Source organism: Centroberyx gerrardi, chromosome 13, assembly GCF_048128805.1.
Source record: "Centroberyx gerrardi isolate f3 chromosome 13, fCenGer3.hap1.cur.20231027, whole genome shotgun sequence".
Lineage (NCBI taxonomy): Eukaryota > Metazoa > Chordata > Actinopteri > Beryciformes > Berycidae > Centroberyx > Centroberyx gerrardi.
This window is the reverse complement of record NC_136009.1, coordinates 16,480,813-16,618,305: the sequence shown is the minus strand read 5'-3', so window position 1 is coordinate 16,618,305 and position 137,493 is coordinate 16,480,813. Positions and strand designations below refer to the sequence as shown.

The following is a 137,493-nucleotide window of genomic DNA, read 5'->3' as shown; positions in this document are numbered from 1 at the left end:
TCAGCAGGAGTTCTCTCCTTGTTCCTCTTCATGTTCAAAGCCAATGTGATGCATTCGGTCTTCACTTGCAACTTGTGCACCATGTGTATTGATCTTAGGAAAGACTGACTTTGCATCCTGACAACATAATGTAAAGTGATGCTGTGTCTGAACACAGAGGACATATGGAGTCTTCACCTAGCCTCTGGTTGATATTTTGTGATGCCAGCACATCATAGCTTCCTCCTTTCTATCCATTGACCCTGCTTTGCTTCCTACTGTATTTGCTCCACCAGCAATTTAAACTTTTCAACTAAGGCCGTTGCTTTGTTCTATACAGGTTTGCATGTGTCAAGACCAAAGCCACCATGACACTGATGCACTTACCCTCCATCCCTTTGTCTAAGTACTGCTTGTGTTTGCTGAACTGCTTCTGTAGCCCATTTCCATCCGGCCGCCAGAGTGGGCGTTGCACTTCTTACTGTTGTATCTTTAGACACCATCAGCTCCAGTCTTACTTTTGCAGATTTTAGTTAATCATCCACTTACACTGTACCACTGGGTGCTCGTTTTGTTTGGAGCCTTGAAATCAAGACAGGGCTGAATTCTGTTTAAGGCAAATAACCCAGGCAAAATCATTTGTTGGTTACTTTGAATAGGCGCCTCCTGAGGCCCAGACAATGGCAGTACAGCACAGAGTAAAAGTGCAGCTGTGTTGTCTTTCTTTGTTCAACCATCAACATCATCAACATGCTTCTAGTCCTGACCAGCTAAGACAGGAGAAGCATATTTGTCATTTTCCTATTGAGCACGTTCAACTATTGTCCATTCACCTGACAAAGGGAATGCTTATTCCTCCAGGATTCATGTTGTCATGTGTCACACACCTGTGTATCACCTCCCTTAAAGCATACACACACGCATGCACACACTCATACATGAGTATTTCTAAGCTACAATGCACACACATGTCTGGCCACATAAAGCCTGGCTATACCAGGCTGAGTTTGGAGCGATATCTACACACTAAAGTAAGCGCGTTAAGGGACCCTATCTCAAAACCAGGGACAAACCGCAATGTCAAAGTGTTTCTTCATCATTTAACATTATCATCATCATTATATCCCCAACCTGAATCACGATAAGGCGCATATCAGTTAGATGGAAAACATAGATATTTCAAGATATTTCAGGTTGTGTTACATAAGCAGGGTGACCAGGTGACTGGGTGTGGTGGAGAGCCAGGTGACGTGGCGTTGTATCGTTAAAGGGAGTCAACTTTCGCCAAAATGACACAATAAATTCTGTATGTTTGTGTTGTGTGTGTGTGGAGGGAGAAAGTTTTTTTTTTTTTCTGAGGATAGAGAGATAGACCTCAGTTTATGAGATTAGGTAAGGCCTTTCTTTCAAAGTATGGAACATAAGACTTAACATTTAGACAGGCTGCCCAAAAGTTAACCCTTGTTGTGATAAACATACAGGCTGTGGTAACGCATTGTTGACCAGTACAGGAACACAAGCTATGGGTGGAGACTCCCCAGGTCCCTACCCAATTAGTCATGTCAGGCTAGGCTTTGCATGAACAGAAACCAATCCTGTGGCTCAGTCATGTCAACCACCACTAAATGAGGCTGAGCAACACAGGTCATATGGGGACAACATACAGTTAAAGGGCTAAGGATCTAGACCTGAGATAACCTGATGATAAAGTGGAATCAGTAAGGTTAAGTAAAAGATCAGTAATGTTTACCCCAACAGTAAAAAAAAAAATCAGATATTTGACATCCTGTTCTGCTTTGCATCTGCAGTCTTCACCACTGGTACACAGAGATCCCAACTAAATTTAGTCACTGTAACGATACGGGGTTAATGTGGCAGGAAGTGGTCGTTTATACCCCGAGCACCAACTGCATTCACGTATTATCTTCTACGAGTGATGGTGACCTACACTGGGATTACATAATCCGATGTATGGTGTGCTTGTGTGTGCATGCGTGTGTGTTTTCTACAACTTTACAGTGTTCCAGCACATGAGCAGATTTTCCACATATGCTTTGATATGTAAAACACATTGACCCTGTATGTAAAGTTGTTAGATTTCGTACTTATTCACATAATCGTGTCCCAAACCTTAAACCTTTACATAATGCAAAAACATCAAGCATTCTGCAATTACTCATGACTGAGATCACATGTGAAAATGGAGCTCATAGGATATTATGATATGATCATTACATAATGATTACATTTTGAAAACAAATTATGTGCACACCCTAACAATTAGTTCTTCAGTTAGTGCTCATTGCTCATTGTGTTTGTTTGCTTATATGATGTCTGTATTTTTGCTGTTGTGAATATGTGTTGTGTGCTTTATACCTAGCTGCACCCCCAGTTTGGGCTAATTTAAGTCTTGAACTTGAACAAATCTACTTCATGTTATCCCAAGTCATTTATAAAATATTTAGATTAAACTCTTATGTTTTTTTAGTAGTCGTGTAACCACATATGAATAAAATCAAATTCAATCTGTTATATTACTGTTACAAATAACAGAGCATGTATGTATGCATGCGTGGGTCTTCACTGATTAAATAAAGGGGAATAATAGAAAACACTAAGAAAAATAAACACTGCTTAATATGATATTGCTTACAATGATATTGTATTGTATTACAATGATGGACTTTGTGTTTTCACACAAATAAACCAGGAACAGCTGCTAACCTATGTTCCTATCAACTGCCGATTGTTTTTGTTCACTTGTGTTGCTCTACCATATAATTATGCTGATTCAGATCACAGAAACAGACTGGTCTGCTGTTGCATAATTGCCAACAACGTGTCTGGATTAGTAAGCCATCTTAGACAGACAACAGCCAAACACACAAACACACAGACAAACACACACACACACACACACACACACACACACACACACACACACTTCCATACATGTTTGCATGCCTATACAATCTTGCAAGTTTTGAAGACTTTTCTCAGCTCGTAAAATCTGTTTGGTCACAGTATTTATTTCAGTGAAATAGGTCAACATTCTCTGAAAATGTAAAGATTACAACCAACAATGGATAAATCACTCAACTGAACACATAAGGCCTCCCACTAACCCAGAGATTTAAAAATGATTACACGAAAGAAATGCCCCTTTTCCACCCCCCACACCCCCTTGAGCTGCAGTAAGATTAAGGCCTGATCATGTATCTGATGGTGCCACAGCAAGTTTACTACTGCCATTAGTCTGTTGCAAGGACCTAATCCCACCAAATCCTTTATTTTCCTCAGTACAGAGTAGTCGGATTTACGTCCAACACGCACACGACTGCCACCCTGAACGGGGCACAACAACTAGGGTGAAGGAGTGAAGAAGCGGGGAAAGAAGAAAAACTGCTCAAAACTTCTCATCATTGTGATTCAATGTTCCTCTAATCCACGCCTAGTAATCAAAATAGAATGATGCACACCAGACGGGAATGACGCATTTTCCCATAAGGCTCTGTTGTTGGTGTCCGTCTGCGGCCTGTTCAGAGTAATAGGATCACTGCAGTACAGGGCAGAGGTTTTATAGGGAGGTCATGGAACAGTGGGGGCGCAGCAGGGGAGGAACCGGCCTCTGACTTTTAAACCCTCTCAGACCAGAGATTGGACAGATGTGTGTCTAGTCCTCTTTGAAACCAAACTCGAGGAAAACATGCGTCCAGGCATGTGTAGAGAGGATGAACTCCGGGGGAGGACTCCCGTAGTGAAGATTGGTGTCGATATCATGTAATAACTTCCTATTAATGCAGTAAACCAATAATGTAACAATGTAACAATCTCCAGTTAATAGAGTAATAATCCAATTAGTATAATAAATACTCCATCAATGTAATAAAAGTTACCTACTGTTATAATGTTTCCCAATAATTATTACATTAACAGGAAGTTTGAAATTTTTGCTGATTAAAAAAAGACCTCTTCCATACATATTCATCATATTCATGAATGGGGACAGTTGTGTATTGAATTTTGATTACTGATTGTTATTAAAATGAAAATTTCAGCCTTCTCGGTAATGTAATAAAACCAAATAATAATTATTCTGCTAACAGGAAAATAGTTACTGCATTAATGTTAAGGCACATTTTATGACATTAATGAGACATGTATTACATTTACAGGTTTATTACTCTATTAAGTGCAAGTTTTTATTATGTTAATGGTTCACTACATTAACTGAAGTTATTACATCAACAGTTGTAAAGAATCTTGCTGCCAGATGAAACAATGTTTCATTGTGTTATAATCTCAGGGATGATAATTACTGACTAAACTGTCTAGGATGCATTGCATATGAATCTATGTATTGTTCATAGCATTGTGTATAACCATATTTATCATATGAACAAAAAAGGAGCTCCTGTAATAACTGAATTTGCATATCCTTTATTGTACAATAGTAATCTGTGTTGTACCTTATTTTATCTTGTACTATTGTAATATGCTTTGGCAACACTCAGCACTACCTGATTCATGCCAATAAAGCTTTCTCTGAATTTGAATCTGAATCATCATCGCCGTTATCATCATCATCATCATCATCATCATCATCATCATCATCATACACAACACATGTGAGGCAGACTTTGACCTTTCATCTCTTGGACTGTCTTCACACCACAAAGAGTGTCTTGGGTTGAACCAGTTGGTCTCTACTTCACTTCACTTCTCAGAGTAAAGCACTAACCTTGAGAGCCGCTCCAGACATGCTGTACAGAATGAGAGCGAGTCTTTGCAAAGCAAATAAAGAAAGTACATACCACATTGATAATCACGCTCATGAAAAGCCTGAGAGAGCAGCTGTCTCTGCCGGACAACCTACGTCAGCAACAAGGTGAAACAACTGAGATTACAGGCTGGTAGACGGACCGTAAACATTCTCACAGATGTTTGACTTTTACCAGCTAAAACAAGTAGATGTGGACATGCACTGCAGCTTTTAGATAAAGAAATCTTATCAGTTTTTGCGATACAATCCTTGTTGTTTTTCTTAAGTTTTTATGTATTATATAATTTGTAGTTATTACTTGTTAAAGGCCAATTCAGGAGTTGGAGTACAGCAGTATATAATTCTAGATCTGATAATATATTTTATGTTAAGACACTATGAGTAGAGTGGTGTTTTCAATAAATCATCCTCATATTTCAAGGCCCCAAAGCACCTGACACAGTGCTATACTCCATGGAGTTCAGTTTTAGGGTCTTGGGAGTATTACACCAAACAAAGTGTTTTTAGATGTCACCTGGAGCCCAGAAAAAAACACCTGGTTTAGGTGGGAATAGAAAGGAGAGGTAGACTGAATCGGCTTAAAGATGACCTAAAGTGACATCTGAGCTCCTCCCTCAAACATGCTCCAGAATTCAAATTAAAACACTTTAACTTTCCATAGTTATGCAGATGTTAATAAAGAGGTAGAGGTGAACCCTTATGCAGAGGCCGGTGAAGTTTCCACAAAACGAGTTGCCACATCTTTTGATGATAAAGACACTTGGAATTTGATAATCCCACAACAATATAGGCGCCTGCATCCTTTCACTATGTCTTCCCAGCTGGTTATATAACAATTCATGTGCTGCATTTGAAACAATCCTTTTAGCCGGACCTTGAAAACTTGTAAAGGCCTCTAGTTTCAAAGAATCTCTGATTTTGGGACTTGTGGCTTCTTTTTAGGGAGGGAGTGCACATTTGTTCTTCATGAGTTCTCACAGGTTATTAGAGATAACCTTAATCTCAAAAACAATGACTGACTTGTTTGGTTTGGATGATATTTACTTGGCAGAACTATAAGACCTTAGTTGCTGTGAGTCTAGTATAAGGTGATTCATTGACAGGAGTTATTTCTTTGTGAACAAGAAGTTTTTCAGATGGGAGGGATGGAAGCAGTCTCCTCTGAGTAGTGAAATCTTATGGCAGCTATTTTCTATACAGATCTGTTTGTAAGCTCTTATTTTCCTTTGTTATTAGGATATCCAGGAAGCTGATCGATTGCTGGTCACAGTTTAGAGTGAATTCAAGATACTCGTTTTGAGAGATGATGAGGAAATTGTAGAATTCATGCAGGGTCGTTTCATCAGAGGTCCACAGAATCAGAATATCATCTATGAAACATTTGTAAACTTTAGGTAAGGAAACCGAAGGCAGTTGTGTGTCAGTAGAGTTTGTGTTTGAGAGAGTGAGTCTCAGGAGTGGAACCTGTGTGTGTGGCACCGATGTATATAGAGCCTCAATGTCCAGAGTTATCAGGTAGGTCACTGATGTTGGGTCCAGAACGGAGGGATTGAACAATAGGTTGCAATGAATAGTCAATAAATGCAGAGAAATGTTCCGTTAGTGACCAAATTGCTGATACATTGGGTCTACCTTTGGTCTAATTGGCTCCTTGTGGATCTTTGGCAGTCCGCTTTCATACATTCCCATTCCTTCTTGGTAATCAGGCCATCATACAGAAGATTTTTCAACTGCTGTATTTCTTTCTGAAATGTAGAAGTGGGATCTCCCTTTAATTTGTTATAGACACTCTTGTTCTGGACGACTAAAGCACCCCCTTCGTCTGCATTGTGAACTAACACTGAAGTATAGGCTGTGAGTGCCTCTCTCTGGTTTTGGTAGATTACTTTATAAAGTCCTTTTCCTTTACATCTCTCTCTACCAATCTGCAATATGTATCACGGCAGGAATTCTTGTTCTTTGCTGACATGAAAGTGGATTTGCCTTGAAATTTTCTCAAACTAGTATTAGTGGTGGTAGAAGATTGGGAGACCTCTGAATCATTTTTTACAAAGATTTCTCCCAGCCTTAGGCAACAAAAAAAACGTATTTATGTGCAGTGACTGAATGATTATCAAGATGTGTTGACACTGAGGGGTGGGGCAATCATTCTTAACTTTAAAACACCTGCCAGCATACATGTTTTGTATCACCTGACAAACATCCCTTGCAAAGTAAAAATGTGTTTTGCTGGCACTACTTTCTTATTCTGAGGAGTTATTTCTTTGCAACAACACGTGCACAAACTGTTGCAATAAGTTACTCATTCCACTCCTTACACTTGATGTTGATCTGGTTCAGCACCGTCCTCTGAGCTCCACAACTTCAGGGTCTCGAAAGTTGAAACCCAGTTAAACCATTCCTAACTGTGAAGCTAGGGATTGCCCTCCAGTGGCCAGAGGAAAGAGGATTTTGCAGAAAGGGGGCACAACCTCCGGGCCGCAATAACAGAAACAAAATGATAAAAGGTTTAGCAGCAAAAAAGCATAGCAAGGAAAGCTTGTGAAAATGTATGGTCACAGTGTATTTCATAACCCTTATTTCATTGTTTGGTATAAGTCGTCTTATGAAATGTTGTAGTTATGTTTGGCATTATCACTGAAATACCAGCTTGGTCTGGGATGTAAATTAAACCCACATATCACTGCGAGCCTGAAGGACCAAGGGAGATAAGACAAGATAATCTACCTGCTATTATCTGAGCCTTTGTCTGTTTTGTATTTAAAACACCATTAATATATAACTTGTAACACATCTGAAACATTTCTTTAGTATGTATGATACAAAATGTCCCTCCAGATTCTTATGTAAGTCATTTTAAGATGAAAAAATGAGACAGGAACCCAATCAAAGGAATCTGACTTTGGGAACTAGGGTTGCATTTAATTAGATTTCATCTAAATGTTAGTTGATTCGTCTCAGTTTCGTAATACTTGACATATCAAATTGAAATCTGTTCATGCTTGGTCAGTAGAAGCCCATGTCATTGTTTCAAGTTTCTGCCTAAAGCATCAATGAATATTGCCAGAATAAACTTGCCCAGACTAAGGAACATGAAATTCTTTGTGTGCAGAACCCAAACCGTTTTCTTCATAGGAACCATATGCCAGTCTCAGTTTCCTGGAAAAACACAAACCTTGACCTCGATACATTGTGCCTCTTTCTCTTTGCCTTCTGTGGCATTTTCACATCTTCTTTGTCATTTGAATTCCCCTAAGACAAATGTAACAACAGCCCACCAAAAGAGTTATTGTTTTCTATCCTAAAAAGCTTGACCAGCCTTTGAACCCTCACGGTAGCATTTCATAAAAGGTGTTATTGTGTTGTTATTGTGTTGCTTCCCTGTTCTCTTGGAGTCATTCAGTCAGTTCCCTTGCTTGCTTCCCTGCTAAACAGACAGTCAGGTAAGCACACACTGGTGCTCTCTTACACCAATAAACACACAGTGTGTCCCACTGCACCGTGGGAACTGTATCTGTCCAGAGCAGTGAATTGTAGTAAAGGAGCTGTCAAGAGGGACAGCAGGATAAAACAGGAATTGTCCTTCATCGCGGACCCAATTCATTTAGCTGGCACACAGCGGCATGTTCCATGTAACATCACCCGGCTCGACCGAACCGAGCCAGGCTAGAAGCCTCCAATCGTTCCCCTCAGGGGTACAGCGCTGAGTAGGGACTGAAGGCGCTATTATTCAGCCTACCCAGCTACAGTACAGTGCATGCACACACTGACAAAGACATTTAGCTGAGCCATCTTAATTAAAACTTGAACACAAAGCCAACAAACGGGCTCTTTATGTTCCCAGAGCTGAGAGTGAAAAACTCTTGAACAGGAGCCATGATCAGGTTAAGGGCTAAAGTGACTCCGACTGTACTGACACTAAGGCATGATATGGGCTGCTGCCAGTGTTTTCACAAACATGGATTAAGTCTTGTCCTACACTAGAACACTTATTTAGATGGGAATCTCCACAGAAAGGAGCATTTTGAGGACAAGGCTTAATTCATGTCTGCAAAACCAGTCTTGTTCTCTGTCTCCTTGTCATTGTCAGCTACCCATACTCAGCACATTATGATGATGATGATTAACTTTATGGAAAATGACTTTGAACCTGCACCTTTCAACCTTGTGATCAGTTACAAAATGTTTGATTGTAGCTGGGCAGCCTCTTTCAAGAGAAGGTAAATCTGTACCAAATGTACAATGATGGGCACAACAGATTCCAAATTACTCCAGTTTCATGCTGTTTGGCAATTATTATTAACAGTCACAGTCAATTAATTTTCATCTGCTTCATCTAGATCACTATATCTCCCAATTAAATTTGTTAAGTTGGAAACTCCATAGATTATGATCTGTTAGGTTGTATTTCTGTGTAAAATAATCAAGCCAGCTGCTAGAGCCTCATTCTGTATCTATCTTTGTCAAAAGCTAACTGTGCACCATGGTTGACTTGTCATAGGAGAGGTTGGGGTTAACATAAACAGTGCGATAAAGAGGTGATAGTGGTATAGGAAACCTAATCAATAACCCCGCTTTAGGACTTTACCCAGGGTTTCCTGCTGGAGAAAAGCACGATGGATGACCTGGACCTGGACTCAGGACAAATAATGACTTAGTGGTCCTTGTAATGATGATTTGCAGCAGAGCAGTGCTATTTTGTGCCTTGAAATCCCTATCAGATTAAGACTCCTTAATCCCGTTAATGCTTTTTAACATTGCAAGTTAAGCGTGGAGTGAATTAATTCCCTAGCAGGGAGATATCCTGTGATTTAATGACTGTAATATGCCGCTGTGAAAGGCAGGGTGATGGGATATGTCACTAAATGGCCAAAGCCATCATAAGAAAAAATCCAAACCAATTCTGACACCATGAAATGCAAGTCGGAAGCCCATTGTTAATAGCTGTATGATAATTAGAACCGGCCTTGCTAGCTGTTTATGTAAGAGGGGCTTGTTTATTCACAGTGTGTTCAGTTTGTGCAAAAGCCCCATCGCAGCTCAATGGCTTCATTATTAGGCGACTGGTTAAAGCCTCTTTCAAACTTCAAACATAAGAAGCCTCGCCTGCTCGGGCACACTGGCCTGGTGGTCTGCAAAAAATTGTGAAATTCAATCACTCTGTATGTGCGAAAATGTGCTGCAGAGTGAGAAAATATGCAGTATATTGGAGTGTATGAGGCCGATTCTGTACTTCTGGGTCCCGACAACCTGCGTTCTCATTCGCTTCTGATGAACAATCTGGGAAACACCTGAGTTCTCTTATGTTCCTGGTGCAGCCCATGCAGTAAATAAGGGCTGCAGCAGCCGTGATTCATCTGTGGCCATTACACCGCAGAACGCTACATGCAAGCGGCTGAGGACTCATTACATTTCCAGTGACCTGTTAGCAGAGCTGAGGTTTCCGGTATGTTCTACGACACAAAAGTTCACTCAGGTGTTAGCGCAGAGAAAAGGACCGCACACAGCTGGGTCATTGTTCCTGACAGGGGGCCTGGAGTGTGCAAAGCCTCATTAAGAGCTGATGGCTGTAAGCCTCTTTGACGGTGCTCTCTGCACCAGTGGACACTGAACCAGGTAGAGCACAGCGGCCACGCACCGGAAGTTGAAATCGGAAAAAAAATGCGTGTTTAAATCCCGGTTTAAGGAAACTGCATGTCTTTATGGAAAAAAATACCCTTTGAATTTGGAACTATTCCGAACTATAACAACTATTCTGTTTGGATATGACTGAAATTTGTGGCACAAAATAGTCCAACACCAGATCAATATATAAGCTTTATTGTCAAGCTGTGCATGAAGAGGCCAATTCCTTTCCACCATTGATAGAGATGAAAGCTGCTGAGGGATTAACTCATTGACCAGCTCCTAGAGGAATTTCAGAAATAGAATAATAATTGCTCTTCTTCTTCTCCTCGACTCCTTCTGCACACTCCTCTCCTCCACAGCCGGTTCCACTCTATATGTCTTTGCACAGATTCACACTATAGCCAACCAAACGGCAAAAAAAGACCGTAATCCTCATACACTGATCTGCTCAATAATCTCTTTGTTCTAACTGTTTGATTTTCTTTGCTGAGAACAAGAAGATAAAGCTCTGGCAGCAGATGTGTGAATCCCTCTTGATCCACCCTCCTCATCAAGTTGTCTTTATTGCCGGTACATTATGTAATGTCATTTCTGCGATGATGTCCTGGTTGTATACATTTCTTTCACTCACATGATCAGACAGATCAGATTAGTTACCAGAGAAAACTACAGATCCAAAGAGGAAAATGGTGTTGAAGCAAAGCAGAAAAAATTAATTAAACTGTCAGTTGATTTGGATATAAAATGAAAACTGTGCTGCAATATTGGCTGTAATCATATTTACTTTGAGGTATAATCAACAAAGTGATATGATCAGCAGTTTCAGGGTGAATTCATGATCGTTGGAGCTTGAAGTGACTTTATTGGCCTGGAGCATGTGCTTATCATTGACATGGGGAATATGTTTTCAGGAGAGGAGCCATCCATTGTCTGTTTATGTGAATGCGGCGTCTCTTTATGGCATCTTGATTACGCTGACCTCACCATCACGCTGGCTGTCACACGGCGAGCCATATGCCAATCACAGGGCCAGAGACACTGACACTGGGCACGGTTTTCCTGGCATCTAACGCGGCCTTTGAACTCCACTGCGGAGAAAAGTGCTCAGTGTTAAATGAAGAGATTATGCACAATTGCAAAATGCTCTATACAGCTAAATCAATGTGTTATGTAAATAATGGCATAATTTGCCTTGAACAGATATTACTTGCCAGCTGCATGAGGTGTCTTCAGCGTGATCAAACTGTCTTTTCTTGTGTGACTTCCCGGTTTGAGTTGTAAATGAAACGGATGTAAAAATGAATCGGAGTTGAAGGTCCAAACTATGCAGCAAGCATAAACTGGTTTCAGCCTGGTCCAGTTTACAGTTTTATTTTTCTAGCCTTATTTCCTCCTCAATCTCCTTCTTTCGCTTTCTGAATCTAGTTTGATAACAGAATGTGTCCCTTCCAATTGATAGTCTGCTGGACCATCACATCCTTTCGGTCACTAATTCAAAATTCACATTTCCATGCAATTTTCAATATTGCCAAACTCAAAGCTGTCCCAACCCCATCTCTTCCCTGTCTGCAGACCTACTTTTTTATAGCAACGGATGTCTATGAATAAGTAAGGGAAAAAAGCACTATCTTGGCTATAATAAAGACGTAACTGTGTCAAATTACTATGTAATCAGTATGTGAGCATGATGTAAGAGGGGCGACTTTCTTCCTCATGAGTCAGCTGTGGGAATGTCATGAATCAGGGTAAGTAGAGGAAACAGCTGCTTCCTTGTGTTGCCTGACTTTTGCCTTTCTTGTCACCCAGCAGCAGGCGTCTAGTCTGTCTGGTGGTGCCAGTTGTGAAACTAGTACACAGACTTTTCCACAAACCTGTTTCCAAACACACTCTGAGTGATGGTGATATTGAAATCCCCGTCATATGTATGTATGTGCTCTGTTCAAATAACACGTCAGCTCATCTACACAGATCATACTATGCATCGTTTAGAAGCATTCAGACCCCCGAAAAAGGGGGTGACCTTGCTGTGACCTTTGAATGAACAGGTGTTACAACAATGGTCTATTTAGGTTGTCTGTCTGGATCTTGACCCTTGTTTTCTTCCACCATCTCCATTACATAGCATAATGTCTGGTGTCCAGTTTCATGAGTTTCTTTCTCTCCTTCGCTCCCTTACTCTTTCTATGGCTTGTACACCAAGAGGTGAGTAAATGTAATCAGATCGGAAAGAGGGGAGGAGGATTATGGTCTGGTGTTGGTTCAACTTGAGGTGGGCGACTGCCAGGTAACGTCTATTCAAAACAAATTCCAACAGGAGCGGTGCTGTGACCGGTCTTGTAAGGGCCTTGAGTTCAACAGCCTATTGTTCAGAGGCGAACCTATCAACTCACTGATTGCACTATTTTAGTTGGTTTACACAGAAAGGGAATAGTCCCATGTAAGCTTTAATTCTTTGTACGCAGTGTAACACCATACGGTCTAAGGCAATGGTCGAGCTCCTGGGAACAGGGTTAACTAAGCCACTTTGTCTATTAGTCCCTATTGTTGGTGCGGCACTCCATATCGTCGCTGGTGAGAACAGTCCTGGGATAACTGTGACTGTCATACTGAGAGTGACTTTGGCCTGCCATGAAGCGGAAATGCTAATTTACACTGAACAAAAAATGCAAATGCCACATGCAACAATTTTCAAGATATTACTTGAGAAAATCATTTGAGAGAAATTCCAGGCAAAGGAGAAATGCTCAGTAACAGGGATGTAAACAAAGATTTGAGAAAAATAATCTTTTAATGGAAAATTAACATGGGATCAAAACGTTACATGTTGCATTCCTATTTTTGTTCACTATATATATATTTTAAAGACATATTCTTTATCAGTGAAAGGAAATCAAATGCCTATACGCTATCATTCCTCAAGCGCAGAAACAAAAATGGCACATTCATTCATTGTCTTGACTCACTTGTTCCTATTCAGGGTCACAGGTGGCTGGAGCCGATCCCTTCCATTAGGTGGGAGGCAGGGAAACACCCTGAAGAGGTCAACAGTCTGTCACAGAGTTATTCATGACCGAACATGACAAAAGAACACCAGATTGAATGCCGGGCACGGGGTGAAGAGTCTATCTGTTACAGCTAATCAAGGTTACAGTGTGCAGGCTAAATGAGAACATCAGTCTGTGATTGGCCGAATCCACGACCGGAGAGAAGCGGCTTAAATTTTTTCCACATGTAAAGATTTGCATGTACTGTAAGTCAAGTTTGTCAATATCCTCAGTAACAGTGTATACGTCAATAAAGTTTCAAAGGAAAGGTCAGCGTGTGAAGGGAGACACCCACACAGCACACACACGCCCATGATTGGTGATAGCATACATAAATACACACACACACACACACACGCGCGCGCACACGCACACACCTTCACACACACACACACACACACACATGTACACACATGCAACTGGCATAACTGGCTCAGTAGGGATTTACAGTGTTGACAACTACAGAGGGGATTATGTTTTATTACATACACCATCACTAGCTGTAATCCATTTTAACCGGACCTTGTTAGCCAGCATCTTGCAGATATGACATCCAGCTGAAACACAGAATTATTCAAAGCTTTAAAGTCTCAAAGTCACCAGTAAAATTAGCATGCTTAGCTTGCGAAACAGTCGGCCATTGCATCATGATGATGCAATGGTGGCAGTATTGTACCTTTTTACGGCTGACTCATTGCAAGGGAAAGGCGAGGAACGGACGTCATCTTAAACCAGGACACTTGACAGAACATGATGACAAAGCCTAGATAAACAAAGTGTAGGTTAATACAGAATTCAGTTTTGTGCTCCAACATGTCTGTTTTCCCACTGACTTCCCACTCTCATCCCATTTGATTAGAGGATTTGGTGGAATTGTTTGCAATAAATCATTCATAATTTTCTTTTTTTGTCCTGTTTTGTTTTTATGAATGTTTCTGAATCTTTTTTTACACAATGGTTTGTACAATTCTGTTTCAAAATTCGAGGCAATCTTTTGAAGAATTTTACAATAATGATAATGTCCACCTAACATATGGCATCTTATGTCTATAGCAATAGGTTAATTGCATTTTTAATTATTATTTTTATTTTTTTTTTTTATAAAACCTTAAACAAATTGTTTAGGTTAACAAAAAGGTAATCTATTCTTAGAAAGTCCCTGGAGATTAAAGTTGGAGAGAGGATCCAGCCTTGTACAGTAGGCTACTTACTATAAAAACTTCATACATCTCAGTCATTATGTAACAGGCTTTGAGATGAAAATTTATCTTCAAAGCTGAAAACTGCATTGTTGTGCACTGAAGCTGTCATGTGGAATGTGTGTTTGAAACCGGCCTTCTGTGTTAAGATTTAACGAGACCAGATCAACATTACTTTCCTATTCCCAAGAGAAATACTAGAAATGCAGCTATCAGTCCGTTTGCACCATAAGGTTGGCGGTGTCATGCATTAATAAACTTGTATCATCATGCAAGATGATGCAAGATTTCAGCTTCAGGATATGAAGTAGATTTATGATAGCTGGTTCCAAGGAACTGTGACTCCCACTATAATGTTTCTTTGGCAGGATAGTGGCCATGTGATTATAGTCAGCCACTGAAATTATAGCTCTGGAAATAGAGCTTTTTTAAACCTACCCAAGGAAGGATATTAAACAAGCCTGTCTCATGTTCCTTGAAGAATGAATCTAGAAGTAATGAGATATAACAGACTGGGTTGCCTCATCCGTTTGCTCCAGTCTCTAAACTTCAGGTTCATTAGCTGCTCTCTTGCAGAGCGGCTTGGGGGAATGGGGGGAAGTAGACGCATAAACCCTAGGTCGGGGTGTGGGGGTGTCACAACGTGACCATGAGCTGGATACAGAGGAACAATCAAGCCAGGGTGAGGGAGGGGGGACTCTGGGGACAATACTGAGGCTGTCCCCTGCAGGCCCCATGCCACATAAAGGCCTGATTATTCCCCCCTGTTGGCTGGCCTAGCAGAGTGGACAGACAGTGGACTCTGTATTTCCCTTCCTCTGTTGAGCAGTGGGGACTCTCCTCCAGCCTCAGCCAGGGCACAGCAATTTAAGGGGAGCTGTTGTTTTGGAGAGCCACTGTGGGAAAGTCATTAAAGTGTAAAGCATCTCCCTTTTATTTCTTTCTAAGGGACTCCTGGAAGAGGGATCCAGTGAGGTTGTGGATGGTAATGAGTGCTGACACAGACTGGCCACCCCCACAGTGCCGTGTGTGCCGATCGCCGCTGCCATGGCAAACCGCTTCCCCGCTAAAAATCGGCCTGTCGGACGCACAGCGAGAAGGACTTCCTCTCTTCCACAGGTGGCCTCTGTCCACCAGCAACCTACTAAATCAGGCCTTTTCTTCCAGCAGGAAAAGGACTTTCAGTCAGTGTTGTGTTTCTGGTGAGGCAGTTGGTAGTCTGTTGTGTGGTGGGTATTCTGTCATGGCACACTGAGTCCACCAAAGATCAGCCTGTCATTATTTATTTAAAGGAGACTTAGGAAGAACCTGATATACGACACAAGGTGCTTAGTGATGCTGAGAGGAGGTCTTTAATTTAATCAAGGGTCATTCCGCAAGAGTCTCCTGTTACTGATCATATTGCTATTATTCTAAGCAATATATATTTAAGCGGTATATTGTACAGTACACAGGTAAGTACAAAACTACCTTTGGTCTTTTCTCCACTGATATGACCCATATAGCAGCCTATCATCATAGCATTACAAAGCCACAAAAGTAGATGCAACAGCAGTACAGGGACAAAGGTACAATAAGTAGCTATTTACTGTATTGCAATGAGGGAAGATTGCCTTTACTGGGAAAACACACTATGGGAGTTGCATGTGTGTGCTGTTTAAACGGCTCAATCATAAAACAATCAGAATGGATTTACTTGCCATTCAATAAATGATTGCCAAGTGAAATTTTAATTTGTCATGATCAGAGTGTTGCAGCCAGTCAGCGTCGACAACGGCAGACATAGTTGACGGCAATCTAATCTTGAATTTCAGAGAGTATGACAACCTTACTTCTCTGTGGAACACAAAGCAGAAACTGGTCTGAAGCGGTCTGCTTTGGGGGACAAAATGTTTTTCATTCATTGTCCCTGAAGTTCTCTGAAGGACGGAGGCCTCTGCTGGAATCAAGCGGTACAGCACGTTGTTTACCAACCCTTGTGCACCCTAGGACATCCCTACACAAGATATTCAATTGGCACATTTTGTTCTATCATCGTAGCACACAGTTGTCACATCAAACACAATGCGTAAAAAACATCTCCTGTTATGCACTGTACAGTATCACGTCATAACATTAGGATAAAGTATTCACAAGGCTCTACAGTTCATGTGTAAGTCACCGACACCCAGGCTCACAATACACAGCTCACTCACCCTGTAAGAATATGTACACCGTGATCGTCTCTTCCTGGAATTCCATGTTGTGTATTTGAACAGCAGTCATTCTTAAAATTAGCACAATATTGTTCTATTTTTGGTGTGTGTATTGATTTGTTTGAATAAACAGTGGGCCGCATGGAAAGGATAACAGACAACAGAGTACAGGTCAAAGACACCAAGTTGATTTGGAGAGCACCATGCATAACCATTCCCCGGGTGCATGGGAGCTGAGTGTTACTGAAGCAACTGAAAGCAAGATTGATCGGCTTTGTTAATGGTGGGATATAGGAAAGACTGATTGATCTGACTGCCACAGCATTAATGCGATTCACACGACCAGCAAACTAAGTCCCAGTGTCCATGGTCACACCATTATTTTGCAGTGTCAGAGAGAGGCGATTTTTTTTTTTTTTTCCGGAACTGCACTCCGTTGCTCTCCCCCTACACAACTGTGTATTTTTTCTTCTCCCAGGGCCCACATATAGACTTGCAAAGGGAGGTTATGCAACAGCCGGGCCACTTGAATAAACTGCCATTTAATAGGAGTGAATGGAGGGGCTAAGAGTGGCGAGGGAACCATTGTCGGTGGTCATTGGTATTCAGAGCACTGTGGCATTACTATTTGGACCCATGTTGGTTTTGATCAAACTCCCCCTGTATCTTTAGCACCCAGATCTGTAAGGAGCTTTCTTCTCCATGTCGCCCCCGAACTGCTCCTGTCATAGAGACCAGCAGAAGCAGTCCAGCAGTCACGAGGCTCACCCATGCCTGGCACATGGAAAACCAAAACATCCCTATCAAAGCTGTGTATTTTGACTTGAATGTAGTCCAGTATATCTGATATCTGATGTTTTCTGATCAAAAGCGTGACAGTTGTAAAAGAGACCTGGAAACCAATCTTAGGTAAACACTTTCAGGGTTGCATGGGCTGGGCCAGATACATGTTGTGTAGTCTGTCATTCCACTCAGCAATACCACAATACCACCAGTGAAGCAATTACCAAAGATGACCACTTACTTGATAACAAAATGATTAGCATTTTCTATGAGAGATTAGGAGAATGATATAGATTTGTCTCCCACACTAAACGAGTTGATAAGTTTACTTTGAGAAAACAGTCTGTACCATTCTTCTTGACGCTGAAAAACAATGTGATAGAAAACCTATGAATAATTTGACACCCATTGTCGAACTGAATCAATACATCATGATGGTACACAATGAAGGCAGATAACCAATGGCCTGGTTCAAGAATTCATCCCAGTCCTGTAAATCCCTCTCCTCCCACCCAGTCTGTCTTATAAAGCGGAGTGAACTGGGTTAGGGTTTACGTAACCAGTGTCTGCTCCCATAGATCCTCAGCAGCTCGTCTTCCCCTAATCTTTTCAGCTTGATTACTCTCTCCATCCCCCTCCTCTCCCCGACTCATTCAACTGAGAGCACTCTCACACACAATCATGCACATGCACGTCCACACGCACGCGTGCACAGAGCATCAGAATCCGCTATGCTCCGGTTTAGAGCGGATGGGATGCTTGTCATTGCAGGTGTGTGTGTGTGTGTGTGTGTGTGTGTGTATGTTTGTGTGCATGTGGGTGCAGCAGTGCCTTGTCAGAGTGCAATATATCACAGTGACATACAAGAAGACATGTGATGGTTGTATCTGAGGTTAGCTGAGCATGTTCCACTTCCTTTTTGTGTCAAACATTCTTGCACCTCCAATTTCCAGACCTTTGAGCTCTTTTCTGCACTTATTCATCGTCCTATAACTAACATCCCATCAGTCTCAGTCGTTATTGATGCTTGTTATCTGTCAAGATCAGAAGCATTGTTGCAGACAATCTGCTTGAAGACAACAACATAGACAAACTATGCTGTGATACTGTTGACTGTAGACATGTAATGAATTTGGGATGCAGCATGCAAATATTATGAAAGAGACCCACACTCACACAGTGGTAGGGGTCAATGCTTATTGCTGCTCTTATGAAACAAAGTTTACAGCGTGTCTGTGCCCAATTACACGCTTTTTCCCTTTAAGATCTTCTGGCAGTCATTAAATGTATTGCTCTGCGTTGTCCTTACCGTGTAGCAACCGTGTACCGTGTTTTTTGCAGTCACGGAGCAATTTTGATGGCTACTGTGATAAATCCAGGGCAAAGGCTTAGTCAGTATCTGCTCAGAGCGTATGTTCGTCATCGACCATCCTTTGGCATGAAATAGTCCGAGTTTTCCCAGCACAGTCGTCGAGCTATCCAAGCACTTCTGATGGTATCAAACTAACTTAATTGTATCAATAAGGAAATCTGCGTTCTTGTACTGTAAGATGGCGAAAACAGCTTTTGGAGCATTACAAGGATGGAAAGGCCAAGAGAAAGTGATCTTTTGACGGTCTTCCAATGTATGGAAGGCATTAGATGTCTGTTTTTTGTGGACACTGCATCCATTTTCAATTTAAATGATTATATAATTTTATATGAAAAATAAAAAAACATTTTGAGGACACACTGAGATGCATCCAAGGTCCAAGGGGCAGAGGGCAGGTTCCCTTTGGGCCCTTGTGATTCACATGTCAGTGTTTCCTTAATGATGAGTAAGGTAAACTATAGTAGTAAACCAATGACCCTTCACCCTGACCTTTGCTCACCAAGCCACAAATGGAGCATGAACATGCAAATATTCTCTTCAGGGCACAGCTTACCTACAAACCTGTTCACCTGGGCCCAGCCTCTAAATGGGCTGTAAATTCTGTGCTACATGACCCTCCAGCTGGCTGAACATTTAATGTGGTTTATGAGCCTCGTCACTCAAGGCCAACAGGCAGAAGATGCAGGAAGGTGGGAAGCGTGTGAGTGGAATGTAAAGTTCAGTAATTCTCATGTTTTTTCCCAAAATATGAACTATTCTGGTACAACCTGAATCACAAATGAGAGAAAGATATCTGCACACAAATAAGAGTTCATGCAAATTTCACTTTAATATAGCAAGCTTTCAGTCATAAGACCTTGGCCAGATCTGCAACGAATCTAGTTTTCGAAAGCTTGTTGTATTACAGTGAAATTTGCATGAACTCTTAGTGTGCGGATATCTTTTTCCCCTTTACGGACACTCTCGATACTTCCAGTGAAACCACCTAAGGGAAATTCTTCGGTCGGGTGAGCGGTGGTGTTCTCTCTTAAGGTATTTCAATCTGCATCACTGAAAATCTCATTATCTCCAGACTACATGTGACAGCCTCCGTGACTTGGCTGAGTTCCCTGCCTGGCTCACCTAGTGACAGCAACCAGCCTCAAACCACCATCTGGTGCTTCAAACTCTTGCTATCACATCATTACTGTAAACAAAATTTCATCTGGCATGATAAGGGCTTTTACAGAGAACTGGGTCTGACACAAACAGTATCCTGTTCTTGTTGGTTTGCCATTAGATTACGAAAACAAAGTAAACAATACATATAATATCAGAGTATCATCACAAGGCAGCGATACTCTACTCATTATAGTCCCTAACCCTTTATAAATTAATGTATAGTTGAAGTCGAACTGTGTTTGAAATGTTCAATCCTGGTAGCCGTTCCCTTTTTGGATCATTCCTCACCCACCAAGTCACAGTTGATTTTAGAACCCATAGTACAACTTTAAATATAATCCTTTATCAAAAATGTAACTGTGAAATTGAAAGTAAGTAGTTTTTGAAGCCTCTCTGATAGAAAGAGATCTTCAGTCCACTTTATCAGTAGTGAGCTGCCTCAGAAAGTAGGACACTCCAGATCTGAGCCTTCATCATCAGAACAGTCCATCGTGTTTTTACACAGCTATAAGCATGCTTTTAGAAACATGCCGTCACTCCATAAATGTTGGCATTTTACATGTTTGACAAGGTATCATTTATTTTGTGACTTACGGCATAGTCACTCCCAGCTTGTAATATAGGACCAGTATTATGCATATACATATATACATATACTGTATATATGTTGTAGGCTACTGGATCTATTCCAGTGGGTTAAAATACAGCAAGATTACCTGGTGCACAAATCAAAACAATGCATTGAATGCCTTTGAAATGCCTTTCAGAGAACTGAAAACAAGTTGTAATCATTTTATATGACATTTAGCTATATGCACTTTCAAATGCTATGGAATTAATTTAAATATGATCTATTTTTCTATCACACTGTTTGTTCTCTGACAGCCTTGACAATAGCCAACAGCAGCTTGTTATGATCTGCTGACATCTACTGGCTCTATCTAACATGACAGCCACTGTTTACATAACATCACTGAAAGTCATAGATGTGGCACTAGCGTCCTCTAGTGGCACTGACATTGACCTTAGACCTAGACCCAACACATTTAGCAGAATCAGATGGTGCTCATGATACCACTGACCACGGCTCTACTGGAGCAGGTGCTGGATAAGTCTTTTTCCCTTGCACCCTTTAAATTTCCTCTTAAGTAGCTTCAAAGTTGAAGGTTTTTTTACGACAATGTCTTATACATATTCTGTATCTGCTTGTTCCAAAGCTTCATTGAAGCTATAACACGCGTATATTGAGTGAAATATTCAAACCCATTTTTTATGGCTGCATCATTACATCAAATGGAAAAAAAATCTAGATGTTTGTGCACCATTTTATACACATGACCCTGTAATTAATCATGACCTATTTGGTATCTTTTGAAACCATAGGATCTTGACTAGAATTTAAAATAAAGTTCTGTGGTTTTGAACAAAGCTTGGCTGTGAAACATGTGTTTGTAATGATGGTCCTACATGAGGGACCATAGGGTAGAAGGGCACCTTGACATGAGGTGTTAAAGAATGGGAGAGCATTTCTACAGACAGATTTCTGACAGAGAGCGACTGTAAAGCAGCAGCAGGTAAGAGGGTTGTGGTGCAGAGGTGATGTGATACAGGTGAGAAAAGACATATAGGAGTCTGGTTCAGCATGGTAAGAATCACTGGAGCATAAGTAGAGTCACCAACTGTGCTTAGGCTAACACCCTCCCTCTCTCATCTGGGAAAACATGTATGTGTTATGCCTTGTTTCGTAGAAACTGCTGTGAAATAATCTTTATCCACTCCGTCTTGTAATATGTAGGCCTAGTCCTTTTGAAGGTGATCATGCCCAGAGCAAAAGATTGCTACTTCACGATCACACTGAACTTATTTGAATGTTTAATGTATGACAAATCCAGCTGGACATTTTTATTCATTTCATGATGACACAAAACGCAATGTAGCAAGAACACGCTGTCATGCCATGCATATATAATGAGCAGCTTCGTGTGCTACTGAAAGAGCCTTTTTATTTATCTTTTGAAATATTCACATTTGGATCGATCACTTTTAAAATACACAAATTATAATCTTCACAAAAATATTCAATCCTTTTCCATTTTTCAGATGCTTTATAAGTGCTCTATAAATTAGAATACATGGGTAACGCCAATAGTTCACATCAGGGTGTTGCATTTCCATGACAAAACAGTTGTCTGAAAATGTAAAATAACCTCAGTACTTAAAATTGGCGTGGTCTTTTTTCCGTTTAAGAGTGAGGTTTGACAGTGAAACTGGCCCTTTTGAGGAAAAGTTGTATGTCTCAAGTAATGAAGGATAATATGGAATGCTCCAGTCAATGGCTGATAATCTGTATCGGCAGATATTCACTCTAAATAGAAGATCAGCAAATTGCCTACTGCCGATTTGCGAGATAGAAAATGTAATCCATTTGCATGGTGCATTTATCACCAAACAGTATGTTCTTATACAAAGTCTGTGATGGGTATCCACAAAGAAATCTAGTTGGAGCTTCCCTAACAATATGGAATAGAAAACCAGAGCCCAACAAAGGCTTTCTGCAGAAAATGCCCTTGTGCACTTCATATAGCCCTCATTAGTTTGATCCTGATATCTCAGTCTAAGGCAACGGTTCCTTTCAAAGGAAATCGGGGTTTGAATGTCTTTTCTTGGCCAATCAAGTTCATAACTGATGAGGAGACATCACAGTGATGGGGAACAGATACTACATATGCAGTCATTGCCAGAATCTGAACACATAAACTACGTCAAACATCTTGGTGGCCCATATGCTACAATCTCCAGTGGAGGCTGAATGTATCTTTTGCTGATTAGGGACTTCAGCACACAAAGTCAAAATCTCTCCTCCTAAAATCCTCCGGCTTGCCATGCCATATCAAACATGAAAAGTAAGTTTTAAAAGAAGTTTTTTGTCTGTCATTCAAATACAGTACATCAACGTGGTAGTATTGAGATACACACCATGCAAACACAGAGATTTGATGTATCTTCTGACAGTGGTGCTGAATACTGTTAAATTCGGATGGTCACATTTGTACAACATGCTCTTCCTCTGTGAAGTCACACTGTAACAAAACTGTATTCCCAACAATTAAATACCTTACAGTGAGGTAAGTCCCTGTTCCACTTGGATTACAACAAAAATCACTACACTGCATTACAATCTAATGGAATTACTGAATATCTATAGCATCAGGGGAAAAAAATACACTGAAAGTGACCTTTAAAACTGTGATTTGTAAGTGCCTTACAAATCACAGTTTGTAAGGCACTTACAAACCCCCCCCCCCCCCCCCCTTACTATCATGGGGGGGGGGGGGGGGGGGGGGGGGGGGGGCAAAACATACTATTCACAGTGTTAATGTTGGTGTGATAAGTTTGCAAAAGCTTAAGCTTATCAAACCACAGTGATGCTTCCAGGATCTTACATTGTACACAGTCACATGTAAATATAACTCAGTATACATACCATTCATTACAAATGTATCAGCTGAAGCCAAGTACATTGTTTCATCACTCATCTATGATTACTTCATAAGAACTGTAAATGCCAAGAGTTTAACCTCAGTAGCACACCAGGTGAGATAATATTGCTTTGGGCCCCCATGACCTATTATGTTCTCTGCCCCCAAAACAAGTTCAGCACTGAGAATGGCACACAAAATGCCAAATGTCACTACATACATTTCAGCTCTGGTTTTCATCATTGCCCTTTTACATCTAATCTTTGAGTTTTCAGAACAAATCAACAACCACATTTTTCAGCTGAATGCTCTCGGACCACTGCTGAGAGGTTAGGTGACACTTTGTTTAGATTTTCCAGATTTCCACTAGCCAGAGCAAATGTGAGAGAGGCAGGTTATAGTTTCGGACACTTCTTTTGACTGCTCATAATGCCCAAAGTTAAACAGAAAGACCTGCAGGAAAACAGCACAAGGGAGGTAGGAATTTGAATTCCAAAAACTATGATCCACAAATACTTTAGATGTTTCATCAACATTGCATGCTAATTACTGGTCGGCTGCACAGCAACAAAATCAAAAGCATACTGTTGAGAACTTGTCACAACCAGAAAAATGGCACTATGTAAACCGGCGGACACAATCACTCTCAGCGAGCCCTCCACCCAGGATGATATTTACATTTCTAGCACTCCTTTCAGCCTTGGAAGAGTCTCCTACAGGGACGTGACGCGCTCGGCCCTGCTAGGTGACCACTTCTTCACGTGGCAGGTTGAGCCTCACCTCCCCTCCCGCTGCTGTGGAGGCTGAGTAGATTGCGGTGGCAGAAATAGAAGAAGGGCCATTGGTCTCCATGGTGAAGAGCTTGCATGTCCCCGGCGGGGCGGTGTCCGGAGCCTCCCTCTCTGGGCTGGATGCCCGGGATGATCCAGGGGAAGGAGTGGGGCTGAGCTGCACAGCTGTAGTATCCTGCAGCGTGTGCTCACTGGTCTCTATTTCGAAGGCCGCTCCCCCGGCCAAACCGCCGTGTCCCATCAACCCCGTGCCCCTGCCGCCCACCTTTGACCTGCGTGAGCTCTGGGCAGGGGGAAGGCGGCTGCACACGCAACAGGCCCCGAAAAAGGAAAAGGCCACCAGCAGCAGGATAGGTCCGATGATGATGGGGGGATTGGCAGAAGGCACCAGTGTGCTGAAGGCGAACGCCCCCACCAGGGTGATGTTGATCCCAGCCAGCATGATGCACAGGCCGCAGGCGCAGCACAGCGCTGGAGAGGGCAGGCCATGAGGGCGAGACTTCCTCCTCTTCTTCTTCGTTGGCTCCTTTTTAGGTACAGGAGTGCTGGAGTTCCTATCAGTGATGACCATGTCTTCACCTCAAGGCTACTCTCTCTCTCTCGCTTCCACTCTTTTATCTTTTCTCCCGGTGTTTCAGCCGAGACTATTCCCCATGGCAATGTTTAACTAAATCGAGTCCAAGATTCACAGTGTGAAAACACCTTCCTCTGAAAAAGACGATACATAACAGCTGTTACAGAGAGATTTTTTTAGATGCACACAGAGAAAAAACAAGGTAAGTGAACTCATTACACTTCCCTTGTTCTGTGCACTACAATATCATTGGACAGCTATCTAATCATTGATGAGGCTAGTCAAGTGCCCTGTCTGACAGTTTGTGTAATCCATCAATAAGCTCGACCCCTGAACATTCATCACACACACACGTCAGGAGTGGGTGTGCATTACAATAAATACCCTATCTGATAACATAACTTACAAGTGGAAAACACTGGGCTCTATGCCAGTGAGCGGTGCAGCTGAAGCTGGCACCTGAGTGGCACTTACAGTACAGCTGCCTTTATTCTGACACCTGGAAGAACGTCCCACATGATGGACTGTCGAAAATCAAATTGGAATGCTGCTCTTTAAAATGAAGAATAACTAAAATGCGTGTACTCTCCGGTAGTCTATGCCCCTTGTAAAAAGAGGGAAGCATCAACAATATCTGATATGCGCCGATGCCAGATAAAAATTAACATGATTAACCGGAATCAATGATAATGTTGATTTTTTCCTTGCTTAGTCTAGTAGTAAAATGCGTGCAAGGGCATTGCAGCTGCTTCATTCATGCAATGCCACTAGGGATTAGCATTTGAGTATTTGTTAGCAATCAAATCACCCCGTTCATTCATCATACACCCCCTCAAGAGCATACAGTCCAAATGAAGTGGGACGTAAGACCAAATTCAAGCAAATGTGTATAGCCTATACCGTCTATAGTCTAGCATCCACAATCTCAAGTTTATACAGGCTGTTTAGTAACAGTATGTGCAGGTAATAATTAGGCTTTGTTCATAACACATCAAATTAATGGTTATTTTCTGTCATTGCACTGATCTGTAGCATGCCGGGAATAAAATCATTTTACCCTTTACGCCGAGGTCCTGAACACTTGAAGGTCTTTCCATTGTTTTACCGATATGGATTTTCAACCAGAATCCCAGTCTAATTACGGAGTCTAATTACAGAGGTTGAAAGGACGCGTAAACAACAAATGAGGAATTTGCATCCTGGTTTTGCAGGTTTATATTCCTAAGTCATGACAGCCATTCAATTAATGTTCAAGGGAATACAAAGCAAGGCGATCCGACCTTATGAGGAAAAAACAATCCGAGAGAGAGAAAAAAAAAAAAAAAAAAAAAAAGATCACTTAGGTGAGATGGCATTTCTTCTGAGTTGTCGTGTAGACGCAACACCGTGCGCTGTTCAGGATGTGAACCGTGAGACACGCAACACCTGTCAGGTTATTCCGCATGGTGGGGAAGGGTGGTTGAAGATTAAATGGAGGAAAAACAACTAGTGGAGGAATTTCTCTCGCAGTCGGTGTGAAGTCTTCATATTTAATCTGCCGCGCAGAGGCTTGCCTCCTCCGAGACTGTGAACCACTGGATGCGAGTCTCTCCTGTCTCCATACACATCATCACACACCGCTCCTCCCTTTGCCAGTGTTGAACCTGACGGGGGAGGGGGGGTGATGAAGGTAAAGGCTAAAACTCACAATGCATACCACCTAGTTTTACTAGGTGGTATGCACCAATATGGTCTTGGGTTGCTGACCTCATGCATTAATTGCATCTGCATGAGGCAAAGGGCTAGACTGTCTGAAGATGCACATGCAGAATTTATTTAATTCACTACTTTTGTTTTTTTTCTGTCAGAATGAAAAAATGCTTCTTCTTTTTTTTAACCAAAAATCTCTGTTCCTCAGTGCCTGGAAATAGGTGAACTAGGTCAAGTTAATCTATCGACCATAGTGGCTGCTTTGCCCTTGTGGTTTGACTTGTAACAGCTCTTTGATTTATAAATGATACTGTGAGCAAAGGTCATATGGGCAACAGTTTTCTCTTTCAGTTCCTTATCCTGTTTTCACTCATATCTATCTATCTATCTATCTATCTATCTATCTATCTATCTATCTATCTATCCTTTAAAAAATAGTGCTATTGTTAAAACCTGCCAATGGGCCTGAATTCCTTTGTTGGTATGACTATCAAGTTAGTCTGATCATAGGCATATTATAAGGTTTATTTTTTGTTCATTATCAGAAAATAGGGACCCCAAACACTATGAATCTAAAAAGGTTAAAAGCTAGAAAAAGATGTGACATCATGTTTGTAAAGTCTCCCTCCAATGGCCTGGCTTTCTTTTAAGTACTTTTGGTAACATCTGCAAAGTTCAAGTTTTAAATACTTTTGATAACACACACACAAGGTTGAAGTGTTTCAGCGTCCTCAATCATAGCTAAAACTGCTCAAGCCAAAATCAGTAGTCCACAATTAGGGTGATGTGCAATTAAATGCACATACTGTGTCATTCCAGTGATTACAGACACAGAGGGATCATGGTGAGGTCTAACAATAGAAGTCCTGGCTCTCATCAAAGCAGCGTGGACTCTTCAGGCTCGTGTCCCTGAGACCCATCAACAGAACCAGCATCCTTCAGCCTCGCGGCACGTCACGCTGTTCGTCAGAGCGCTGCGTTCCCCCCACGCCGCTTCCCATGCAGCAGCCACTCTGCCTCTGCTCTCCTGAATATCAATGTTTCACTGCGGGGGTGCAGTTCAGCGTGTGCATGTATGTTGCCATTTGTGTGTGTGTGTGTGTGTGTGTGTGTGTGTGTGTACAGATGCATGTATGCGTATTTGTGTTATTCGTGACAAACAGAGAAGTTGAGCTGTGTTCCTATGCTAAAACGGATGGATATGAATCATGCAAAATCCCAATCATCACATAACGACCATAATCATTTCTTAATTGGTGGCTGAGTACATTGTGTGATGAGATGAGCTGCTCAGGAGTGGGCCTACAGCACTAAACATTTGCTTTACTTCACTTCAGGAGGCAACGTGAAGTATGGACCTACTTCACTAACAATTACATGTTGACGCCAGAGGTTAATTTAATCTTTGGAGCTCTTTATTAGACCAGATGAATATATAACGTCATGAGGAAGTCTCAGCGAATATCATAAGGAGTTCTGCTGGTACATTAATGCAACATTTCTGTAGGAAAAAAAACAATGAATCATAATCAAATCCTGCCAATATTAACATTGTTTTGTCCCACATTCGACATGAACTTAATGAAGAAGAAGATTAAGAAGAGGATTAAATAATGCCGCCATATTGCTCAGTCAGGTCAGCATTGTGTGATGACATCATGGCACGTCTTGATCAGAAGGAGGCTGCTTAAGTTTCCTTCTAGACAAGATGTCTGGCATGTCTGATGTCCTGCAACAGACCAAAGCATGTGTCAGGCATGTAAGGGATGTTGGCTTGTGTGTATGTGTGTGTGTGTCTGTCTGTCTGTCTCTCTGTCATGTATGTGTACAACCAACATTACTGGCACAGTTGTTAAACGTGAACTAGAAAAAGACTGTAGAAAAAAAACCCACAAGTAATCCATTGTTTCCATTATTTGGAGGCATTTCTTCAGAAACAATGTCTATTTTCAATGTGTGGTAACCTTCACACCTTTATTCCTTAAGTTGTCCAAAATTTGTTGCAGAGTAAATTTCATTTAAATTTTATATGGTAAAGAGAACACTAGCGCTAGTACTGTGTTCATTAAAATACTGCAAGAGCAGGGTGCGGAGTTCATCACATGCACCTGCACCAAGTCTAGTGGATGTGCGAATAACTACCCACTGCGTAATTCAATTTTATATAACTGCTTCAAATATGACCCATCTACCTCGCTAGACTAATTGTGTATTTCTTTATAATGTTCTCTAAAACCTTGCATTTGAATGGATGTTTCTGTTATCGTCTGAGCTGTTATTTTCTCTGGTGCTGTAGATGCTACACAAAGAGAACATGGTTAAGTAATGGAATATCAAAGCATTGAGACTTGCAGGGAGTACATTAGCCTGAAACCACAATGTGATACAGATTAGATTAAGATTTCTTCTGGTTATTTTTCTATTGACCTCTAGGGGGGGAATTGCAAAGGAGCACCTCATACTAAACTATTCCATTATGCATTTTAGGCTCAGTGGAAGTTAGGAAAAGTTAAAGGGGCTCGTACTCGCTCCATGTTTCAATACCTTTGGCCTTTTATAAGTATGTGGTCCACTGAACTCCAGAGAAAAATAAATAGCCATCCTTGATGTGTACATGAAATGTCAGTTCAAAAGCAAGAACGCTGAAGTTAAGACTTTCCAGAGTATTTCAAAAGATTGCACCACAAATTTCATGGTCTACTTGGGTCATACATGAAGCTAATATATCCAACTTTAGCTTTGCAATAAAGGGTGCCATTAATTGTGACAACATTTCTAGGTTAAATATTATCACACAAAAGAAATAAACATTTTGTCACAACTGCCTCTCGATGGTTTTTGGCGAATATTTAGATTGCTAACATTGTCAAATTGGCCAACATATGGCCTGCATGGCTGATGAATGATCGAGTCAGACATAAATGAAATCTATCTGGGATCTGGGTTTCCATAGCAACAACATCCAATGTGACCTGATTGTTTGATTATGAAAAGGAGGTGATGACTTGTACTGTTTACTTTGGGGAAGTCGCCTTTTCTCTTCTAAATGGCTCAGGCAGGCAATAGAAAAGCACACGCTGTTATCTAAGGTGCTTGTTTTGCTACACTACCGCCACTTGTGTTGATGATAAAAAAATATCCATAATTCATCAGAATAACAAGTTTATCCTCTTCCTACCTGATATCCTCAACCACAATCTGCCAGACACGATGCAGCAGATGCGGAAATATTGAGATTAGGTTCACCTCCTCAAAAGGGGATATATTATTGAAGTAAATATATTTCTAAATATTTCATTAGCATGGCTTAATCAACACCATGCCCTTTATATTAGATGATTAATCATTTTGTTCATCCATCAGCATAACAACCTAAACACTTTGGGTTGCTGCTTAAGTTTTTGGTGCCATTATGCAGGTTCATCACATTTTATGTCATTACATCATGTTCTTTTTTATACTATGGCAAAATATTATTAGAGATAGTAAAAAAATAAGCAACGCATAACGTAAATTAGCCACCGAATCGTTTTAGAGAGCAATCGCTCAACGGCATTACTCCATATCAACCTGTCCCTAACAGAGACTATCTCAAAACCCAATTTGGCTTGGTGGGATGAAAGCAGACACACGTCCAAACAGGCAGCAGGTCCAATCATTCCATTGCTTTGGAGTGGCACAGAGTCTCTGGCTGCCCGGGCATCATAACCTTGTAACTATGAAATAACAACCTGACTATTTTCACACTGAGGGTTGTCCTGAGAAACCCCTGTTGCCACAGGGAGACAAAAAGATGGTCCCACTTTATTTGGATAGTCCAATGCTCATATTCTGTTTACTATCAAGTGACTATAATGTGTCACTAAAAAGTCTAGAGTTTCAGGGGATGCGAGTGAAAATTAGTCTACAGATTCAGTGTCTGGGTTAGGTTTAATCTCAGTGTCAGGGTCAGAGTTAGGGTTAGGTTAAGGTCAGGGATAGGGTTACATAGTATGTAGTGATGCAGCAAATAAGCAAGTGACACTTTGTTGAACATTTACTTTTTGGCACCTGATAGTTGAGTATCAGCATTGGACTATTCAAATAAAGTGTTACCAAAAAGATCATGAAAAAACAGCAGGGACACAAATTTTTATACATTTAACCCTTCCACATTTAACCTTGCATATGTATGTGTGCGCACACATGCTTGCGCGTACTTGTACATGTATCTGTGTGTGCATGTATTCTTTTGTGTGTGTGTGTGTGTGTGCGTGTGTGTGTGTGTGTGTGTGTGTGTGTGTCATACCCCTCTTCTGGGTTGCCCTCAGCCACTGGGCCACCGTCCACAAAGGTTCCCATACGACTCTTGGAGCGTTCCAGATTTAGCTGGCTCTGAGTCGCTGCCAAGAGAGGAGAGAGAGCTGATAAACTCATTGCAACATGTAACATTATATGTATCGCCGGTCTATGGGTTATCCGAGAGCCGAATGGAGTCATGAGCGCGGGTAGAAGACAAATACAAAACCTCTGGGAAACGGGGACACACATTTGGAATTATCTGTTCTGTAGTTAGTCTGTTTTCGCTTCTGGCTATTTGTCCTCACCAGTCTATACCAGAGCAGATTAAAAGCTGCTATGGGCAAGTAATGGCTGCAGCATCCCAGAGATATCCATCTCCATCTCATATGAGATTATGAGTTATTAGAGAGATGGCTGATGCTCTCCAATAACCAACCACAATCAACATCTCTCTCATCTCTGTTAACTCTCCAGTGTACGGGCTGGTGAAGGAGTCAGATCTGTATCAAAAAAATAACAGACATGGACTTGCTTGCTATCAAGTGATAAACTGAATACTACCTTTAAATGTTTAATGACAGCTGTATTTGCTTATCTGTCTTTCAGTTGGAACGTGTAATGAGAGGCTGTCTAACACTCACACACTCACCTTCTCGTCTTAGTGTCTCTGCTGGTTGTTCAGGAGGAGGATTGGCAGGCGTGGGGTGCACTCTGAAGTGTCCTGGGAAGGAAAAGCAAACTATTGAACTAATGAGAACTAAGTTGTCTCTTGGATAGAACAGATATTACTGTCTTTTTGTTTTTTATATATATATAATTTTGATATACAAATTTAATTTGTCAGCACGTCACAAGTGATGAAACAACTTTGAATTTTAAGATTTTAAAGTAGGTGGAAAGTTGAAAGTCTGAAAATTGAATTGTCAAATAACGAACAAAAAATGTCAAATAATTTACCCAGGGTTGGAAGAATGTTGTTGATGTTAAGCCAGGCTTTTACGAAAGGGTAGACAGCTATCAGCAGGCCTGGAAAGCACAAAGTATAATTAATTTGATGAATGATAAACTAACACTGGTTTTACTATGTCCCTGATCATCATGGTTGAATGCGTCCTTTCAATTTAGAACTAATAACAGGGAGCAGTTTGATTGATTGCAGGGGTAGTGTAAATAACTAGTGTCACTATCTTGGATAATAAAAGGATTGATGATCAATGAAATGTATTCTTTGTCCCAAATTTATGCCGTAGTGTATAGAAAAGAAACCGTGTCATTAATATGAGTGGAGGAAACAACTGTGCACTCCGAGGGCTCCAAGACAAATCTCATTAAGCTGATATCAGATTTCCCTGCGGTGCCATTGAAAACACAGCTAAATGGCAGATGACACTGTAAATCTCTCCGCTCACACATATTCTAATTTATGGCAAGCTGCTAATTTCATCTGAAGTGCACTTTGACTAGCGTAGATGCTTATGACCCACAAAAACACTTAGAGAAAATGGCCACATACAAGAGCTCACTTCCCTTTCTCATAAAAATTCACATACTTAATACATTGTGACCAACTAGTGCATTTTATGAAATATCAATATTACTCCACATGAGCTGTGATCATCCTGACAACATTCAGATTATATTTTACATATGTGATGTTTCATCCTGTTCCTGTTAAACTATCAAGTAATGACATATTACTTATATTATATATATATATATATATTATATCTTCGGCACTCGGCCTGCGGCCTTGTGCCTACGATCGAATCACAGCCGTGCTGATATACAGTACAACAGCACTCCCTCTCGTGTGATATTGCTTAAATATCTGAAGGTCTTGTGTGCCTCTCAGTGGCACTTCCCTCCAATTCAGCACAGTTATTGATTTCCCTTATAAGCCATTAGAGCTGGCATTAAAGCCTGGCAGGTCCTGAGGGTGGCTGTGATGCATGTCTGTGCTTATAATGTCATGAAACTGCAGAAGGAGTGAAAAGACTTTGTCGAGAACACTCCGTTCATACTCATTAGTCAGCCTATGTGTCGGAGCAAGCATCACGGCACACGAGCCCCAAAACACCTCGTCTAATCAGATCAGATGCTGCTTTGCTGCAAAGCACCGCCAGAGTAAACGCCTTGTCGTACCACTGCGTACAATTTTGATGAATTCTAGTGCACATTTATATGTGCACAGAAATACACATGAATTGTTGAAAGGTGATCAGCTAAACAGTGAGAATATATTTCACATTTGCATACTGACGCTCTCTCAGATCAAAAGCCCTGCCCTTTGCTCTTATGTCTAGCAAAGCACTTGAGACAATCCTTTATCTGGCAGTGGAAAACTCTACACTGCAGGCTATCAGTTAGATTCAGTTACACTGTTGTATCAAATGATCACGGGGGGGTGGGAGGTTTTCAATGAAAGTGGATGGAAATTAGCACAGACCACTGATCTTTCACCTGTGTTTCTGACAAATATTTGGCAATGGGCCTTGCAGATATGAGTGAGTGTCAAACCCAAACCCAAACACTTTCAGGAGGAGATTGTTTGTCCACTATCAAACTACTAGCCTATATCTAACCAAAAAATTGTAAGGTCACTACAGGGGGAAAAAAACAATGTCAGGTATGCGATTAGAGGCTCTGTTAAAATTAGAGGATACAAGAGAGAAAAACATAGCAAAAATCAGCAATTAGGACTGAGAATAACTTAACAATTAAAGTCCCTGAAAGCATGAATGAGCAGTTGTTCCTATAAACAGAGTTTGACAGACACTCACCGAGGCCCCCCGCTCCCAGGAAGATACCTCCCACAGCATCAGCATCACACTCCCTGGACACCCCGATGATGATGCAGCCGGCCACAATGCAGAGCAGGGCCGAGCCCACCCGCAGCGCATGGTACTCCCCGATGCTGACTGGGTTCATTCAGCAGGTGGAGTCCCCCCCACCTGCCACGTGTGCTGCCCCCGAGTCGCAGACACACACACACAGTGACTGGACCCGACACACCAAGTACTCTGCTTTGACTTGGGGCCCTCAGAGCCACCGGCAACTTCAGTGTCATCTGCACAAGCCTATAGCCCCTCCCTTCTGCCACACTCGCTGACACAGAAACACTTTCTCTGCCAGCACTTCCATCTCCATTCTCCCTTCTCCGCTGCTCAAGACTTCTCATGCATCTTTAAAGACGGAGCTCTGGTTTCCATTGCCACCGAAAATTAAAAAGCTTGCGACAGCGATATGCGTGGTAGCTACAAATCTGATCACAGTTGGCCCGCTCTCTTCCTGCCAGCATGATAACAAACACTGCAAACACTGGCATACAGTTTCAAGTAGATAGTGTGTGTAATGTCAGAGAAATTAACACAGAGAAACAAACAGCTGTCTGGCCTCAGACGCATGGGACATGTCAAAGATTTAAAATTAAGGTAGCATGACTATGAGGGCAGAGCAGCAGAGAGAGAGAGACAGACAGACAGAGCGAGAGAGAGAGACAGAGAGAGAGGGAGGGAGGGAGACAGAGACAGAGTTAGAGAGAGAGAAAGAGAGAGAGAGGGAGGGAGACAGAGAGACAGAGTTAGAGAGAGAGAGAGTATGTGCTACTTGTGCGATTTGTCTGTGAGCTTGAAGGGAATGTGTAATGAAAGGTTCAGAGTCCTCTACGGTGGGGGCCCGAGGCCGTCCACAAAGGCCTGCAGTTGCCATAGGAATAGCATATCCATGGCAACAGAGGGAGAAGAGGGTAAGCGGGATTAACACCGGTGAGTAGGGTAACAAATGAAGTTGGTGGGTAGAGAAGAAACACATTTCCTGTTCAAGCAGTAAACTCCCTCTATTTTTCTCTAGTGCCACATACCAACATCTATTATTTATGATTGCTGGTAAATTTGTGTGTATGTGTGTGAGTGCGTGTTAGTGTGTGTGTGTTTGTATAAAAGTATGCGCATGTCTGCTAAAGCATGTGGGGCCATCTACATATACTATGTAGTTGTGGAATACCTAAAAAACATGTACTCCATCGGTAATTGAGATGAAAGTTTTGAAAGATCATCCAAATGGCCCTGTGCAGAAACCAATAGCAAGAGGTGCCAATTAGGCTGGTGTGAGAAGGTCGAAGGAGAACCCCTGGTGCTGAGTGAGACTGAGAAACCAGGCTGTTTCAATCATTCATGGTAAGCTCAGTTATCTCACGTCCGTCCTCTGTGTCTGAATGTGCAGGTGAAGAGGGGACAAACCCCATATGGCTGAATCCATGTAAAGTCTGTGTCTGCATGGTATCTCACTTTTCACATAAACTTTCCCATTTCGCGTCATATTTCTGCAAGGCAAAGAAAAGAGAGTGACCGTCTGGCAGAATACTCAGAATACTTTCATAGGTTTTCAATTCTGTACTGCCGACTGTCTCTCTTGCCAAACTCGTAATTTTCAAAAGCTTGGAATTGTGAAAAAAGTTTATATTTCTATGGCCTTAGTAGCTGATTAAAAGGTTAGACCTGAGCGCATAGGAATATACATCACACACACAAACACAATAAATTCCACAATACCTCAAATAGCATGAAAATAATTTGAAAAGTAATTTAGTCTGGCCTATACAAGGGAGGATGACACAACACGGGGCAAGAATAAGGTTGGGCACATTAAAGATGTGTGGGGTAATGTTATGATCTTGATGTGAAAATTAGCGCTAGCAGAATTTCTGTGTGACTTAAAGCACATTCATGCGTGGCCTTCTCAACTGGAGGGGAACAGGGACTGAAATGGCGTGGGCAGAAAGTGATTACAGACATTGTAATCACCTACTGAATTGACACACCACATCTCGTTAATGATGAACATCATAATGGTTGGTTTCCCTCACCCACCACACCTTGGGCTATCAATGTGGAAGGGTGTTTGTTTTAAAACTGTTTCACCAGTTATCAGTTTTCTAAGAAATAGGTAGCATTTGCAGAGGCTCAGTAGTGAGCGAGGAGTGGGTTTATACCTGAAAGCATGAAAAGGAAGTCACATGCTGGGTCGACAGTTTTCCGCAGTGTTTGGGTGGAAGAAGAGTAAAAGCAGCAGAACCATTAATAAAAAGTGTGCTGCTTCGGAAGCGTAAAAGGGGGGAAAAAAAGGGCTGCGTTGGCCGGGAATCGAACCCGGGTCAACTGCTTGGAAGGCAGCTATGCTAACCACTATACCACCAACGCCTTGCATCATGAAAAGTGAAAGGTCTGTTATTCAAACTACGAATTCCACAATTTAACTACACGATGTTGAGTTTTTCTGACGTTTCCTCAATCAAAACTGGAAACAATGTAACAGTCTGGTATTTGCAATACACGTAAGGGGAAAAAAAACAAAAAAAACCTACTAAATGGAAAAGGTCTACTAAATAAATCCTAATATATGTACCATTCTGCACTTATTAAAATCTATTTTGCAAAAAGATGAGATAATCTTAGAAGCTCGATTCATTCACAAGTAAAGGCTAAAAAAGGTTGTGGGAAGAGCAACAACAGAACAGATTTCTCTGAGGACGTACTCATATGGTTTGGACTACAGATCAGTGGATTGCAGCGGCATCCTGAGGAGGTTTGGGGTATCGTCGGTATCGTCCGATTTGAAAAGCAGACCAAGCCTGCAAAACGTACTTGGCCAGTACGGGGATCGAACCCGCGACCTTGGCGTTATTAGCACCACGCTCTAACCAACTGAGCTAACCGGCCACGACTTTGCCATTTTTCAACCGTATTACATATTGTCCCATGTCTCACACGACTTTACAGTACTTATATGTAATGAATCCATAATGAATCACAATACAAAATGATAATTTAATGTGATATTAGCTTTTACTTGTTGAAACCACCAGAAACCTGTTAGCTCCAGTAAAAAGCAGCTAAACCCGGTATCACCTTTTTACTGGAGCTAAAACAATTACATTAGCTGACCGGATACTAGGTTTAGCTAGTCTACTAAAAGGCAATATTGTCCAAACACAGAATTGATCAGATGTCGCAATTATAAGTCCCCTGTAAAACAACAACACAGAAATGAATCATGTTTATTCCATACGGAAATACAACCAGATTTTGTTTCCAAGAGCCAATTAAGGACCTCCAGTATGGCCGCCAGAGGGCGTGTCATGTCACCTGAGGTCCTCTAGTGTAAATCTCTCAGTAACTGTAGGAAAGCTGGCAGATACTGGGAATATATATCTACACTACATTAAGTGAGCTTCAGACCTCGTGGCGCAACGGTAGCGCGTCTGACTCCAGATCAGAAGGTTGCGTGTTCAAATCACGTCGGGGTCAAATATTTTTGTCAAAGTAGTTGCACAAAAATAATCTCGTTGACAAAACCGTTTGACAAAACTCGGCTGACGTTGCCTTACCCCTGTCAAATCAAACGACCGACTACTTCTCTGCTATATTAATGTTAATCACATTTGTCCAGACAGAAGACAAATCTGAAGAAAACAGTTTGTGTGGCATCAGCACTGGACACTATACTTTAACACAAACAAAGGCTAGTGTCACAGACGAGATGGAAACTGACTAATTTCATTGGGATATAATGTAATGTACAGCCAGTCCATTTCTACAGTGAGTCTCTTGGCTCTATGGCAGTTGTCTGTGATGTCCACCCATGTGTCCATCCATTCCCACATCCACATTCCTTGGTCTGTCTACAGTAGAGAAAATGTGCACAGTAGGAACAGAGTTAATCGAAGAACCTAAAAAAAAAAAAAAAAAAACGTGGGCTCGTCCGGGATTTGAACCCGGGACCTCTCGCACCCTAAGCGAGAATCATACCCCTAGACCAACGAGCCGCGGTGGAAGCACACTGCGGATTTTGCCTTCACAAAATTATAATCACCGTGAGTCCAAATGTCCAAACGCATAACCATAAGGCGAGGGTCAAACTATATTAACTATTTAAAGGCACCGTTTCAGACACAGGCTAATATGAAGATTAGCTCTTCTGAGTTAGAGTTGACTTGAGTCTTACGTTTGACAATAATAGTCACATTGAATGGAGTGTGTACGTTACATTAGAGCAGGGGTTCCCATAAACAGACCCATAAACAGATACATACACTTATGTTACACCACGGGCCCCCATTTGATGATATTTTGTCCATCTGAGAGTAATTTGCTGTTAGATATGACTTGGCACATAAGTATATAACATACTGTAGGTGGGGAGGTAACAGTAGGTGCAGTGAACTATGGACAAAATCATCATTCTCTCATTGACCTCATTTCTATTCAGTGACATTGAAATCTTCCTTTCAGCGCATGTTTAAATGTGTTATTGTTGGTTCAGAAATCAATAACAACACCGTTTATACTACAAGCACCCGTAAATAACGTTACTGTTACGTGGAGGTGTGTTGAGGACCCAAATGCAGGACAGCGAGGCAGGTGGTGTTTAAACCCCAAGACTGGGTGTTTAATGTAACCGGTTGCAGGTGACACAGGAAACCAAAGACGGGAGCTCTTCACACATAAACTGACACATGTAACAGAAAACAATGATCCGACCAAGACTGACTGGGGAACAAGACTAATACTAAAACAGCATCTTTTGACTAGAGACGTTGAAAAGATGTAGAAACTAGTTTAGCTATGTTTGAATAAAATACAAATACGAGTTTGATTGTGTTGATGTGTCTTGTGGCCGTGGAGGGTCTGAGTTTGTGGACCGGGAAACTGGAGTGAAACGGACTAATTTCATGTATTTTGATTATTGTATTGAATACTAGCGTGAAATGGACCGTATTATGATTTGAAATGTGTTGGGGACACTGGAGTGAAACGGACTATTTCATATATTCTGATTATTGAATTGTCAGGAGCTTGTCTTGTCTGTGTGTGTGTGTTTTAGTCTTTGTCCTGTCTATTTTGTAATGTTATGTGTTATGATGTAAGTGTAATGGTTGCGTTGTCACTATGTAAAGTCTGTTTTGTGGACCCCAGGAAGATGCTGCAATGCTGTAGCTAATGGGGATCTTAATAAACTAAACTAATATACACATGGGGGGTGATTACAAATGAGACACAGCTGGGGCAGACAGGAAACATGGTACACGTAGAACTAAAAGAACTAGACAGGGAAACATAATACACAAAGAAATACAAAACCTAGACAATGAACAAAGGCAGAAAGTCACAACCATGACAGTTACAGTTCTGCTGATCCATTCACCTTCAAAATGTCCTTGTCCAAACTCAATGCATACATAGCCAAGGTTTACATTCAACAACACCTTGATTTGTGACATTTTCAACCGATATTAAACACAACCTAATGTGAATCTCAACATATCCATGGATGTAAAAACTCATATTGCATCCATCAAACATATCTGAGATTGCAATGTACAGGTTAACGTTATATTAACTTTGGCATGCTAAAGTGAGCTAGCTAAAGATAACTGGGTTGAGACTGACTTCATCAGAACTATTAATGTTTCAACAGACTGGGCTAGTTTCATATTAGCAAAATCACCTACCTAAATCATTTGTCTTTGTAATTGCTGCTGTCGATTCGACTTCTCATAAAGTCGCTGATTGGTAAAGATACATGGCTAACTAAGCTAACGGTGAAAGCACGTGAAAGTGTCACATCCTCAAAATCGTCAACCCCATCCTGCGCGCGCATTCTCACCACTAGGTGTCAGTATGACTCCATAATTCAGAAGACGTATTTCGATTTCAATCTTAATCTCAAGTCTTTATATATTTATATCTATATATATTAATTTAATTTGATAATCACTGTGTTGTCTATGTATTAAGTGTATAGTTAGCTCAGTGTGTGTGTGTGTGTGTGTGAACAGTAATACTTTATTATCATGATGAGATTTTAATACTATGTTCACACTCAAACGCGTTTAGAGGGTTATTGTTTCTTATAAGAAGCAATGAATTTCAGTGACTGCTTCCTCTGACTTGTGCATGTCTATGAGTGTGTGTGTGTGTGTGTGTGTGTGTGTGTGTGTGTGTGTGTGTGTGTGTGAGGGGAGCTAATAGCAATCTCGTGCTAATCAAACCATAAAAAGTGGCTTAACACCTATGACCCTGCCTGAATGCTTTTGATATAAACACAATGTAAAAACCGCTATATTCAAATGTTAGTTCATGACATGATTGTTGTGCCTGCATGGTATAGAGTTGTATGATATGACATGACGATTAACGCAGTGATAGCAGCAATTTCGTTTAAAAATATTATTCGCCCCACTGTTAATGAATACGTACCAACGCACCAGTCAGCAAATCTTATGGCATACGGGTTTTATCTGTTGTCATGTGACCAACACTCAGCCATCTTGTGGAAAACGAAGAGAGAGAGCCACACAAGTCGAATACAAACCCTGTGCTGTCAGAACAAGCAGAGGTAAGACAGCGAAAGTTTAATACGCTAGTGATCTCCCAGGTGAAGTACATTTATACATTTAACTCAAATACCATGCCATAGAGTCATATTCTAACGAGTCGGGGCTGATTAGGACTGATGTTAAACCACCATGTTTACTTGGCCTTGCAGCACCGGCCTCTAGTATCTGTGGCTCCGTGTTGGAGCAGAGCGAAGTGCGGGACTCAGCGAAGAGGAAATTTGTTGTGGACTCAGGCTGGTCGAAGGCCGCATGTAGCTAACCTGTTAGCAAGTTAAGTCAGCTTGTTAGCTACAAGTGTTGAGGTTAGGGATTAACTCGTGTCAGAGCAGTGTACGTTTGTCTAACTTACATGACAACATGACACAATTTCTTTCCTTTCGAAAATTGAATTACCGGAAAGCACATACTTTCACGTGTGATAAGCTTACATCATGTTAGGATGATACGCGTTGCCTCACTGGCTAGTTGGCAACTGCATTTAGCTAACGTGTTAGCATAGTTAGCGTTGGCTAAATTCCTGCTGGCTAGCGAAATACCCTGGTGTCACAAGCCACATGCAGCAAAGTGGCAGAAAACTGTATCGTCAACCTTCAATAGTTAGCGTATTAGCTAACAACAGTTAACTGTTCTGTAAATAATTAGCCAAGTTGGTTAACTTGACGTGTTAGCTAGGTAACGTTAATGTTGGCTATCGAGGATGATCACCACGTAATGTTACGATAGTCCGGCAGTGTAACGTTAGTAGCAAATGTTATTAACATTATCTAAAAGGTTAGTTACGAAGTCGCTTCAAGATGATTTATTACAGCAATATGGGGAGCTCGGCCTGAGCGTTATTAACTAACGTGAGTAAGCTGACTACTGTCTGGCTGCCTATTTGAACATTACACTCACGTTTCACATAGCTAGGTTAGTAACCTAAGCTAGTCGGAAAGGTAACTAACGTTATCGTTATCCAATTGTGTAAGTATGAAGTTAGAGGCCAGTCAAGTTTCCGCTGACTGTAGCCGTTTCCCCCTTATCAAAAACGAACTTTCATTAACTGATAAAAGTTGCGTTGTTTGGGGACAGATTGGTACAGTTGACAATGTTTGGCACGGTGGTCCGTTTTAACTATAACAATAGAAGTCTTATGCAATACTTTGCCGTCTTTATTGTTTTATTGTTTTATTTTAGCACTGACAAATAGCACTTTAGCTTGAAGAGTAAAGTCCCTAAAAGTAGTTAACGTTAGTTGAGATGCTGCTTTTATTGCTTTGCTACACGTGGCTTCATGGTCAGTGCGTAACGTTATAGTAGAAATCTCTAGGAATGTTCCTGTCGCCTTTTTGTGTCTGACATTTGCGGAAGCCTATGACAGTAAATCTTGCTTTCATGTCTGTTAGAAAATAAACTTTGCAATAGAGACACACACGTAAACAAACTAACGTCGTTGCTACAACATGATACTTTCTTTTTGTAGTTTTGTATTTGTATTTTATACACTTAAGTTAAGGGGACCCTGTTGTCAATTACAGGTGTCTGAGAGAACCCTCCTCCCAGGCTGGGAGACTTCCTAAAATAGCTTTAGCAGATTGAAATTGTACACTGGTTGTGTGAGAGAGGGATGGGCTATCCTATGGAATGAGTTGGCATACCAACAGCCAAAGAGCCTATGAGGTTATTACATCAATATTTCACTTCATTTGTGTTGTCATGATTAAAAACAAATAGCAAAGGTTAGCTAACAGTATCAGTCCAGATATCAGTTGGTTCCAAATATAGATTAAAAAACTTAAAAAACTGAAATTATGTAGCCTTGTTAATACCAATGTATAATAATCACACTGCAAATGCAATAATTAAACAAAACATTAATCAAAAAAGACATGTGAAAGTATTTTTTGAAGGGATATAATTCATACAATGAAGTGTTGCACAGCTAGCAAATTAATAAAATGAAAAAAAAAAAATGGACCATCTACCCAATGGCATTAATAAATCTTTGGAAAAACAAGAAACCGATTTATGTAAGTAGGATGGGGTTTTTTTTGTGTCCAAGTTGAAAATAAACCACAACATAACGATCATGTATGTATTGGTTCTGAGAGTGTATTGTTTTAAAATATTTTCTCCAACAGAAGTACAATTATACCATAACCATACCAGTATATACTGACCCATACTAATGTTTTCTCCCCCTTTTCATTTTTGTAGAACTTCAAGGAAGAATGGCCGAAACCCAGACACTTAACTTTGGACCAGAATGGTAACTGACTTGGCATAAATTCATGATTAGTCAGGCTGAAGTGATTTTCATCCTCAAATTGGTTAACACTGATGGGGGTTGTTGAACTGGTTTTCTGATGCAGCTTTTCTATACATGTTGAGACATGCAGAGTGCCACCTCAGCTATAGTATCCTCTCCCCTTCCTCTGTCCCTTCTGCTTATGCTACCCTTTCGTCTCTGCAGGCTCCGCGCCCTGTCTGGAGGTGGAAGCAGCGGTGGTGGTGGAAGCAGCAGCATTGTTGCCTCCCCGCCCCTCTCACCTGCATTGCCAAAGTATAAACTTGCAGACTACCGCTACGGGAGAGAAGAAATGTTAGCACTTTATGTAAAGGATAACAAGGTGGGTATAAAATCTGCATTTTAGCAGTGGATGCAGACTTGCAACCCACATGATTTACATACAAATAATGTTACTGCCAAGGCTAGATTCGCATCTTTACATCTTTTTCATTTGGTGTGTTAGAGCACATTCTTTCAAAGCATCATGCATCTTTACAGTGAGGCATGTGATTCTTTCTTCCCCCTGCCAGATCCCTATAGACCTACACGATAAGGAGTTTCTGCCCATCTTGCAAGAGGAGCCCTTGCCACCACTGGCGCTTGTGTCTTTTACAGAGGAGGAGCAGGTAGGAATACTTGTCATAATATCATGTCACTGCACAAGCATGAATAGTTCATAGTTGGCTGCAACTTCAGGAAATGCCTGAAATAGAAGTCGTTTACCGAGTTCAACACTGAGAATTGTTTTCCACTTGGTAACAGGCTTATTACTGAGTGACCAATGGCAAGACTAGAACCAGTTACTGACCAATCAACCAGCCCAATGTCAGTGTTCACTGGCCTCGGGCCGTCGGACAGGCCTCATTGTCGAACCCTGGTTTATCTTGGAATATACTGTACCTCACCAAATGCAGAGCAGGTGCACAGAAGAGAGCTGAGAGTTTGTCCCCCCCTGTTCCCCTCCCCCTGTCTTTGCAGAGAAATTTTTCCATGTCTGTAAACAGTGCAGCTGTACTTCGGCTGACAGGGCGAGGAGGCGGTCCGATAGCAGGGGCACCAAGAGGCCGAAGTACCTCAAGGGGTAGAGGTAAGAGCCTTATTCGGATTATACATGGATGCATCATGTTTTTCCTTTCTCATTTTAAGGATAAATTGCTGCAGGTGGAATTTCCGCTATGGGAGCAATATGGTGGATTTTAGTTTTTTCATATGACATACTTTCAGCCATTTAGATATTCTGTCTGTGCAGTTCCAGAAGAGCCGCAACTGCTGCAGATAGTTAAAATGCCTTTTAAAGAATTCAACCAATTTCAGCGCAGCTTGAGACAAGGGGTGTAATATTAGCACTCTCTAGGTGTTGTGCTTACCAGCAGACTCTTCCAGCTGGTTGAACTCATCTTGATGTGCCTCAAACATGCTACACCCAATTTAAGTGGAGGTGCCCGCCCCATATATCCTGTCTGACCTGTTAAGAAATAGCTTGTAAAGTCCACTTGCACAGCTCTAGAGCCATATAACTATGGGTAGAAGATCAGGTAAATTCTGAGACTCTTACACTGACTCAACCTTAGTTGATTTCTGATTTTAGTGTTTTTGTGTATTTTGTCATCCTTCAAATTAACAAGTCTTCTTAACTGTCATGACAACCAAGGTTACTGGGTAGATAAAGCAAAGCTGCTGGAATGTCTGTTCACCAAGATGGAAACACAAGCCTGTCATTTGGAAAAATCTGGAAAATGTCATTTCAAAATAATGACTATTCAATTAAAAAAAATCTATTTACAAAGATTATCAAGCACTCCTACCATAACATTAAAGATTATCTTAATGGAAAAGACTCCTAATGACTATACTTTACATTCAGTCAGTGTAAGCCTAAGATTCTATTAAAAATTTACTTTTTTTTTATGCCACACAGTTACACATACTCATCATTAATTAGATCTCGTCAGCTCATGTTAACTCATGATTGTTTTCAGGTCGGGGAAGAGGAGACGGAGGGTTTTACCAAAGAAGTTTTGATGATGTGGAAGGAGGCTTTGGCCGCGGAGGGAGGGAGATGCACCGCTCCCAGAGCTGGGAAGAAAGGTACTGAAACACCTATTTCTGGGGTGTCAATGAGGTTGTTTAGGGGATTTTTAAAATTTAATAAGGGGATAGTCCTTATTTTGACAATTAGAACAAATGTAGATGTTCAATATGAGTCTCCTTGTGTGACTCCATTGTCATGTCTTTAGGATGTCCACTATATGATTTGTTGCATGTTTTTAATTATGAGTGTTGTTTTTCACTCACCAGGGGAGATAGAAGGTTTGAAAAGCCAGGTCGAAAAGACCCAGGTTAGTGTTGAAATTTGCTGCTCAAATAATCAATAAATGACTCTCATGTACTCATTGGCAAATGCACTTATCTACTCTCCCGTTTCTCTCTGTCAACCCAGTAGATGCAGTTCCAGGCCATTTTCAGATGAATCACAGTAAGTGTGCCCTTGTGCGAGTTTCATTATTTACCGAGTGGAAGTGCAGCATTGAGTCTTGAGCGTAGTTGTAAATAACACAAGTTAACCTTTTTCTTGGATTGGATTTTTTGGGATTGACTGATGCAAGTTTGGCAACACATCTTATATGGAGACCAGCAATGTAGTGATAATGGCTTCTCCTTTCCCCCCCACCCCTCAACTCCCTGCAGTCCGAGCCAACTATGAGGATGTCGTAACGGGCCTGCCGAGGAAGCACGACTTTACGCGCGCAGAGAGTGAGAACTGGCGTACTTCTCGCGACGATCAAAATGGTGAGGATGATGAGGGGGGTTGGCGTCTGGCGGGTTCTCGACGGGACAGCGACCGGTGGTGCCCCCCGAGCCCAGGTGGGCACTGCATTGACCCCATTACCCATGTCTTGTCGTTTCCACAACGTGCGTTTGAGTCCGCTTTAGACGAGTGTGTGGGCGGGAGAGTTTCTACAGGGTGGTATCTTGAGTTTCTAAAAGTGTTGTGACCAGGACATCCCAGGACCCATGTTGGTCTGCATTTGTACTACATTCCCTTTCACTCCCCACTGTATACTATATACTACCTAATGAAGCAGCAGAGGTATGATAAAGTAATCCTTAATAATGCAAAGCATTGTGAGCACTGTCTCTAGACACATGTTGGAGGCTTGACCTATCCATCATCTGAAATTCATTATAATTTAAAGCTCTGTTAAATTTTGCTTTAATGCAAATAAGAGCTAATGTAGAGGTAAGATTGGTTGTACAGACTGAGTTTGCTGACTGTTTGCTTCCTCCCCAGATGGGCCTCGGTCGGCAGGGTGGCGGGAACACCCAGAGCAGCGCCGTCGCTTCCCGTTCGATGCCAGAGAGGACGAACGTGGTTACCGGAGGCCACGGTCGGGCAGTGGCAGCCTGGAGGATGAGAGGGACAGCCTGCCAGAGTGGTGTCTGGAGGACGCAGAAGAGGAGGCGGGCACCTTTGACTCGTCAGGGGCCTTTCTCTCGCTCAAGGTGTGGGCGGACATGAGAGGATGTTATGAATATGTATCAGCCTCGATAAGATGCTGCAACGAGAAGGCGCGAGCGTGGAATTTTAAGGTTTTTATCTGGTTAGAGTGCAGCTTTGATATAATAAGTGTCAAAGTTTTGACATCACAGCTGGCAAGCCGTAATGTAGTGAAATCTATCTTTATAGTTCAACAAGGCCTGCACCCCCATGGTACTTTGAATACAAAATATCAAGATCCTGTGACAATTGGAAATTAGATTTTTTTTTTTTTTAAGCAGACTAAAACAGAGATCGAGGTTAGTAATTCTGTAAGGCAAATCTGGGTTTGGTTTTTCTGGCATGCGCACCATTACTACTACCCTTTCTTTTTAAATGTTTAACCCAAATTGCTCTTTCAAATAAACGCCATATAAGCATAAAGTAACATCTAAAGATTGAAAAAAATTAAGAGTATGTGGATAACTCCATAGGTATTTGGACAGGGACACACTGAAGATTTAGCTCCATATTTTGTACAGATAACACAAGGAGGTTAAAGTAGAAATCGATGAGCTCCCTGTATATACCTTAGAACTTCAGTCATTCCTTCATTCCATTAATAACTTGGGTGCTTCAATACCTGTAGGTGCTTCATCTCCTGAATTTTGTCCTGTGTGTTAAATCACCCGAAGCATAGATTTTATGTCAGTTTCCCTGAACCATGCTGGTGGCTTGCCTGTCAAGTGTCAGTACATGCAGCTTTGAGGTTTTCTCCCCGTCAGTCATGAATGCTGCTCCCATCACACAGACTGCTGGGTCTATGGATAGATGTGTCACATTTTCATTTGCTTCTGAGCTATATGTACTATATTCGGTTGCACAGGCAGTTGTATTTGTCAAGCAAATGCATTCGTTTTCACTGCCAACCGGTGACCACCATTGACTTTCTGACATATAGACCGTCTACGGTATACTGGATGTTTTATGGGATGATAGCTGTGACATATACTTACTGCAATTCTGTTCTCTGTTGGGTTATCAGAAATCCTCCAAGGAGCCCATCCTGGAGGAGGCGGAGCTCGACTTCAAACCCTTGGAAGAGTGTGAAGAGGGCCTGGAGGAGGAGGACAGTCAGTTCAAGGACACCAAAGAGACCGAAACAGAGGCCAGGAGAGAGGCTGACAGAAAAGAAGGTGAGTCACTTGGATTGTTAAGTACTGATTTTCATGTATTGTTATCTTTGAATGTTGTTTGATGGACTGGATAGAAAATCAGTTGAACTTTGGGCAAAGATGGAAATTGCGCATGGTTTGTATCAAATTACATGCTGTCGTCTTAAAAAAAAATATTTCCACATCTTCCATTAACTTTATTATGTGATGCTTTATTGATCTCTGGAGGGAAATTCTCTTTTCGTTTTCCCTCTCTCCACATTGAGACCAGAGTGCAGGGTCAGTAACTGTAACCTTGGTGCTGGTAGGGATTTAGTGTCTTGCTCAGGGACACTTAAGCTTGCTGACATGGGGGTTTGAACCTGGGTCCTCCAGCTGAAGGGTAGTATCCATACAGACTATACCACCCTACTGCCCCAAATTTAACGACTGTCTTGACTTTATTATTTTTCCAGAGTTGGCCAGAGTGGTGGAGGAGGCTCCACCTGCTGCTCCCCCAGCACCTGAACCCCACGCTGCGGCCCAGTCGCTTCTCCCCCTCCAGCCCAGCAGAGTCGAAGAACCTGAAAGGCCGACTGAGCGGACTGAGAGACTGTCTCCCCCGCAGCCACGGCCAGAGCCCAGCAAAGTCCCCCTGCATGTCCCCATGTCCAACAGCATGCTTGAGTCCCTACCCATGGCCCACATTGCCACCACTCGTGCAGGTGTGTTGTGATTCATTCATGTCACTGCAAATAGTTTTTGTTGTCAATTGTCTCTACCCACCTAGAAAATCTCTCAATATCTCTCTTATATATATCTAATATCTGCCTCTTTCATGCCCTGTCCAATGCAGAAGTCTCTGCTCCGTCGCCCACCGTCCAACTACAGCAGCAAAAGCCCATGGAGGTTCCTGTGGCGATGGCCAACACCCTGCCCTTCCCTACAAATATGATGGCTCCCATTGGCAGGCCCGCCACCATACCACATGACACAGATGAAGATGAGGGACTGAAACACTTTGAGCAGGTAAGTTAGTAGGTGGACTGGTTCTAGTCAAAGCTGTTGTCCCCAGACTAGTTTGTATTTATTTATACAGGGTTATCAGTAATGCACAGTCACTCATCAATTCTCCCTCTCTCTCTCATCAATTCTTCCCTTCCTTCTCCAGGAGGCAGAAAAGATGGTAGCATACCTACAGGATGGTGTGACAGATGATGACAGGCTGGCAGCAAAGAGCTCAGAGAAGCCCAAGCCTGCAGGCCTGCCTCTCACCCATGAGGCTGCTCTCAAGTGGTTCTACAAAGATCCCCAGGGGGAGATACAGGGTGAGACTGGGAGACATTTTAGAGATCGTATCTGCTGAAAGAGCCGTTTCCAAAATAGACATAACTAAACCATAGTTGGTTAGTTATTTGAATTTCAACTCTAATGCAACCTCCATGCTCTCTCAGGTCCATTCAGTAACCAGGAGATGACTGAGTGGTTCCAGGCTGGTTATTTCACGATGACTCTCTTGGTGAAGAGGGGCTGTGACGAGGTATTTCAGCCCCTGGGAGAGATTATCAAGATGTGGGGAAGAGTGCCCTTCGCCCCTGGCCCAGCACCTCCCCCTCTACAGGTACATGTTTGCAGACTGGGACCCGTATAATTCCTGTTTAGTAAATCAGCACTCCTAATCTGAAATATTCAATACTAGCCCTGAGCTCCAGGTGGTGCGCTACTCCACTCTGTTTACCATTAACTTATGTCAGAGGAATCCTTCATGGCTTGGTTAATCAGAGTTGAATGGTCCTTCTCCTGATTGCTTCTTTTTTTCTCCTGCAATCTGTGATGTTTTCTGTGATGTTGTCTTTTGCCATGGAACTGGTGAAAATTGGAAGTTATAAAACACAATTTAATAACCCCGTCACTCCAAGAAAACAATCAAGCCACTAATTATTTTCCATGACTGCCAAGTGAGGATTGTAACCTCTGTATCTGTGTTGCGCACATGGCAAACGCTTGAGACCCATTTTGATGCACGATAATTTGGAATTGTTTCTGTAAATGAAAGTGGTAGGAGACCATCAGAACATGCAAATGAACTCACAAGGAATACTTTTGGATTATTGTGTCTAACTGATGGTTGACCAATATAAATGCAAGCAGGGCTACTGTGGGGTTAAGGAAAAATTGCAGTATCCCACAAATGTTGTGGGCTTGGGTTTATTTTTTTGTCTGTTATTTCTAGTTTATTCTGACTCATTTTCTCTATATATCATGCAGGGAGATGGTGATCAAGAGAGGTTGAAGAGGCAGCAGGAGCTGACTGCCCTCAACCTTTACCAGTTACAGCAGCTCCAATACCAATACCTCCTCAGGTATGCCCGTCTCTCAGCTCTGACACCCTTAGCCAGTTGCAACTACAGCATGATTGGCCCTTTTTATCATGATATAAGGACATTATTAAAGTGCTACACCTACTGGAACTGTTCCAGGAATGGGTTGAGTAGCGAATCTGGGCCACAGAACCAAAATTACCCCAACTCCCCACATCTACATAAAATTCTACAGGAAACGCCAAGTCATACCTATTGTCCCCAATCTAATTTTAACTCCCCTTTTCTCCTTTCACCTCCCCAATCATTCCTCCCATCATCCTGTCTTCCACCACTCAGGCAGCAGTATGCTCTGGCCCAGCAGAAAGCTGCTGCCCTCAGCTCAGCTCCTCTTCAACAGCAGCAGCAACAGCAGCAGCAGATCAACCTGCTCCTACAGCAATACCAGGCGCTCAAGATTAGGTCAGTTGCACGCACTTCATTGCACATACACATCAAAAATGTCCTGCCTCTTCATTTGTCTTTGCCAATACTGATTTAGGCTCTTCAGTGTTTAGAAATCTTGGCTTGCACTGGAATCAAGGGAACATTGAATCCATTTATTTATTTATGTATTTATTTATTTATATTTGTATAGAGCCTCTGAGAGCCTCCTACCTCCTGTTACCCGGTCTTTGTCTGTACCAGACTCTGGTTCTGTGTGGGAAATGCAGAACCCGTCTTCTCAGGCTTCCTGCACACCAAACCTCCAACAAGCTGCTCCTAGCAGTGAGTCTCAAAGTTTTGGTATTTTGTGTGAACCTTAAGGGACCAAAAGTTTTCATTTTTTTTATCCCACACACATGTCAAAATACTTTACATTGTACTTCACAATGTTTAAGTGTTAGTTGTACCATATGCAATGCATCAAAATCTATCATTCTCAACAGCATGGGATGGCAGCAGCGTATGGGACTTACCTATAGACTCCATGGCGCAGGCTCCAACCATCGAGCAGATGCAACAGTTAGAGAAGGCAAAGGCTGCTAAGGTAACCAGTATTTCTAATCACTTGTCTGTCTTGCCAGTGTAAGAGAAGTCAAACTGAATGTGTTTGTAAAGTCCTTTTAACAAACAGATTTGTCACAAAGTGCTTTACACAGGACAAATGACATAAGTAGATCTAAAAAAAAAATGGCAAGCGATAAAAACAGTAAGCAGGCTAGAAAGAACAGACACATTTTAAGAAATAGGAAACAGAGCCAGCAGAAAGTTTTTAATCTTTGTATCTCTGGACATAATACCATGTGGAAATTCCTATTTTCCCCTATATCAGTTGGAGCTGGAGCGGCGTGAAGCAGAAATGAGGGCCAAGAGGGAGGAAGAGGAGAGGAAACGGCTAGAGGAGGCGCTGCGGGCTCGACAGGAGGAGGAACACAAACGCTTGGAGGAAGAGGAACTGGCACGGCAGAAACAGGTATAACACTTGAACAATAATATTCTGAAGCTCTCCCAGCCCTGAGTTAGTGCTTCATCATGAGTCACTGGTTTATGATGGAGATGAGACTGACCCAGTGGTGTAAACCCTTAGGAGGAGGCATTGAGGAGGCAGCGGGAGCAAGAAGAGGCACAGCGCAGACAGAAGGAAGAGGAGGAGAGACTGGCCCAGGAGGAGGCTCTCCGCAGACTGGAGGAGAGGCGGAGAGAAGAGGAGGAGAGGAAGCAAAGGGAAGAGTTCCTTCGCAAACAGGTAAGCCCAAGAACACAAGTGACATTATAGCTGGCCTTCTTGCTGGATTTGTGAAACTTGTCTCTCCTTTGTATTGCAATGAGTAATGTTGGCTACCCCACCAGGAGGAAGAGCGGAGGAAGCAAGAGGAGCTGGAAGCTTTGAGGAGGCGCGAGGAGGAGAAGCGAGCAGAGGAGGAAGCTGCAGCTGCGGTTGCGGCAGCTACTCTGGCTCGGCAACAACAGGAGGAGCAGAAAAGGAGGGAGCAGGAGGCACAAAGACAGCAGGAGCTGCAGAGACAGAGGCAGCAGCAGCAAGAGGCCCTCAGGCGACTCCAGCAGCAGCAACAGCAGCAGCAGCTCGCACAAATGAAGGTAAGGGCAAGGAGGGACAGAAAACATTGCCAGCAATGTCAAGAAATACTTGTGGTTGTTTTACTCAACCCTTTGATGAAGATTGCAAGACCAAAGCATCATCTCATGTTAGCCCAGTAAGCATTTTTGTGAAAAGATAATTATTGAAGTAGTAATGTGTTGGATTTCAGTTGAAATTAGTTCTATACTCAATGCTCTTTGACAAACATAAAGCAGCGTATCAGCATAATGTTGGCAACAGTGTGAAATAATATTTAAATTATTTCTCATTCTTTGGGGACCCCAGAAGTTCCCCAGATCCTGCTGGAATTGCCACTCCATTGGATAAAGTGCTGTTCATTGCATAAATCAAAATATATGTATAATTTATTTCCAGTTAACAAAAAGATTTGTCTTACTTTGTTCCATAGCTCCCATCCTCTTCAAAGTGGGGCCAGCAGTCAGCCAACGTCATAAACCAGACTCAGAACGCTCTGTCACTTGCCGAGATCCAGAAACTGGAGGAGGAGAGAGAACGACAGGCGCGGGAGGAGGTAAGGGCAGCCAGCAGCACTCTTCCTTTTTCAAGTCAGTCTGATTGTGCATGGTCCCTTTGCCACCACCATTGTTTTAGTAGCTGTGGTGAGAGATCAGTAATGCTTATTTACTCATTGTTTTTTTAATCAAATGCCGTTTTTATGTACTAACGATCTTCCTTTCCCGCCCGTCCTCTTCTGCCCTGTCCATCCCGCAGCAGCGACGCCAGCAGCAGGAGCTCCTGAAGCTACAACAGCAGCAGGCCTTGCAGCAGGCTCAGCAGCCCCAGGCCAAGCTGTCTGGCTGGGGTAGCGTGGCCAAGCAGCCAGCTGCCACAAAGTCGTTGCTGGAGATCCAGAGAGAGGAGGCCCAGCAGATGAAACAGCGCAAGGAGCAGCAGCAGCAGCCGCACCCGACTGTTACCCAACAGAACCGCACCCAGAACAGAGCAGCTGTACGTGCCCCATATTCTTGTGCACTTTGTGTTACTAGCCTTTCCTTCCCTAAAGTGATTGCTGGTAAGACTGTGGTCATTTGAAACCACAGTATGGCAAATTTGCTTCTTCCTTACAACACAAATCCTAAAACTGTAATGTTATGTTATTCCAGTGGTCATAGAAAGCTACAATAAGAGAGCAACTCATTCTTGCCGCATTCTTGTGTGGAATTGTAATGCATAACGGTGCCATGATATCAATTATATTTGGATGTGAAAGCTCAAATATTCAAGGTCAGCATCCCGTATATTGGCAGTACATAAATTCTGGGACTAGTCGCTTTAAGATGTCACAAATTAGAGTTGTGGCTCTGTGTTTTCCTAGCTCTTAAATTAAGTTATTTCTATTCCCAAATATCTGTTGAACAGTCAGATCATACAAATTGTCAATGCCAATTTGGGGTGCACTTGACCTTTTTAATATGTAACAATCGCCAATGTTCTTTTGGGAGAGAAGGAGGGATGTACGTATATACAGTATGTTTCTGACTGTCTGCGTCTCCCTCTCTTCTCAGACAACTCTGAGCAGCTCAGTGTGGGGATCTGTCGGCACCGGCACTAGTTCTAGTTGGACCTCGGACCCCAGCAGTATCTGGGGCGACACACACAACTCCAACATGGGCTTCTGGGATGAGGCTGTAAAGGAGGCTGTCCAGCACCCTCCGCAATCCAAGGCATCCAAGGGAAATGCTCAGAAGAACAACAAGGGCAACGCCAACCTCAGGTACATGAGCTGGAACCCTTCATTAGCTAAGGATTGGATGTAGTTAGGAAGTCATAACCCAAAAATATCTTTGTCACAGCCCCTGGTGAGGAACATGATGTATCATATTGAGCAGTTGAGTAGTACATGAAACTTATGCCATTTTTTTTGTTTTTGTCCTGCGTTTGTATGTGCAATTAAAGTAACTCTGTGAGCGGGCGGGCCAACAAGAAGGTAGAAGAGGAGGAGAAGCTGCTAAAACTGTTCCAAGGGGTCAACAAGAGCCAGCAGGACAGTTTCATGCAATGGTGTGAGCAAACCCTGCACACCCTCAACACGGCCAACAACCTGGACGGTAAAGTCTTAAAATGATGTGTTTCAAAGGAACTCTCCCCACAATCCTCAATCATCCTCAATCATCATTACCGGAAGTGGTTGTCCAACTCAGGAGTATTCCCCCTCTGTTTCCCTCCCCAGTTCCGACGTTTGCGTCCTTCCTGAAGGAGGTGGACTCTCCGTACGAGGTGCACGACTATGTCAGGGCCTACCTGGGGGACACTCCCGAGGCCAAGGAGTTTGCCAAGCAGTTCCTGGAACGTCGTGCCAAACAGAACGCCAACCAACAGAAACAGGCACCGCAGAACCAACAGCAAGCCCTCAAGCAGCAGCAGCAGCAGCAGCAGCAGGTGAGAGAAGCACAAGTGGTACCTCAGAAAAAGGCTCTGTGTTTTTGGTATCAAACAATAATACAAAATCAAACAAATTAATAATAAAGTGTCATTATTTAATGGTTTTAAACAGCTAACAGTGCTTAATTTATAATTTTATACCTAATGTGAAAGTGACCGACTTAACGCTTTTATTGTTTTTGAAGGCAGCATTGCCTCACTTCCAGTATTATTCTGACTATCTCTGGCTGGCTTGATGGAGCTGCTTCCCCTCTCTTCAACTCTCAACATTGCGAGACACCTTAGCTTGGCACAGGTGGCGCTTTGCTTCATTGAAATTGAAGATTCGCCATGTTGCAGATATTTTTCCTCCCGCCAGAAAAGTGTTTTATTGCACCAAAGCACAGCTCAATAAAGTATCGGTATCAGGACAGCTTCACTTGCCAATTGGAGTACGAGTACTTGGAAGCTGCATCAGCACTGTTTCCGATACTACAGATACTATCACTGCACCTCTAATATGGTGTGAACATGATATTTTCATTCCCCCTTAAATATATTCACTTGCTCAAAAAACTGCAACGTGTTCATCAACGTGGGTTTTATTCTGAAAATGTGACCGGAAATGCTGAATTCTTTTATTTGAGGAATGTTTCACAATTTTCAGTGCATATTTTTATAAAATGAAGCACTTTTTTTAAAAAATAATAATAAAAAACAAAGTTTAATTTTACTCATTTTTAACTATCTAGGTACATCCAATAGCCCGTAAATAATGGGTGTACCTGGAAACAGGAAAAATACTTCATAATGCAGCTAATATTAATAATGCATATGAAAATGTACACCTAGTTTTGAAACACCTGGTACAGTCGGCCAAAACTTAGCGGTGAATGGATGTGAATTGAGTGGTACTTGGATCGGTACTCAGATAGGCAGATCTACATAATAAAGTACTCGGTACTGGTTCTGAAAAACTGGTATTGGTGCATCCGTTTCGGTGTCATCAGGTTGCATGAAATTCACATTTGGAAATGTAAATCATTGTGAAAACTCATTTATGCGTAGATTGAGTTTGCATGATATTTTACCAGAAAATCATGCTCCAGATGACTTCAAATAATCATGAACTGCATTCAGTCAACCATTCCACAGTTGTGCAAAACCAAATTGGGAAGCACGTAGTTTTGGTTCCCCATTCTCAAAAATACTAACATTGGTTTTTGGTTTAAATGAATGAGTGATTCGCAAATAACTTGTTTTGAATCTGCCGGTGTCCTGGGTTCAAGCGTCACAGAATAGCTTTATTCCTACGGTTCCATCAGTTTTCTGAATCCCCATTTCTGTCTTGCCCAGGATTCTGTATGGGGTGGAACAGGATCTTCGTCGCTCTACCAGTCCAACCATACGAGCCTCCAGCAGCCGCGCTTCGAGACCGTCACCTCAGGGAAGAAGAAGAAAAAGCAGAAGATGGTCCGCGCAGACCCCAGCCTTCTAGGTGAGAGCAAATATAAATGGAGGGCGTTAAGAGAGATGGTATTATTTTAAACTCGTCCTTTTCTCTGCTAAATCTGAACATCTTGTAATAACCTCTTGCTTGTCTTGTACTGTTTTTCTCAGGTTTTTCTGTGAATGCGTCGTCTGAGAGATTGAATATGGGCGAGATTGAGACTGTGGAGGACTTTTAAGGGACTGCTGCCAACCAACCCACTGACTGTATCCGATTTGAACAGCAGCTGTTTTACCCAATTCCCTGCCCCGGCCCCCCACTGCCCCCACATCTTTCACCTATTTTTTTTTTCTTTTTTTTTTCTCATTTAATAAGCAATCTCCGATAATCCTACGTCAGTTCCAAATTCCCAACAGTGATCGGAGTCAGGGTGTATTTCCCGTTGCTAATGGATCCTTAATCTAATGAAACCCCCTTGAGAGAAAGGGACAAGCAAAATGACCAATGAATCATCCAACCAGCCAAGCAAGAAAGCAATCAACCAATGAGCTCCCAAGTTTCTGGAAAAGGCTGCAGAGATGTTGATGTCTATGTGCGTTCAGCTGCTCAGTCCCTGCTCATGTCCTGTTGTAGAAATTTGCAATAACGACCGATTCCAAATTTGGGCTGCATCCTATGGAATTTTTCTTTTTAAAAGTGTGGATATATGGGTGGGGTGGTGTTGGGGTTAATGGGAAAGGTTAGAGAGTTTATATCCATTGTTTTTGTTTTATTTATTGAAAGTTTTCCCCGACACTTAAATTCCCTTCTCTTTTCCCTCCCTGTTTTCTGCTGGGTGTTCATGGGTAATGATGATGGCAAAGTAGGACCCAAGGATTCGTGCCCACTTATGTCCTGTTTTAAGGGCATGTTCGAAAGTTCCAAGTAGTTATCTATTTCTTGTAAAATACTAGGCTGTTTAAAGAATAAACTTTCAATTCTGCATCTGTATTATAATATATGGAAATGATGAACTGCTGGAGTCATACTTTTTTATTGCGGTATGAAATAAAACAGTCTGTTGTGTGGGCTGTTCACACCTGTGTCTGAATGAACAATTTGGAAAAACCATGAAAGTGTAAGATCCATTTGATGCCCATGTATACACTTAGTCACACCACCATAAATCAAGTTTTACAGTGTTGCTGCGCAGGACTGGAAACATACAGAAATGAAAAATGATCATTTCCAGGTGTTGGGAAGTTTGGGAATTTTGCCAAAAGTATGGATAAAACTCTTGTTCCATCCCAATATATATACAGTTGCACATTTTATGGAGCTGTTGCTTGGTGGCTATTTCCTATATTGCAAATTTGTTGCTTTGAAGGGTAATTATCATGCAAAAAGGTACAGCCTTCTTGACAGTGCCTAGCCAATATGAGGTTACATTGAACTAAACAACTCTTAAAATCCAGTCAAGTGTGAGAAAGTAGGAGAATTATGAAATGGAAAATTAGGAGTAACTACTTCACATGATTTGTTACCAGCACTTTTGTGATGGGTGTTATTTATCTTTTCCCCTCCATGTACACAGTTTGTCCCATGAAGTGGATAACATTGACATTCAGAGCAGACATCATCCATGTAGCTGTAACAAATATGTAGTCTTCCAGGTTGACAACTCTTAGTCTTTTTCAGGTAGTAAAGATTATCAATTATAAATTGCCACTCCGTTGTATACATGTACACAGATCAGTCAGGCTTCCAGAAAGAAGAAATGTAACCCACCGATTTCTCATGATAAGGAGCAGCACCATAGATCTCGAAGCGTGCAGCGGGGTCGTCACCATGCTGGGTCAGCCTACACCGCTGGTAGAGGTTGTATGAAGACTTGGTGAAAGAAACTGGTGAGAATATCAAATGTCAGAGGTGTGACAGGGCAGCATAGTGAGTAGGGTGGCTGTCCTTCACCCAGAGGTGCTGGCTGCAAGCCTCCCATGTTGGCAAACATCTGCCCTGCTGAAGTGTGCTTAGTGCAATGCAGTGAGTCCCTATAAGCTTTGGGGGAACTGTTCCTTACCAGACCCTGCACTCTGACTTGAGTGAAGAATCACATCGCCATTATCATCCTTTTCTCCCTTCTTTAATTTTAAAATCGGAGTTTGCCATCAGAGACGTTCCTTCTACTCTGATGCGTCATGATCCAGGAGTTTGCGTAGTAAAGGGGGTCCAGCAGAGATCTTTGTGATTTGACCCGACCAAGGTCAGTGGCTACAGAATGTTTACCCCCCCCTCCACCCACCACCCACCCAAGTATGTGGTCAGAGGAGTATGGAGTGGGTGGGCCCTGTGATGATGTGCTCACAAAGTCCACACTGTCCAGACAGCTCTCTGTACACCTAGCCCCGCCCCTTCTCTCACCCTACTACTGCCTACCTTTCTCCCGCCCTCCCTCCATCCCTCCTTCCCTCCCTCCTGCACTCTTCCATACTCTTCTCTTACTCCTCTCCCAGGGTCAGTGCTCGTTTGAAGTCCATGCTCGAGGAGTTCCGGAGACGCTGCGCTCTCTCTCGCTCATCCCTCCCAGGCACCATGGTTCACAGCAGCAGTATCTGCAGATTCCTCCTCCTGGCGCTCCTAGGCCTCTTGGTAGCCACCGTACACACAGGTAAGCCTCTCCCTGGGTCTGCTGACTAGTTGTGTGATTTGTGTGGCATGGTGACTGGTGGACATGGTTAGAGTTTGCCTGCTTGTGCGTAGAAATGGAAGAAAGTGGTTTGCAGAAATGGAAGACATGTTAGAATGTTTCCCATAAGACCAAAATGTCTGATTTACACACGTTGCATCTGGCTGTCAAACTTAAACAGGTCAAGGGTTTGGAAAACTGGAAAGAGAGGTTTGTAAAGTGCACGGCTATTCGGCATGATGTGAGGAAAATAGCTTCTCAGCAAATTATGTCAAGAGTTGCCAACAAAGTCACTGCCTCTCGCCACAGTAAAATGAGGCATGAATTTTAATTGCTGCTGATCTTTTGCACTATAAAGTTGTTTCCTTTCATTTGTGGAACAACTTGGAATGGGCAGGTTTACGGTATTTTTACTCGTGATGCTTGAAATTCATCTTGGGCCACTAAGGTGTCGGTAACTTGCCATGCTTTATGCTCTATGTAATTTTTGGTCCTCAGCGTATTAAAGCCTGAGGTGTGTGTGTGTGTGTATACGTGTCATTCTCCCACTCTGTTCCATACACACAGGCCTGGATGTGAGCGTCCTGATCTAAATGATGCAGTTGTTGAAGCTAGTGGAAGTTCTGAGCTCTGAAAGCTGCTCTTTGACCAACAGGATGACTCAGTCGCTTTCATAATGCCCCGATGTTTGCAATTCGTCTGAAACTGAATATTCACCGACTCAAGCAAAGATTTAAGTGATTTGTGAACATTTTTCTTGGTATGGGAACTATTTACATCGAAGTTCAACAGGTTCCCAGCATCTGTGTGAATGTGGTTTAAGAGTCAGCTGATAAACCTGAGGAGAGATCTCTATCAACACTCTCATGTCATTCGCCTCCACTCTTTGTTTCTTTGTTTTTTTCTTTCTTTCTTTCCTTCCTTCTTTATTTCCATCCTTCTTTCTTTCACTTTCTCTCTCTCCCTGTGTTTCCTCCTCCCTCTGTGTGACACCTCTCTGATAAATTTGAGAAAAGGCTTGGGAAAAGAGGGGAATCCACAAAGCCGGGGATTGTTAGAGAGTTGGAAACAACCAACACACACAGTGGAGCAGCTCTCAGGCCCAGAGGTCAGAGCAGGGGTGAGCAGGGCGGCGGGACGACAGCAATATAACAGGTTGAGAACTGTCACCTTTACATGGGACACTAGACTACTGTCATAGCAACAAGGCTTTGACCTAAAAGCCACGTCAGACCTTCAAACACATGACTTTCCTACATCTAGGCAGGTTTCCCAAAATATCTTGCAGTCTCCTCTTGCTTTGGATTGTGCAATTTTGAGGTGGATTGTTGCAGAAACAAATGGGGGGTTTTTGTATTATTTTTACTGCCTCTCAACAGCCACGGATACACAGTTTAGAAACATCTTTATAACTTGCTAGATGAATATTTGTCTGAGAAGTTATTGAGTACCATTCTTAACTAGTTTGCTTTCTAGGTTGCCATCAGGTACAAAGATAACCTAACAGAAAAGCATATTCTGGGGCAGAATTAATAGCAATTTAATATTGAACATAGCCAATAGACTTGTTCATGAAGATGTGAGTGTTATTTGGCTGCACAATGTGAGACTCCACTCTACAGTCCCAGCTAATCATCAACATGGCTGTTGTAAGTGACGTGGATGACATGTGGGCCTACATGTTGTTTTGAAACAGAGCCACCCATGTTGACCACAACACAAACCAGGTGACTGGATCAGCGTGACACGCAACCCCAATCGTTGACTAAGCATGAGAAACAAAGCCAGATGAGTCAAAATGAGAAGCTCAGTTACCACAATGTGACAGTTACTCACTCTCTCTCTCTCTCTCTCTCTCTGATCTTCCTCAAAATGGCTGATCTGATCAAGCTTGAGACACAACCTGTCATGCCAAGATGACTCACACCCCTTCAAATCTGTCCTTTACAGTGTGAGCGAGATGAGAATGATAAATGAGAAGGGGCTCACCATCAGTGTTGTAACCGGAAATGGAGACTAGTAATAGTAACCCTCTCTACACTGAACCCCCTTCCTCTTGTTTGACTGTGTTGGTCATTACCAGCATAAAGTCTTCAAACACTGGCCATTTGTTAAATGTTATGTTAGAGGGTCTGGGAGTAAAAGGCCATCTCCACCTGTGGAAGTGAAAGGGGGTGAGGCAAGGACACAGGCACCACCATTGCCATGTTTGGGGTGGGTTGCTCGCCCCCTCGATGCCGGGGCAGGGTGGTTTTCACACACACCCGTTTGCACGCTTTGTCATCTCTCTGGCTGGTGTGAAATCCTGACTGGACAGGCCCAAGCTACAAACAAATGGCTGTCTGTGTTTTTAGTCTCTGCAAGCAGCCTTTCCTACTGTCTGCCATGTTTTTACATGTCTGGAACCATGTGCAGTGGAAGAGAAGGAGGGTCAGTTGATTGACAGGTCGACTCATTTCTTCAGAAAGTGTAACCTATTGGAAGGGTGTTGGCCGAGACGATGTTAGAAGGATAACAAAGATTTTTCTAGAGGTTTCACTTATGTTAATTCCATTAACGGAAATTACGAGTGCAAGTAAACCCCTCCTTGAAGAGGAAACAAACACCAATGGAAAAACATCATGTTATTTTTTTGTCTTCTCATTAAATCAAGCTGTCCAGAAGGTACAACCTTTACACACAGAGACTATTTAATAAACAAGTTTGTTTGACATCCAGTGCCCAGCCGGTGCCTGGTTTGGGCCTGGCCGGTTGTTACTGGTTGCAGCCCGCCGCCCTCCATGACCGCACAAGCGGCCTTTTGTGCCCTCGGCTGAAGGCCTCATTGATGGCGGTGCTGGCCAGAGGCCCAGGCCTCCATACCTTCAGCCAGCAGGACAGGAAGCTGCGCACTACACAGAATCAACACAGCAGCATCAAAATACTAGCATGTTACATTAGAACTGCATATCAGAGTGTGCATATCAGGATTGTAGTTTGTGATATGATATTGTTGAGAAGAACACAGCTAACATGATGCTATCGAGCTCCTAAGATTATGTCATTGGTTTCTTGGTTATCATGTTTGATGATTTGCACTGCATTAGAGACTGTGTGAGTTTGTGTTTGAGAATTGTGTGAGTCTTTAATAAGGATTAGATGAAAATGAAAAAGGAGCAATACAGAAAAGATGTGAAGTAGGGTGAGGGAGTTTACAGCGGGCGTCAGAGGCTACAAAGTAAATATGTAGGGTGCACATTAAATAAGCTGGGTGTAAATATGTTTGGCGTATGGTTTTGTTGGTATGCGAAGCGTGAGGGTAGGATGAGTGAATCAGTGAGTATGTGAATGGGTGGGCTTGTGTGTGAAGAGTTTGTTTTTCTGGGGAGATCGGGATCAAATTTTCCCCTGTTCCTTTGGATTTCAAAAGCGAAGTTGTACAGCTGTCCACTTATTGGAGAGACGGCCGGGATCACGATTTCAGGATCGTTTGACTCAAACGTGGTAGTTTAGAGTTTAGACTTTTCAACTGAGCATTTCCAGAAGCCAGTCTTACCTAAAGTCAGAAATGCGCCCTAGAAAGAGAAGTAAGCCATGTTTCTATGGCTACTGTGGAGGTGTGAAAAGTCTCTCGGATGGGAGGAATGTAGGTGAAGGACAAATTGGGATGGTAGGAGGAGAACAGAGGATAGATTGGCAGAGGACAAGAGAGTACAGATGGTAGAGGAGTAGTTGTGTAGAAACTGAGCTACAGACACGCTCGCCAACCACTGCCTCCTCAATGGGCTTTTTGCACTAAAACTGAAATCTGGTCCACTGTTTAACATGTGGAACTGCGTATGTCCCGCACACAGATGAGTTCACTTCACACAGTTGTCTTTACTGATTGTGCAAGACATGTGAAATAAGCGCGAGGACGTGCGAAGGATGTCAACTTTTTGCTCAATCCAACTTTTGCAATCTTGTATCGTCTCCTGTCTTATTGCAGCATATTTTACAGAAATAATTGCCCAAACCCTTGGTGAAGTCCTTTGTCGTCTGGAGCATTTTATCGACGAGCTTGGGCAAACCCTTATAGAATAGAGAAAGGAGATTTAGAGAGCTGAGCACGTAGGCAGAGGCTACCTGTAGCTCCTGTGGACAAAATGTTCATCCTCTACAAAGACATCCTTATACCCCGGCCTGAGCCGTTAAGCCAGTGAGACAGAGAGAGGCTGTTAGTCATCAAAGACTGGGCCATGTATGCAGCCCTGCATCCCCAAGGCCTCACTGTCCAGAGAGAAGGCAAACAGGGCCATTAGCAAGGCCACGCACCTCCTCGGTAAAATTACCGCCTTACATAAACACACAGTAAGTTGATACGGCGCAGCAGGCAGTCCGTGTTCTCGAACCTTCCCAGGTTTTTTAGAAATAAATTGGTGTGCGTTTGTTTTTCAGTCAGTGCAGAGATCAAATGATTTTGTTATTTGTTGACTGGCTCTAGATAAACCGTTTTAAAAGAAGCACAACACTGTCCTGTGTGTTTTTGTCTTCCTCCCCCAGAGACAGTTGCAGACCCTGCTCCAACTCTCCAGGGGGACAACCAGGACACAGTGTCCGGAGGAGGAGCCTACGATGTCACCACCAAAGACCCCTTCCAGGACATGACGGAGCGATCCTTCACCTACGACTATGAGGACTCCACACACTCCCAGGCCATGGATGAGGAGGAAGGTAAAACTTGAGGCCAGCACTGAAAAATGTTTGACAGACTAACAATCAGTCTGTTTACCTGTAGTTATAAAGGGGCATTAAGTAAATAATGCGGCAAATTAATAAAGAATTGTGCAAATAAAAAAGTCACATTTTCAAAATAGAAATGAGTAACGTAGCTAATTAGAGCAGAGATCCAACAGAAACGTCTAGTGAGGAGGTAATATGTCACGATGCAAAATATTGTAATGATAAAACAGCTTTTTTGGCTTGAAAGTAAAGTATCTTGTGACGCTGGCAGCTCCTTGGTAGCACTGTCCTCCAGCACTGAGCAGCTGAAAATGAGAGTAGGTGGGTGGGGAGTACTGGCTGGAAAGTGAATTTTAAAAGCCAGAAATCGCAGCAACCAATAGTTGAGTCATTGGTATTGATCACCAACTCTTATCAAACCCCCCGCAGATATATTATGATCAAAATCTAACTTATTGCACCTTTAACTTTCAATTATATGCATGTTTTCCAAGACTAGCCATTATACAAAAGAAACATCTACTGCATGGGTTCACTCTATGTGCGTCCATTTAAGCATTCAAATAATGAAAGTTCCTTGTGTGTGTGTGTGTGTGTGTGTGTGTGTGTGTGTGTGTGTGTGTGTGTGTGTGTGCAGGAGTCCTGGGGCCGGGGGCCATCACAGCCATCGTTATAGCAGTCTTCCTAGGAGCATCTGTCCTCCTGGCCCTCATCGTTATCACACTCAGAAAGTTCACCGCCTCCTAGAGTGAATGCTTCCTATCTCCTCTGTCTCTCTCTCTCTCCCTCTCTCTCTCTCTTTCTTTCTCTCTCTCTCTCTCTCTCTCTCTCTCTCTCTTACAAGGATGAGTAGGAGTGCATCTTTTGCTCCACTGTGGATGCTGAAAAATGTGGCAGGTCCCTTTGTCCATAAGAATTAACTGAGAAACATCAGTTGCTCTTCAGACTATTTCCCCCTGTAAACATACTCTAATTGCTCACACTTGTCCACTTGTAACTAAGGGTACAATGTTAGAAACTGGCTGGTTCTTCCAGTGTAAATCGTAGCATATCCATGTCATATTTTGTTTTTTTAGCTATTCCTTACTTGTGATTTTCTTTTGTTGATATTACATCTGAGTCCAAAATGTTCGTCCAGCTTTGTGATCTGTTTGTAGATGTGAGTAGAGTTTCCTTTCTTATAGTTTTGGTTTTTTTTTTGTCTTGAGAGTTTTGTTGTGATGTATCCTGGATGCGTTTGCTTTTATTTCTACATGGAGTGTGTGTGCATGAGAAAGTGTATCCCATGGTGAAGGTATTTGCTCATCACATCCATTTTGGTAGTGTATTTCTCACTTTCCCCATTCAACAAGACAGATATTTTAGATTCACGTACCTACACAGAATATATTCCTCATTTCCACATTTTATTTTATGCCAGAATAATTTCCCAAATGTTCCCTTGGTGTTACCATTTATTTTGCTCCATTTGTACAAACATTTGTAGAGACAAAATAAGAAGAAAACATTTTAAAAAAAAGAAAAAAAAAAGAAAAGGCAGGCTTCTTCAATGAATGTAAACAGGGTAGTTGGTTCGTTTGTTTTAGCTGCAGAGCAAATATTAAGTTAGGGTAGAAAGAGAGGATGGATGGATGTGTGTGTGCGCTCAAGTGAGTGTTTATAGTTTTTTGTTGTTTTATTTGCTGGGTGTGGGGAGGGGGTGTACTTGGTATGATTGTTTTATCTGTCTTTTGGAAATACTGCCATTTTCTGTATGCCTCAGTGGCCTCAACAATCTGCCATACAAATATATGTTTCCATAGTAATATCACTGCCCAATTAAGTTTTTGACATTTATGTGGAATAAATAAATCCAATAAATCAGTGCCAAATGTCTTTGATTTCCATGTGGCTTTTGAACATCATTACTCAGTGACTATAGAGAACAGAGTAATATTTATAGTGGACAATGTAATATTAGGTGAGGAGAGATTTACTTTGATCCTTACCAGTACAGAGAGAGACTGGCCTAAACCTGTCATAGTGATTCTAAACACTAGGTGGCAGTAGCTAGGACTTTACATTATATTTACAAAGAGGCTACTATGGATGAAAGTAACATTTCACATAATTATGCTAAGTGAAATGTGCCACTGTCAGTTCATAATGTGCCTCACAAAGACCATCATCACAAGACTTGGCCATTGCATTTTATTGTTGGCCTACATTTTATTGTTGGCCTCTGAAGCAGCTTCAGTCCTACGGTGCAAATACGGTTATGCCATTCAGCACCCGAAACCAGGAAACCCTCAAACACAATCACTGCAAATCTGCTCCTGCAGACTCTCACATAGACACGGCAGACAAAAGATAAAGGTCTTGAATGTGTTGTTAAATCCCACAGTAAGGACTGTGTAACCGATAATGATGATATTCACAGCCTGCTCAAATGAAAAGTCATCTTTGAGAGCGTCAGCACTTTATAATGAGACACATAAATGAAATAGGAAGTTAGACAGTGACATTTACAGCAGAATTGGGTTCAGCTCTTTCAGTTAGAAAAACTGATTTCCTTTGAAATGATACTAATATCAGCAACACTAATATTAATACTAATAAAAACAAGATTTTCAATATTGATGTTCATCTCATCTCATGTGAAATAATGTATAATAATCACTACTAGACTGATTTTATTCTTTCAATATATATTTTACATCAAGACAATTGATAATTGAGTGTTCATAAACAAATTAGTCCTCAACATATACAGTAGAAAGACAATACATACAAATATGAACTCATCAGATCCAGTCCTATTCTTCATATATGTTTTCACATATTTCTCTGTCCTACCATAGGGTTGTGCTCTTCACCACATACAGGATATGGTAAAAATAGTAGAAATCCCAACACTAATCTTGGTAATGTTGACAGGTTTGTACCACTTATATTCAAGAGGGAAAGGTCACTAATAGCATTATAGGTTGTGAGCGATCATCTAGACCCTCCATTTCTATTATAGAGGTGGAAATCCACTATAATTAATCAAATCCTCCATAAATGCTCTGTTGGGATGAGAAGAGAAGGCCACAACATGCAGCCAACAACATTATCTTGCTGCTCATTTCAAAAGTGTTCACAAATACACATAAACTATCATGGCAGTTTGTTGTACGTATGTACGTCCTTTAAAAGCATATATGCCTGCTTACCTTTACCTTACATTTGTGGGCTTCGACTGGTGTCACGTATATCTGTACAAACATGCATATCTGTATCATGACTCAGGAAGTGGTGATAGAAAAACCAGTCCTAGAGAAAGCAGAAGTGTGTCTGGCACAACGCAGACAAGCAGACAGACAGACTGAATGTTGTACTAATGGACTGGCAGCTGTGAGGTAAGGGCACCATCATATAATTATATTTCATATTTTCCACAGTGTAAGTCAGAGAGTTATAGTATTATAGTGTTAAACTCTCAATGTTTTGATATAAGCTCATCTTGGGCTTTTTACCTCATCTGCTCATGTACATTTCTTTCCCTTTCTTTCTTTAATTCTCTGAATGTATTATTATTTTTTTTAATTATTATTATGTAAATATATTTTTTGTTTATTTGTTTTAATATGTACAAATACACTAAATAAAGTTACATTTATCTGCAATGGTTAAAGGTCTATAGAATTTGAAATGTTAATAAGTGAATGAATAAAGAATTGCATATGAAAAATGAATGAATCCATGTTTTTACTTTAAATATATTAAGTAAATATATGTGTATATTTTCTATGTTACATTTGGACTTGTTGTGACATTCAGGGCTTCTCACATTAGAAACTAGGAAAAGAAAAAAAAAAAGAGCACATCGCTATACTGAACCCACACAACTGAGAAAGGCGGTTTTACACGGTGGCACTCTATGCTGGTGGTTGTGTGTGAAAAAGAAAGAGAGTTTGTGCAATTTCAGCTCAGAAATTCCAGTGCAGAATTGGCAACGATCAAATGTCAGCTGTTCAAATCCAACAAGTCAACATTTTTCTCTTCAACAGCACCATGGCGAGCAACTGTTCATTTGAGGAGGTGGACCACCTGATGAAATACCTGGAGCTGGTGATCTACTTACCCATATTCCTGTGCGGTCTGGTTCTGAACGTCATGGCACTGCTGGTGTTCTGTGTCTTCCTTCGCAAATGGACCGAGTCGACCATCTACATGACCAACCTGGTTCTGATGGACCTGCTCCTCCTCTTCCCCCTGCCCTTCAAAATGCACGCCACTAACCACCTGTGGCCTTCCAACCTTCGCTCGCTCTGCTCCTTCTTGGAGAGCCTGTATTTTGTCGGGATATATGGCAGCATCTATACCATCATGTGCATCGCCATGGACCGCTGGGTTGCTATCCGACACCCGTTCAAAGCCAAGCAGCTGCGCTCACCTAAAGTGGCCCTGATGACCTGTGCGGTGGTCTGGCTGCTGGTGCTGGTGGCGATCTCTTCAACAATCTCCCGCTTCAGGGAGACTGAGCAGAGGGACTTCCACTGCTTCCACGCCTTCTCAGAGAAAGGCTGGAGCCCAGTGGTAATCATCTGCCTGGAGGTGTTTGGGTTCCTGGTGCCTGCGCTGGTGCTGGTCTGCTGTTCGGTCCAGACCATCTGGGCACTTAAGAAGTCTGGACAGCACAGCTCCAAGAGCAGGGCCTGCGTGAAGATCATCTACAGCAGCCTGTGTGCCTTCCTGCTGCCCTTCACCCCCAGCCACCTGGCCATACTGCTGCAGTTCCTGGTGAGATTAATCACTTGCAGCTTAAATTTACCTATAGAGTGCATTTTACATTATGTGTCATGAAAAAAAACCCCACTTAAACAGAAGTGACTTTGAGAATAATAAAGAAAACGCAACTTACTATTGAGCCCTTGTAAAAAGCCCCACTTGTATATACTGTATATATTTTCAGGAATCTCTTCTTTCTTTACTTCTTTGTCTCTGACATTTGATATTTAAATTCTATTTGTAAAGCTTGATTGCTGCTTGTTTGTCTGTCTAAATGTCCGTTTATTGCACTGCACCAACCTCACCAAGTCAAATTCCTAGTATGTGAAAATGTACCTGGCGAATATAAATCTGATTCTGAGTCTGATATAGGTTGAGGTAATAACAATGGGGGGCTGCAAATAATGAGGAAGAAACTCTGGTCTTGTCTGGTGTTGATTGACAAAAAGTGACAAGTACAGGCATCAGGACAGAACTAACAAGTACTGCCGTGTAACATGCGTAGAGCAGTGTAACATGACTGAAAAATCTAGCGCAAGGGAGGGGGGAAAAAAGCATGATGGAGCAAGGAAATCAGATGCATGTAGAAATCATCTTCAAAATATCCTGACAATAAGACGCAAAGCCACAAAGCAAGAATTCACACTGTACTAACTCTAGTGTTTTTCTGAGATGAAAGGGATGATTCGTATGTGCACACCCTGTTTCTAACCACTCATATCACCCCAGGTGCGGCAAGATGTGATCGAGGACTGCGGCGCGAAGACCAGGATCAGCCTGTTCATACAGACAGCTATGTGCCTGGCCAACATCACCTGCTGCCTGGACGCTCTGTGTTACTACTTCATCGCCCACGAGGTGAGGAGCACCACAAACACATTCAGGCCGTCCATAACCAGCCGAAGGCCCACCTTTAGCACATCAGAGGTCTGAGCAAGTCAAGCGAAGATCTCACTCGTCTTTAGGTTTTAAGCTTTGAAAGAGTAGTGAAACTTGATAGGCAGCAGTGGTGTAGTTTTTGCAGAGGAGAGGATTTTGTGATTCTACCACCCATTATGATTGTATTATGCGTCAATAGGTTGGTAGATAGGTATACTATGTACGCCCTAAGAGTAATAGGTGGGGATGCAGTGTGCCTGAGTATGATCTTTACCACACCACTCATAGTAATGCCCAAATGAAGTGTGGGAAACAGATGTGACATGGAAACAGATGATAAGCGATCTGGTCCAGTGACAGGAAGCCAACAGTCCCTTTTGTGTCTGTAAACAGCATTGAACGTTCTGCCACCCAAAATCAAGAAAAACCACAAGTAGGCCACAGTGCGACACATTTCTGAAATGGTTTCAGGACATATACGGGGCAAGCACATGAGATGGTTAAAAGCACTCAGGTCGTAACCCTAACCCAAACCCAGTGCTACACATCGGTCATGACCAAATAACCGTCCCAGTGTGATTCATTTTAAATCAGTATGGCTTGGCACCCACTTACATTGCAGAGCTTTTAACTCCCTTTATACAGAAGTGAAGCCGTAGATACATAAATGAAGATTAAAGACAATTTGGTTGTGCCAATTTGGTTAAGGAGATACAATTAACAAATTATGTATCTTCTTCTAAGACAGAACTGAAAACTCATTTTCATAAACTAATGCTTTTACTTCATAAAATAATGCGTATTATTATTATTATTATTATTATTATTATTATTATTATTATTATTATTATTATTATCATTATTATTATCTTGATTGTTGAAATGTTTTGCTTTGTTCTTCAGCACTTTGTAACTTACTTCAGAAATGGAGAAAATTTAATCCATGACTGACACAGAATAAACTGTAAAGATACAATCAGAAATGTATTTTACCATATCAATTTTGGGTAGACTGGCACATTTTTGAAGAATTTGACGTTGAGGTGGGCTATGTTTGCATAGTCATCCAGTAAATCACTATATAAACAGTAACAGGGTGACAATGTTTCAATAGGAGGTGTCGTACTACAATGACAGATTGGAACTTGCTTCACATAATAAATAAAAACAGGAAATAAACCAGAGTTAAACATAAATACTTAACAAGCAGTAAAATTAAGGAACTTTATTACTTTATTATTTAGTAGTTAATAGTTGGAAAGTTTGTTTTTTGATATAATCCAGGTTGACTTTTGTTTATGTTTATTCTTTCACCTTTTCTTAGCCTCACTGCAATGTATATATGTGACATGCTATTGGGTACAATGTATGCAAATGTATTTTTTTTAATTAATATTTGAATTTGTATGATGCATGCACAGTCGACAGAGCCTGTGTAATATTGTTTATTAAATTATGAAAGGCCAGCTTCTAGCTTCAGGCTGTTTTTTAAATATAAAACAAGCTACATTTGAATGTGAAGTGCTACATTGTACATTTTGTTACCTCTGTTTGCTCATGAAGAACAGTGTCACCTTCTGGTAATGATGGACGGTGTTCATATTTCTGCATGGCACTAGCATTATTAAAGGGGAATTCATATTATGTCATTCCTATTGTCTAGAATATCCAATAAATATCTGTGAACTTGAGAAACTCCCTTCCAAAGCCAGAAACAAGAAGTGACCGTGTTTTTTTTGTTTTTTTTTTTCATTTACATCCCTTACTTGCTATTTAGGCAAATGCATTTTGCACCTCCTCTGTGTTGAGTTTGATGTCATTTGGTTTCTGTGTCCAATTCACCTCTGTTTGTCATGATGTTTTTGTCATGAATGTTTTTATAAAGCCATGGGGTTTCTTGATCTCACCTGCATTTTGTATGTCTGGCCTTTTTTTCCACTTTTTTATGGTCATTTGTGTGTGCCAATAAACTAAACCTAGACCTAAAAATGATCACAAAGATGTAAAATCTTGAACAGCTCTAAAGATAATGATTAGCACACTGGATTTTGTCTCGGCACAGAAGGTTTGTCTGTGTTTCAAAGGAGCTTTATTCTAAAGCTGTGTTATCAGTTCTGAAACTCTAAGTGTTGCTCACTCCAGATTTTATCTTCTGATGACATTACACATCAACTCTATTGTTCTATCATTTCTTCCCTTCTGAGAGAACTGTTCCTTTTCAGAAATAATAACTTGAATGATATTCCCTTTGAATTCAAATGAAAGTGGAATGTGTTGAACCACAAGGAATTCAAATTGTGATGTGCAAGATGAAGTTAACGTGTTGAAGCAACAACTTCTGCATTAGCCATTAATAACATCATCCACACATATCAAGCATCACAGATTAATATATGCATAGCATGTCCTAGAGAGAGAGAACAGCACAGATTGGGGCTTGGCATGTCCCAGTTACATAATGCCTGCATCAGTTGTGTGCAATATGACTGTACAGGAAGTGTCTACAAAGCACAAATATTGATATTCTCTTTTTAAAAGCTAGCTGCTGGTTTTCAGTGCCACATTGTAAACATGATCTCCAGTTATACAAGCCTGTAAGTTACAGACTGGTGATTTGTATGCTTTACTGAAACTTTTACTTTTGAACATTCAAAAGACAAGAAAATGTTTGATTTGTTGAATTTATTCTTAAAGCAGCAAGATATTACAAGCAGAACTGACTGTACAGCAGGAGAAAGTATCCAAGACAATGATATATGAGCACATACCACAGGTCTCTCTCAACAGAGACTGATTTGCTCCAGATCATACAGTAGAAAGAAACCTTAATTGTTATTTAAGGTGGGACGGATGAACATGGTAGAGATAATAATGACAAGATAGTAAGGATTGGGAACTGGCCACAGCTAAAGACAAGAGGCAAATCCAACCATGAGGAGGAAGAGCAAGACAAAAAGAGTTTTAGCCTTTGATATCATCTACAGTAGGCCATCTAAACTATAAAGCATTCTTTCTAAATATTTAATAGATCCTTAACACTAAGCATAGCATTGGTGACTGCAGACTTTGGTTCCTTCTGTCCATCAAAAGCACTGCTACTAAATACAGTCTAAAGCCATGGGATATCCAGGGAGTAGGAAAGTGGAAGATACCAAAGGAAATAGACGAACCATAAAGAAATGATCATTCACAACACAAGTTGATTTCAGATAAAAATCTATGCATGTAACAATATGAAATCCAGGAGAAAATCCATTTACAGTATATATTGCTTAGGAACAATCAACAAACAAAAGTTACTTACACAATTTGTCAATGATAAGTACCGGCAAAGAAACGTCTAAACTACATGAGGTATGTTTTGCCATTTTCTGACATCCAAAACAAAATTAATCAGGAAACAAATATTGACAAGTGCACAGTGCAAGCAGCCTGTTTTTTGCCCCCAGGTATCGTCACCATTACCCACAGTGCACTGGGTTAAAAAAAAAAAACCACGAGGACATACTGTATGTAAAATAAATTTAAATCAAGTCAAGTTTCTCGATGCAGATGTCACAAATTGACACAAATCAACACCTTTTGCGCAACATGACAAGCTACAGATATATCTGAATACATTTATAACATCATCCAAATATACAGACCATCTGAATACAAAAGACCTGAACATCAAACATGAACAATAAGAGAGCAATCCTTGAGACTTGAGACAAAAAAAAGAAAACAGAAAAAAACAAAAAAAACTCGGAAACTGACGGACAAATACTCGCTCATAAAGTGCAGTAAAAAGCCTAAAGAATTCAAGAGGTATGGTTTGAAATTGGCTTCAGAGTTGGATGGTTTGAGAATCCCGCATCAGGTCTAGATCCTGTCGCAGATGACAGTCTCAACCACAAAAGTGTTCTCGAAGTGACGGATGCTGTGGCACTTCTTTGTCTCGCGCCTGTCAATACCTGGAAGGAAACAGAAGAGACTTTCAGGAAATGCGTAGTCTACCGAAGCAGTAGAGGAGATTTGCGGTTTCCATATCACTTGAACTGCTACCATTCTGCCTGCAGTCCTGGTCTTTAATCTGTCGTAGTTTATTCTCAAAATGCAAACCCATATATGTACTCCAGAGGAAGTCTGTAACATGAATTTCTACAACTGTCAGGCCAGTGGGTAATGCAGCGTCTACAAAGATATTGCTCATACGCAACACTCGCCTCCTCCACAGTGTGTGGATCTGTCCTGCGTACTATAAGTGACTCACAGAGCAGGAAGCTCCCAGGCTGAGCCCACACACACACACACACATACACACACCAACTGACATGATAATCATACGAGGAGCTGCTAGAGGAGGGTTTTACACTGTGGGAGGCTGCCTGAAATCTTCACACATGCACAAACGCACAGACGTGGAAGGAACTCCTTATCTGGTCCTGGCGTTATTCATTTTCTTTAGGTTCACTCCCATAACAGACACACTCTCACTAAAACAAACTGCTCACACCCGTGGATGCCCACTGACTCACTAGTGGAATACTTTTCTCACTTCATGGTACAGAGAGCTCCTAGCACATAATCACATGACTTTGCGTCTCACATCGGCTGCCGTATGCGATGTGTGACACATTAGCGGAAATGACCCAGCACTCGTTACACATTATTTAGCATCTCACATTGCCGAGGGACTACCTTGCATGAAAAGGGGGCGGCTGAATAGATAGGAAGGGAAGTGAATAAACTGGGATGTGTGTGTGTGTGTGTGTGTGTGTGTATTTGCACTCACGTCGGCGCTGGTTGCGGCGTCTGAGGCGGTAGGTTTCTTTGCCGTAGCAGAGCCTGTGGATGAATGGGCCCAGCTGCCGCATGTTCCTCACCCTGCCTGTCACCACCATCTCCTCCTGGATGATGTAGGTCTGAGGCAGGTATGTCCCTCTCTGTGGGAAGGGAACAATCACATCACAGAGGTTACTACATTGACGCGCACCCATTATACTGTGCTTTCACGTAAAAAAAAAAAAATGAATCACCCTGTCCTTCTGCAGGCAGCAGACAGGAAGGGAGGTGGGAACACGCTGTCCTTCACTCACTCAGACAGCCATTTATCTCTAATAACGCTCTGACAGCTGCTTTACAAGGCACAGCAGCGGTGAATATGGCAACTCACCTTGACGTTGACAAGCAGCTCCCACAGATTCCGCGGAGGCATAACCAAGGTCGTGTTCAGCTCAATGACGTAGCACTTGTCCAGTGCAATGTCGTGATAAGCTGTGAGGCCCTGGAATGTGAAAAGTCAAAACATGAGCCGTGTTGAAGCAGTTTGACATGAAAAGACAGTGAGAACCCGTGAGCATTACTGAAACTACTGCAGTAAAGTAAGCAGGGATGATTGTCTCTCTTACCCTGTGAAAATCGTGGATGATGTCGGCGGGATCACTGCCTCCGAAGTGTGGCATAGGTACGTTGATCTGTTCGTAGTTGTCATCAAGGTAGATGCCGACGTTCTCCTCAAGTTCTTGTCGGCCCCTCAGTGGAGCGAACACCGAGTCCTCATAGACAACCCGACAGTGGAACAAGCTGTCTTCTGGGATCTGCTAGATGAAGGCAAAGCAACCGAGTTAGCATGTGGCGGTTACTTTAACTTGATGACAGTTTTTTTTAACGATTATGTTTTTTAACATCTTTTTACATGTTGCACTATTGGAAACATGACCTAACCTGAGGTATGAAGTAGTAGCGATACACATAGATGGAGGCCAGCACCAGTCCCGACATGAAGACCACCAGGCCAAAGGTGAGGCAGCACAGGCCGTTCAGGAAGGACCTCTTGGGCCTGAGAGGGAGAACCAGCTCCTCCTGTTGATAGAAGAGCAACTTGGTTACAAAACAGGCCGAGGTCGACAAGGAAAGGTTATTTAAGCTTTAGATTATGGTGTGAGCAGGGTACACCGATCCAGTCTATTAGACCATGATGAATGTCACAAGGCCATATAGCTTAAGGTATATTGGCCCATACAGTATAATGCCTATCACATCCAACAATACAGTGCTGCATGAGTGAACAAAATGTTCCCTCACACTGCCATGCTTTCCTGTGCAAAGTCCAAATCGTAGCAGAGCTAATTCTGACAACTGGTGGTTGCCAAGCAGTTAGTCAGCGGAGGAGATCTGGTAGACGTAGGCCGGACTGGGATGAGCCACGCCAGATGCCCACCCACAGTCTCTCAGTCAATCTGCTGCCTCTCCGTACTACTGTTGCTACGGAGAATCGCAGAGGAGGCGGCAGATTGTGCCAGGCTCTGACGAAGATGCTGGCACGTGGCTGTCTGGTGCTATTCTTAGAGGCCTACTTCCACGCTCCATATTTGTAGATAGTTAGCTGGCACTCTCAGCGGGAGTCAAAAATGAGAACAATTACGTGGAGCAGAGAGTCCCTAGACAGAGGCGGTCGTATTAATAGGTCTACACACACCGCCTCTGACGCCTAGCCCACCGTGTCGGCCAATCAGAGCCACACAACGTTGAGATCATGTGTTGTATATCTGTTGACAGGGTAAACGGGTTCAAATAAACTTGTATAAGTGATGCATGCGTCATATATGTACTTTACTGTGTACAGAGTGTATTTGGGGAAAAAAAGACCAGGCTTAAACAGGCTTAGATTGACGCAGCCCATTGTGTGCCAGATGCCAAATTACATTTTGAACTCATGGTCCCTCCAATGAAGAACTCATATCTACACTGAGGAGTTTCTCCAGACTCTATCCGTCCTATTCATAAGATACAGGAATATTTCAAATATACCTACGACTAGAATATCTACCCATATTTTTGCTCATGTCAGCACTTATGTTGGTGTTTAATCTCTTTGGTTATACTGCTATTATCTTAAGCTATTAACTGCTATATACTGCTATCTAGACACTATGTGGGGCAGAGAGCAGGTGCACAAAGGAGATCGGTGCCTTTTTGTGCAAAAATGTTGTTCAAATGTGAAATATCAGTGTTATCCTCTCTACCCGAGCCTACACCTGTCATTCAGACACGACCACTGTACACCATGATCCTGGATTACCACGCTCACGTCAAAGATCCGGCCCTCTCAGACGCGACCTGCAGGAATCATGTGGTAACAGCACCTCGGCGGTGACGTAATGACTGGCGCAGTGATTGCATCTGACGGCGCAGTTGTTTTCCCAATTCGACAATTATTATGCCTATTTGCAACCCTACCGACTAGGGGAAGGGGAATTTTAAATATAAATGCGTTATGAATCTAAGAGTGACGGTCTCATATTCTCCTTAAAAGACTGACAATGACAGCACTTCTCCCATCTGCAGTGTCCCCAAACAAAGGTGACGTAATGTCAACATCCCCAGGCTGTGCTGGCCTGCAAGTTGGTGTCTGTTTCGATGTTAGGGAGAGACATCTTTCCAATAACGAGGGCTTCTGTTACAAATATTGACCTATATGACTGCACCACCAGCTGCAACATAACAAGCTGACATACCGCAGTGTAACCTGGTGTGAACCACTAAGGTACCGGGGTGTACTGGAAGGTAAACTGACCTAAAATCATTTCCACAGCTGTTTATTTGCAGAATACACTTTACCCACATTTTTAGGTCGTCATAAATTCACATAGCCTGCATCATAGTGAGAAGTATCAGGATGAGGTAAGTTACACGAAGATATGGTCTTTAGAGGCAAAAAACATAAATGAATGCTTTTCTGAAAGTATATTAACTTCTGTTTATGTTGGTGGTTGTTTTCCTTTTCATGATCATTCTTTACCGCATTAAATCTCATCACGTGCTGTGTTGATACATGAATAGGCTATTATGTTAAGCAATAGGCTAATAGCCCCACTCTTTCATTTCACCAAATATCATAGCTGAGCATGATTAATAAGCATAGGCATAATTTAGTTATATGCACTGGTAAAAAGGGTACATAATTATACGTAACAAAAAAGCATATTTACATGACAGAAAATACCATAACATGAAACAAAGACAGAGATTCTGTAAACTCACGTGCGCCTGAGGTATAATAATCTTGTCTCCATCGTTCTCCTTTTCAGGCTTCTGCGCCGAAACAGGCTGGAAAGTTATCTTCACCATGTCTGTATGTTTGCTTTGTCTGTCTGTTTTAGTGCACTGGTTTCATCCACCGAGCCGGGAGGAATATATAGCGGCGGCACCGTCTCGCCCCCGCCTGCTCACACGGGCTGTGTGACCTCAGAGGAGCGTCCGCTCTGACGAACAAACTGTGTGTGGGTCTGCAGGAAAATCCTCCTCTCCGCTATCAAAATAAGAGTCGAGGAGCAAATTAAATGTATAAATATCAAACAATATTCATTCTTTATGTATTCTCTATCATAAAATTAAATGTTTTTCAATGTTAGAAGTTGTCCTAACGGAGAAATCCCCTCGTTTCTCCCATTCGTCGATGTCAAAGCCCCCCGGGTCTCTTATTCTGAAGGTAAACTCCAGATATGGTAGTGCGTTCCGTATTTTATTTAAAGCTGCCTCTCCTCTCCGTAACACACTGATCATCCGGAAATGCTATGATGTTTCAAGCATCGACAGCACTGCTGCTAGAAACAAGACAAGACTGCAAATAAAGTTATAATAATCATGATCATAATATAATTAGCTTGATTTTCACTCTTCAAGCACTTTTCAATACAGTCTGAGAAAGCTGCTTTATGAATTACTATAGCTAATAATTACCATGCACTGGTAAAACGGGTAGCCTACATATAGCCTACATAAACAGAACATATTTTACATGAAAGATGCCATAACATTGCCATAACAGAAAATGCCATAACATGAAACAAAGGAAGATATTCTGATCTGAATTTCAATGAAGTCTCTCCAGAGCATCATCAAACCCACTCTTTTTCATGAAGGGGGTCTTCTATAGACAATGTTACACCACATGTACTGAAAATGTTTTTTGTCTTGAAAAGCATTATTAGATCTATGAGTGAACATCAAAGCAAATCCGAGTGTGTGGTTACAAATTCACACAAGGATTCTCAAAAGATAAATACGTTTTTGTAGATTTCAGGAATAAATTCTTGAAAAGTCATTGTCAAAGATCAGATGTGAACATTTCAATGACCACATTTAAACACAGCCTTGAGTTATCAGCAGTGCAAGCATTTCCCACCTATCAGTGGAGGTCACTGACCAAACAACTACAAATCTTAATGCCTCTCTCCCTTAGAAATGCAAACCCCACAACACATGCAAATTCGCTCAGACATACACACAGCTTCCATCAGCATATGTGACTAGTCATGGCAATGTGTCCATGTGATTCACTACAGACGCTAGTATTTTGAATTAAAAAAAATAAAGGGGTGTTTTGAACACTATTATGGAAACTTAGGTTAGTGATGCAAAAACTTTACTCGTTCTTTGGTCAATTGCTTACAACGTATCGGGTTCAGGCAGCTCATTGATTTCTCAATCCGGCTATAGGCTCTTTACATTGTAATGATCTATAGGTAGCCTACTGAAATTCCTCAGAGTGGCGCTGTACTTGACAAATGGCGCCCATCTTCCAATTCAAATGAGTTTCCAAAGGTTGGAGAGTAGTCCCTACTGGTCCTAATGGGTGGGCTGATGGCTCACAATCAAGCATGAAATACACGAAAAGGTGACTAATGATGCAGTGTGAAAATTGCCAGTAGACAGTGAGATGATCACACATTATTAGTTAATGTTAATAGATATTAATATTAAATACTAAATGTTCCCGATGAATGCCATGCTTGTGGGTGTTGCAGTTAGCCAGATGTTGTAGGAACAGCTGGTCAGACTAAATTACATGTAGACATTGCATATTCCTGTTGTTATAGCCTATGTTTGCGTCCAAATGTAAAATAAATGTGTTTTTTATAGGTCTATCCATTTTTTAATGATAGTTGTATCCGCTGTATGCTATAACTGAAGTTGTTTAAATGTATGCACACCTCATATTTGAATTTAACTTAGTATTTCAAGTCTTCCCTCTGCAGTCAGACAGAGTTGCACTTGGGACAAAAGCCATGACCGACCGTTGGCGGGTACGAGCACTGCGCGCACTCGCTGTCACACTCGCGTAGCTAGTTCACCTATTCACATGTAAATTAACCGTCATATATACCTAGTACATGCCCTCTCGAAGCGGCAGTAACAAGCCTAGTGTCCCTCTGCACGCTTTGTTGGCAGCTGGGGTCGCCGGCCATCTGTCCCATTGACAAGTTGTAACGGCTCTGTGGATTACGACAAGCTTCAGGCTTTTCTTTTTGGCAGCGCCTGGGTTAAACTTCAACATGGCCCCCATCCGTAATAACACAAACGGAATGGACAGAGATGATAAATATAGTGGCACCAAAGCTGACAGAAAGGTAAGGGCATAGGCTATTTGAGGGCTTATTGGTATTATATATGTTCTTAAAGCTGGCAAAATCTCTCAAATGTGCCGTACTGTTTTTACAGATCAGGAAACCTCTGGTCGAGAAGAAAAGAAGGGCTCGCATCAATGAAAGTTTACAAGAACTCCGAGTTCTCATTGCAGGCACAGACGTAAGATGATATGCAAAATGTTTTTTCCTCCTTATTTTACACTGGGTTGTTCTTGAAAACGACTTGGACGGTCTTGAATAACTGAGAAACTAAAGCAGAACTATTTGTCACCCACAGTTGCAATCAAAGATGGAGAATGCCGAAGTGCTTGAGATGACAGTGAAACGGGTGGAGAACATCCTGCAAAGCCAGGCTCAAGGTAAACGTTGGTGTTTAGCCTACTTGAGAATACACAATTGTCAAAAGCAAAAGTTCAGTTAAAATTAGGCTACTTTTAATCGATAGCCATTAAATAGGTTAATACGCCTAATAACAAATGTCAGTCTTCTGCCAAGCAGTAGTTCTTAAACATGTGACTAAACTAAGTGGTTGCTAAGCGACATATAAGTACCGGTGCTTTTCGGTTATAGCGCATTAATATTTAAATTAATTGTCACAGGTGTGAGTGTATCAGGAACGTTACAACGGCTTCGAACGCGACTCAGCCAATCAGAACTGAGGACCGGGTGTTCGGAACTATCCGTTTAATAGTTGGAGTTTTCCCAGTTTGTGTGTTGTTTATTAGGGTTTCTATCTAACTCTAATGTGTGTTGTGTTTCCCCAGAGGTGGACGCGGTGAACCGGGAGGCGTGCGAGAGGTTTGCAGCGGGCTACATCCAGTGCATGCACGAGGTGCACACTTTTGTCTCCAGCTGTCCGGGAATAGACCCAGCAATCGCCGCGGAGTTGCTGAACCACCTCCTGGAGAGCATGCCCTTGAACGACGAGGACCGTCTCCGGGTGATGCTGTCGGACATCATGGCGGACTGTCCCGGCAGCAACAACAGCAGCACTTGGCCCCTGCCTGAGAGCATGTACACGGCTCTGGTGTCCCCGGCCCCCTCCACCTCCTCCACCGACGACCTCTGCTCTGACCTGGACGACACAGACTCCGAGCAAAGCCATATTTCTGCAGAGGAGGTTGACAGCCAGGATGTCTTGAGTTTGCCTTCTTTAACGTATTCCAAGTCAATGTGGAGACCATGGTAGATGATTAAAAACAGGAATAGGCCATGCATGTTTTAAAATAGAGGAATAATGCTTTGTGCTAGGCTGTTGTGTGGGATAGGCCTACTGTAAGTCAGGATAAAACTGCTGGCATGACAACTTTGACAGCTTGTTGAATGGCATTTGAGAAGCTCTTCTTTATTCTGGAATTGCAATTAAACTAAAAATTATTTAAGAAATTAACTATGTATTTAAATCCGCTTTGCAGAGGTCAGTAACTGACTTGTAGGGTCTTCATTTGGAAGTGTATTGGTTTATACCTTCAATGAAGGGGGGGGGTAAATGCATATGTAAATATTTACTTGTTCAGTATTGCATGGCAGTATAGAAGATACCTGTCCCACTAGTAATGCAGAGTTAGTCATGTGTAAATTATTTCGTATTTAGGATGTCTGCAACTGTGTATTTATAAATGTCAAATGACTTGTTATTAGGCTACCTCAGCTGATTTTCCTATGCTCAAACTCTTACACTGACTTTTCAATAAATGTCTTTTGATAAATCCCCTTTGCTTTAATCCTATTTGCTTTTCCCTATAAACTCAGTTAGGCCTATGTGGCTAACAATTAGTTCATTGTGTTACATAAACTCCTGCTGGTACAAAGAGCTCAGCTAATTCTTGGCCAGTGAAGCCCCCCCATTCAAACAGGTTGCATTTCACACACAGAGGGATCACACCAACTGTTCACAGATGTTGTTTTCAAGATATTAGTTATAATGCTGCGATTGTGGGCCATTTGTGTGCACTCTCGAAGATCCCTCAGCACATCGTAGGCATTTATGAGGTGTGAATGAGTAATCCACTCACTCATTCCTTATATGGCTTCTCCTAGGACTTGACAAATGGGTTTTATAACTCGGCTTGTGTTCAGCTTTTTGGCGTGGAAGTCCTGTCTTCATTTCTGAAGGGAAATAAAAGATAATTTGCTTACTTATGGGCTATAACTCAGACTATACAATTTCTCATTTTATTTCATTTTATAGGCATAGGTTTGCTGTGTGGATCACCTTTCAACACAGGACAATGTAAAGCTCTTTTCTCATCTGTGGACCCAAATTGCCAAGTTCCATATACAACTGTTTTGATTTTCTGAATCTGCCTCTATACCAGCAGGAGGCAGATTTAGCAGGATCAGGAGTCCAGTGTTCATCCACTGAGACGCTTTTCAAACTTGTCTGTATTTTCAGACAGATCTTCTGTAGGCCTGGTGAGAGCAACAGACACTGTTCTGCCTCCGCACCATCAGCTCCCACAGCTACAGATGAATAAGAAAAGAAAGCAATCCTTAACCCGGTCTGGGTCCTGCTAATCTCTGCTCAGCTGCCACCTCTTCTGTTCCTGTGATGTCCACTACTAGTGTTACTTCTTACACTGTCCGCACACACAAAACATTCGTCCTATTTAGAGGGAATCGTTGCCTCTCATGTGAAATTAAATGAATAGGGATTAATAGTTTATAGTGTGTGTGGACAGGATGTTTTCATATATGGTGGTCTTGGAATTGAGTGCAGTTCTGAGACACTCGGCATCTAAGATTTGACTTCCCATCCGCCCAAACTGTTATGTGGGTCTACTTTCTGTCTTTTTAAATATTTAGCCACCCTGAGGTTCTTACAGTAGGAGCCTATGCAAAGATACTGAATAGCCTATTTGGATAACTCTCTTTTAGCCTAATATCAAACTCACAATACGTCTTCTCAGCCTGAAACACTTCAGGATCTTCCTCTCAGATGTGTGTTGTGATGCCTGGATATAGGGTAGACCGGATTTGCGGAGGTGTAAATGACCGCTGCGGGAGGGCAGCTTTTGAAATTTCGCACCTCGTCCTCAAACTGGAGGAAGTAAGGTGTGAACAGAGGGGAGGGGGGAGGGTGTGTGTGTGTGTGTGTGTGTGTGTGTGTGTGTGTGTGTGTGACCGTGGCCGCTTTGATCAAACCTGCTGAGGCATGGAGTCTGCAGTAGATACCATCTGCAATGTGATTTTAGGGGTCGGACATTACAGCATTGCATTGATGCAGGGAGGTAACGACTTTCCCAGGAAGGGGAAGAGGAACGAATTACTGCTTCAATGTCAGTTGTAATATTACAGTAATCAATCAAAAAAAGAATTAACTTTTGTCCCCCCCCCCCCCCCTAAATATCAGATTGAAGTTGTGGGCTATTATTCAAAAACTATATGAATTATCCCCAGCCTGTGATTTGTTTGGTCATAGCCAAACTGTTTGTCATCTTCACACACTAAGCTAGTTTGGATGAGAAATAGCAGAAAAGTTTACTTTCTCCGAGTGAAAGTGGGCTAAATTCCCACTGATTTTATCGAGCAAAAAAAATGAATATCAGACATTAACGGTATTTGGTTTCCCTGCTCATTCACAGTCAGATAAAGGAGTTAACCTGATTTTTGAACGTAAGAGAGGAGGCAACCGGTTTTGGGGGGTGTATCGGAAAAGTAAGATGTAACGATGTTTGCTTTTTTTGAGTAACGAGCCAAACACTGAATACATTGTATTTCATCGTATCCCTACGTCAGTTCAGGCTATATCAAATGTTTCACTCCCCCCCCCCCCCCGCCCGCCCCCCGCCATTTGCAAATTGTCCATCTGCGGGCAACAGGCAATAACTTATCAAGTCGTTTACACTCATTAATTGGTCATCGGCTCTTAAACAACTGCAATCTTAAATGAGTCTAAAGCATTTGTCCAAATTAGCCTAATATATCACTCTGCAAACAAGCTCTCAGTAAAACGCAGTGAATTGACAAACATTATCCAATTGGCCTGCATGGAAGAAACAAAGCTGCTTGTCAGCCTGCAGTTTTCTGTCTAGAGACTCTTCTCTGTTCCATCTTCTATATCCTGGGACAAAACACTGCAACTCAGTCTCTCAATAAACAACAGACGCTTTAAGTTTTTAATAACCCAACATTTTTATTCGATAGATTTTAACAAACGTAATGTGCATTTTTGTCAGTGTCAATCCAACAGAAGCACAGAAAGACAAATGACAAGCGGTACAGACAGTAGTCAGGAAATGTGCAAGTAGCCAAGTGGTGAACTTTTTCCATCTCAAATTATAGCACAGCATTTAAAAGGATAGAAAAGTATTGACAAACTCATCTGACATCTGTTAGAATTGCTTTATGCCCGTGCAATAACCCTAAAAATTAACTTCAAAAGTGACCACACATTTGTTCTGCAGGGTAATGAGCCTCAGCTGCTACTACAGGATGCTCTTCTCCGTGTATGAGGGGCTACAAGAGACGATTTCAAAGATGTTGCAGGACACCTTTAAACTGGGTGAAACCACCTACATTTCCTCATATTATACACAAGATCCACCATAGACTACCAACTACTCTCTAGTATTTAACAGTCTATGGTGGAGGCTGTCCTAAAATAATTACACAACTCACATTTTTAAATAGTATTTACATAAATATTAATCTCATATATTGGTCCTCCTTGCTTTTTATGCTGGGTTTTTCTTTAACAATTTAAAAACACATACATCTGCTTTTCAGCAACAATTATTTTCTGTATAAAAATATATGTTTAGAGTCACTGGCGACTACAAACTTTTTAACAACCACTGAAATGAGTTATGGTTGGAGTTTAACGTATTAATTGTTTCTCAGACCCAAAAGGCGGCTGAAAAGCAAAGTCAGCAAAAGGGTTCACAGCTGATACTGAGATCAATGTTTTATCTAGTGAAGAACTGAAGAATGAAGAAAGACACGGATGAATTTAAAAGAATGAAAACCTAAAGCTGCCTCCAATTGTTTGTCTGTTCTACCGTACCGCCTGGTGTACGAGCGCACACCGGATTTCCCTTATGCAAGACTCTGCGCTGCCTACACAGTGCATACTGTAATTCCTCTGAGCACTGTGCATGGCAGAAAGTGTTACACCCGAACAAACGAACCAACGCACACAGAGCCCGGCTCCTATAGATGTGTTCCTCCCGAGCTCCTAAAAACCTTGCCCAGTAAAGCCATTTAACCCATTTCTCCAGTGAAGCCCAAATGTATTTTGACTTCAGCTACGTTCAGGCTCTAAACAAGAGTCTGCCCTGTATGAGCCACAAGTCTTTATAGCACCCACACAGGTACAACTCATAAATAAAGCAAGACAGAGACAGTAATGGCGGATGTAAATCATAGCTGGTGCTAAGAGCCGGGGGCCTGGTCACTAAGTGATGTCGCCTTTGAACTGTTTCCTCTCCAGAGGAGGCTGTTGATAGTCACAGTCATGCAGAACGAGAGGCTGACGATCCTTAGGCAGGTCTGAACATCACCGGGTGAGAGATGAATTCTGAGGATATTGAGAAGTTCAGTGTCCAACTGACAGCGGTGGCTGGCTAGGAGCCAGGGCCAGGGCAGGAGGTGAGCAGGGTGTTCGACGGCTCCTCCCTGGCTCTCCTCGCGCAGCTCACCTCCCCCGTCTCCGTCTCCGTCCCCCCAATGTCCAGATCTGGCTGCTCCTCTGCCGCCGCCGCCTGTGAGGCGTCTTCACAGCATGAGCAGACCTGCACAGCACAAACAGACAAGGAGAGAGGCTTTTAGATTTGAAGAGAGAAAGATCAGAGTGTGTGTCTGAGAGAGAGAGAGAGAGAGAGAGAGAGAGAGAGAGAGAGAGAGAGAGAGAGAGAGAGAGAGAGAGAGAGAGAGAGAGAGTGTGTTCTTTAAAGAAACATCTCAAAACAAGACCCAGTTCCTAAACTCTTTACCCTCCCACAAGATCTCAGAAAGACGAGCTCTGTTGGTATTTTCAAGAAAAGGTTAAAGACATATTTTTAATCTGTCTTTTAATTCTATGTACAGGGGATATTATGTTCACACTCCTCTATATTGTCATTCTTTTACTCTTAATAACCTGTTTTATTCTTTTATTTTGCATCAACTATTTTACTATTTTATCTGTTGTGTTTTAATGTATCTTGTTATCTGTGTTTTAATGTATCTTGGCTGCTATGACAATTCAATTTCCCTCCTGGGATCAATAAAGTTATCTATCCATCTATCCATCTATCTATCTATCTATCTATCTATCTATCTATCACTTGAATGTTAAGTATTTATGTTAAACTTTTTCCTTAAAAGACCACACTTAATGTAATGTATACTAAGAATTTATGTCATAAAGAATAATGTCATCCCTAAAAAGTTGGATAAACCGAGTTGATAAACCCACCTTGACTACAACCCTGACCCACAGGTGTGTGTGTGTGTGTGTGTGTGTGTGTGTGTGTGTGTGTGTGTGTGTGTGTGTGTGTGTGTGTGTGTGAGAGAGAGAGACAAAGAGGTATTCTGTTCTACCTTGATGTCTACAGCCTTGGGCAGGCCTCCCCTCCTCATCCAGGGATGAACTTGCATCAGCTCCTTCTTCTGGTCCTCGGTGAATCGTGGCTGGCTCTTCTGTAGCTGCCTCAGCTTCTCTCTGTCCTCTCTTAGCACCTTCTCCATGTCACTGTAGACCCAAACACAAACACACACACACACACACGCACACATAAGTTCACACCCAATATACTACTACTCCACACTCATATCTGATAAATCATGGGGGAAAATCTGGGGGTGAGGTTTAGATACAGGAAGGGAATAGATCTTCTAAATGTATTCAACAGTGAGAGCAAAGAAACACTTAACTATTAGATAAACAGTGTCTGTCACTAAAATTGCCTACAATGTAGATAATGCCTAGCCTCTTTTTTCTAGTGACTTTGTGTTTTTGTTGTCTGTGTGCCACCTAGTGGTCAAAATGTGTCACTGCAAGTGTGTTGCTAGATGGCACCAGACACAAACTCACACACTAATTCATAATTTCCCTTGAGAGAAGTTTGGCAGCAATGGAAATTTTGTGCAACTCACACAGTCTATCAAGCATAAATGTGAGCATACAAATGGACTAAGATACAAGTGGTTTAACAAAGCATAGGTGAAGCAAGAATCAGCCATTTTTAGCTGTTCACACAGGGCAGCTATGGTGTGCAGGAGAATGCGGTAAAACAGTGTTGCTTTTGCTGCAGCCCAATTATACCATGAGGAATACAGGAAACTTTGGCTAAGGGGAAGCTTGTGTCCAGGCACAGATTTAGGATCAGCATAACCTCCCCAAACATTCAACAGGGTGATAATATAAATCTGATCAAAGAGTTTAAAAGGGCCACTAAGCTACTCCTGTCATAGGGCGCATCCTCCCACTCACCGCGAGGGCAGCTGATAGGTCATCATGACTTTGTCATCTGTGTTGGCCATGAGCAGCCACAGCGGGTCTTGCAGTACATACTTGATGAAGTGCTCGTTCTGCTCCACCTCCATGGGCCTTCCCTCGCTGCTGCTCAAGTGACCTTTGACCTTCTGGCTGTTCTGGGATGAGTCCACGCTGCCAAAGTAGTTACTGCTGTTGTTGCTCCCTGAGGACACCCAAACAACAGGGCATTATTCAATTTGATGTCAGAGCATACGTCATGTAGGCCTATGTGGTGTACATCATGACCGAATATATAACATACATAGAACCCAAAATAATTATAGGGCACTTGGAGCAAAAACGTTTGCTACAAAGTTTTATTTTTGTACACATGTATTTATATCTGTAAATTAGGCGAATAGCTAACAGTGCACCTTTGAACATCTGCTTTACAAATCAGAAAATGTGAATATCCAAAATGCACATTTGCTCTTCCACTGGACTGTAAATTTGTACCTCTGTGACTGCAAACATCTGTTAGTCTGCCAACAGTCAACCGAGAATGAATTCTTACAATCTCAAATGAAGACAAAGTTGTATCTGTAATCTTTGGTATTTTCTTGGTATTATCATACTGCTACCTATATTCTATTCTTTACTGCTGCAATTACCCAATTTACCCTTGAGAATCAATAAAATTCACATCATCTCATCCATAATTACGTTTTTAAAAGCTCAGTTGCTGGACAGACCTGTTCCGCTGCCGGAGGTTCCGCTGTTTGACGTCCTGCTCTTAGACGTTCTGCTGTTGGACGTTCCGCTGTTGGACGTTCCGCTGGCCGAGGTTCCACAGCCGTTGGACCCAGAGCCCATGGACCCCGAGGTGGCCGAGCCGGTGCCTGAGCGGGAGTCTTCATGGAGAAGAATGTCTAACATGTCGCTTGACGAGGAGTTGGCGTCGCTGTTGTTCCCGTCACCAGGTAAGCTGGCCTGCAAGAAAAAGGTCAAAAATGATGCTACTGAACAGAAGTCATCATACACTCCCTCCAACTACACTATCCTTATAATAGAGGCAAGTGAAATAGCGTTGCAGCGTGTGTTTTCACTGTTGCCTCTGCATTTTTAACTGGGTGTATATTCTCCATTCCAGTTACCCGGTACACACGTAGCATGCATGTACACTGCACAGTGAAGCTGAGCACAGTGACACAACAAAACACACAAAAAGTGTGTTTCTCTGGTACATACACTGATCCTCATGCATCTGCTTTAAAAGGAGGGTAAATCATAACATTTATAATCTGGAATATGTATTTTCAGGGTTTTTTGGACACACAATTCATTACATTCATTTCTAACAGGAGATTTCTGTTTCTTGCGTTTTTTGCATTCCTGGTCACATCTCTGTACAATACAATACAGAGAAAACAATAAACTTGTCCCCAGTGCTTTGTTTTGATGCTAGAAAGTGGTTCCACGGTACAGTATGAGGCCAGGGGTATGTTTCGAGGCTCGGTGGTCTTGCATGCAACATCACAGAGTGTATGGATGCATGCGCCTGTGTGTATAAATATATTCATATACTACTGTGTATACTGTGTCGTATAAAATGGTTTAATCTTCCAACTTAGTAGACATTTCTCAGTGACTCTACACATCAATTCTTCTCCAGCTCATGATGACTACAGATTTATCTTTTGAATCTTTTGAAAGGCACACAGTCTCATGCCATACAGCCCCAGTGAAACCAACGGCACTCCAGGCAAGAAGTTTCATTGGGTAGACGAGAGCATCGCAAAATTATAAAAAAAAAAAAAATCTAAATAAATCATAAACAGGAAAAAGAGGAACTCTTACAGTTGTAATTGATAAATGGAAGCGGGGAGGCATGGGATTGGGGAAGTGTGGAGGGTTTCTGATGATTAGCCTACCTCTTTGCTGTAAGCCCTCAGCCTAGAGCACACTTTATCCCAATACAAACGCTCACAGACACAGGGCGTGCCCTCGGAATACAAGGGTCCAGGTGGACCAGGGAGATTGAGAGATGGCTAAAGGGTGTAAGGGATAATAACATCATGTATTAACACCCTGTGGTCCAAACCACAGATCAAGGGGCACATTTCATCGGAGGAGTCTAGGTTGTCTTGACTTCACACATGGCATGGCAATACAATAGGAAGGTATTAGCAAAAAAAACTGCTGCATTGTAATACTGTGAATAAACTGGGGGGGATCGGCGTAACAATGGCATTAAAGCCGATGAGTCCTACTGACATATGGGTGAATGCCATGGGGAACATCTACCTATGGGTGTTCAGATAACCCACAATGAGTAATTTCAGCGAGTCATTGACATTATATCCTGACAGTAAGGTTGTTATGGATGTTACAACTTAGTGGCCACGAGTCATAGGCAATGGGAGACTCGGGGAGGGGAGGAAAAGAGAGAGAAAAGGGAGGCAGAGGAAGGAAGAGAGCAAAGGACAGGTTCGGTTCCTTTATTTACCTGCTGCAGCTCCTTGTCCTTGGCCTGGCCTCCGCTGGCTCCTTTCTCCCTTTCAGCGGTATTAGTCCCTTGTCCTCCTGAAGAGAGCACTGTGCTGTCCTGGCGGTCCACAGACAGCTCCAGCTGCAGTAGGTTGAGTTGCAGCGGCGAGCTGCAGCGAGACTGGAACAGGGGTGGGGAGGCCTGGTCTCTGCCACCGCCAGACTGCGGAGTTGAGGAGCGAGACTGGCCCTCTGCAGGGGCCTTGGGGGGTTCCGTGGCAGGGGGGAAAGAGAACGGCTGGGTCAGGAAGCCCGCTTGAGCAACAAAGGGGTTCTGAGGGTTGAACTGTGTCTGAATGTTGAAAGCAGGCGGACCTGCGAAGGGGCCCTGGCCCGGAAAGGCAGTCTGACCAAAGGGCTGCGTTTGAGTGGGGAAGCCACCAGTCTCTGTCTGGTAGAAGTGCTGTGGTGGTGGAGGCCCATTGGCCATCGGAGGGAACATGTAGTTGGGCAGAACCAGGGCCACGACAGGGGTGACCATGGGGGCGGTGTAGGGAGAAGGATGGATGGGCGGGGGGCAGGGAGGGGCTTGGTTGCAGTTGCCATGGTTGTCCCCATAGCCCGTTAGAGTGGGCTCTGTGCGAGGGGCCAAGGAGTTCGCTCTGGGGTAAACCTGGAGGGGGTAGCCCGGCATCACGGCAGGGTAAGCCATGGGAAAAGTGGACTGCGAGGTGTCAGAGGGGGACCAAGAGGTCGGGTTGAGAAGAGGAGGCCGTTGCTGTCTGTGATGGGACACTGTGCTGTCTGAGGACTCAATATGCTTCACACGCTTCGACTTGGTTTTCTTGTTCCGTACGCCCCGGCGTGTGACGGGCTCCGCACCTGCTCCACCCTGCTTGCAGGATCTAGCAGCAGGTACAGCTAGGGGGTAAAGAAGAAGACAGAAGAAGAGAGAACTTTGAGAAGAGATATGTGAATTTGACAGTGCATTTTGGGGGGGAACTTTCCAAGATGACTATAAGTGTGAGAATTCTGAAATGATGTGTGTGTGTGGCAGTCAGTGGTACCATCACTGATGATCTGCTCTCTCTGGCGCTCCAGGTACTGAGAGCAGTTGGCTTTGAGGTTCGTGACTCCTCGAAGCTCTCTGAAGCGGTACAGGAAGGCCTGCTCTTCCTTCTGTGTATGGGCTGCCAAAACCTGCTTGGTCAACCCTAGCTTCTTGTAGGACTCCCTCTCTTGGCTGGGAGGTGAAACAGCACAGGGAGGAACACCAGAGATCTGGATGCCCTCTGTCATCTCCCCGGCTCCAGACACATCCTCTATGATCTCTGCATGGATGACAGGGTGGAGAGACGTTTAACTTAAGTCAATGAGAGTTTGAGTTTTATATATTAAAACTGTTCAGCACCTGCAGTGATAATGACAAAAGCAATGTTAATCCAGAGTATTGCAGGATAATATTGTGGCATAAGCTGGTACATACACGGGACACAAAAAAACAAACACCAAGCTTAAAATTGCTAAGAAACCTAGCTAGATGTGGACTATTGTAAAGTATAGCAAGTGACATTATAAATGAGAAGTAATAACAATAATAAATGACGCACAGGAGGTGGAGGCCTGTACAGTTGCATTTACCTGACTCAGGTTGAGGTTTCTTGTCCCCAACATGCACTATGGTGCTACTGTAGCTACACTGGCTGGTTATCGACACCACACTTTCTGGTTTACTAGGGACAGGAAGGGGCAGGGAGGTGCCCACTACTGCTGTGGCCGTGTCACTGGGCTTTTTGTCTGCAGCATCCAGAGGAGGGAGACCAGGCTGATCCTTCAACAAGGCCGGCTCTGCCAAACAGAAAACCATAGACTTTGGGTTTTTGGAGTCTGGGAGAAAAGCTCACCCAAATGAGCTCAAATGACAAGCAAACATTCATACAATGTACTACTTTAGGCCAGAGCTTTGTATGATGACTCACAGCCAATATAAGACTATGATCCAGAGTCTGGTGTCCTTTAGCGGTATGAATTCAAGTGGTGAAACATACCTTCAGACACCTGCATGGAGTTGGGTCCTTTCTGCTTTTCCTCATCCGAGTTGGAGGAGGTCGTGTTGGAGGACGACTGGCACTTTCTCTTCATGGTGATCGGAACATTACAGCTCTCCAAGTACCTACACAGAAAAAACACACTGATGAGCCTCTGCCTTTTTTTCCTCTTTCTGTTATGTTACTTTTTAAATCACCATTCCACCCTCCCAAAATCTTGTTGGTACCAAATGTGGAGCCAAGAAAGTAGTCCCTTTTCTACATTCTTACTGCACTGCTGCTGTACTGCTAAGCTAACCCCCGCATTACATATAACTCAAGATGCATGCAAGGTGAGGCACTTTAACAATGGCTTCCACTCTATGAGATCATGCAAGCCCATATCTTTCTACCTGACAACACTATCCAGGCAGCTGATCTGCTGGTAGGAGTAGACCGTCGGGTCGTTGAAGGCCAGGTCCTCCTGGAAAGCAGTCCTGCTCTCCTCCATAGTGGCCCCCGTCTCCTTCCAGGTGAGAGGGGCAGCCGAGTCTTTGGGCCTCACCACAGCTTGGCTCCTCTGCAGAGACTCTGCTGGAGAGAGGCCAGGAGTTAGGGGCAGGGTCAGGGATGTGGTCGATACTTCAGGACAAATGCAATGTCATTAGCTGATCAAGTCACACAAATACATTCTTACTCGCCTCCATTTCTCTCTCGCTCTGTCTCTCTCACACTCCTTCTCAAACATACACACAGAGATGCACAGACAATTATTAGTTGGACTTACTGCCATTGCTCCTCTTGTTGTCTGGCTTAGTGGAAGAAGCTAGGCAGACCTGCTGCTCCTGGCTCTTCTGAAGGTGAATCCCCTTACAGATTTCCTGGAAGGTTCTCTGTGGAAAAGAGACACAAGATTCAGCATAACCTCTATCAAATACAGAGACTCAGCTCTCAGTTGTATCTGAATGCAAACACCTTGGTATCCACCTGGGTAACATAGCTTATAGAATGTGAAGCAAACTAAAGCGCATGAAAGTAGAACTCCATGTGTCTAAGATTTATCTCAGAGATCTCATGTAAAGAATACCTTGATTCAGAACTTTCATTGATAACACAAGTCTACAATGCAACAGAAATTTAACCAAAGTAAACCCAGTATCTACTATCACTGAGTTATCCACCTGGGCTGGCAATGCTTTATCAAACTACAAATATTTGGGTCTACTTACAGGTTTGGCTTTGCTGCTCTCTTCCTCCTCCTCTGGCCGCATCTTGTTCCCGTTGCCATTGTTAATGCTCTCACTAGAGGAGGTCAAGCCCATAACGTGGTCGTTGCTGCACAGGCTGCCGTACCCACTGGAACCGGTGTTATGAACCGGCTGGTCACAGATACAGACAGGGAAGGAGGAGGTTCAGTTCAGTTCAGTTCAATTCAGTCTTTATTATAATTCCAGAGGGCAATTTGGTTTGGTGCAAAATCCATCTCAAACAACAATACACAACAGTTTTTAAACACTGTAGCAGTCAAAAGTGAATGAATAATAGTTCCTCAAGAATGGCTATAAAGTTATATATATAAGTTGTATATAGTTTGATAGTACTGGCGATAAATGAGTTTTTGTATCGGTTGATTCTCATTCTTGGAGCTTTCTGCACGACTTGTCTGTCAAATAGATCTGACAAACACATCTGCCTGACCAGTAATTTTCCCACTTAAACAGGAGAGATGGAGAGATGGAGTCCATCTTCCATCTTCACCTTCTTCTCTTTTGGGTCTTAATGTTATAGTATTTTTTCCACCACGTTGTGCCCTCCTCACCTGTAGTAGGAGCCTATGGATCTGCTCAGTGATTTCCTGGATGTCAGAGTCCATGGTCTTGGTCTCACCCAGGGCCGGGGACGGGGCCACGAAGACGTCTTCATTCACTGGGCCCCTGGGAGATAAACACACACACACCAGCCGGTCAAGACGTATCACCCATTTATCAGCTCCTAATCTCACTTCTACAACATACATGATTAACTATGTAATTCCTATGCATTCAACATAAACAGTGGCTTGGAGAACTATGACACCCTGTATATAAACATAGATATTAATCTGGATGGAGAGACTGCGGCTCCAGGACTCACATGCGGACTTTGTGTCTCCCGATTACAAAGGAGACCTTGCGGCTCCAGGGGTTGACGAAACTGGACCAGCTGGTGTCAAGGATGATATACTCTCCGTTCCGCGCGCAGAATCGGATGGATGAGTGGTCGAATGGCTGCCCTGCGTACTGGAGGACTACGGAGAGAGACAAAAACACAGTCAGAACACTGTGGGGATGAATTTGCTGTGCAGACAAGTGGCTCTAAAAGATAAACATATTCGTTCTTCCATTCCAGTGTACAAACTCACTCTTTCTGTGAATGGCCAACATGATTGGTCGGTCATTGGGGTGTAGGTGTAGCAAGACCGGGGTGCCAATCAGGTCCTGGGGGAGGTACCCGAGAAGTGGAACCGCCCTGATGTACACAAAACACACAACATATCACTCTGTTAATCAGCAAGTAGCAGCACTAATTCTGTTGTGCATTTACAGTTCAGTGATCCCTCTGCAAATACTTTTGGCTCAGGGGGTAAAAGCATTCGGGCCGTGCCTTACCTCTCATCCACATCCTGGAACACACAACTCGGAGTGTGTGTGGTGGTGAAGATGCGCTTGTCGGTTGGGATTCTGGGCGCTATAAGGAAGAGAAAATAATAGATTTTATAATTGAGTACTTTTTCATATCAAGTTGGACATGATACAGTCATACTGGCTGGGCAGTATGACTGTCACTCTACAACTATGTAAAATGAGCAGAATTGTTTTTTTCCCCCCATATATTCAGTCTGATTCCAAAATTTTTCAAGACCTTAAAATTTTCCAAATTGACTTTCCAAACTTCTCCAGACTTTTCCACCTTGGTGGTAAAAGGCAGTCAGGTCCTTACCATCATAACCAGAGTGAACCCGCTCAGCCAGGAGGAGGCAGCAGAACTGGTCCTCAGCATGCCTTGTGTCCTGGACCTTCATCAGGTAGGGGGTCATGCGGAACGGATAGTACTGCAGGTCCCCCGCACACTCCTTACCACCACTGGAGAGGAGTTAAAAGGAGAGTCAGACAGAGCGAAGGATGACCTATTCCATTTTTTTACTGTTCTATTACAAGTTTTCTGTGTGGTAAAAGCTCTCATTCAATGGATTTAGGATTTCAAGTTGCTGGACTCAAGGGGGCACTCTGGAGCTATTTTCCATTTATACATGTGTCTGCCTGCCTGAATGTATGTATATGTCTGCCCTGGAAAAAGCATCAGATTGCAGTTTACGTGGCTGTGACAGGAAAAACGAATTGAAAAGCTTTTAGAGTGGAAAGAAAGTATGAATAATCACTAAATAAAAGGCACAAGGAGCAGATGGCTTGGCAGCGGAGCCGCACTAACACCCACCTGATACGACAGAAGAAGGACTTCTCCTGCATGCAGTCCGGTGGGGAGGACTCTGAAACAGGAAAAATAAATGGTTAAATTCAAAAGAGGGAGGAACATGATCTAGCCAAATGCCAGTCTTTTTCAGTCAGTCGGGTTTCTGCTCCCATGGGTGACTGAGCTTTCATCAGCTCCATCAATAAACATCATTTAGGAGCACAGCCCTGTCCCTTAATACAATGAATTTAGACATTATCAAGCTCCTATTTTGGAATGCTAGCCAAAATATTTCCAGTCATGTGGAGACAAAATCAGATAGGAAGGACAGGTCCTCTGTGGATGTACAGTAAGGAACAGCAGTCAGACTTGCCAGTGCATGGGAAGTCTTTGTTAAAACTGTTAAGATCCAGTCAAAACCAGCAGTTCCCTGTCCAAGACACTGTCAGGGAACCTTCCCTGATGAAGGCCAGACTCAGCCGCAACACACTGGTACAATGTTTTTAGTCTGCTCTTGCCAGGTGAAATCAAGGCATTTTACTTTCTGTAATGAGACAGAGTGCCTAGGACATTTTGTTTTTGGCTGGGAACTGCTGGTGTAGACTGGATCTTAATGTATATTAGTTTTACAAAGCCTTCCCATGCGCTGGGCTATTCTAATTTCCAGGCCTATGTTTGCTTTAGCGACTCAGAAAGCTCATTCTATCCTATCCAGTTTGACTGTCACTGGCTAAATTGACTCTGAGTGGTCAGCATCGTCACTTTATTGATTTAATGAATGACTTAGGTCAGAACAACTTGAACTTCATGCATCATGTTGATGGCAGGCTGTGCTAAAAGAAATGATTTGGTTGCCATACAAAGTCTGGTGGTATCCAGGGATCCAATTTGCGCTCATTCTTGCCTTCTCCTGTATATTTTTCTTATGCATGCAAACCAGTTTGAAGAAAAATTACATTCAAATGCATATAGCAATCGCGCTTATGGATACTTCAATGACACGGCTAGGGCTTCTTATCTTGCCGCATCACTGTCGTACCCATAAGCACAATCCTAATCAAGAATCTGATCTGATCAAGATCTGTTATCCGATGCTGTACCTGCTCCTGTGCACATGCTCCAGGACGGCAGGCGGTACGGCGTGGTGAAGCTGTAGAACACGCTAACGTCCTGCGGCGTCAGGAACTCCACAAACTTGGCGTTCTTGAACACATCTCTTTTGCAGTTGAGGATGGAGGCAGCCTGGTCGGAAATATAGACTATCCTTCCAGTGATGAGAGAGACCGCCACTGCAAAAATGTCCTGTTGAAGAGACAGATCCAAGAGTAAAATGAGAAAAATTACAAATTGGAGATGAACGAGGAAACACACATACACAAAACTGCTCATACACAGTGAAATTAAAGCATGTGCAAAAAATTAATTGATCAAACAAATCTAACACTGCCTATTCACATATGTTTGAAAGAAGGGAGCATTTACAGAGGTATTTATTGAAGGTTTATACATCATTCATCAGTATTTGGAGGGAAAAAGAGACTATTTTGAAGGGGATTTGATGACTCACATTGTTTTTGAGGGTGTATTCAGAGGTAATGCTGTCAATCTCCTCTATGGTATAAGAAGACACGTCCAAGCCTGATGGCTGACTGTCATTGGTCATCAGCAGCTGGTAGTACTCCTCATTGGCTGCAACAAACAAAAACTCACTTTGTCAAAACATAATACACAAAATGGAATAGATGGGTGGAAACTGATAAATTAAGTGGAAACATCAGCCATATTCTACACAAAACAGATATGAGGTAATCTGAAAAACAAAAAGTGACTAGTTGATGAGATCATGCAGACATTAGATCACAACTCTGCCTGCCATGAAAAATGCCTCAGTGCTAAAACTCGTCACTCCATTCCGCTGCTGTGACGCTGGAATTAAAGATGACACTGTGAAACCTCTGCCTGCCCATTTCCATCTGTAAATATTTAGCCAGGCTAAAATGAATCCTTTACAGTTTACACACCATTACCCATTAGTGTAGTATGCAAACTCAAGGCTTACAGAAACTTCTTGAAAAAGATAGATACACAAACAGACATTCAAGTCAGTCCCTTAACTGCAAAAGAATAGACAGCCTACAGATAAAAACATATGTTTTATATACACTGCAGATAAAACAGCCCAAAATAATAATAGTTATAACACAAGAAACAGCCAAGACAGATGAGACAGACGGAGAGCGATGCGAGCGTCCTTACCTTCCACCTGTTTGACGCAGCGCAGGGCGTATTTCAGGGTGTTGAGGGTTGTGGACTTGTTGCCCTTGTTCCTCTTCTCAGCAGGCAGGTGAAGCTTCAGCTCCTTCAGAGTTTTGATCAGCTCCTTCTGGGTCTTGGCTTTGGCCGACTCCTCGCTGCTGCAAGTCGCATGAATCACACGCACATGCATAGAGGCAAGTCAGATATTGCAATTTGATCTTTATGGACCGAACTGTGAAATAAAGGTTTGATAAAGTAGCTTCAAATTAGAGATATTTCATATATTTGATATTCAAGGCCTTAGGGCAAAGTGATAAAACACAGTATGGGATAGTTCACTAAAGATAAGGCCACAGTCCACAGTGAGTTATGTAGTGAAATGGAGTGTATTTGGTGATACAGTGGTGGTCGGCGTGCTAACCTGCAGCCGCTGGTGGAGGGGTTGTCCTGCTCCGAACTCAGCAGGCTGAAGGCATTTGAGCTGCTGGGAGGAGACGGACTGTGGGAGTTCGAACTGTGAGGGAGAGAGAGAGAGAGTTCGATTTCAATTGTCTTTAATGAAACATTTCAGAGTGTCTACCGCTCACCAGACTGAGAGGCTTTGCTACAGTGCTGGAATTACCTGTTGAATGCACAGTGAAAAAGAGTGTGCCATGTATGTAAGGAGCCATGAATTTGTGGTGGAAATACGAACAAGTGAAACACATGGAGAAAGGCTTTGGCACAGTCAACTGAAGCGTGTGTGTGTGTGTGTGTGTGTGTGTGTTTCTGAGCCACTGTATTAGCCTACAAGCTTAACACTGCACTAATTCACTCAAAGGCTATCAACAGTTGCCTAATATACTGACTCACCAAGATACAACACAGGTTACCAAGAATACCAGGCTTACATGGCTTAGAATAGAAAGCACCTTCAGAAATAGCCCCGCCAAGCACATTTAGGGATCTAATTCTACTAAATATAGCCTACTCAAAGATACGACCGCTGGTTGTATTGTACTTAAGTAAAGAAAAACATAAGAAAATAATTTAGCCGTAGATGTCTGATGTAGTACATGATGATATTATTTCTTATATTTCAGGTGCGCAAATTTCACACACATTTTATTTTGGATGAAATTGTCTATCGCTCACTTTGCATAGGTGTGGAGTTACCTGTTGAATGCACAGTGAAAAAGAGTGTGCGATAATAGTATAATAATAAATGCAAACTGCACAGATCTAAGTGTGTGAAAGATCTTTTTTCATTTTGGATGAAAGAAGAGATAACTGAAATCTCTCCATATGGGGCTGGTTGTTAAGCCAAGCCTATGAAATAAATTGATTTCTGCCAGCGTAGAAGCTGGTTACTTTTTCTAGGGAACAAGGAGACATGCAGCTTGTCCATCTTTCACTGAATTGTGCAGATTACAAAAGAAACCCCACTCCAAACCTGAGGTCACCGTCACCCGCTAGGGGACTTGAAGTGGTTCTGTAGCTCAGTTGGTAGAGCATGGTGTGTAATTATCACTGGGACTACCTATGTTCAAAAATAATGTATGCATTCATCGTGTTGTGAAGTGCTTTGGATAAAAGCATCCAAATGGCACATATTGAGAATATGTTCAAAAACAGCCAATTATACTGTTTCAATAGCCTGCTCATGTTCTATCTCATATCCCTAATCCCTAATTCTCTTTCTCCATCTGTAGGTCTGTTATATTCTTTTCAAAGCAGCTACCCATGTATCTGTGGTGGAAATACAAAGCAGTGAAACACATGGAGACAGTCACAGTCACAGTCACCTGAAGTGTGTTTGTGTGTGTGTGTGTGTGTGTGTGTGTGTGTGTTTCTGAGCCACTTATTAGCCTACAAGCTTAACAGTGCACTAATTCACTCAAAGACTATCAACAGCTGCCTAATATACTGACTCACCTACGATACAACACAGGTTACCAAGAATACCAGGCTTACATGGCTCAGAATAGAAAGCACCTTCACAAATAGCCCAGCCAAGTACAATCAGGGATCTAATACTATCAAATATAGCCTAATCAAGAATACAACTACTGGTTTTAGCATCGACAGCCTGAACAAGTATTAGTCTGCAAGATTTAACAGAGTAGGCTAATGGACAATGTGGTACTAAGTGTGTGTGTGCCCGCTGTGGACATGTGTTACCAAAAGGAGAGTTTCTACTAGGATGGGAAGGTGTTTCATTTGGGGTTTAATTAGAAACCCTGTATGCTCCACTCCACCTCTTACCTCATCAGGTGTTTGTGTTTGTGTGTGTGTGTGTGTGTGTGTGTGTGTGTGTCTGGAATCCTCGTTACTCTGAAGATGCATGAACACCATGGGGAAGCAATTGCATATAAATACAATATTGAGGAGCTCCAATGGGCTTAAAAATTGAATTTTGTTTTTCTGGCAGAGAGAGCTGCCACTTGATTGCATAATAAAACACATAACCACCAACTTAGCCTAAATATCCTTTATCCTTTTTTTTTTTTTTAAATCTACACCTACGGTCCAATGTTATGCAAATGCATAGGTTGTGAAGGACAGGGTATTTTAGCCTTTCGATAAAGTTTTATGTAGCACAGATAGATGGCAAATAGATAGACTAGATGACAGGTAGAAAAAAGTGCTATGTTTATATCATACAACTCTTTCAGGATCATCTCTTAAGCATCACATGGTATCAGCATGACAACATAAGCAAAATCAGCGGTTTTCAAATAGAACAATACAGTTTTGATAGCTGGTGCAGATTTTAAGTTACATTAAATTAGATTCTAATTCTTAGTATAGTTGGTTAGTAACAATTGTTTAGTTGGGAAAGCAAAACAGTTTCAGGCGGAATAGAGAGAGAGGCAGAGAGAGAGAGAGAGAGAGAGAGAGAGAGAGAGAGAGAGAGAGAGAGAGAGAGAGAAAGAACAAAAGAAAGAAAGAAAGAAAGAAAGAAAGAAAGAAAGAGAGAGACAAAGACAGACAGAGAGAGACAAAGACAGAAAGAGAGAAAGACAGCATGAGAGAGAGAGAAAGTGAGAGAAACAGAAAGAGAGACAGAAAGAGAAAGAGAAAGAAAAAGAGAGAGAGAGAGAAAGAGAGAGCAAGTGTTAGTTTTGAGGCGACAGCGAATCACAAGTCTAGTTCTAGTCTCCCCTTGACAATAGACGAGGCAGAGAGCTGGTGCTCGTAGTGCCAATGTCCCGTAGACACAAAGAGGAAAAAGTTAAGGAGGCCAGAAATACTGCGTTCAAGTGGGAGGCAGTGTGGGGGGTAAGAGAGCGGGAACGTGAAGCAACACGACCCCGACTGCTCCGCCCCGCGGTAAACAGAGACAAACACCACGTCGCCATGGGAACAATGAGAGGCGGAGGATGTGAAGCATCGCATCTGGTATAGAGCGAAAGCCAACTTCCAGGCCCCGAGAGTAGGAATAATTTTATTTTCCTCCAGTACGTCCCAGTCTGGACGTCATCTGTACAGAGTGTACTCATGTCTTAATCTATTTTAGGTCAGGCTCTGGTCGAGTCCAGCGAGCGCTAACAGGCTGGTGTTTCAACCTAAATTCACGTTGAGACAAAACAGGTAAGTCTCTGCTGGTAATGATCCGTCTCAAAGATTGAGTGGAAATAGACCCTTCAACAGAAGACTTAAGTGTATTGTACACTTACAGACTGAAACCAAGAGGGTTGGCAGGCACAAGTTCAAACAAGTCAGAACCTTAATGTTTGAACATTGTAATTGCTGACTCTAGATACCAACAAGCCTTCAAAAAAAAGGTGTTTGCTTTGAACCTACATGCATCCAAAGGGAATTTCGCATGTGGATTAGTATCCTAGACCCAACCAATGCAACCCTCTTTACTTTCTTTGTCCTATAACAAGTGAGATGCTGTTTATCACTTGTATTTCAGATGTAAAGATCTCCTTTTCAGCCGTTTAATCAAAATGAATATAAAAAACAGAAAATGATGAGACTCAAAGCTATGAACTTCGAGGAAAAACAGCAACTGTCTGTAGCAGAAGCGAAGCATGAGTCACTTGTATGTGATGCCAACTGGCGTCACATATGGATGGAGGAAAGAGTCATAGCAGAGTTGAAAAAAACATGGTAATATGGAATGATGGGCATTCATCTTCATACGGGCTCAGTCCCAAAATAAAAGGAGATGACATACAGCTGTCTGTGCTTAAGTGATGTTTACTTCAATGCCAGCAATAGAAAGTGCTCAGCTGGCAGGAAGAAAAAGCAATACAATTTAAAATCCATTATTCAAATCAATCTCCTTTTTGGATTTTTAGATTTCCTCTGAAACTCTCATGGTCACAGAGAACCGAGCCAAATGGAGCTGGTTCAACACTTATTACATTTAAAAGCCAAATGTCAGCGCTCCGAGGCTTCATTGATGGCCATGAGGATGGCCATCAACGAAGCCTCGGTTCACTCATCTATAAACATAGACCAACGTTGACAAACGCCTCCAATGCTGATGGCTGCATTCAGCCTGTGTTCCGACTGTGGCGGTAGACGGTAAACAGGATACAGTTATTTTTAAATTTTTTGATGACCATAAATCTGAATACGTCAAGGTCGACTACAATGGCAAAAGGAAATGCGGAAAACCGGTTTCACCTTTTGTTCGACACCGCACATTTCCAAATCAGATGTTGAGCATAACAAAATCCATTACTAGGGGCAGGAATAGTTGACCCTCTTACAACATGCAGTTTGTGGAAATAGTTTCATCATGATCATTTCATAACTTCAAAATTCATGTGATGGTTGCAAATTGCCCAGTGGCAAAAATTCTTGAACTTGAAAATAACAAACAAATTAATAGAAACTGTGTAGACAAACTCAGTAGAAGTTGCCACCTCATTGAGTAGAATGGCTTTTCAAAAGGCAACAATGTGAACGCCCAATGTAACTTTTAGTATCTATAGAATCTGTGTGCCACTCGGGACTCTAACCTCACTCCAAAATCAAGCTGTGAGAACAGAACAAATTACATAAATCCTTATTTGTTTCCATTTTATGTTTGCTTAGTCGTGCCTCAGTGTATTTGTTTTGGTACCACAGGCGTAAAGTCAGTCACTTCAGATGGTTTGCTCTGCCCTTACCAGTCCAATGTGGCCACATGGTGGGTCATCGCACAGGTTAAAAAACCCGCCCACAAATTTTTGCTGTGTTTGACCATTACTAGATGCCCCCTGTCAAAGTTAGCCCCTCCCACAACAATCACTGACCTCTTGTTGCTTCCAGAAGATTCCATGAGAGCGGAGTCTTTGCTGTTGCCATTGGAGCTGCCCACTGACTCATTGCCATGGCTCTCATTGCCGTGGCTTTCGTTGCCGTGCGATTCGGTTCCGCTCCCGCTGGACCCGCTACTCTTCATCTCCACGTCTTCCTCGGGGCGCGAGTGGGAGCGGGCGCTCTTGCGGTGGCTGTGCGGCAAGGCGGGGGGTTCCTGACCGCTGCTGTCGCTGCCCTCCGACGGGAGGCCCAGGTCAGGCCCACCTTGGCTGTAGCCGCTCATCCGGTGTAGCTGCGCCATGGAGCTGCATCCTGAACTGCACGAGGAGGACCCTCTGCACCCTGAGGCTCCATCCTGGTCCTCCAGCACCGGGAACCGATAGGGCTTGGAATCTGAATCCTCCGACATGAGGATGGAGTGCTGTCCTGTAGCGAGGGCTCGATCTAGGAAAGTTGAGTGGATGATTGAGGAACACAATCACCCCATTGTCTACAAGGTCTTCGCCAGAGGGAATGGGACAGGGAGCTGACCGATCTGTTGAGAGAAGGAGAGCATGCATGTCAGTAACGCAATAACGCTTGCCATCTGCAAGTTATGCATATTTTAAATCATGAGAAAAATATTTTATTGGAACAAGTGATGAAATGGATGCAACAGTATAGCAATAGGGGGCAGCACAGTGACTCAGCGTTTTCCACCAGCTGCTCCACTTTCATGCAAGTGAGGTGGATCGGAGACTCTAATTTGCCCCAAGGTGTTAATGTGAGTGTGATTGTCTGTCTATCCGTGTTATCCCCATGATGCTCTAGTGACCTGTCCAAAGTGATTTCCTGCTTCTCTCCACCTAATGCATCCTGGGATAGACTTCAGCTGCCCACAACCCTTAATTGGAATAAGCGGGTAAAGACAATAAATGAATGACAATAGCAACGCATGTGAATGTGAATGTGTCTTGGTGTTATTGTTCTGAAAAGGGACTCAGAAGACAAAAAAACAAAAAAACAAAAACAGAGGGGAAAATAAGATACTGGTGGATAGATGTAAGGTAGAATCTTATGGCCGTTACCGATATAACCTAGCTGATCGTTGTTCTGTTATCTTTGTTGAAGAATAAGTAATCACTTTCTGGCAACTACTTTCTGATGTCCTTGTAGCAAAGTTAAGATAGCTAGCCCATGAGGAGTTAGAGCAATGTTAAATATAGCAACAAGCGTTGGTCTTATGATTTAAAGAGACGGCTAGGAGCACATCATTATTTAATTTAAGCTTGTTGCCATACAGCACTAAAATGTTTTACTGAATCTCTTCTGGATGTTAACCCACGCACGCACACACACACACACACACACACACACACACACACACACACACACACACACACACACATATGCAAGTAAGCACACATACAGTTCAAAAGTCCTTGAGAGACAAAAGGCAAAGCACCACACAATCCTCCTTCAAAGAGATGTGTGTTTTTGTCCTGCGTTGTATCGGAGCACATAGCAGGTTTAACCCCTGACCTTTCAAGGGCCCCTGCGGGTGTCCCTCTCTTCCATGACAAAAACGGCCACCAGACCAGACACTGTGGCCTTTCAGAGCAGAGGGTCTGTCCCATCCAACCCTTTCAAAGGATCAACCTCCCTGGGACAGATGAAACACTAGCCAACGCATGTCTGGACGCCAGCATGTCTAACTTGCTAACAGCATGCAACTTTGCCCTTAAGTAGCCTAAAGAGATAGTGATAATGTGGAAGGCAGGGCTTAATGGCACACCCAGTACAAAACCAGAGTAACCTTGGTTGTCAGATTATGCCGATACAAGCATGAAAGATGCCAGTAGAATGAGGGAGAGGATTTCACAACACTGCTGAGAAGGAATCGAATCCACATTATTCTCAGTGAATGTATTTACCGTAAGTCAGTACTCTGACAGGCGAGGATGCTATGATAGCTTTGTTCCAACAGCTATGAATGAACAACAGAAATGCTTTGAGTATATGTGTATGTGAAGTACTCTTGTACCTCTTCTACCATGTGTGTCAGCACTGTGAACTCGCTGTCAACATCTCTACACCAAAGTCACCAAGTTCCTGTACCCTGTATTTACTGAACCCAGTGATACAAAAGTGATTCTGATTTAGTCAAACTTAAGATTTAGCACGTACAGAAATAAAATGTCATTGCTTGGATAATCCTGTTTCCGGGCAACATGTTAAGGTGACACTAAAGCCGCTGTTCACTTTAAGTGACAGGTAGCCAGTCAGTAACCCCCAGTCCCGGCTCTATTCCAGAGATAACCTGATGATCCTCTCTGCCCTGCAATGGAAAAGTGGGTATTTTCTACTCTGACTAAAGACAACTTAGCCCTATATGTGTGTGTGTGTGTGTGTGTATATGCGTCTCACCCAGTTAACCTTAAGCGTCAAGTCCATGGAAGCCTGAGCAAGCTACAACAAGCTACAACAGGAGCAGAGCTTGCATAGGCTTATATAGGTCTATATAGGAAATATCTGAAGCATTTCAAAGCACTCACCTCTTAATCATGTTATTATTCGGTGCCGTTTGTTTGTTTGTTTGTCTGTCTGTCAGCAGGATTATGGAAAAACTACTGGCCCGATTTTCGTGAAACTTCGTGGAAGGGTGTAGCATGGGCCAAGGAAGAACCCATTACATTTTGGAGTGGATCCGTATATTGGTTGCGCTTGCACATTTGCATATCATAGAAGACTGGACTATTGGCCTTGGCGGAGGTCTGCGCTCTCCGAGTGCCCTTCTAGTTATTTTATTTTTATTAACCTTTTCATTGAACATTTTATTGTGCTGTGTTTCTCAAATCACTGTATGAGCATTTGACCTCATCTGCCCCCGCTTTCTCTGAACCGCACCTGTTTTACAAGATCAGAACTTCAGAGTTTCTGTCTCCTTCCCTCCCTCTCTCTCTCTCTGTCCTCTCCCCTCTCTCTCTCTCTGTCCTCTCCCTCTCTTTGCCCCTCCCTCCACCTCGGTCTGTGTCCTCAGTTAACTCGTAAACGTGCTCACAGTATAAATGGGACAACATGCAAAACTGAAAAAACAAAAAAGGGGATCATAGCCAGCATAAAGCCAAGTATAAGAGGTAGAGTACAGAAATGAAAAGAGGAGGGGACAAACATGAAGGGGCCCAGAACTGAGAGTGCATGTGCAGTGGTAGGTTTTCCCAACTTGGTATTAAAAAATTGGTTGGATTATTGAAAACTTTCAGTGTATGTGTGGGAGCCCAGTTGAGTTATGAGGTGTCACAACAACAAAAGTAGCTCAGAGTGGCTAATGAATGATGCAATATGACACTATAGTCATGATTTAGCTAAACCTTTATGTCGAAGTGACAGTAGTAACACTTTTTTCCATTTAATGAATAATCAAACTGGTGGCCTGATGCTCTTTACACGGCAAAGGGGAGTGAGTACATATTCACCAGTCTGCTGATCACTGGGAGGACAGTATAGTGTGAATTACTGAGTAAGCATATGGCGACAGAGTAACCAAGACAATCAAGATGATGTGAATGAGCTAGCAGGACTGTATGGCTTGGTTGGAGGTTCTCTGGTAAGATAACCTCGATAAATGATGTGCTATCCTTCTCTGAGATCTACTGTGCAGAGTGCAGCAGTTGTTATCTGCTTTTGTTCTGCAGAATTATCTAAAAATCGCCATTACACTCCACTTCTTACTACACCCGCATCTACCCAAGCGAGGGAAATGACTCAGTCAACATACTGTACATACTGAACATTCTGTACAAACCGCCATGACCGCTGGCCAGGGTTTTTCCTGCATAGAGAATTTTTTGGCAGGCGTCGCAGCGCAACTGGCAGCTGCTGACAAAGTTTGGGCCAAAGTTAAAGAGCAGACTCAAATAGTGTTCCCACTCCAAGAGCAAACTCCAGTTATCAGCTAACTGGTTGGTGTACTCCTTGGAGTCAGGTCAGGTGAAGTCAGGTCAACTGACTGAATATGACCTGTACAGACCCCCATGTGTACGTGTGTGTCTATATATGTGTGTGTGTGAGCATGAGAGAGAGAGAGAGAGAGAGAGAGAGAGAGAGAGAGAGAGGTGAAGTGAAGCAACAGCCTCTAACAGAGAAGAGAATCAGGTTTGAATTATGAGCCTATAATTTGCATGCAATGTTCCAGCACCAGGTTTCTTTTGTTTCCTTATTCTGTGAAATGCTTAAAGGTATACCAACCTAGCTCAATTGTATGCTGCCTAATGATGGAAAATAGAAAGCATATATCTTTTAACTAGTATGTTTTGGTTCCTGCCTGGTTCAATTCTGTTTCACTGTTTCATATTGGTCAATTGTTATAAAACATCAGAATAAAGTTCTACTCTAAATCGGATTAGGAAAAGTCCATTAAACCACTTACATGTTATTTTGTAGCATAATCATACAGATAAACAAAAACTGTCAAATCAATAACATACAATAACAAACAGGCAAAATTATTAACATATTGTTTTATATATTAAATTGAACTACTTCAACTACTTGAGCTACTTCAGCATTGAAAGTTATTTGGGGCCAATCGGAGGCCCCAGATAACTCCACCGCCAGTTTGGTTAAGTTTTGTGTTTGTCTTAAATGTGTTTCAGAGTTCTTAAAAAATTTTCTCTTTGCACTACTTTTCTAGTATGAAATTTCCCTGGTTGCACAGATGAACACCCTGCTTTTTTTTCTTTATTCTTCAGGCTTATTTGGGGATGAAATTCATCTTAAATTGTATTTGAACTAAATTAATGAATGACTTCAATTAAAAGGTCTTAAAGGTGTTTAATTTAATTTAAAGAAACCTGTAGACACCCTTTTTATGGTTTGCACTTTAGTTTTTGTTTTCCCTCAGAATTGGGATCTTTTTTCAGTTATAATTGTCTTCATTCACATTTTGTTCAAAATATTGTGATAATATTGAACTGTGAATCCATCAGTAAGCTGAAAGTATCCTTATATCCCTAACGACAATCTGAGCTGAACACTCATCTGCAGCGCTTCTGCTTCTCTTTTTCCTGTTATTCACTACAGTTCTGCCCCTCTTCTCTGGGATCCATTCCATCCGGTCCAGCTGCACCAGGGAGCAAGGGCAACACGGGTTTCCTGTGTCCTCCGGCCAACACACCTATCATCACATTAAACAGCAAACAGGCTGCTGCTAAGCCATCCGATGTCAGGATGATCCACTTCAAAATGAGTGACCTCACAGGGAACTTGATAAGCGCTCTTCAGCATGTGGCATTACTGCAGTGATACTTCTCAGTCGGCAACATTCATTAGTGTGTCATCATCTAAAAACACATGCACTGAGATTTAATTCAGTTATGCTGCTTTTCACGTCAAACAACTGAAACGTATGTTTTAAAGAGCACGGGGGGGGGGGGGGGGGGGGGTAACAGGTCTACGGAATAGCAATTGTGTCCTACATATATCCAGGTACGAGGAAGGTGGCTAACAAGGCAAGATGAGGTAGATAACACAATTAAGGTTGATATACTACTGTTCTTGAGCCTGGGTAATACAATCATCGGATCGGTTCTGGACCATCATAGGAGGAAACAGCATCTTCACCTTCTGGGGAACATGTTGTTCACTTGCCTTTTCCCAATCTTAAAGAGATTTTCAGAAAGACAAATTCAACGGGGTTTTTTTTTGGGTTGTAAAAGGATGGAACATTGAATTCAGACTTGCCTGATAACCATTCAGTCCAGGTTTAATCAGGGTGGGAAATTAACATCTGCCTCCACATGCGCAGAGGCTGGGACATTTGTTCATCCGCCTTTGTGACGGGTGAACAAAGTTTGCACAATGTGGTGGAAAAAAAATACAAGATAGCAGACCGTTTTCGAAGCGTGCGGAAGCGAAATCACATATGGAAATAGTCATTGCTCTCTGTTTACGTCCTATACGCATTTTTTGTTAACCATGACCCTTCACGGGCACCGTACTTAGCAACACACTTTGAGAACAAACTGTTCTGTTACCAAGGTAAACAGAAAGTACAAGTCCCAACGCTCACTCACGGGCAATATACTCAGCAATGTAGTATGAAAAGAAATGGTTTTGATATGAAATCCCTTTACAAAGGGAAAAGTTGTCGGAGTCAAGACCAGCGGACACAGATAAGAGAAGTGGTGCGTTGCAGCAAGTGAAAGAGGAAAGGGGGAGGGGGGGCAAAGAAAAAAGTGATATTTCAATGAAAAACGACAACATGACAAGCAAGGCAAGATTTTAACATTTAAAGCAGTTCACTTCTGCTCTCTTGAATGTGTTAATGTTAGATTTAAGCAGCTTCTTGTTGTTATATTGTCAATTATGTGTTCCATCATTGAATAAATAGCTATGTGAACTATAGCCTAGGATTATAACATGGTTTTTTTTTTTTTTTTTAATAATATTTAGAACTTTAACATTGGTTTAAAAAGTGGATCAAACAGTTAACAATCCAATTCACTACACTTTCTTTATTAGCTTCTTTCATCTCTTGCTGGGGAAATATTCTGACCCTTGAAGATTAACAGTTGCACCAAGTGCTGGGCTTTGTCAGCAAATGTGTTGTAGTTAAGAATGGAAATTGTGCATCACTTGTACATTATCTCTTCATTATAGACTTTCCACATCATGAAAAGTCCCCTTTACATTTTCCCTTTGAAGAAGACACATCTCACAAACCCGCTGTCATGCTATCTATCTAATAGGTCATCTCAACCACCTTACACAACGTTGAGTGAGTTGTTGCAGTTTTGTAACTGCGTATCATGTTGGCGGCATTAATGTAATTAGGCTACACTGTGTAGAGACAATCTTGCGCAACCAGCTCAGTTTACATGGGAACTTACATTATTTTAGGATGAATGGGTTCAGACATCAAACAGTTAAATGAATGTGCGTAGGAAAAAGGGTGAGTGGGGGGGGGCCTGAGTGCAATGCTGCATATCTTATAATTATCATTACAGCAGGTCGATGGGGTTGTTTTACCCCAAGACAACTGCAACAATTGCTTTAAGAACCTGTTACAGGACTGAGCAACCCAACTTCATTACCACTGTTAGTCTAAATAAAGTAAAGTTTAATGAGCTGTTAATATGCTGATACACACTTGCACTTGTTTTGTCTCATTAACACTCAACACTTGAGGCATTAATAGCAGGGAACACATGGGTTCTTCCATGTGCAGACAGCACTGAGCTTGCCTTGGTTGTTTACTCATTCTCTGACCTAGCCTATATCTATCCTGGATATCATCTTAAATAGTCAAGGTGGATCACATGCAGTCTACGTGCTATACTGCGCCTCCCTAGTTCCTGGAAGACCATCTTATCGCACCCGAGGGCCCTATCCATCTTCCTGGCGGCAAAACAAAAGGGCAGGGGCCTGATGGATTGCGTTTTGATCAAGAGGGAAGCGTCCCGTTGCAGAGAGACGATAAGATTTGCCATTTTTGTCTTTTATTCTTAAACCATTGGAGGTCAATTAGAGAACTCCACATTAGAGCAAGAGGAAAGGATGCATTCACATTACTGAAGGTAATCTTCCACACAAACATATCATGTGGACACGTCTATCTTTTAGAGATAGATTGTCTAGATTGTCCTCCCTCTGTGAGCATACACCCAAGCCTTGGACTAAGTTTGCTTTAACTAAGCTTAATGCTGCAGCCGCCTCCCCTGGTGCAGTTGTAAATGGCTGGAGGGGAAATTTGTACCCGGCCCCGTGCCAAGCTTCCTCTCTGTTGTATAGAACACAAACATAACTGCTCTAAATGACTTCTTCCCTGTACTTGCCAGTCTGTTTTGCGTCATTCTTCCTTTCCCCTCCCTTTCCACCCTTGAAAAGAACAATGAATGTGACTACGCCTGTCAAACTTTAATGCAGTTGGATTAACCATTTGCCATAAACTTAAGTCCCATGTTTCAGTGCTGAACATTAACCTAAAAGAATAAAGGCAATCTCTCAGACTTTATCAGCCTTAACACAGCCTACCATTTACTCACTATACTTTCCCAAAGCTTTGCGTTTTGGAGAGCCTTGCTTTGTGTTCCTCTAGGTAGAGATGAAAATATAAACATTAATAACATCTTTTTAGTGGACTCAACAACTGAATAAAGAATTACTAAACAACAATTAACATTGTCAAAACGTCTGCATTACATAATGAGAGAAAGCTTACAATGGAACTTATGCATTAACCATGGAGTAAAAATGATATTTTCTTTAAAACTATTCAAAACTAAAACACCTCGACTCAAACATCACAGCAGGAAAACATTACAACTCGAAAACCATAGTATCTCCCAATCCTCTAATCACTCCTGCTACAACAAGTTTAGTTGCCATCAGCTGAGCAACATGTGATGCTGCTGGAGCCACTTTTGCCGTGACCGCGACACATTAATGTATACCTACAGTTAATATAGAACCTCCTTGACAATACACCAATATGTGAGTGATGCAATTATGCCATTAGTCATCTATCAGTCTGTATTTTAAAAAAACACGAGCCTCGCGCGCAGGGACCAATTACGTTGCATAATACAATTTGCCTACTTACGTAAAATATATGTCTTTGGCCGCAGGAAGGCAGCAGTATATCGCTTTACCGCACGTTTTCCCCTCTACGAATAAGGACGAAATCCTAGCTGTCATGTGGGCAGGGCTTCGCTTACTGTAGTCTACTGACCGGGATTGACCCACACACTGACACAGTTATGCAACTCCCGTTTCACGCTCATATTGTGGGCTATATCGCAGTTTCAGCGCACGTCGCCTTAACAACATGTATCTTGATTTGTTTTTAGCAGTTTCCACAATTCTGTATGATGCAGAAATACAAACAAATAGACAAGGCTCTTAAGAGAAATCCACTATCACATTGCACGTTACTAAAAACGCACAGGGTTAAACCGCACAGAAAAATACAAGAAACTCCACCAACCTCTCAGAAACAGCTCCTCTACTTTTTCCAATGTGTCCCGCAAAATAAAATCTCTTGCAGCGGTGTTTTCGGTTGAATTCCGTCAACAGGGAACAAATACGTGCTACCGACTCGCAGCCGGTTTGACACACTGCTCTGCCTCTTCAGGTTTCCACACCGACTCTGCCCTGAATCTCCAGCCCAGGCAGTGACCTCATTTCGGGCTCCTCCCTCAGCTCCTCCCCGGCTCCGCCCCTCCGCTCTGCGCTCATTGGTCCACACGGGCGGTGTGTCCGCGGGAACAATACGGAAGCGGCCGTCCCGCGCGGTGAGTGGCTCCCCGCGCTGTCAGTCTTTTTATATAAGGATGTCATCCTTTTCACGTGGAAACCCACGGTAACTGCCGGCGTGCAAGCGGCGAGAGCAAATCACTACGAGGCAGCTCCCAGTGAATGAGGCGGTGCCGGTGGTTGGCTCACAGAGGCTCAATACGGCCGAGTGTTATCTAAACTGTTATACAAGTGTGTGTATAGGCAATGTGGGCGAATTGTTAAATGCGCACTCATTCGCGTCAGCCGAAAAGATCTTGACCCCTCTGAAAATGTTTGATATTACAAGGAGGGATTTATTCGTGGTTATTAATAAACAACTTTTCGTTCACATTGCCCACTCCTACCTAAAAATCACTGTAGGGTGTCTGTTTTACTCAATAGTGGGTTGATTTTATGGTATTTTTTTGTATCTCCTGTGGTATCACTGTAATATCCCTATGATATACCTATAAGGTGTTGTAGGTTTGCTGTTATATTTATATAGCATCCTTCTAAAGTGAATAACAAGTTTATCAGTCTCTATCCGTGCACGTGGGGGCTTGTGGTTCAAGGCTATAATCACAAAATATTTGTGTATTTCTTTCTGTGCCCAATAGCGTCCTTCCAGAGGAAACCTCAAGGGCATCTGACAGCTATTTGGAGCACCTAGAGGTGTGTATTGGAGCAGTTTAAGGGTGAAATTTACTCAGGGATGGACAAATACACACAGGTGAATTTCATGATACAGTTGTGCAGCCCCATGTTATTTACAGCATTACCACCAGGATGCCAGATAGTGAACATTGGGCCACTGAGAAGGTCACTATTACCCCAACATGGTCAAAGCTGTCAATGTGGAGAAGTTTTGGGGGTCAGATTTAGAGCAGTCAATAGAGTCAATTCAGATTTTACTAAAGATTACTTTTGTTGGACATTCATGGATAGCTTGCTGTTACTAGGGAGGTAAATGAAGTGTAAACTGTCCTTGGTCTACAGTGGCAGCAGTGAGCGCCTATATGATGTATGTCACAGCACCAACGTGACTGAACGACCTTGCCTTACAGCGATAACTTTGCATCCATAAGGAACCATGATCCATCATAGAAACACGCTGCATCAGAATTAGGTTAGCAACGTCTCTCTCTCCATCCCTCCCACCTCTATAGCATGACCCCAAAATAAAAGTTAAGCTGGTTTTCAACCACCGACCACACTTGCTTCTATCCCACCACACTAGCGAGCAATTAGCATTTTCCCCACACTATAGGTCGACCTTTGCTGACACATGCAGAGAGCTGCTGTGACACGTCTCGCCATCTGCTCTACATTGAGCTGTCACTTGCAGAAATAGGATGTCACTAAGACAAGCTGTGATCAATGGAAAAAAGTGAAAGTTAAGAACATATGATCAGTATTGGCAGGTTGGCCTGTGCACAAAATCTGGCTGATCTGTTTGGTGCCCAAAATCCTGAACACGAAGCAACACATTGCACAAAGACTGCAATTGCAGGTAACATTTTCTTGCTGCAGTTGGTGTACTCACTAACAGCAGACAGTGGCTATTGTAAAGTATTAATTGATTTTATCTAGGAATGTCTGTATGATGTTATGTTATCAAGGTCCTTTTACTAGGTAGCCTACCTTCTCGCAAAAATCTTTGTCCACATGTATCCAATCCAATCCAAATATTGAATCCCTCAAACGTGTGTTTGTGTTTTCACTGATTTCACTAAACTGAAGAAAAACACGTTTTCCAAGGATTGCTGTTGACATTTTAGCATTGAAACTTTATGATTGTTGACTGTTGAAACAAAGTCGTTAACAAAAGGAATAAGGCCATTAAAATGCTTGTTTTCTCGCTTCCTTCATCTGCAGAAACTCGATACATTATTATTGTTTTCTGGGACCACAGATGGCATAGAGTCTGGAGTCTGCTCTATACTTCCAGAGAAACACACATTTTCACAGAAGCAACATAACACCAGATGGTAGAAAGAATTAGCCAGTCTTGGCTGGTTTTGGTTGCCTTCGCTTTGCATCAGTCTCAGCCAATGTGAAGAAACAAGGTGAGAAAGCAGGTTTGCCCCATGCCAACCATGTGTAGCCCCAGAAAACAGGTAGGATGCACATATGTCTTCCATACACTCACATCCTCTTCTGCCCATACAGATTCACGTGTCACTGAGACACATCATATAAACTAGTACAAGAAGCAGCAGGTTGGCAGGCCAACATCATTTATTTTGTCAAAATGTATCTAGATGCAGAAAGATGGAAATGGGTTTAGATACAGGGTGACAACAGTATTATGTACTATCTACTGTATATCCACCTCCCGAAGTTAATTTGTTGCCATGCTGATGGGACACAACATGTGCTGCTAAAAAGTAGCTTTGCTTATTAAATGAACACAGTGGTCTTGATGCCTATCCCCAAACTGAAAATTGCATTATATTAAATCAAACTGAAAATAGTGATACAATGTAATCATGATTCTCAAATTTGGAAATGTTCCTGCGCCCATGGCTGAGGCCCATTAAGCATTCAAACATTCTCACAACACTGCAGCAGCCAATTTAGGCATTCATTTATTTTATTCACAGATATTTAGTTAGTTTACACTGTTGTATTGAATGTGTTGCAATCATTCACTGAATAGGATAGTTTAATGTAGCTCGGTTTAATTTAGTTTAATATAGCTTATTTGCACAAAAAAAGTCCCTTCCCAAAAGATAAAAATCAAGATGCTAAATAAAGACACAAATGACACTGAAAGTTATGACAAATAACAAAATACTGCCATAACACATAAATAGGCCTGTATGCTTCATAGAACTGGTGAAACATTAAATTCACTTAACTTTGTCTGTGCACTTTGCCAATGCAGCCGGATTGCATATGACTGAGTTTAAACAATGAATATTTTTTATCCTGAAGAAATAGCAAAGTAGAACAAAATATAAATTACTTCCAGCCTTCAAAATAGTCCTTAAGCGCTTCATTAGTCTGTTAAAAAAGTCTCATGGGGCAAAGTCTGAGAAGCATCTAAAGCAGCACAGCGGCTGGATCATGAAAAGCATCAACCACTTTCCATGAAGGAAAGTCTGAAATCATCCTGAACGCAGGCTTATGGAAACAGGCCTCGAATCCACACAGCGAGGAGAAACCGTTCCTACGCATTCAGTGACGCAGACATCCTAGCATGTCACTGAACCAAGGTTAAGCATACTAATGAAAATCATTTTGGCTGTCAATTATCTCTCTTTCCAAACGGAGGGCCACATGATGATGAGGTGTGAGTGTTTCCCTTGTTTGTTGCCTAAAAATGGAAGTGTGAGAGTGACGCAAATCAGCTCTGGAGGTCCTATCATCTCTGATAAGAGGGGCCTCCCTGGTATGAGGGGGTGGAGTGACACAGCCACCATATACAGTATGATCATCAGTGCCACTACTGTTCAAACAGCATGGTGGTAAGGCAGCGCACACAGGCATAGCGAGTTGAGTGGGTTAGTAGCTCGCTGGCACAGAATATTGACCTAATCATAAGACAAAACCATACAAATAAACAACACATTTAGAGGCATTTGCGATCAACATCAAAACATCCTTTGTAAAAGTCTGAAGTACAATGGGCAGCAGGGTGGCGCCTTGTTTAGGGAGACTCTCTTTCAACCAGAAGCACAAAGCAAAGAGATGAATTTCTTCTTCTGGGGATCAACTGAGTATCACAAACATTGGCATCTCATTTCACTAAAATGAAAATTGTGGACTGGCCATTTGAGATCTTGACAAAACTGACTGAAATGGTGTGGCAAAAGCTATGGTAAATGGTAAAATCTGCACATTAGCACTAGTCCACCAATAACTTGATATCATGGTTGATCATGAATGATGTATGTGCAGTGGAAGAAGGCAGCATTCCTTCCCAACAGAGCAGAATTGTCTGCTGTCTTTCCTGGCATGGCTGGGATGAAGTATAGCTGCTATTTCCACAATAACAGGGCTTTGGACTACGTCACTTGTAGAGCTCCACAGAGGCAACTAGTGTGATGTCATTACACAGCTTGTTACACCCAGCCGCAGACAGGAGCAAGCAACACTATGGGATGGACTGTCGCCAGCGTTCAGTCTTCCTGTTTTAAAGTTCCAGCCCTACTCACACTTGGAGGAAAAACATTGTTGCTGCAGTGCATTGGAATGTGTGCATGTGTTAGAGGTGGTGGCCTTCCTCTTATATTAAGATAAATCATGTTAACAGATAAGAATGGTAGTTGATTAGTCTTTACTAAGTTAAGGAACTAAAGAAGTTACTAGTTAATGATGATACTTGATTAGTTAGTTTTTTTAGTTAGAACTAAAAAGGTTGACGGATAATGAAATTTAGGAGCTTAACACATTAATCCTTCCTCTTCGGCAGTCTCCATGACGCTCAAACCCTTTAATCCGTTTAAGTTAAAGAGTGTTCAAGATTAAGTGACTATGTTGCCTGAGAGGAGTATGTGGGTGTATTGCCCACAGACGAGCTTTTGACACTATTATCTTATCTTATCTTATCTTATCTTATCTTATCTTATCTTCAGAAGTACTCCAAAAGTACTTGTGGATTTCTAAAGTAGTCAATAGATAAATTACATCAATTTGACAACAGTTTCTCTCAAGTGAGCAAAGTAACTAAGAATAACTAGCTCAAACTACATAACAAAAGATGGAATAATGGAGCAATACATCAAACAATACGCTGAAATAATAATAGAAACAATATCATTCACGTGTCACAGTTATTTTTTGTTGAAACACAGTATGGAAACCAGGGGCATTTATTTTTTACCACTACCCATCCCTGTTTCACAGCAAATATCAAGCTGGCACGTGCGGTCCTCTCCTATCGCTCTATGACTCCAACAAACCCAACAAAGGCTTTTCTCTTACCATCCAGGCAATAACGACAAACCCTACGATCAGCTATATAGGAGTGCTTGAAGGCCTTTATCCAGAATCACTTAATATGCTGTAACTTTCACTCATTAATTAAACGGAACACAGACGATGCCTGCGTCAGCTCCGGTTGGAAAACAGAGATGAATAGTTTTTGGATGAGAGATACGGAGCAAATAAAGCCACCAGAGAGGGGGTGAGCTGACTGACTGACTGACTGACTGACTGACTGACTGATTGAAAGCAGAGTGGAAGGACGCCAAAACACATTTTAGAGCAGGAAATGGTGGGGACTCTTACAAAAGCACTGATTGTGTCACTTCAGACCCTGGCAGCATATCAGCAGCTTTGGATACATGCACTACATCCCCCTATTCACATACTAAAGGGCATTTTTCAATTTTGCTTCCATAAGGATCCACATTGTGTGTGTATGGAGGGTTACTCACTTACTTTTTATTTTCAGAACATAGGCCACTGATTAGTCATTTTCGTTCCCGTCTGGGCCTTTCTTGCTCCCAGGTCTAGAATTTTGTTGTGGTTTGTCAGTGTTTCTGAATTGGTTTTGAATTCAGTGCACAGATAATGAGCAATATGCAGTTTTACCTGATGGTCAGCTTTGCCTAGTTCCACCTATCGCAACAAGGGTATAAGGATGGATTTTGAGACTGAGTTAAGAGAGATCTAATTTGCTGCAGTGTGCTGAAGATGTAAAATCATATCAAGAGCCCTTGATTGGTGGGATATTTCATACTCAAGAAGTTCAAAAGTTCAGAATAGTGTCTTATTATTCCTCTCAACATCCAAGACTGCGCCTCCTTGATGTGGCAGAGTGATGTTAAACAGCTCTCTGTATACCCAGTATCAACTTCACCCGTCACAATACAGAATAAACTGGTGCTCTGACCTGAATCACACAGTTATTTATTTTTTTGTGATACTTCACTGATCCCATAGGGAATTTCTCTTTTCACTTGTGCCGCTCAGCTAGACAGTAACGTCTCTGAAGCAGGAAGGGGTTACGTTACGGCGGTGTGAACCTGAGCCCTCTTGGCAAAGAGCAGCCTCCCTAGTCACTACGCCCTTCTGCTACCCAATTCGGCTTCCCAAAAGGTTACATTTGTTCTGTGACCTGGATTCACACCTGTTACATAGGGTGCAAGATCTTGTGGCATATAGGACCGGATGTTCACTTGCTTTCTCTCCCTGCCTCTTTTTTGGCTCTGCTCTTCAAAGAATTGATCTGTGGGTGGTCTGTGACAACATACAGATGACTGGAGATGGAAATGATTTCCTTGTCAGTATTCTGTGTGGATCCCACTGTGAACATGGAAGACGGAAGCTAAAGATATGAGTCAGCCAGCTATCCTGCACCTCTTTACACATCTAATTGCAGCACCGATAAGCTCCCCTTCCATTACTGAGGATGCTGATGCATATGTTCCTTTTCAAAGCACTTTTAATGTCTTTTAATTGAGTAAGGTTAATTAGTCTTCTCTGCTCTTGCTTTTGTTTTCCACATGATCACTCAGTCAACAGCTGTTACATGTTTATTGATAAAGGATGATAAATAGGTGCTGTATTCTTATGTTCATTTCATTTGGAAGAGCCAGAAGTATCCTCCTGCCAGAATTATACACAGAGTTTTAAAGGCACTAGGTGCTAAAAGGGAAACGAAAGCCTTGCTGGCATAGAAAAACACTTCAACTTTAATTGCTGTAAATTAGAGGGGGCCTTAAAGTCCCCATGAAATGAACTCCCATTACCTTTACTTCCTGGAAAACAGAGCATCTTTAATGGTGACCTCATGCTTCACTAGTAGGGGCGTAAAAATAAATTCCAATCAATAAAACCATCACAGATTTTTCAACAATCCCGCCCCTCCCATAAAGTACCTTTCTCTCCCTGACTGATATTCCATTGGTTTAGACTTTTGAATGATCCCTCACTGCATTATGTCCCGCCCCAACATCCTGTTTCAATAGGTAAAGATGCCATTTCATGGGATTCCATTCCATTTCATTTCAAAAGATCTTGAACCTGGTGTAAACATCAGAAAAGACCACGATGAACATCTTTCTCCATCTCCCTCCCTTGGATTAATAACTTACATGCTTTGCTTCTAGGGTTTCTGAGGATCTCGAAGTGTGTCTTAGGTGTCTTTGTTTGGGTTCCAGGATCATTACAACCTGATGATACAAAAAGTGTCATTCTTTTGCCAGTGTTTTTAAAAACTTTGTGCCAAAAATAATGCTTCAAAATCAGCTTTCATTTGTTATTCAGTATTTCATATTATCCATTTTATTGCAGATAAAATACACCTGCCTCCTCTTTCTCATGTGGGCACTAATGCATGCATCCTCGGTTTAACAACAAATACATCTGAAGGCTCCATTATGTAAATGCTGTTTCCTCTTGTACTACTTAATACAAGTGCCAGCCTGATAGAGGGTCACAGACGGATAGTGCTTTTTATATTCACAGTCCATTACGCTCTTCCTACACCAGCAACAATCCCGACTCCCACAGCCAATCGCCAGCCGGAAGTGATTCAGTACCTCCATTTTTCCATTTGCGGCACAGGCGGAAGAGAGGGATCACCCTCAATCTGACACCAAAGGCTGTTCTGACAGTTTGGGTGGATCCTTTCGGGGGCACTATCGCTTCTTTGTGATTACAATAAAACCTATTGCTTTCAAAATGAGTAGCAGATGCTGATAAAGATTCAGTCCATTATATCTTAACAGGCGTACAATGTGAACTTGCATGAGTGTGAATGTGGGATCCCTTTATAGTATTTGGAGCCCATCTGCCTCATGCTGTCAGCACACCCTCTCCCACACACAGTTTGTCAGCGTTGTGTCGGCGGGTGTCATTACTCCTGTATGCAAAGTCATGGAATTCAGCCGCAAACGTGACGTATGCCGCAGATGGCGTTGCTTCTCCATGACAAGATGCAGTCTAGCCATTGCCCACCACAAGACTCATGTGCCAAGTGCGTCAGCCAGGTATTTTTATGCAAGATTAAACCAGATGACAGGTCCGTACATTCGTTTGGTCAAACGGCGAACCATCTTATCTCAATCGCATCATAATTGTTTCTTCACATCACAAGGTATTCTCCTCTAGTGAACATGGCAGGAAGACCAAAGGGTTAAGTAATTATTCACCTGCTTGTTATTAGTCATTTAATTCAAGGTTTCCCATCTGGAATGGCAACAGTATTCAATGCTGCATCACCTATTCAACAAGGAAGAGCCTTGGTCATACAAATTCACAATGTAAATAATTCTGTTTATACAGTCCTTCATTATATGCCATTTGGGATAAATGAACACACTTAAGAAACAATATGTTGCATCTTCTCTGTCTTACAAACTGGTAAACTGAGGATTTAAAAACTGTTCAAGTCAGCATGAGAGGAAATAGTTAGGACAGACCAACCTTGAGACCAGCAGTGATTTAATGTTAGTGACTGTGAGGCCAGTATGGGGTCATACAACAAAACCATGATCAGCCTACATATACCCCAATTACAGCCTGTGATGACATCTTTCTGTGGCTGCTTAGGTGCTGGAGCATTCGCAATTTCACTACAGTATAAAGCTTTTGGTCCAAGCCCTCAGCCTCGACTGCGCCATCTATACCGACATCCTAGTGCTGGATGACTTTGTACAACTTAGTTCCTACCATCATAGCAAGGTTGCTAAGCATATGTCGCCCTCTGCAGGCATTTAAGAGGCAAGACTCAGTCATGCCTCAGCCTTGTTTTTTAATACACCAGTATTTGTGTGGACAGAAAAAAGGACTATTTCAGTTATCAAGACAAGCTGATTATTCAACAGTTTTTTCCTGGTAGCTATCTATCCCCTTTCTCCACTAAATTCTCTTGAAATTGTAGAAGACAAATCTGACGTAATATACCAATAATTTAATTTGTTTTTCCATTGACATGTACAAAAACACAGATGGTTCACATGATGTTCAAAAGGGAGGACATATATTATCCCCGTGTGAAAATATTATTTTAAGGGTACGAACAGTTAAGAAAGAAGTGTTTTTTTCAGGACTTTCTTCTCTTCGCCCCACAAAATGTGCACATACATATGTATATCAATATAGCTCCAAATCCCTGTGATGAAGAATCAGCCTAAAAATAGTGACACGCATAATTTGACCCAATTCCCAGATCTCCCATGAGTAAATGTGAGGTCATTATGTCCACGTAATTCATCGATTTCCGATGTGTGGCAGTGTCTTGGTAGCATATGGAGAGCACATATGTAGGAAAGTTGTTGAGTCAAGTGGAAAGATGGACTGTTGTAGTGCGAGTCCCAGGTCTTATACTAGTCGGTGCAAGGTTAAATGTCAGGTAAAGAATTGAGAACCATTGGTGATGACAGGCATAATCCCATGGATGAACAATATGGGACCAAGGTCAATGATGGATTAAGTAGTTGATAGTAAAAGACTAGAGGTCAGTAGTGACCACAGGAGTTACCCCGTGGATGAGCAGTGTAGGTCCCAGGTCTCGACTCAGCAGGTCCAGCTGGTGCAGGTAGGCCAGGTAACGGCTTGTGTCTGCTGGTGGGCGGGGCAAGTACAGGAAACGTACAGCAGGGGGAGGAGCTCCATGCTGACGAATCAGATTGTTGACAGCACAGATATATTCATCCGTCAGCTGCGCAGCATTGTTGGGGAACCTCTGTATACTCTCCTCCTCCTGCTCTTGCTTCTCAGCCTCCTCTTCCTTTTCATTCCCGTCCCTCTCCTCATCCTCTCCAGGTTGTTCTCGATTCCCCGCCCCCCTCTCTCCTCGTCTCTGCCAGTGCAGCGCCACCACCTGGTCCCAGGCCACCGTCTGCACCTGAGCCGAGATCCTCAGCTCCTTCAGCATCACCCGGAGCTTCGCCTCCTCCTCCTCCTGCAGGCTCCACCCGGCCTCCACGCACAGAAAGAGGCGCAGTCTCGTCTGGCTCCAGGCGCGGGACTCATGAAGCACGCAGGCCAGCTGCAACAGGAACAGTGAGCAGGTGTCCACATAGCCACAGCTGTCTGGTCGAAGGAGGTTCAGAGGCCACACATCAACAAATGGCCCCATCCTGCCACGGTGACACCCAACCTTTCGCCCCGACCCAAAGATCTCCTCCCGGTTGAACTGGTTGAAGTAACGGGCCAGTGCCACATTTTTCCCCATTTTGACAGTGTCAGCAATCACCGACACATATTCCTCTTCCTGGAGGTCTTTGGTTTCCTCGACTCCCCTCAGAGTTGGGAAGAAGGGGGGGCGTTGTTCTCTGGGGTTCTTGGTTGGGCTCACTGCATCCAAGCCGTGGCCTGTAGACAGGTGAATTTTGCCTTGGAGATTGTCTTCAGGGGTGCAGTCATCATAGAAACCCAAGACCAGCGTGTTCGGCCTCATTCCACCTAGATGCAAACAGATGTGGCAAGTTTGCACACATTGTCAATCACACAAGCTCCTTGTCACAATTGGTCAATGATGTAAACAGACATACCCAAATGGTTGTACAGACAAAAGCGAAAATTGCTAACCAAAGCCTGTGATGAAGAGCAGGTTCTGGACTCCGTGTCGGACAGAGTCGGCCAGGGTGAGGTTGACGAAGGCCTTGATGTTGAGATGGTCCACTAGAGACAGCCATGAGTCATAACAGCTCTGCAGGGGGTCAGAGGGCAACCCATCTGAAAGACCAATCACACACATAAGGAAAGAAAATGTCAAAGATGTGGACTATCACTGATCCACAAGCATGGACCTCATGCCGTCAAAAGCAGCATGTTTTTGTTCTCTCCTATATAGCGCTGACCAATTATGAACCAGCCCTCTCCTATACAGACCCCAGCTCTGACCTAACCACACCAGTCTTACCCAGTAACCCCATCTGGACGTGTCCCAGCACATAGAGGCCACTCTTCTTCAGGTCATTTATGAAGGTGATGAGGCCTGTACAGCTGCGTGGGTTTGCCACCATCAGCAGCACCTGGGGCCTCCAGAACTTCACATGGTCCTTTCGCACATCTAGCATCAACAGGTATTTACGCACCTGAGTGAAACAGAGGATGGAGTAATTCATATGCACTTGTGTTCTATGGTTGCATTTTGTGAGACAGTGGGTGTACCTGGTGAAAGATGAGGGCCTGGCTGATGTAGCCCCAGTTGCTGGTGGGACAGAGGTAGTGGATAAGCATTAAGAGCAGCAGCATGAAGGCTATGCTGGCAAAGGCATAAATGGCACTGATCAGGAACATCATGACCAGGCAGCCAAGGATGCCCAGAACGCAGGTATGCCAGGTGAAGTAACGGAATGAGGGTCTTTAAAACAAAATTAAAAAAAAAACAGGGAGAGAACATGGAATGAAAATCAGCTTTTGATACAGGTTTAGTGTGACAAAACAAGAAATGTGGATTCCAAAAGATGCTTGATTCACTGCAATATGCCGATCTGTAATTCCTAAAGAACTGAGGTCTAAAGGATTGTTTGGACCCAAGTTAACTATACTGTACCTGAAATTGGGTGCTGAAGCCCATTCCAGGGCCAAACAGGCCAGGTCCACAGCAGCATAGACCAACAAGAAGAAGATAGTTACAATTCCGGCAATGGTGTTCAATTTCCCAGAAAACAGCACCACCTAGTGGTAGGAAGAATGAACACCAATTTGGTTGACTTCAAAAAGTTAAACGTCATCAGTTTTCATGTCACAGACCCCCAGACAGACACATTAGGCCACAGAGATGTTGGCCAAGGGACCTCTACATGGGAAGATTTTTGTTGTTGTCAATTTAGTATTCGTTGTAAATTAGTAGATTAGTATAAAATTGTGTAACTGTCTACACTGCAAGTAGGGAGACAACTGTGAGGACAGTGAAACCTATGATTAGTCATTTTTGTATATTCTCTAACTGGGACAATTTCTACTGAATTAAATGAGCGTGAAATTAAAAAGGACGCCTGGGGTCCCTGGACCACACTTTGAGAACCACTGTGATAAATGACTTGACAGGTTGGAGTTAAAGCTATATCCAATGACAGCAACGTATCGACTAAGCAGAGCTTAAGTAGAGTCACTCTAAACTTTATGCACAAGGGGGACAGTTAATGACTCTATTATATAATTCTACCTGTACAAGACACCAGGAGATGAGCACTGAGGCCCAGGGGTTGCCACTCAGAGACGTTTTCCTCGCCAGAGCCAGGACGCCACCTATAGATTTTTACAACATCAACAACAGGAAAGTCAGTCTCAGCCCTTCAGTATGGCTCATGGTCCTCCTGCATTGATCCTTGCGCCAAAAACACAATGGGCTTCATTCACGAAACTTTTCTTAAATTGTTCTTACTTTTGTTCTTAAGAAACATGCCTACGCAAAACCAACGTGGGATTCATGAAGCATGAGCAGAGTCTCGATTTTTTCGTATTCCAGGTGTATCTGATGATGAATGCCACTTGTTCCTTAATTGGATGCGTGTGCCTGTTGATGCTGATTAGCATAGGTAGACGCCCTGGCAACTCCATAAAAGGCCTGCTGTCAGAAGGGTCGTGCGCAAATGGAAAGCATTACTGGAGTGGTGGAGAATGGCAAACAGACCCAAGAAGAAAAATTCAAACTCTGAAATAGAAGTGTTGTTGTTGGGAGTGAGAAAAAAATATATATACTTTTTAAAAGTGTAAGCGGTGGAGTGACAGCAACTGAGAAAGAAAACATGGCAAGAAATTACTGATGCTGTCAATGCTGCAACATCAGAAACACACACCTTGAATTAAATTAAAAAGAAACGGTTTGACTTACAGTTAGAATCTAAAAAGTGAGGGCGATAGTCTAATTCCAAATAGATGCAGTTTATTAGCTTCAGGCGGAGGGCAGGGCGCTGCCACAATGTTTGGGGAAATAATATGGAGACTGTGCTGTCAGGTGTCCAGTCATCAGCGGAGTTGGACACTGGTTTAATTCAAGCAGCATCTCCATCTGATGGTAAGCTCAGACTTTATGCTTTATAATAATATTGTTGGTTTTGACTGTAGCTCTTGACAGGAGCTTTCTTCCTGCGGTGTCCAAACTCATCACAGCCTTCCAGCTCAGCATGCTGCGCTCTGTGGCGGAGCGAGTGGCCGTATGATCATTATATGATCGCTGCTGAGGGGTCTGAAGGTTTATCAGGTGTGTTATTAGCAATGTGGTCAATGCATAACCTCTATCACCTAGAGACAAACTAGTTAGTCTTGAGACTCTGGTTAACTTCCATTCAGTCCAATGGTGGCTCCCTCCTGGACAGGGGAAACCACATGTAGGAGGTTTAGGTTGGCGTCACAAATTAATTAAATTTAAATAGGGGAAAGCGTTTGGAGACGGTGCTTTGATGCGCACAGTCTATTGCTCCTGTGGTAAGATAAGATAGAACTTTATTGATCAATAAATAACATAATAATATATGTATGATAATATATATACGATAATAATTAATCACTCAGGTTTCCAATTGAATAGAATTGCCTATGAATTTGTTCATATCGGCCTAGCTTTGTTAATATGGTTATTATCACTAGGCTTACAAATGGACTGAAACACATTTTGTTGTTGATAATGAGGTCTGGGACTGCTTTAATAGATTTCCCTTAAAGAATAAGGCATTCTAAGTAGAAACTGCTTTATGCGTAATGTCCCACGCATGTTTCCAAACACACATAGATTTTGATTGTACCAAAGAACAAATTCAGGTAAGAAAAAAAATGATGCATGCCGAAATGTTTGTGGAAAAGTTCGGAAGTACACTTTAAGATCAAATATGATCATACGCACATTTCGTGAATGAAGCCCAATGAGTGGATTTTTTTGACAAGGTCAACACTGCAAACCATCTGTTGTGTCATATAATGCTTTGCAAATTAACATGTCTGCACTGGGAAAATGAGACATGATGATATTAATAACAAGTGTCAATTTCTCGCATTTGGAGGCCTCCTATTGCAACAGATGGCTGATCATTATTGAAATGGTGACGCAGCTCTATAGAAGACCAGCTGGAGTTGGGATATGCTTTCATGTACTCTGGATCAACTATTCAGCCATGTAACACAAACATAAACTGGGTTAGTCATTTAAATCCTTCTCACAAAGCCACTGGCCAGAGACCCCATCAGCCAAAACCCGCTTAGTCAATTAACACATAAGGAAACTTAATTTGTTGCTACCTGGTAGGTAAGGCTTAGTCGTACAGCGAAGATACAAATGATAAAGATTAGATAGTGGGGGACAGATAAGACGGTGTCACAGGATCTCACCAAACAGGTCATCTTTGGACAGGGCATAGAGGATCCTGGAGGCTCCTATGAGGTTACTCATGGCAGCAGATATGGTGGAGCAGTAGATGCCCGTTGTCACCAGGGGCTGCCAGATATTGATGTCCCCAAGGAAACTGTAATTTCTTTGGAGGAGGCGGCTAGGAGAGATGAGGGACACAACTCCAAATATGAATTTTTGTCAACAATATTAATTGCATACTTGCTTCAGCACTTTAGAAATCTGTCCTAATAATACCACTTTATTTTTTTGTTCTGTGTACAAACAAAACAAAAACCCTGATTTAAAAATCACTTAAACTACAGCGAAGACATTCTACTTCTCAAACAGGCAGTAAATCATGCTTATTTATGCAGCTATTTCTTTTCTGAAACATACTGTTCTTTTTCCATTCCAGTGATTCTAAAAAAGGACTATGATTTTATGGGCTATTTTTCTACAGCTTTGAATTTTAGAGCTGATGATTTTGAGTGTAATTTTTTAGACACTGAATTAACTTTTACGTTTTCTATTCCGGCACCTTTGTGCCAGTACTGAACAGTACAGAACTACTGTGTGTGTCTGTGTTTGTGTGTGTGTCTGTGTGTGTGTGTCTGTGTCTGTGTGTGTGTGTCCCCAACCGGTCACAGGACCAAGCTGCCAGCAGACTAAGGAGATTGTATGTGATGAAGGTTATGAGCACTGCTGCCAGGGTTCCTCTTGGGATGGAATAGCTGGGGTTTTTCAGGTCACCTGAACAACACATGAAAGGAAAGTTCCTTTTTGAACACAAGCGCTTGAATTAACACCCGAAAAACAAACACAGTCCACTCAGACTTCTGCCTTTCCCAGATGTATACGCATGAATTCACTTCCATCTTGGAGCTACACATGCCTGCCTTTCACCAAGCACTTATTAATTAGGTTATTATAGACACTTTTTCCTCTCACCTGACATGTTGGAGCCAGCCATGATTCCAGTGCAGCCGTTGAACATGACAGCAAACACCGTGACAAAACTCATCATGGCACCGGTAGTGTAGTCTACTGTGTAGTCAGCTGGAAGGAGTGACATGAGGAGGATCACTTACATGAAGACAGCAGGGATCATTTATATGTAGACAGCAGGGATCATTTATATGTAGACAGCAGGGATCATTTATATATAGACAGCAGGGATGTATACCATACTGGATTCAATAAATCATTTTCTTCTCAGACACAGGCTGCTTAAATAGATCAAAATCCTGAGTTGTCAAATCAAAGCCAAATAAGAATTTTAATCCCAGGTTGTTTAAATAGATTAAGTTTATCAAATCTTATAAAATCCCAAACCACTACATGTGACAACATACAGCACCGTGTTCAACACCTACACCATAGGTTGCTCTCTAAAGTGTGGAGCCGGAGGCCTGTGTAGTTGCCGCTGATCGGGCCGGTCATGTTGACACCAGAAGTGTCAGACAGCATCACAACTCTGGGCCCCACAATGAGGAAACTGATGAAGATGGTAGCCAGGACGGTCACGACAATGATGAAGATGATAAAGGTGGCTTTGGCATAGATGTGGGCTCCCACCTGTAATGACAAACCATTTAATGTGAAGCAAGACAGAGGCGTACTATGGGATAATTGCTTTTATTTAAAATGTTCTATCAGAAAATTAAAAATCACAAAGCCCCCTCTGTTTGTATAATCAACAGGGATCAGTTGATTGAATGTATCCTAATTAAAAATGTTGTGTTGAGTCCCACCAGGCAGACGACGAGACAGAGGAAGAGCAGGGCGGTGCCATAGAGCAGTGACCACCAGTATCCTGACGGCAACACCTGATGAGGTCCTGCAACGTCTGCTGCAACATCTGAAGAGGCAGGGGAGGGAGACAGTTAATTAAAAACGTAGACACACACACACACACACCCCTCGGGATCTCCCATCATGCCCTTCATGCACCCTACCTTCTGGGATGCCAAATGCAGAGATGATAGCTTCAACCAGGCCCAAAATATAGAGAGCGCTGCCACACACATTGGCAAAGAAAAACATAATCCCAATGCTGCCGCCGAACTCTGGACCCAAGGCTCGACTGATCATGTCTGGGGATCCAAGTTGAGGTATCTCATGACTGCAAATTAGTTAATGTAGGGCAACTATAATTATAGGCACAAAATCTCCCTGCTTCAATGAATTTCTCACCCAAATTAGGAGGGTTGTGCATCAACCACATAATTAGTCAAGTTAAAACTAGGAGGGGTAACCATACAATTTGTGATTGGGTTAAATAATGGAGAGAATTCAGAGTAGGGAGATTTTTTCAACCCACTACCCAGGCTTAATCATATCTCATGAGGGAGACAGACCGAAACCAACCCTTGGCTCTGGGCTTCATCTAAAGACACTCTCGACACTGAAGGATACAGTAGGCACCTCCAGCATCTAAAGCCCCGTTGGTGGAGATGGCACAGACAGAGAGGACAGTCATGGTAATGATTAAGTAGGCCACCAGGAACATGCCAATGGATTGGTAGAGCCCCGCTTGACCCACGACAAATCCTAAAAGAAACAGAGGAAACTAGCCTTACAAAAACCATCACTTGAACAACACATGACAAAAAAAAAAAGCCAGGTGTTAATTGTTAATCAAGTTTATTTAATAGGGTTAGGGTAAGAATATAAGCCTCCAAGAAGTCTGATGCGTTGTACAGAGCTAGACAGGTAATTGCAGCTACTCTAGGTCAAAAATGATAACACAGAAATTCCTATAGGGCAAGTAATAGGATAGGAGATTAAAAAAATAAATAAATAAAGTATTAAATGGGCACACTGCTCACTACCGAGTGCCACAGATACACTATGAGTCCCTACAGGAACATGTAGGCTAGGCCTTGCGATTTTTCGTTGTGGACAAATATTAAATGATTCATTCATTGTGTGTGGCAGTCATACTCACCGATTCTCAGGAACACGACAACGCTAAACATAGACAGTAAAGTCGGGATAACAACTCCAAAAACCACGCCTAGCTTCGCGGCGGTTTTGCCCTTTGGGCGGCGGCCGTGTTTCTCCACCGTGACCCCGGTGGGACGGGACACACCGTCCGGCTCCTTGGCGGCGGTGAGTCGGTAGTGGAGAAGAGGAGCCTTTTCTGTCATGGTGGCCAATTTCTGCCACGGTGACTACAGGTTGCAGGTGTCAAATGAAAAGCACAATTTCACCTATGGGAACAGAACTTCAACCGCAAAAGTTAGTAACGTCCCCTTCTCGGTGCAATGCGCAACAATTTGAACAGACATTTAACTAATTCAGTCATGTCCGTCCACCTGCAGGCCTCCGCTGTGCCGACTACCGAGCACTTCACCTTCTGCAGGTAAGCGCGCCGCTCTAATTGAAACAGTGACGTTGCTTCCTGTAATTGCTTCAACCAATCAGTTACAGGTTTACCTTGACATAATTATCCAATGGCTGATTTGTTTATATTTGTTGACGTCGTTAGAAAAAGCAAGTATGATGTATGAAATTAGACAAGTTTATGTTCAAAAACTGTTTCTCGTCAGCAGCATTACTGTTAATATAAATTGGTACAAAAATTGCCTGCTGGGTGCATAAATTGGGTATTTACATAGGCTACAGAAATAATTAAGTCTTAACACGTGGCTTATTTCACACAGTAAGTTAAAAGTATTTGCCCTACTGACAAAAATGCTGAGATAAACAATAAACAAGAAGGTACACGTCTATGTAAAATCAACAACTTTTATAGAATGAAAATGTAAACAGGTAAAAGTGCAACGAGAATAAACACTCCAGTATACTGCTCACTAAATCTATACCAGAAGGCTGAGCAACTTGTTTAAGTCTCATTAATCTTCATTATATAGTCTCTTTTGAAAGTCCAAGTGATTTTGTTATTTTTTTTCTAGTTTCCAACACATTTACAAGGAATGTCTGACAAATATTGATCAATATTATAATAATAATCAATGCTGAATTGCAGGGATTGTGAAATTAAAGAAATCTGGTTGGATATTTAAAGCTTCCATCCACTTTACTAGAGCTTTGCACCACTAGCAGGAGCAAAAGCAATCTGAAATTAGACCTTTAGTAATTAATTCTCTGGCATGAATACAAACAAACAAACAAAAATAAGCTGGCTAGAAAAGTGACAGTTCTGGCCAGGTGAACAAGCTGCACAACACCTGAGGGGAAAGCTGTTTGGACTGATTCCCGCTTGGAAGGCTAACTCAGGACAAGGAGAGATAGACGCTCATTCACAGAATCAGTGGGAACATGAGGAAGCTGCCTGTACATAAAAAAAGTAAGATTATTTGACCTTTTGATGTTTTTTGCTGGGAGGTATACTCTGTAGGCCTGTGTCTGTTCTACAGCCAGGTTTAAAGCATCCCTCATTTTATGAAGAATGGTGAAAGCAATCCTCTTATCATACATTCACTCATCCATTATGCTCATTATATTTCTGCAGAAACATTATAGCCAGCGCTCTGTCTTTCATTTTTCTCGACAGCTCTCCAGTGAACAAGAGGAAGTAGCTGTAGTTCCTCATAATGACCAGCAGAGAAGAGTATGTTTCCACTTTTTACTCCAAAAGTCTTATCCTCTTCCACTGAGTGACTCTTTAGTCTTTGGACACCTCACAGGATACAAAGGCAGCCTGCTAACAAAAGGGGCTTTTGTGAAAGGTAAAATACCAAAGTGGAAATTCTGATCACTTCTGCTATTTTGCCCAGGTGGAGTATCATTCTGTTTTAATTGACCTGGGACAGGCATGGAGTTGAACTTATCCCCCTATATTTGAAGAGCATGGAGTCCGCTGAAGTTGTTCTTTTGTCACTGGGGAGTGCATTTGTCTGCCAGATTCACCACAAGCCACTCGAGTTTGCCAGAGATCAGTCGGCTGTAGGTCCACAGGACTGTAGTCAGACTCTGGGTGCTTTGAGGAACACAGGACAACACCGGACTCTCCACTGGCCCCTGCTGGTCCACACAGAAAATACAAAGAGGGAACAGTGGTCAGAATGGTGGTAAAAAAAAATGGTGAAAGAGTAAAATATAAAAAAAGAGTAAAATATAAAAAATAGCAAAAGAGTAAAAGAAAGACAATAAATGGAACAAAAAGGAGGAGAGGAGGCTAGAAATGAAAAGGCAAAGGAGGGGAGAAGATAACGCCCCACTGCCACTCACAAAAATGTCACTATTTGCAGATGGAGAGTAACAGTAAAGGCCAAAGTACTGTTAAAAACTGATTCTTGCCAATGTTAAGTCAGAAGATTTGCGGATATTACGTAAGACACAGATTCTGCACTCCAAACAGAACATCCATCTTGCACTCTGTGTGTGACTTTCATGATGTAAGGGGTTAACGGCTGTCTCATCAGCTAAGCATGCTCTCCTAATCTTCTATTTGTCCTGAGGAAGGAAGGCGTGGGGGTCACACAATTAGGCCGTTGCTACCGGGCAGAGATACAACAGACAAAAAGCAATGGGTTTACGGGAAACCGGGATTCTTCTGTGCCTTTGGAAACTGATAGTGTCTCCATATCAGCTGCAGAGCAGAGAGAAGCACATCAACAAGTCCTCACTTACTGCCTGTGATCTCTCGTTATCACACTGATGAATTCATGTGGCGTTGTTAGTCGTGATGAGTGGAAGAGAATAAGACAGACAGACTTGAGACCAGGGCCACATGCGCCTGTGTGCTTGTTGGCATAATTGCATGCAAATCGACACCATGACAGGCTCTTACGCTCAGCTCGAGGTGTGTGAGGATGTGCAGGTAGTTGCTGATGCTGTGCTCCAGTCTTTGAAGCAGAGAGGAGACACATCCCGGCTGGCTCAGGGCCCTGGCAACCTTCACGCCTTCAATGAGAAGCCCCAACGATGCGACTATGTCTCCTCTCTTCTCCTGATGCTGTGGCAACACACACACACACACACACACACACACACACACACACACACACACACACACACACACAGAGAGGAAAAGAAAGACAGAACACAGAGAAATGTAATCGTTTCAGAAGGAATCATTAAACACAAGATAAGACACTAAAATAATGTAGTATGTAGTATATGATGTGTAGTATGTATACGGTGTAGTAAACAATGTATATGAAGTATATATATATGACCTAGTATAGCGTGAATATGATGTATATATATATATGTGTATGGTATATATATGGTATATGTGACTGTGATAAAGGTCTATATAAATAAACAAGACTAGACTAGACACTAAAATTAACATTAATAAGCCATTGTGGTAGATGATTTTGGACTCAAATATGTGAACACATACTGATTTGTTTTCCCAAGATGCTTTGTGAACCTTGATGCAGGGGAGCTGAACGGGTAAGGAGAGAGTCGTCAAACCATCACAGTCTCTCTGCGGGGAGGCGATAGGAGACAGACAAACAGGTGGACAAAGAGACAGACAGACAGACAGACAGACAGACAGACAGACAGACAGACAGACAGGTGACTACAGGGGGAACAGATACATCACTCTGGCAGACTGACAGATCAGCAGGAGAACAGAGAGACAGACAAGTACAGAGAAGGTTTATCTTTCAACAGTCTTGTCAACGGGCCTCACCAGTGCCGTCTCCAGATCTGCCACAGCGTTCATAGCCCTCCTGGACTCTCCATCACACACAAAGTCTATGGGTCTGGTCTCAGCATCCCACACCTCAGAGGCTACCATGCAGAGCAGCAGGAGTCCTGGACAAGCACACACACACACACACACACACACACACACACACACACACACACACACACACACACACACACACACACACACACTACCTCTTGAAACTGTGATGCCATAAGCCAACTTGTTTCAGAAATCATCATAAGAGTAAAACTTTGATTAGTTTCTGCCCATTACTCACTGCTTAAAGCCATGCCCCGCTTGGCCGCTCCCGATGGGTATACATTTGTTCCATTAAGAAAAGTAACAGATGGAAAACAGCCTATGTCCACTGTGGTGTTTTTCTCTCATAAAGAGAAGCTGCGTGTCCTTTTTGTCTTCTCACCACTTGATTTCCCACCTTCTCATTCAGCAGTGGGAAGTGCGAGTGTTATCTGACCGGAGAGCAGGAGGCGCGCTCCAACTTCCCTGCTGCGCCACATAACAAAATGTTATTGACTGAAAATGGCATTTCATTGATATTAGCAGGGCTATTTTGCTGGCTTCAGGGGACAGCATGCTGAGTAACCGGTTAATGATTTATTATTGTGAAAGACTCGATTTACACAGCTGACGCTGAATCCAGTCGTTGAATAGCCTACTGCTGGAGGCTGTTTACTTTTTTGTCAAGGTTTCATTTGGCCAATAGAGTTATCAGCTTGGGTTCATATAGGCTAATTCACAAAACTGATGGGAACGACACACGTACCCCCCTTCTCTCTCTGTGTGTGGGTGTGTGTGTGTATGATTACTTCTCTCTATCTGACATAATGCACGTACACAGCTTACAAAAGCGTGTTTATTGATTGGATTTCAGATAGACCCACAAGTCTCTTTCTATATCAAAGGATTATATCAAAAAATATCCTCAAGGCATATGGCATATTCGTCCAGGTATCGACCTTACAGGCACAAGCCAGACTATCTGCTGTTCTCCCTGGGGCCAAAAGCCCCATATTTTTTGTTTCTATAACTTTAGTTGTGACCATTATTACAGTTCAATGTGGGTATGTTACCCTCCATGTGTTATAACAGGCCTATCCGTCTTCGCACCGAGGACAAGGTGAAATCATTGTCATCCTGATTAGACATCCCGGGATCGTTTTATAGCCATGCTCGCTGTATTTATTTCTCAGGAGGAGAAGTGAACAAGTGTTCTTCACCCCGGATACAATCATCTATCGGGTTGTAATGCCCGGGGGCCGCAGCTGCGAGATGCGGTGACGCTCCAATTCAATTCCAGCCGGGGGGGGGTGCGGGGTGAAAAATGTAATAGCTGTCAAACCCACGGGCAAGAGAAAACATGGGGGAATGCACCATTTATTCTCATTTCAGACACACGTGCTCACCCCGTCTCACAGTCATAAAACAAACACCTCGGACACTGATTGAGCCCCCCCCCCTCTCTTATTTATGCCCAATCTATCCATGTGCGCTATGATCAAGACGCATGACACCTTAAATTAACTGGTGTGTGTGTGTGTGTGTGTGTGTGTGTGTGTCGTCGATGTCACATACAGAGGGAGTGGGAGAGAGAAAGGGATAAGACAGACAGAGAGAGAGAGAGAGAGAGAGAGAGAGAGGGAGAGAGAGAGAGAGAGAGAGAGAGAGAGAGAGAGAGAGAGAGAGAGAGAGAGAGAGAGAGAGAGACTGGCTGACTATGGACACTACACACATGTTCTTTGTTTCTCTCCACGCGTCCTAATATCTCTGCAGAAAATCCCGACCGCCGTTAATTAAGACGAATGTGCGCCGCGGCTCCGCAGATAATGACCGGAGCGCCTGGATTTCTGCACACAAGGAGAAAACGGGGGGCCATGGCACTGACGGTACCCGCATTGCATCACGGACACGACACCCGGTACCCTGCTGTCTCCCGCCCACCACAACTCGAGCCGACGGGGGGACTGTAGCATCTTATTATAGAGTTTTCTATGCCCAAAATCCATGCAGCCGCACTCTCAGACGGCTGGCTGTTGTCGCTCCTGGTCTCCAAAGCCAGCCAGCTGCTGTCTGCTCTGGTCTGCAGGCGCAAAGCCGGTAATTGCGCGCTGTGTTGACAACTTTGGCGCGACGTTGTGTGGATTGCGCACCAGCAACAGGCCATTAATTGGGATCTACTGAGAATTCCCTTCGGTGGAGTCAAGTGTGATCCTCACGAGGGATCCGCTGCCCGACCAGGTCCCCGATCGAGGGGGTGCTGCAACCTGTAGCTGTGTATCCTTTTTTTCAGTCATTATTCCACCAAGGCGCAATGGAGGGACACAGCTGACGATTTTGGATCCATAACCTGAGGAGGAGAGAAGAAAAAAGAGGAGCAAAGCAGCCCGAGGGAAAACCGTAAGTATACTGCGTCCTGACGAGATGGATCACACTCTCTTTTCCTTCTCGAAGTGTCAAATCCTATGTGTGTCTACTTGCCGTTGAACTTTGGCCATGTCTTGCTCAAGGGCAAACGGTTATTGAAGGTCTGATTGGATTAGCGATCATTTGCTGATAATCTAGTGTCATTGTGCGGTTATTCCACGAGAGTTTAAGTATTTTCTGCACGTTGTAGCAGTAGCTATCACTTATAATTGAGAAACTTGCGAAACAAAACAGAAAGGGGTACAGGTGGTTGTACATCCCAATCGATGTTGCGCATCCGGACATTAGAAGGACTCAAGGTCCTTGTAGGTCCTTATATTGCGGTAGAATTATCATGACAAAATGCACATAGTTCCACCTTTTATATCAAATCAATTAATGTGTCGACTCATTATGCGTCCCCAATCAATATTCAGATTTAGCATAATTGATTTTAAGGGAAGAAGTTGCCGGAATAAAAAAATAGAGTTGATGAGAGAAGATTTTTGATGATGACCTTCTTGAAATTCATGAAATGGGCTATATGAGAACTTTCCCTGACATGCACACACATCCATATGCTGTTATAGGCTACTTTATGAGGACACTTGATTACACTTACAATCATAACTTAACCCTTAACACTAAACCTAACCTTCAGAACTACAATCACAGTCTTCACCTTGACTAAACCTAACTCTAATTCTAATCTTAACCCTAAAATGCCTTAAAGCCTTTTTGTAATGAGTTCTGGAAAACGCAAGTGATCATTTCCTCCATGCTTTCTAATCATATAGGAGGCAAAAACATTGATCTCTCTCCTTTTCACTCCGCCTCTATCTCACTCACACTCTCTCTCTCTCTCTCTCTCTCTCTCTCTCTCACACACACACACATGACTGGTGACGTATAATTTTTCCCCTCGTATGCTGGTACCAAACCAGCCTCCAGAGGTGGGTATGTATTTTGGAAGAAGCCTGCTGAGATGGAGAGATGTGGGTCAGTGTGCTGGTGCTTGGGGCTGCAGAGCACCCAGTTCTTCTGCTGCAGGGGCCACAATACAGCTGCCTGTCTGTGGCTGCCAGCTGCATCCAGCGTAATGATGAAACAAAGTCACTGACACCGTTTACCCTCAGTTACTAGAGGAGGATGTGATGTGAGGATGAGTTGTAGGCCGAAGGTGCACGGAACCTGAAGTGCATGAATAAGTAGGTGATTGGTATTCACTCTGCGAGGGAGAGAGAGAGAGAGAGAGAGAGAGAGAGAGAGAGAGAGAGAGAGAGAGAGAGATAGTGAGAGAGTGTTTGTGTGTGTTAGCCCCCTCCTGCCCCCCATTGCTGTACAAACTCAGTGGTCTCTGAGGTACCGGTCCATTCCTGTGCCTGTGGTCCACCGCTTTGAACTGGTTGCCTTGCCAACAGCCTATCAGCTACAGTCTTGTGTAGGATTGTTTTATCTGTCAGCCAGTCAGAGGCTTTGTCTCTCAGAGGAATTAAGTCTTTCAACCTGTGAAGGATCAGAGCATTCGGTACCCAAAGGCCCGCAGCCCTATGACCGGTTAAACTGTATAATGTGATGCCGCTATCGTAAAGCTAGAAGTCATTAGCAATCCGCTGCTTTGCTACTCCATTTCTAAAAACAATGCTATGTATGGGTTATGTGAGCATGTTTTCTTTGGCTTGAGGAAGTTTGAAAACCCTCAAGTTTGACTCAAACATCTCACCTCCTGTATTCTCTGAAGGCGTATTGCCAAACATGAGTGACATACGATGTTGTTTGTCCTGAGATAAACCAACGCTGAATCTTGGGACGGTGGTCTTCAACCTTCAGGGTCTGCGCCTCGCTTGGCAGTTGGCACCATGTTTCTCAGTGCAATATATTTTTCTGGCAGTCTAAGTAGCACCTCCAGACAGCCTTTGGTGAAAGCAGAGAGAGACGACATGTGACCCGAGTTCACAGTATTATAATGCCATGTGTCATCTGAGGTAAGGAGAGGCTCTTGAAGTGCAAATAGCTCTTTCCTGAGAAGTGCCTCTACAAGCACACACACACACACACACACACACACACACACACACACACACACAGGACAGTGCTATAGCCTTTAGATGAGCTGCTTTACACCGCCTGGGAAAATCTGAGTGGGGAAATGAATGATTAACGCTCCCTCCACTGAGGTGTCCTTGAGCAAGGCACCTAACTGCCTGTTCAGCCAACAGTAGAAGACTGTGGTTGTCCTGGGAAGCTCCACACACACACACACACACACACACACACACTCACACACACACACACACACACACTGCTCATCTGTGCTTAAAACAATTAAAACAGTTCGCTGCTGAGTGAATGTCAGATGTCAATTTACCCTTCACTGGTGGAAGAGTGAACAAAGGCTTAGAGAGAGCGCCTTGAGCAAGGACAGTAGCTTTAAATGAGAAACATTTCAAGCCTTTAGACTTTTTATTTTCACCATGGTGTTTCTGTCCTTCATGATTTCATATGGCCTGACGGTTAATAGACCATTCCCTAGAAATAGGGAACCGTGATTCCTTGACAACCCATATTTTTCCCTTCAAGGCATTGACTGCTTATTGGCTCCATGCATTCAAAGCAAGGAAAGTCCTTGAGGGAATTATTGGCATTCTCGTTCAGAAAGTGCAGAGACCTTGCATCCACCAAATGAAGCGCACCCTCATGAAACTACAGCTAATGATCCTGTAAAATTTAGAAGGATACCATGCACATATGAAAGCAAAGCTAAACTATACACTGAATGTACAAAATATTAGGGACACTTACTCTTTTCATTAAGTACACTGATGAAAAGCCATTATCCCTTATTGATTTCCCTTATTAGATCTATACCATTCACAAAGGAGGAGATATAGATAAAGAGGTGTGGATTGTGCTGAAGGGACTGCAACTCGATATCAGGAGGATGTCCCCAACTTTGTAGCCTAATATCCTTTATGAATGATATGTGATATCATAGTGGATAAAAATACCATAAAGTACGATACGGTCACTATAAACTCACTATTGAGTAACACAAACAGACAGAGGTTACTGTAGGAATATTACAGGAATATTGTGGAGATTTTTCTTTAGGGCATATAAACTAAAACTGAATATAAAAGCACTAGGCCCAAACGAGAACTGGCCTCACCCTTGAGACAAGAGCCG

General features: G+C 42.5%; 10 protein-coding genes and 4 non-coding genes across 30 annotated transcripts; 5 read left to right on the top strand and 9 right to left on the bottom strand.

The window, feature by feature from the left end:
- Positions 1–24,364: 24,364 nt before the first annotated feature.
- On the bottom strand, positions 24,365–24,985 carry tmem275a (transmembrane protein 275a). Its single transcript, XM_071925057.1, has one exon. The coding sequence runs from the start codon at positions 24,983–24,985 to the stop codon at positions 24,365–24,367; it is 621 nt and encodes a 206-aa protein (XP_071781158.1).
- A 3,348-nt stretch (positions 24,986–28,333) lies between these two features.
- kncn (kinocilin) lies at positions 28,334–33,886 on the bottom strand. The gene is made up of 5 exons (XM_071925056.1): positions 33,739–33,886; positions 31,916–31,984; positions 31,608–31,679; positions 30,966–31,059; positions 28,334–28,406 (listed from the first exon to the last, which is right to left on the bottom strand). The coding sequence occupies exons 1-5, from the start codon at positions 33,884–33,886 to the stop codon at positions 28,334–28,336; spliced, it is 456 nt and encodes a 151-aa protein (XP_071781157.1).
- Positions 33,887–36,084: 2,198 nt separating this feature from the next.
- Positions 36,085–36,156, bottom strand: trnag-ucc (transfer RNA glycine (anticodon UCC)). Its single transcript has one exon. It is a non-coding gene; the product is annotated as a tRNA-Gly (tRNA).
- Positions 36,157–36,601: 445 nt separating this feature from the next.
- On the bottom strand, positions 36,602–36,675 carry trnai-aau (transfer RNA isoleucine (anticodon AAU)). Its single transcript has one exon. It is a non-coding gene; the product is annotated as a tRNA-Ile (tRNA).
- Positions 36,676–37,191: 516 nt separating this feature from the next.
- On the top strand, positions 37,192–37,263 carry trnaw-cca (transfer RNA tryptophan (anticodon CCA)). The gene has a single exon. It is a non-coding gene; the product is annotated as a tRNA-Trp (tRNA).
- A 446-nt stretch (positions 37,264–37,709) lies between these two features.
- Positions 37,710–37,781, bottom strand: trnap-agg (transfer RNA proline (anticodon AGG)). The gene has a single exon. It is a non-coding gene; the product is annotated as a tRNA-Pro (tRNA).
- A 2,517-nt stretch (positions 37,782–40,298) lies between these two features.
- gigyf2 (GRB10 interacting GYF protein 2) lies at positions 40,299–56,557 on the top strand. 7 transcript variants are annotated; one of them, XM_078287949.1, is made up of 29 exons: positions 40,299–40,354; positions 42,552–42,603; positions 42,808–42,964; positions 43,155–43,250; positions 43,603–43,711; positions 44,604–44,712; positions 44,923–44,963; positions 45,068–45,100; positions 45,313–45,414; positions 45,917–46,128; positions 47,148–47,298; positions 47,733–47,981; positions 48,113–48,285; positions 48,428–48,584; positions 48,711–48,877; positions 49,525–49,619; positions 49,917–50,039; positions 50,215–50,345; positions 50,507–50,607; positions 50,893–51,033; positions 51,148–51,306; positions 51,411–51,659; positions 52,070–52,192; positions 52,393–52,629; positions 53,187–53,395; positions 53,578–53,729; positions 53,852–54,060; positions 55,399–55,540; positions 55,663–56,557. In XM_078287949.1, the coding sequence occupies exons 2-29, from the start codon at positions 42,566–42,568 to the stop codon at positions 55,728–55,730; spliced, it is 3,933 nt and encodes a 1,310-aa protein (XP_078144075.1). In that variant the 5' UTR covers positions 40,299–40,354; positions 42,552–42,565; the 3' UTR covers positions 55,731–56,557. The 7 variants fall into 7 exon arrangements, with proteins under 7 accessions (XP_078144075.1, XP_078144072.1, XP_078144074.1 ...); XM_078287946.1 differs by having other exon boundaries at positions 45,313–45,489; XM_078287948.1 differs by having other exon boundaries at positions 45,065–45,100.
- A 1,440-nt stretch (positions 56,558–57,997) lies between these two features.
- snorc (secondary ossification center associated regulator of chondrocyte maturation) lies at positions 57,998–64,710 on the top strand. The gene is made up of 3 exons (XM_071925104.2): positions 57,998–58,139; positions 62,679–62,849; positions 63,496–64,710. The coding sequence occupies exons 1-3, from the start codon at positions 58,007–58,009 to the stop codon at positions 63,603–63,605; spliced, it is 414 nt and encodes a 137-aa protein (XP_071781205.1). The 5' UTR covers positions 57,998–58,006; the 3' UTR covers positions 63,606–64,710.
- Positions 64,711–66,163: 1,453 nt separating this feature from the next.
- Positions 66,164–70,395, top strand: LOC139931587 (G-protein coupled receptor 55). Its single transcript, XM_071925131.2, has 3 exons — positions 66,164–66,238; positions 66,890–67,622; positions 68,340–70,395. The coding sequence occupies exons 2-3, from the start codon at positions 66,894–66,896 to the stop codon at positions 68,541–68,543; spliced, it is 933 nt and encodes a 310-aa protein (XP_071781232.1). The 5' UTR covers positions 66,164–66,238; positions 66,890–66,893; the 3' UTR covers positions 68,544–70,395.
- Positions 70,396–71,165: 770 nt separating this feature from the next.
- On the bottom strand, positions 71,166–76,628 carry itm2cb (integral membrane protein 2Cb). The gene is made up of 6 exons (XM_071925105.1): positions 76,518–76,628; positions 74,199–74,336; positions 73,883–74,074; positions 73,648–73,758; positions 73,267–73,417; positions 71,166–72,445 (listed from the first exon to the last, which is right to left on the bottom strand). Exons 1-6 carry the CDS (start codon positions 76,602–76,604, stop codon positions 72,354–72,356), a joined length of 771 nt encoding a protein of 256 aa, XP_071781206.1. The 5' UTR covers positions 76,605–76,628; the 3' UTR covers positions 71,166–72,353.
- A 1,983-nt stretch (positions 76,629–78,611) lies between these two features.
- hes6 (hes family bHLH transcription factor 6) lies at positions 78,612–80,582 on the top strand. The gene is made up of 4 exons (XM_071925139.2): positions 78,612–78,886; positions 78,978–79,064; positions 79,182–79,263; positions 79,669–80,582. Exons 1-4 carry the CDS (start codon positions 78,812–78,814, stop codon positions 80,091–80,093), a joined length of 669 nt encoding a protein of 222 aa, XP_071781240.1. The 5' UTR covers positions 78,612–78,811; the 3' UTR covers positions 80,094–80,582.
- A 2,437-nt stretch (positions 80,583–83,019) lies between these two features.
- Positions 83,020–110,876, bottom strand: per2 (period circadian clock 2). 6 transcript variants are annotated; one of them, XM_071925098.2, is made up of 24 exons: positions 110,730–110,876; positions 101,758–102,299; positions 96,945–97,037; positions 96,524–96,681; positions 95,835–95,956; positions 95,368–95,569; positions 94,292–94,343; positions 93,797–93,939; positions 93,466–93,544; positions 93,219–93,325; positions 92,951–93,104; positions 92,637–92,751; positions 92,047–92,196; positions 91,605–91,710; positions 91,231–91,411; positions 90,839–90,963; positions 90,432–90,638; positions 89,858–90,121; positions 88,810–89,711; positions 88,235–88,351; positions 87,056–87,293; positions 86,319–86,526; positions 85,427–85,577; positions 83,020–84,636 (listed from the first exon to the last, which is right to left on the bottom strand). In XM_071925098.2, the coding sequence occupies exons 2-24, from the start codon at positions 102,171–102,173 to the stop codon at positions 84,469–84,471; spliced, it is 4,458 nt and encodes a 1,485-aa protein (XP_071781199.1). In that variant the 5' UTR covers positions 102,174–102,299; positions 110,730–110,876; the 3' UTR covers positions 83,020–84,468. The 6 variants fall into 6 exon arrangements, with proteins under 6 accessions (XP_071781199.1, XP_078143980.1, XP_071781200.1 ...); XM_078287854.1 differs by having other exon boundaries at positions 86,400–86,526; XM_071925099.2 differs by having other exon boundaries at positions 91,231–91,408.
- Positions 110,877–119,889: 9,013 nt separating this feature from the next.
- Positions 119,890–128,501, bottom strand: LOC139931591 (solute carrier family 12 member 9-like). Of its 5 annotated transcripts, none has more exons than XM_078287743.1 (15): positions 128,200–128,501; positions 127,668–127,802; positions 127,208–127,345; positions 127,004–127,110; positions 126,626–126,827; positions 126,201–126,308; positions 125,891–126,002; positions 125,252–125,409; positions 123,093–123,175; positions 122,478–122,602; positions 122,093–122,285; positions 121,842–122,016; positions 121,508–121,654; positions 120,759–121,381; positions 119,890–120,659 (listed from the first exon to the last, which is right to left on the bottom strand). In XM_078287743.1, exons 1-15 carry the CDS (start codon positions 128,399–128,401, stop codon positions 120,426–120,428), a joined length of 2,742 nt encoding a protein of 913 aa, XP_078143869.1. In that variant the 5' UTR covers positions 128,402–128,501; the 3' UTR covers positions 119,890–120,425. The 5 variants fall into 5 exon arrangements, with proteins under 5 accessions (XP_078143869.1, XP_078143868.1, XP_078143870.1 ...); XM_078287742.1 differs by having other exon boundaries at positions 119,890–121,056; positions 121,090–121,381; XM_078287744.1 differs by having other exon boundaries at positions 119,890–120,635; positions 127,004–127,101.
- Positions 128,502–129,048: 547 nt separating this feature from the next.
- On the bottom strand, positions 129,049–132,238 carry thpo (thrombopoietin). Of its 2 annotated transcripts, none has more exons than XM_078287925.1 (5): positions 132,164–132,238; positions 131,866–131,990; positions 131,569–131,655; positions 131,011–131,175; positions 129,049–130,241 (listed from the first exon to the last, which is right to left on the bottom strand). In XM_078287925.1, exons 1-5 carry the CDS (start codon positions 132,174–132,176, stop codon positions 130,095–130,097), a joined length of 537 nt encoding a protein of 178 aa, XP_078144051.1. In that variant the 5' UTR covers positions 132,177–132,238; the 3' UTR covers positions 129,049–130,094. The 2 variants fall into 2 exon arrangements, with proteins under 2 accessions (XP_078144051.1, XP_078144052.1); XM_078287926.1 differs by having other exon boundaries at positions 129,049–130,238.
- Between the last annotated feature and the right edge of the window lie 5,255 nt (positions 132,239–137,493).

Coding starts and splice junctions, on each gene's coding strand:
- hes6 (XM_071925139.2), top strand. CDS start 78,812: ATGGCCCCCATCCGTAATAACACAAACGGAATGGACAGAGATGATAAA. Junction 78,887..78,977: donor GCACCAAAGCTGACAGAAAG/GTAAGGGCATAG, acceptor CTGTTTTTACAG/ATCAGGAAACCTCTGGTCGA. Junction 79,264..79,668: donor CCTGCAAAGCCAGGCTCAAG/GTAAACGTTGGT, acceptor GTGTTTCCCCAG/AGGTGGACGCGGTGAACCGG.
- tmem275a (XM_071925057.1), bottom strand. CDS start 24,985: ATGGTCATCACTGATAGGAACTCCAGCACTCCTGTACCTAAAAAGGAG.
- per2 (XM_071925098.2), bottom strand. CDS start 102,173: ATGTCGGAGGATTCAGATTCCAAGCCCTATCGGTTCCCGGTGCTGGAG. Junction 96,682..96,944: donor CCCTCCACCAGCGGCTGCAG/GTTAGCACGCCG, acceptor TGCGACTTGCAG/CAGCGAGGAGTCGGCCAAAG. Junction 87,294..88,234: donor TGAGGGCTTACAGCAAAGAG/GTAGGCTAATCA, acceptor TTTTTCTTGCAG/GCCAGCTTACCTGGTGACGG.
- LOC139931591 (XM_071925138.2), bottom strand. CDS start 128,401: ATGACAGAAAAGGCTCCTCTTCTCCACTACCGACTCACCGCCGCCAAG. Junction 127,111..127,207: donor TGCATTTGGCATCCCAGAAG/GTAGGGTGCATG, acceptor CTGCCTCTTCAG/ATGTTGCAGCAGACGTTGCA. Junction 126,309..126,625: donor TTTAGAGAGCAACCTATGGT/GTAGGTGTTGAA, acceptor CACTCCTTCCAG/CTGACTACACAGTAGACTAC.
- thpo (XM_078287925.1), bottom strand. Junction 131,656..131,865: donor CAGATCTGGAGACGGCACTG/GTGAGGCCCGTT, acceptor GCCTCCCCGCAG/AGAGACTGTGATGGTTTGAC. Junction 130,242..131,010: donor TCACACACCTCGAGCTGAGC/GTAAGAGCCTGT, acceptor TGTGTGGACCAG/CAGGGGCCAGTGGAGAGTCC.
- kncn (XM_071925056.1), bottom strand. CDS start 33,886: ATGAACCCAGTCAGCATCGGGGAGTACCATGCGCTGCGGGTGGGCTCG. Junction 31,680..31,915: donor CAACATTCTTCCAACCCTGG/GTAAATTATTTG, acceptor TTTCCTTCCCAG/GACACTTCAGAGTGCACCCC. Junction 31,060..31,607: donor AGAGACACTAAGACGAGAAG/GTGAGTGTGTGA, acceptor CTCTCTTGGCAG/CGACTCAGAGCCAGCTAAAT.
- gigyf2 (XM_071925102.2), top strand. CDS start 42,566: ATGGCCGAAACCCAGACACTTAACTTTGGACCAGAATG. Junction 42,965..43,154: donor TTTATGTAAAGGATAACAAG/GTGGGTATAAAA, acceptor TCCCCCTGCCAG/ATCCCTATAGACCTACACGA. Junction 53,396..53,577: donor AAGGGCAACGCCAACCTCAG/GTACATGAGCTG, acceptor GTGCAATTAAAG/TAACTCTGTGAGCGGGCGGG.
- itm2cb (XM_071925105.1), bottom strand. CDS start 76,604: ATGGTGAAGATAACTTTCCAGCCTGTTTCGGCGCAGAAGCCTGAAAAG. Junction 73,418..73,647: donor AGCTGCTTGTCAACGTCAAG/GTGAGTTGCCAT, acceptor CCCTTCCCACAG/AGAGGGACATACCTGCCTCA. Junction 72,446..73,266: donor ACGCCGCAACCAGCGCCGAC/GTGAGTGCAAAT, acceptor GTTTCCTTCCAG/GTATTGACAGGCGCGAGACA.
- LOC139931587 (XM_071925131.2), top strand. CDS start 66,894: ATGGCGAGCAACTGTTCATTTGAGGAGGTGGACCACCTGATGAAATAC. Junction 67,623..68,339: donor CCATACTGCTGCAGTTCCTG/GTGAGATTAATC, acceptor ATATCACCCCAG/GTGCGGCAAGATGTGATCGA.
- snorc (XM_071925104.2), top strand. CDS start 58,007: ATGCTCGAGGAGTTCCGGAGACGCTGCGCTCTCTCTCGCTCATCCCTC. Junction 58,140..62,678: donor GGTAGCCACCGTACACACAG/GTAAGCCTCTCC, acceptor TTCCTCCCCCAG/AGACAGTTGCAGACCCTGCT. Junction 62,850..63,495: donor GGCCATGGATGAGGAGGAAG/GTAAAACTTGAG, acceptor GTGTGTGTGCAG/GAGTCCTGGGGCCGGGGGCC.